This window comes from Leuciscus leuciscus (assembly GCF_965113295.1).
Source record: "Leuciscus leuciscus genome assembly, chromosome: 25".
NCBI lineage: Eukaryota > Metazoa > Chordata > Actinopteri > Cypriniformes > Leuciscidae > Leuciscus > Leuciscus leuciscus.
This window is the reverse complement of record NC_138724.1, coordinates 15,714,884-15,816,217: the sequence shown is the minus strand read 5'-3', so window position 1 is coordinate 15,816,217 and position 101,334 is coordinate 15,714,884. Positions and strand designations below refer to the sequence as shown.

The following is a 101,334-nucleotide window of genomic DNA, read 5'->3' as shown; positions in this document are numbered from 1 at the left end:
GGGAGCAGGAATCGTAAATAAGAGACTCATTGCATAGACAGCGTAACTTCAGGCAGATTTAAGAAAAGACGAGAGACGGCCTACAAAATGTATCCTTCTCTGTATGACACATACACTCTGTATGATGAATGGCATCTACCAGCAGGGGCTAATGAGGCTAAGCTAACCAGTTAAATGATCCTTGCATCGGAATATGCATACTTCTCTACTATATAGTAGGCAACATTATTGTACTATACACACATTCACTATATACATGTAGAACATACTTTTTTAACAGTTGCAAAGTTCATTCCTCATCAAATGCAGAAACTACTCAGGCAGTATGAGATTTCAGATGCAGCTCTTGACCACCATAATATCTATTAACGTAATCCTAAAATCGAAAGCTGTGTCCTAAATCGCCGCCTATGCCCTTATTTAGTGCACTATTTGAGGGGACAACCATGGTGTTAGAAAACAGTGGACATTATCAAGTGCACTCATTCAGTCCCACAATGCACAGCAGCAGCGACCAATTTACACTCAATGAATACCCATAATGCACCATGAGGGTTGCGCTGAATGAATTCCTGCATCTTGGCAGTAGATGCCATGCTAGTGGAAACATAGGTACAGATGTACAGTGATACCTTTTTAATTGATTATTGTTTAATTAAGGTTTATTCAAGCAAGTTTATGAATTTGTTTTCATTCACTCCTTCAATATGACTAATGTACGGAATAGTTATTGAGGGTATGGGGGGGGCTATTTCGGATACAACCACTAATCCAGAAACACATGCTACTATGCTAAATCGCATTAGCATATGGCTACAGTGGCAAAAAAGACTTGGAATTCTAACGGATTAATGAAAAATGGGATGCAAGTCATTGTGTAAAACCTAGAATGTTGTGTTTGCGGATTCAAACAAACGTATCGCGTTTCCTTGTCTACAGTTATTGATCAGGAGATTAGCCTGCCTGACAAAAAAGCCATTACTTGAACACATCCAGTAATACTGATATATCCTGCCCTTGTTATCGAACTGGCTCCTAAAAACACACAAAAATGGATGGTTTTGAAACTCTTGGGATGGCAAACATCATCGAGCTAATAAGATTAGAGGGCAGCCAAGGCCAGCACAGAGTGTGTGCACAAACCACCTTGCATGTGTGAGTCGCTGACGTCCTGTTTTATGCTCTGCGTCCAGAAGAATCAATGCTCTAATGCCTACATTACTGTCAGCAGCCGGAGTGTCTGTATCAGACTGGAACAGAAGCACATCTAAATCAGCAGATGCTCAGGGTGAGAGGCGCAATTAACGAAGGCGCATCATCAGCACTTACATCCCATTGGAGTTTTTAATACAGTCCTCATAAAGGGAGTTGAAGGTAACGGGATGAGGAATTAACTGCATATTAGCGCAGGCGGCCTTATCCCTAATGACCGCACACCACCGTGATATCGCTAAAACGGTTCCTCAACAATCCATCCAGGCATGCCTTGTTTTATGTCTGAGAACCATTTTCGTGGTTACATAAGCCCTGCAAATGGGATCTTTTTGGCAATTAACAAAAGCCCAAGTGCATTTTTATTTATTTTAACGCCTGTTTTAGTTGTTTTTGGTACGTGTATCGCACAGAACTTGTCTAACGATAAAAACAATGTTAATTAAAGGGATAGTTCACCCCAAAAATGAAAAATCTGTCATTATTTATTCACCCTCCTGTAGTTTTCTCAATTTTTTTTGTCCATACAATGAAAGTCAGTGTCCAAAACATTGACTTTCATTGAGACGTTTTTCAAATTATCTTCTTTTGTTCTCCGGAACGTCATACAGGTTTAGAAACATGAGGTTGCAGAAATTATTTAAATTTTTGGGTGAATTATCCCTTTAAGATAATTTTGCTACTAAATGAGTGCTCATATTAAACTTATGATTTCCCTCCAGTGGATGATAAAATAGTTTATAGTGAAGGCATAAAAAGTGAAAATTATGACAAAGAAACATTATTATGAGATAGTCATAATAATGACAAACTTTGTCCTCAATGACTTTTTATCTCATCATTATGACCAAGTCAAAATTATGAGACAAAAAGGCAATTATGACTTTTAAAAAGTCAGACAAATTTATGACAAAAACAGTTGAGAAAATCATAATTATGACAATTGCTACAAGTCATTATTACGAATTATAAATAAAGCCATTATTATGAGTTAAAAAGTAATTATTATGTAATAAAATGTTGAAATTATTACATAATAACACGAGAGGACAAGTTATAATTATGACAAAAAGTCAATGATGACAAAGTCGAAATTGAAATAAAAACTATTATGACAAAAATGTATAAAAAATTCATAAATATGAAAAAAAAAAACTACGATAGAAAAAATTGAATTTTATTTGATAATTGTCATGTAAGGCCTATGTCGTATTTTTATTTATTTTTTGGTCATAATTATGACTTATTTATTGTGAAACACCAAATCATGATTTTTTTTCTTATGTGACTGAAATTTGCTTCCATACAAAAAATATCAAGAGACTAGATAAAATATATAATCTATATCTAGGGATGGGGTGGGTCTCTTTTAACTTTGACCTAGCAACCACACAAAACAGCTTAGCAACCACATAGCAATGCCATAGCAGGCTCCCAAAATGTCCAAGCAACCATATATCCATTGCACATGTATGACTCATCAGTCCACTATCACACAATGTATGAAATGACAAGATCTGCAGGATCACATACACACCGTCATCACAGCATATATATTTACACCTTAAACAATCTCCTTGCAAAAACGGCAAAATGCGCTTGAATCAATGTTGGACGCTATTAAGAGGACAGTTAGCGGTTGACCCAGTAAATCATCAGCTGAACTAACATGGCCAAGGACGGCTCTGTGCATCTCTGGGTAAAGATTTACCAGGCTCAAAGTGCGCTGTGTATAATCATACGAATGCTGAGGCAGCGCTGCTCCTAACGATCTCATTCAGCTTTAAAAGTCATTAAAGTGGAATACGACAGATAGGCTGAAGAATCATTGTTGGCCCATCTTTATTGTTAAGGCTGGTTGGTTTGCAGCAGCATAGGGCTTGAACTAGAGCGAGAGGAGGACAACGGAAAAACCAGGACCAGGACTACAAAAGTTTAGCTGTTTAAAATTAGCTTTGAAAATGTGACATAATGTACAGTACAAATATTTATAATAAAATTAACCAAAAGTGTCAACTCTTAAGCAGTTAATGCAATAGGCTGGTAACCAGAAGACCTCCAACAATCTCCAACATGAGCAAGTCGTAAGGTGCTCCAGAGGGATTGTCCCTATAAGTTCTAATATTCCGCATGTAAAAAAACATGTTTTGCCAAGTTTGACGATGATACCAATGCCTTTAAAAGGATCGTTTAGCATTAAATGAAAATTTTGTCATTTACTCACCCTCATATTCTCCTATACACACACACAAAAAAAGATATTTGGAATATTTGTTTTGGACCCCATTGACTTCCTCCATTGTTCTGCAAAAATCGTGTACAAGCTTTGAATGATATGAGGATGAGTAAATTATGACCAAAATGCTTCCAGAGCAAAAACTAAAGGCAAACAATGGTAGACATTTATCCTCCAACGTGGAGTTGTCCGTTCAAGAAACATCAGCATTGGTATCTTCCTTTAAATCCATTTTAGGTCCGTATATGGAAGGTGCTGCCGTACAGAAAGACGTCAAAGAGAGAAAAAGCTTTGAAACACTTGAAATATAGCGCACAAGTCAAATGGACTAATTTTACTGTACTTTTCTGGTGCTTTTTTTGTCCTTTTTGGAAAAGAGCAGCGTGAACATTCTTTAGAATTTCTCTTTTTGTGTTCCACGGAGGACCGAATATGGTACAGGGCGAGTAAATGATGGCAGAATTTTCACTTTTGGGTGAACTATCCCTTTAAATAATAAATATCACCAAAATTTGGCATTAACCCTTAAGCATCATAAACAAATGCACTCAGTCAACAATTGAGAGAAAACCTTTATTAAAATTTAAGTCAAATGCCCTCTATCACATCAAATACTGAAAAAAGTCAAAGAAAAGAGACAGTTTGACACTAACACCTCAAGTTAGGACAGAAGGGATAGAGGGATCTGCAGGCGGAACAAATACATGGAGAGCGAATGACAGAGAAGAAGACAATAGGAGAATATATGATGACAGAGCCCTTCGTTCAACTGGAGAACATTTAGATATGATTGTCGTCATGCTCCAGTACTATAAGCAATTAGATTGTGAAATGGCTAAGCTAGAAACATTAGGGAATGGGAAAAGGTGGGGAACGTAATCTAATTCATGCATTTAATGGAGAAAGATTGCATAGCTGTAGAAAACACTGTCTCAGTGGTGCTGACGCCTGTAATGTGCTTTTTAGCCCTCTCTCTCACTCTCTTGTCCAGTTTGTTTGTTCCTTCCTGAAAACTGTCCCATGATTTATTTGATCCCGCATAAGAGTCTTTAGAAACAGGAGAGTGAGTCAAAATGTTGTCCAATGTGCCACGGACATTGGTAGAAGCCCATAAAAGCGGTTTACGCCCGCATTAGTTTTACTCCAGGAGCAGGTGTGTGGGTCAAACCCACAAAAGGCCTCACCTTTCCATTTTGTCTCTCTGAAAACCCAAGGAATTTCTGATCCATAGTTTTCTGAAAAAACAGCCATGCATTTGTCAGTAATCCCGTCTAGTGTGCTTCCGGTGCAAAAACCAAAGGAAAACGGTAGACATTTATCCTTCGATGTGGACTTGTCTGTTCAAGGAACGTCAGCATTGGTATCTTCCGTTGAAGCCATTTTAGATTCGTATATGGAAGGTGCTGAGGTACAGAAAGACAACAAAGAGAGAAATAGCATATTAGATTAGAGGTAAAAGCACATGGACCAGTCAAAATTGAAAGATCCCCTTTCAAGCCCCTAAACTAAAGCATCATTTATCTGACCAAAAAAGTGACAAAGCCTGGATATATATTTTAGGATTTGCATTTTACAGCCTTAACCGTTCGAGACAATTTTGTTGTCTCACTGGTAACTGATGACAACTGAGCATTAAGTTCTTAAAAAGTATTCAAGCAGATGGCTTTTGATAATGAAATGTTCAAATTAATTTGGAATTCCACCAGATTGAATGGCAGAAGGAGTTCCAAACCTTTGTCATAGATCTTTAACAATAGACATTAACCACCTGTGCATACTGTACTTCACTTGGGGGAAGTGCTGTGTCATTCTCTTAAACGGACAATTTTACCTCATGTCACCTTTTATTGACATTTGAATGAACGTTTAAAACAGTGAAGGAGGAATTCACAAAGTTTGAATTGTGCCTGTTGGTTTGTACATGCTGCCTTTATTGTTTTTGCCCCCGATTCACTAAAGAAATGTGCATAATCAGGTACCCGCACAAAAATGGCAAAAACAAAAAACTAAAAAGTTTGCTGAACACAATTTATATATAACTTATTTATTTATTAATTCATTTTATTTATTGATTAATATATTATTAGAAAAAGAATATACTACCATACAAAAGTTTGGGGTCAGTAAGTTTATGTTTTTGAACAAAGTTTCTTATGTTCAACAAATTAAGGGTGCATATAGTCATCAGTAATATTGTGAAATATTATTACAATAAAAAAAAAACTGTTTTCTATTTTAATTTAATCATTATGTAATTTATTCCTGTCAAGGCAACTCTGAATTTTCAGCATCATTCAATGTCACACGATCCTTCAGAAATCATTCTAATGATGAATTTGTGCTCAAGAAACATTTATTCTGATTAAATTGTTGTGCTTCTATTCTTTGATGAACAGAAAGTCCAAAAGAGTAGCATTTATTTGAAATCTATCTATCTATCTATCTATCTATCTATCTATCTATCTATCTATCTATCTATCTATCTATCTATCTATCTATCTATCTATCTATCTATCTATTAAAAAAAACAAAAACAAATTTAAAAGTCTTTACTTTCACTTTTTTGAAAAAGAAACTTAATGACCCCTAACTTTTGAATGGTAGTGTATATACAGTATATACAGAGTTTACAGCATTTAGCACCTAGTTAAATTGAATTGTGAGTGGTTAGTAATCAAGACAAGTATTTGTGTTGAAATACCATGTGCAAAAGGCATAAGTGTTTAATGAATTGGAGTGATTATGCATCAGCACTTCAATTAATTATTTCAAGAAATAAGCACAACAGATTAAAACAAGAAGATGAAATAAGATTTCAAGTGTTTCTTGTAGCACTCAGAATATTTAAATTACTTTTATCCTTAAACCCTATAATGAATGTTTTAGGTTTAGGGGTCCATGGTCCCATTAATGTGGAAATGAATGTAGTCATACAAGCACCGATTCTGTTTTAGGACATTGGTGCAGAAATTACACATGCCACCTTTAAGTGAAGTCAAATCCCTTATGGTGTTCCACATGGCTCCATTTTGGGACCGCTTCTTTTTGTTTTATATATGATTCCCCAAGGTCCCCTATGCCGATGACACTCAGCTTTATCTTACTGTTAAAAATAACAGCGGTTCGGTGTCTAATCTTTTTGAATGTCTTTGAGACATTAAATGCTGGATGGACATACATTTTTTTTTTTTTACAGTTAACTAGTGATAAAACTAAGATAAATGTCTTTGGCCCATCAGTTATGACTTCTGGCATTATCAATCAACTTGGTTCACTCTCTACCAATGTGCCAGACTGTGTAAAAAACCTTGGTGTTATCTTCGATACTTTGTGTTTTGACATGTAGATCAGTGTTGTTGTAAAAAGCAGTTTCTTTCTAGCCTGGTTAAAACCAGACCCTTCTCAGTTGAAACTGAGTGTAGGGTCTGGGGAAGCTATGTAGACAATTCATTTCCAAAGGGGCGTCACCAACCGACGTAGCTCCCTTCGCAGGGAGCTTGATTGACAGGCGATCTAACCAATCATAATCCGCCATCCGCCATTTTGTCCGACAAAGCAGTCAGGAGAGATCAAAGAGTATAGTATAGAAGTAACTTCTATACTCTTTGGAGAGATAGCAGATTAACATGGGAGGATTTGAACATGAATAACGGAGTGTACTGACGTCTTTCCGCGGTTAAAACAACAATCCTTCCCATGTTCATTCATGTTTATTTGATGCTATAAATGAACTAGAAGGAAGTGATGATTGGTTCACGAGCAGCTTTAACTGATGCTCTACAGCGATCTGTCAGACACATTAAAGAGCCACAAAACGGTATGTATCGTTTCAATTTCTTTTAAAAAATGACCAAATTTGAAAGGTGAGACTTTGTTTAATATGTTTAATATCAAAAGTAACAGAAAAGTAACCTGGTCTGTCCTGTCTGTCAGCGTGTTGTCAGTCTCCTCTCTGCTCCGCGATGTATTTTTCACTGCGTGAGAACATGGTGTGGCGTGAGAGCAGCGTAGCTTGTCGGGCATAGCGACAGTAACTAAGGAGGGCGGGTCTTTGCGATCAGATCGATGAAGGAGATGACGTATGCTTCGAGTGTTGTTCTTTGCTCCGGTTTTTAACGAAAACGGTAAGTTTAAATCGCTCAAAACAGACGCGATAACTGATTCGTTTATATACTGTCTATGATTCGAACAAGTGATGTTCCACGGCGGCATCCATCTTTGTAATGAAATCTCCTTCAGCGTCGCTGCGCTGTCGTCATCATGTAAATCCCTCCCCAAACGTTTCTGATTGGTGCCGCGATTTCGGCGGCACAGAAATGAGTTTGAATGGGCTCTTCTCCAGACTATCCTGGAGAGAGAATTAAAATTCGCCGGAAGTAGTCTGGGTTTTCCCAGGCTAGTTTCTTTCAGTTAAGATTGCTAAAATCAAGAAGATGATTTCGAAGAATATCTTCATGCACTGCAATGGAAAGATAACCTATATTCTTAAAGGTGCATTAAGCAACTTTTCATGTTAAAAATACCCGTTTTCTAACCCATACATGCTTAAACAATTGCCTGATGGGCTGAATGAGCCCTTCTCTGATCACTGAGATTGTCTCTATAATCCTGTAAAGTAAAATAAATAAGAGGGATTCGGGACGGAATTTTAGACTGGGCGTGACGTCATGCGCGTTCACGGCACGCTCACCTGGCTGTCTGGCAGGTTTGTGTATTCGCCGCCATTCTCCGTAGAAGATGGATTCTAAGAGACCGGCTTGTAGTTCATTTCAAACACCAACGCAAACTCCACGTAAGATAAAAAAAAAAGAAAACTTTTGTCCGTGAGCGTGCACACTTCTGGCTGCAGTTTCGCTTGCCGCCAGAGGGGGCATAGTTCTGCAAAAACTCAGAGACTTGCGCAATGCACCTTTAAGGGTAAATAAGACCAATTTAAGAGGGTCTGGAGTCCCTTTTTATAATTTATTGAACATGGGGATATTACCAATATAATAGAGGAGGAACAAAATGCTTAAAGCTGCCGTCGGCAACATTTTTTTGATCATATTCAGTGTAATCGACACTATAATCCGACAAAACAACATAAATAAAGTGGTTTTAGAAAAAAACCCGAGCTTCCAACTCCACCTGGAGCGTGTTATTTGTTTTGCAAAAATCCAGCGCTCCCGCTTCATCAGGTCCAATCAGCGCAGGGGGGTGTGAGATCTGACTGTCAATCACAGGTCGTGCACACGCCACAGATCCCCCCTCACTCGCGCACGTTAATATCACATGCACACGCCACGCCTGAAGTTCGCCTGGAGATTGCATGAAGCGTGATGGCGGAGAGAAAATCTACTAACAAGCTTCCAATTCCTCGGTTATCTATGGATAGATTAGCCAGGGCAGCCTACCTCCGAGTCCATGGTGTTGATAGATGCTGAAGAGACGGACGCGTTCACAGAAAATCAGGTACACACGCACAGTGACGCACTGACGAGCACGACCTCGATGGGAGGGTGCTCGCTGGTAGTGGGGAGGGGCATGAGAGTTGTAAACATTCAACATTTTGGCTAATCGACCCAATCTGCCAGACTTGCCGACGGCAGCTTTAATTAGGTGTAATATTCATATGGAAATATATTTCAATGTGCACTATATTAACCCTACTTTAATGCTTATATTTGTGGTTACTATTGACTGCAATGTATTGTAAACTCTGACTCCCAAAGTACATACTGTATTACCCAGTGTTGGTTTGTGCTATTGCACTTTTCATGTAATATGTGCCCCAGTGTTTGTTTGTTTGCTTTGTTTTTGTACATTATATGTGTTGTTACAGACATGTGATGTACATTGTTGTGTAAGTGCTCAAGAAAATGCAATAAATAGTATTATTCAGTAAAAACAAACTGCTTTAGAACTGCAAAACTCGGCAGCCAGATTATTGATTGGCACTAGAAACCTCAATTTGAGTTTGTATAATTTTAATTTGTCCATTTGTTTTTTGTATCATTATTTGTCTTTAAATCAGGTTTAAATCTGTTTTACTCTACCTGCACAGCACTTTGGTTTTAACTTCTGTAGTTTTAAAATGTGCTTTATAAATAAATATACTAAACTTAAGTAACAAAAAAGTACAGTCAGCAGAATGCTAAAAGCATTAACTTTCTATGAGTGTTGGAGAAAGTAATTCCCTCATTGACTGACAGCTGCTAAAAGCAATTCTAGATTTTTTGGCCTCCAGGTCTCCAAATGATGGTACAAAACGTTCCTGCCCCTCTCAATCATGTGGTCTGTGAGGCACAGCTGTGCAGTCCAAAAAGGCCTGTAAAAGCCAAGCAGAGGAACTCTTGCCCCATAAAGCATATTTGAGCGTACTGCAGCCAAATTATAGCAGTGTGCCTCCAGAGCAAAGTGTTAACCATGATGTTAGCAACTAGCATAACTGGCTTTACACTCATAAGGACTATGTCCGATGAGTACATTAACTCCCAATATATATAATGAGAATATTGCCCGCATTCTCCACCATCTTGGATAGATTGGACTACCAAAAGCCTAACTTTAAATGAAATAATTGTAGTAATACAACAGCAAAATCAAACTCTGGTTAGAATACATCTGAGGAAACAGGTCACTTTACCAATATTCTTACCTTAAAAAGTCAGGAGCCCTGGAGATCATGTTCTCAAAGTCAGCAAAGGAGAGCTTGCTGTCTCCATCTAGGTCGGCCTCCTCAATGGCCTTCTCACACACCAGAATAACCTCCTCTGGTGTTAACTCCTCCTTTGTTAACCTGTTTAGAGTCTGTTCTAAGTCCTCCTTGCAGATGTAATTATCCACATTGAAGTCTAAGAACAAAACATGATGATAAGAGTTAACTACAAATGAGTTCATGTTATAAAGTTGCTGCACCATTTATGAATGTTGCAATATAAATGTTGATTACACAACCTCTAAAACTGTGCATTATTACAATCACATTGGACATTTTACATTGTTGTTGTAGTGTACTGTACATCATAAGGTAATGAAAAATGACATTTACCATATATTTTAAAAGCATAAATGGCTTTCAGTTCTCTCGGAGCCATTTCGCTGAGAACCGAAAACATGTCCACAAAGTCGTTGAAGCTGAGGTTCCCCTGGCCATCTTCGGAGAACGATTCCACAATCCGATTCCTGAATGGATTCTCCTAGAAAACAGAAATTGAGAGGTTTCTTCTTTCACGATTCCCTGTGTTCAGTTCCTGTGGTTTGTTCCTTTTTGCCTTTGTCTCCATAGTTACCCTTGTTAGTCACCATAAGAGCTGATTACCCACACCTGTGCCTTGTTATCTTCTTGTTAGCCTGTGTAAAATTTAATAATAATATAATAATATCAAATATTTATATTTTATTTTATTTCAGCTTTATTTCAATTACCGAAAACCATTTTTAATAGTATTAGAATTAGTTAACAATAACAACTCTCTCTCTCTGCATATATCTAGATATTCTTAACACTGTAAAACATTTCTAACCTCTCCAAGTCAAAATTTTCTAGTGACTGGTCACATCTAAATTTTTTAATTGGCCCAAGTGTAATTCTTGTTGCAATAGTCTGTTAACATTGGCTCAATGAGAAATAATACGTCAGACTAATTGAAAAATTTAGATGTGACCAGTCACTAGAAATTTTTGACTTGGGGATGTAATTTTTTTTTTTACAGTGTAATGAAATCTGTAATTTTTTATTGTATAGAACTAGAATTTTGAAGTTAAACTTTACAAAATAAAATAGGATCATGGTATCACTATGTAAATACAATGGAAACCATACAATACCATATTATTCTTTAAAATGTTTTACAAGCTATCAAGTTAACAGATTTTCCTTTAAAATCAGTGGAAAAAAAATGTGGAAAACGTCTACAGATTGCTTCTAGGCCTAGCAATAGAGTACAAATCTATGGCTGTACATAAGCATGTGTGCAGCAGTGGGAGTTTTGCTGAGTGAGTCATGTATAAAATGTAGAATGGCTGACTCCCCAAACTGGTGCTCATATATTTCTTACTGGCTATTGGCCTAAAGGAATTTTTATGCCCTATGCTACTAGCTGACTCAACAGCTCTGGGAACAGTAGCATGAACACAGCAGAGCAGGATCAACCTAAACATTTCACCTCTGTTTATAGCACTCAAAATCCTTTGAATGCTTATAACTAGACTTTAACATTTCTGGAATGTGAGTGGCGGTTTGCACTTTCTTTCATGATGTCATGGTGTTCAATCAGACAAAATAGCCTTCATGTACAAATACAATGCAAGTTTGATCTGAATGAAAATTCGATTAGATTGGAATGTGTGGAGTAAATCTGGAAAAATCCGATTAATAGGAACATATTAAGCATGTACTGTAAATGTTTGAATCTGATTAGAATTCAAAAATACCTTGTGCAGATGCACAGTGCCGTGATGCGTATTCACATACGTTTAATGTCTTACGAATGTGTGGTCTTAGATATTACAAACTGGTTAGTGCAGGACACTGAATATTTATCGGTATCTGCCGATATGTTATCATCATTATTGGCCCAATAAGAAAATTTGGCCAATATATTAAAGAGGAAAAATAATGGATTATTTCCTTCTGCTGAAACACTTCAGATGCGCACTGTTCGCCATGATGGTTTTGAATTGCTTGAAATGTGATTGAAATCACTTTGAAAAGGACAACACAGTTAAGTGTAACATGTGCAGCGCAAGTCCAGTGTGTATAGGCTACATAAAATTATAATGAGAACATTATTATAATTGTGTGCTAGGGACATGGCTTTTAATAGTGAGACTTTTGTTTTTGTAATCAGGCTCTCAAAAATTACATAATAAGTTGGATATAGATTTATCAGCCAATACATCGGTTATCATTTTTTGTCAAAACTTTCACATCGGTGCATCCCTAAAACATTTGCTAAAAAAGCTCTTCTGACATAAATGTCAGTTTTATTTTTTAGATGCAGTATGTTGTAATGTTATGCTCATGGTAACTTCAGTGGCATTAATCGCACTGGCTTTCTGAAAGTGCCATTTTGTTTAAAATACATTCATGTAAATAAATATGGAATCAGATTGCAAGGCTTAGAGTTCATATAAACAGATTCGTTTGAATCGAAGAAAATTAGGTTAGTCTGCTTCATGGGCAACAGCATAGAGAACATCCATCCATGTGTAATATCAAAACACTCTTGAGGCATTTGTATTGGCAGAAGTCAAATAAACAGCTCTCTAAGTGTGTTAAATCTCTCCACTTTTGCTTGAAAAGGCTAATTATCAGACTGAATGGGGATTGGGATTTATGTTTATAAAGGTTGAGAGGATCTTTGGAAACTGGAAGCTGTCGTAGTCCCATCAATCCCAGCTTGAATGGTCTCCATCAGTATCGTCCACCTCCTAGGGTTGGGTTTATAGCTCCTTCGTCCATCTGACAGCTTTAAAGGGCAGTAAAATTATGTTCCAACATGGGGGACATAATGGGGCTTATTCTAGAGCTGTAACATCTGACAAATTTTGACTGACTGAGGGCTGGGTAAGAAAAAGTAAAGGTGAGATCGGATCAGCGAAGTGACTATATTAATTAATTTCTTGACTTGACTGAATTATTATTATTATTTTTTTTATGGAACATTTTATTGAACCTTTAGACAAAATATATATTTTTTAAAACTCTAATATATAAGTTTGCATGTGTGTTTTTGTTGACTATGATATATGATACAGGTACATCTGGTTTGTAATGGCTCAGTATGATAAAGTGAGAATATGGAGCTCATACTCGAGGAAAAAACAACTCAATTTTATTCAGAGGCCTAAACTGAGTAATTTGGTACAGTTGCTGATATTTATATGGACAAAAAGTAAAATAGAATTCTGATCGTTCAATCAATTTATAACAGTGTATATCAATATTTATAACAGTTTAACAGACATGCATATAAGTATAAGTTGTCAATGCTTAGTTTTATCGAAGCTATGTAGTTTTATTTGTGGAGGGAAAACCTATTAATTGCAATACATTGATGATAAACATTCCCCAAAAGCCTGATATCAAATCTGATACTCGCATTTTAACATGATTTTTCAAAAAATAACAAAATAAACAAATGATGTATGGATAATCAAGCAAATATTAGTCCAGTAAATGTTCATCATATTACCAACAATATAAAAGTTTTTCAGTTGCTTTATAAAAATCAGTAAAGATTTTGCAGCAAAAAGACACATTTTTATCAAAGTATCATGACCTGAAGGGGGACGTTTTTACAATTATACTGAAAGTCCTTTGACTCGCTAAAAAAAAAAAAGTATAAACTGTTGATGAGACGACAGAATGCATGAAGAAGATTGTGTATAACAGGGGTTTCAGCAAAGTTTTGATCAAGTTAATAATTAGAGGCCTTATAAATGTAATTATCAAATATGATACAGCTGGCTTTCATAAACCTCTAGAGGAGATATCCATCAGCCCTTGCCTTTTTGAAAGATCTGAAAGAGTTTTACAATAACGAGCTTATGAATGGTGCTAATAAAGCACTTCCTCTATAAAGTAACATTGTTATGACTTTAATGCTAGCATAAAGCTAATGCTCTTTTTGGCTAATACTATAAACAATCCCTTGAATCTTTAGTCAGATTAAACGTATGTGTCTTTACAACCATGGGAAATCTAAAGCGCTATAACATAATTTGCTGAAACGGCACCATCTCATGGAGCGTTAACTTTCACAAGCATAGTGGTGTAATATCCCCTCGCTCTCACCGCTTGTGCGGTCATATAAACAACCCAGCCAGCATTGTCATTAAAAACCAATTTTGCCCAATAAAAACAAGTGTCTATTATATTTGATATAAACTAAAAGTGCAGAGAAGGTCATTGCACAAGTATTCTGTCGCCTAAACAAGGGTCTGGGTATATTTCTGCACCCCTTATGCTGTTGTATGTGAACTGGAAGTTTATTTCTAAGTAGTTAACACAGACAAGTGATACAAACAGTAAAACATTCCAGTGCAGTTATACGAAATTAACTCTCTGAATGCAGCTGGACCAATTCGACTGGAGAGGAGCAGAACTTTGCTGCATCACAAAAGTAGTAACTGGCAAAGTGGTGAACTGTTAGAATTACCTTCAGTTCCGGCATGTTGACTATGAGAGCTAAAGGGATTTTAACATCAGGGTCATTGGTGTAGTCCATTGGAACCAAATGTGGAGCCAGCTCGTGGTATCTTCCATGCAAGCTGCAATGCAGAAAATGTGAAAACTGGTTACTGGAGTTCATTACTGGTGCTCTGGCCTTTTACCTCATCCTTTGAATCAGACCTCATTAGTTTTATTCACAACTACTGCAAAATGAGAATGAACAAAATGGCCAATTTCAAATGTACTAGAGAAGACCACAGTACTGTAATCTACTGATTTCCTGAGAAAGAAGATACAAGACATTACATATGTGCAAAATTAAAATATCAAGTTAAAGTCAGCAATGAAACAGAAGTGGATATAGTCTTTCCTTTCCTATTCTGACATATATTTGAGTGAAACAGCTTTTCGTTTTAATCTCGTTGACCAAACAAAAAGAAAATGAGAAGAAAATGAAAAGAAAAACAAAGAGCAACAAAGGAAATGTTTATATTTTTGTTTGGCAATGCAATGACAGAACAAAACAAAACAAAAACAGGACAAAACAACATCTCATTTATTGTTTTGTTTCTTTGTTGATTCAATGACAGCTAAATAAAATATAATAAAACAAATAAAAAGGCAACAAACGAACAACAATGAGAAAAACAAAAAAACAAATTTGATTTTACGCAGTATACTGCAGCAATTGACATCTATTCTCCATCAGCGGTGGTTTAATTTAAAAGAAATTACCACAATGGATAAAACTAAATGCATTTCACAAATACTGTAAAACTCAATTGTTAATCACACTAACCCATCATAATTATGCACTCAGTGTAAGAAGAATTAGCAGTGCTCTTGAATAAGCAGGCAGATTTCACAAGGCTGTTTTGTCTGTTTGTTCCTCACAGAAAGATCTGGAGACTTGCCAGCCAACGGTGAACTGATGACTCATTCTGAGCATGGCAACAAGACAGAGGGAAGCGGACACTGTAATAGGCCTTTGCAGCAGTAAAAAATAAAAACAATAAACTGAACATAGATGATAGGACAGCAGGGACACAGGACGATAGAAAGCTGACAAAGCTTTGTGTAAGCAACAATTAAATAAATAATTAACATTATGCACCAATAGGCCTGTATATGTCACAAAAACAAAACAACATGTTTATCATCATTTGTTTGTTGATTATAGAGCAAAACTAAAAGCAAAACAAAACGAAAACAAAGCAGAAACAAAAAACAAAGTAGAATAAAATAACTAAAATAAACAGATAAAATAAATCAAAGCAAGCATGAATAAAGCTAAACAAAATAAACAATGAATAATAAACAAACAAAAAAAGGATAAAAGGAAGCTGATGTCACATAGTACACATCAACAAGCAACAAAATCCACTCGGCTCTAAAGAGATAAAGTAAATATAGAAGGCTAGAGAAAGAAAGAAGCACATCTCCAATCATGTCTGTAAAAAAAAAAAAACTTTTTGTGACTCACCAATATGACACTTTAGATTATGTTTTTCCAACACCAATAAATAACAGGAAATGTTATTATATAATATTATACTTCATATGAAACACTACTTTGTAGTAGTAAACTCCAATGAAGTGATTAAGTGTGTGATTAGTAATTGTTCCAGCTTGTAGAAGTCAATAAACACACATTATAACTGCTCTGCGGCACATTATATTTATATTATGACATATGATAATATGTTTTCAGACAAAAGTTCTGCTATTAGCAGAGGGTGTGGAAATATTTCTAGTATTGATGATTGTATATTACATACTCTATCTTGTCCCTGCCGTAGTTACAAGAACAGAGACAAATCTCATGTTCCTCCACAGGCATCCAATCAGGATGCAAGGAAATACAAGCCAATTCATAACGATTGCCGATAACCCTACGCTAACCTTGCATAACAGTGTGGCGGATTGTGCCGGTCTGTGCGGAGAACAGGAGAAACTGAGTGTTTTATGAAGGTGATAAAGTACAAGACTCTATTAGGTTTGCCAGTGATTGTCCATTTTGTTTCTCGTGCTCCACTGGCCCTGTTATCAAAACCAATCTCAGTGTCATTGCAGCGGCACAGTCCATCCACATAAATCAAGATGGGCTGACACATCTTATGCAAGAACTGGAACTACTTATGAAACACCGGATCACAGCTTGAGAAGTGAAAAATGGCATCCCTAAAAGAGCTGTCGGAAGTAAGAGTCCTTATGCAAATTAGGGTAGGTTTGCAAGATGTTTTGAAAACACAAAACACACTCAGAACACCTTGGCAACCCCATAGCAACACTCTAACACACTCAGAACATCTTGGCAACTACATAGCATTGGCAACCCCACATCAACTCTCTAACACATTCAGAACACCTTGGCTACCATATAGCAACACTCTGAACACCTTGACAACTGCAGAGCAACACTCTAACATTCAGAACACATTGGCAACTGCATAGCAACATTAACACACTCAGAACACTTTAGTAACAGCAAAGCAACACTCTAACACACTCAGAACATTGTGGCAAATGCATAGCAACACTCCAACACACTCAGAACATCTTGGCAAATGCATAGCAATGCTTTAAGGCACTCAGAACACCTTGGTAACCCTATAGCAACACTCTTAACACACTCAGAACACCTTAGTAACAGCATAGCAACACTCTAACACTCAGAAAACATTAGCAACTGTATTGCAACACTCTAACACGATCAGAACACCCTAACAACTGCATAGCAACACTCTAACACAATCAGATCACCTTGGCAACCACATAGCAACACTCCAACACACTCAGAACATCTTGGCAAATGCATTGCAACACTCTAAAGCACTCAGAACACCTTGGCAACTGCATAGCAACACTCTAACAGACCCCGGACACCTTGGCAACTGCATAGCAACACTCTAACACACTCAGAACACCTTGGCAACCACATAGCAACACTAACACACTCAGAACATCTTGGCAAATGCATAACAACATTTAAACACACTCAGAACACCTTGGCAACTGCATAGCAACACTCTAAAGTACTCAGAACACATTGTCAACTGCATGGCAATGCCCTATCATTAAACCTCTTATTAAAAAAATGCAACTTGATCCTAGAGAATTAGTCAATTACAGGCCGATCTCGAATCTACCTTTTCTGTCAATATTAATAGAAAAGGCAGTATTTTCACAACTATGTTCCTTTTTAGAAAGAAATGGTATCTGCGAGGATTTCCAGTCAGGATATAGACCATATCATAGTACTGAGACTGCTCTTATTAGAGTTACAAATGATTTGCTCTTATCATCCGATCGTGGTTGTATCTCTCTATTAGTGTTACTGGATCTTAGTGCTGCATTTGATACCATCGACCACAACATTCTTTTGAATAGACTCGAAAATGATGTTGCCATTAGTGGAATTGCACTAGCATGGTTTAAATCATACTTATCTGACCATTATTAGTTTGTAGCAGTAAATGAAGAGATGTCTCATCGATCACAAGTTCAGTATGGTGTACCGCAAGGCTCAGTACTAGGACCATTGCTTTTCACTCTGTACATGCAACCCTTGGGAGATATCATTAGGAAGCATGGAATTAGTTTTCACTGTTATGTTGATGATACTCAGCTCTATATTTTCTTCGCGCCCCGACGAAACGCACCAATTCACAAAATTAACGGAATGCATAGCTGATATAAAAATTTGGATGACTAGTTTCTAATTATTGGGCAAAAAACCTCTGCATGTATTAACCCAGAATACTGTCTAACAATTGATGGCTGCTCTGTCATGTCTTCGTCTTTGGTTAGGAACCTGGGTGTGCTCTTTGATACCAATCTTTCATTTTAAAGCCACATTTCTAGCATCTGTAAAACCACATTCTTCCATCTTAAAAGTATATCTAAATTACGTCATATGCGTTCAATGAAAAATGCAGAACAGTTAGTTCATGCGTTCAAGACCTCAAGGCTAGATTATTGTAATGTTCTTATGGGTGGTTGCCCTGCACGCTTAATAAACATACTACAGTTGGTCCAAAACGCAGCAGCTCGAGTTATCACTAGAACCAGGAAGTATGACCATATTAGCCTAGTTCTGTCAACACTGCATTGGCTCCCTATAAAACATTGTATACATTATTGTATACAATATTGCTGATTACTTACGAAGCACTAAATGGTTTAGCTCCCCAGTATTTGAACGAGCTCTTAACGCATTATGGCCCTTCACGTCTACTGCGACGTCTACTGGCCAGTTGATAATACCTAGAATATCAAAATCAACTGCAGGCGGTAGATTCTTCTCCTATTTAGCACCTAAACTTTGGAAAAGTCTTCCTAAAATTCTCCGGGAAGCAGACACACTCTGTCAGTTTAAATATAGACTAAAAATGTATCTCTTTTACCTGGCATTCATATAGAACATTATACATTTCTATTATTCAAATCAGTTAAATGATTATTAGGCTGCATAGATTAGGTCAGCCGGAACCGGGGACACTTCCTACAACACCTGGGGCCTGTTTCAGAAAGGAGGTTAAGTGAAAACTCTGAGTATGTTAACCCTAAAATGAGGGAAACTCAGAGTTTTCTGTTTCAGAATGGGAGGTATGTTAAACCTGAGAAAGCAGAGTAAGTCAAGCCTGTTTCAGAAAGAGAGGTAACTTATACTCCGAGTCAGTTACCATGGTAACTTACTCTGTGAACCTAACCTGGTCGGGAGCAGGTTTTCTTCAGTAAACCCAGAGTTTCTTTCGGTCTCCTCCCCCTTTTAAAGTGGAAGTGGTGTTTAAACACCTCATTCATTCTTTCAGTACATTTTTATTAATAAAATTAATCTTTTATTAATAAATAAAAAAATAAAAAAAAAATATATATATATATATATATATATATATTTTAAATAAGATGAAGTCTATATAACTCCTTTACTGGCAACTGAAAACACAGTAGTAGATTAGAGTTACATAATGTAGTTCTAAACAAATTCTGCAGAATTAAACTGTGGCATTTACTGGAAATCACTGAACGTGTTCATCTGTGCACCAGAAGTTGATGGACCGTCCTCCTGCTGTTCTTCCACACTCTGGGGGCGCGGGGAGAGATAAGAATACCCGTTTATACTTAGATTTAAACTTAGATTCTATAGGCTACTCCACATAAAAATTTGAAAAAATCTGAATGTGTAGATTGTTTGATGTGTAGACACATAATATTAACATTACCTCTGTAGGCCTCTCTGTGGCAGCAGAAACTATTTATCCCCATCGTCCTGTGAAGATGAGCATTTGGTTGAGTATAACTTTATAACACTATTGGGGATATTTTGGGGATATTTAATTTAATTTTATCAATCAATAAATTCCTCTTGAAACAAACTTTGTTGTATTATTTTAATTTAATACTGTGAAGCTGCTTTGATGCAATCTGTATTGTGAAAAGCGCTATACAAATAAACTTGACTTGACTTGACTTGACTATTTGTCATAATTTCTGGTGTATTGAGTAGGCGACTTACAACTGCCTGGGGTTCTGTTGGGACAGGAGGCTCCAAAAGACAGATATTACCATCAGAATCTATTGGGACCAACAAAAATCCTAACCCAAAGTAAAATAAATGGAAATCTCAAAAATAGCCTATATAAAAAATAACACGTATGTAAACATCTTACATTTTATGAAGGCCCTTGGATCTTTGGGACTGGCTCTGAAGTCCGTCCAGGAATTCCCTCAGCCAAAAATGCTGCTGCACTGCTAGACACTGGATGCTTTAGTTATTTAATATGTCAAATGTTTGTAAAGTCAGGTAGCCTACACCCATACTATGCTCAAGCCTTACTTGACTGAATTATGTTTTTATATAAAAATTTCAGCTGCTGCCATGTTCTTTTAATGCCTGCAGGATTGCACCTACATGAAAATTAAAATTAGGTTGAATAACATACTGTTCTTCCAGTTTCAGTTACTTGTATTACTAACTACAAATGACATCTTCAACAGTGTAATTAGATTAATGTAATAATGACTATCTTTAGAAATTATTGGTCTACTTATTACTAATTACTAAATCCCATGTCAACCTTAAACACTTGAACAATACAAGGAGAGACAAACAGCACTTTTAATGCTTTCAAATAAACAATTGCATGAATTATTCTTGAATTGACCAAAGTGTGTAGAGGGAGAAGGTTACATTAAAAATATAACATTTAAAAATGTATGTTAAATAGCCTATACAGAATTGTTCTATAGTCTAATACAATTACATCAGATTAAACTTTAAATTATAGAAGAATTAAGAGTAATCCCTTTAATTAAATTACAGTATTTAGATTACTTGGTAATTAATTACACCCATCACTGTATAACAGTAATTAAAATGTGAAGAAATATGAAGACCTCTTTTTGTCTGGCGCTGTTGCCATGGTGACTCGTAATATCTGCGCTCCATTGATAATGGCTTTTTATAGTTGTGGTGCACGCGCTTAACTCAGAGTCAGTCAACTCAGAGTTGATTGAACTAACTCATTTCAGCTGTTCTGTAACCGAAAACTCAGAGTTTTCCATCTCAGGGTAAGTCAACTCAGAGTTCAAGTTTTAACTCAGAGTTGGTTGAACCTCCTTATTGAAACAGGCCCCTGATGTACTCGTTACATCATAAGAAGAATGGCATCTACACTAATGTTAGTCTTTCTGTTTATTCCAAGGTTTACTGAAGTCAGCCGGATCCGGGCCATATCCAGATCAGATGGTGGACCTGTGCCTGGACCCATCCACAACGTATCCCTGATGTGCCAGCCTCATCAGCCCTGTGAAGGCCTCATCGACACGACAGCCATCGGCACTGATCCTCAATCAACTCCTTTCCATACTGGCGTGATGACTCCAACTTCCAACCAGATGGAACTGGATAAATATTCTGAATGTTCTGATCCAATCTGACTTCTGACCTGTAATGCTGCCTAAATCATAATCATACACTATTCGTTTGTTAGCCAGAGGAGAACTGGCCCCAACTGAGTCGGGTTTCTCCCAAGGTTTTTTTCTCCATTCTGTCACCTGATGGAGTTTTGGTTCCTTGCCATTGTTGCCTTGGCTTTTGGCTTGCTTAGTTGGGGACATTTAATATTCAACAATATTACTGATCTGCCTTACTTAAGGTGGACGATGACGCAATTTTCTCCTAGAAACAAACTTTGTTGTATTATTTTCATGTTATCACTGTGAAGCTGCTTTGATACAATCTGTAAAATAAAATAAAGGTGACTAGCAACCACTCACAACACCCTAGCTGTTGTACAAGTAAGCACTACACAAATGAACACCAAAAACACTGGTTCAGATAAAGTATGCATTGTCAGAGAGACAAAGATCAGACCGCATCAATATTTGATTTGACTTTAGCAGCAGTAGCTCTATCATGGTATTATTATCCAGACCTCCAGGTATTAAACAACATCAAGCTAATTTTTTATGTGGAATATGTTGCCGTTTATTCAAAGCACCCTGGTGCATTACAGCACCCAGCGAAGGGGTAATGAAAGCAGAGTGTTACAAAGCACTCTGGGGACATGAGATAAAAGCCAGTAATGGTTCATTGCTGAAGAATAAGCTGAGCCTATAATGGTCATTAGAGAGTAATGCATTAAACATCTCATTAACCCCTTTCATGGAGGCAGCCTCTATGTTACACTTTAACACAGTTAATAAACGCATTGATTTTTTTAACCCACCACATGAAACACACATGAGAAGTCTTTACAGATACGCCGCATCTTTTATCGAGAAATTTCATTGTGGTTTCTCTGATTGCAGTTTAGAAAGGCAACAACTTGTGAACAACTCAACTATGTGTGATAGTGATAACGTCACTTGATATGTTGTTATGACAGGAATATGTTTCTTTGCTAAGGGAACCTACACACCATGGTGAGGCTTATTCACTGTCACAGGAAAGTCCATGAGCCATCATGAGTCACCAGGAGACTGTAGGATGGGTTTCATTATGATAACTGAGGCCTTTCATTACTGTCTCTCTCATTAGATGGGTATAACAGCCACAAAAACACAATTAATCCCAACCATTACAGATCAACATGAAGATCTTCACCAGCTGCTCATGTGATCTCAGCAAAATGTCTTTGGAAAAGAAATTCTGGGTGATATAATATAAATAACTTTCCATTAATAGGGTACAATAGGGTCTGAAACTCTTAAATTGAGACTTTTTTCACATTTCTTATGCTAATGATCCGACAAATGATGGGTTTAACATTCAGAAAATGTTGATCATCAGTCTAAAGAGGTCAAATTAAACGAGCTGTTTTTGCAAGTTTTGTAACATTGTTTTCTAAAAAAATATGTCTAAATACTTAAAACCATGATTGTATTATTTTTTAGCAGTAAGCATTAAATAAACAATTAGATAATAAATACTTTATTTTAAATTAAGATGTCACTCAGTACAATGTTACACGCAACATTTTGGTGAAGTTTTTGGTAAATAAATAAATAATAAATTAAATTAGTAATTACAAATATTAGATATAAATAATTAATTCAATCAATACATATAACAGACTGTGTCAAGATTATGACGACATTGTATGATTTTCAATGTTGAAAACAGTTGAGAAGATCTGAGGCTCTTTATGCTTTTTCAGATATTACCTTTCATGCGGAGTGTAATATAGCTGATTATAAATGTAAATGGTCTGCAAAGTATTAAAGATCAAAGTGCAGATAAATGGAGTCTCCCATTAGAAAGAACCGGTTCGGAACTTCCTGAAATGAGTTGTCAGTAATCCCAGTCTTACTTCCTCCTCGCAACAACGTAGGTCTGTAACAATTTGCATAATTCCAGCCTATGGTCTTCATTGGCTGCCTGTGAACAATGTCTACTTTGACCCTCAAACATTGAAGCTGTAGCTGAGACTGGAAGAGTTTGGTGCATGTTGTCGACATGTTGAGAAGACACGGTTTTCTGCGCTGCGAAAGCAAATCCACTTTGCATTCACTTCCAAAGGATGAGGACTCGATGCCATTGTTACTGTTTGTATCACTGTGTATCAAGAGCTGAGGAAGATCCGGAGCTGAAATTCAGAAATGGTAATGGATATTTAATTTCTGACACGCACTGTAGATGGTAGACCAGTTACAACAGACTCGGCCATCTGACCAATCAGAGCAGAGTACACTAATCACAACAGACTGGGCCATCTGACCAATCAGAGCAGAGTAGACCAATCACAACAGACTGGGCCATCTGACCAATCAGAGCAGAATAGACCAATCACACCAGACTCAGCCATCTGACCAATCAGAGCAGAGTAGACCAATCACAACAGACTCAGCCATCTGAACAATCAGAGCAGAGTAGACCAATCACAACAGACTGGGCCATCTGACCAATCAGAGCAATGTGCACATTTTTAAAGACTGCATTATAGAAGAACATCCCCATAAATGTCTAACAGAATCGTAATAAAATCTCATTTAACTGTCACTACGTCCCCAACCAGGGACTCGGACGGACATGGCCAGGAAAACAGCAGTAAATCATCTGTGCATGATGCAGCGCAGCATCCTGAATCATATCATATTATCCGTTCAAGCTTTACACACCAGGGCAAACATCAACCAATCTATCAATCACACATAATGCCCAGAAAAGGACATTGGATTGAACATAATACACTCTCAGTTGAAGTGAGAGCGATGTATTTTGCGTAGCCTGATTGTTTGGCGAAAGATGGCGATGATATTGGAATAGAAGGTCGACTGCATTGGGTATTGAAAGCTTTGAACATCTAGAGAAACTACTAGGACATTGTGGCTGGGACAGGTGGCATTGAGTTGCTGATGATTAAAGATCAATCATATTTCCCATAATCAATATGTCATGGCAAGTAATTTACATAAAAACAATGATTCTTTAGTACCAGCTCCATAAAATCTAAAAGCTGAGTCACTGAGAGAACGGCAAAGCAAAGTAGACAGATACCTACTGCATTTCCTACACAGAAACTGACATGGAAATGTTCTGGCCATGAGTCAGACTTGGGGAAGTACACTAGCTACAGCTCAGCCAATCAGAGTCTGTTTGTTGGGCCTCTGTATTACCGTAATTGGGTCATTTGACTGTAAACTGACACTGTGCCTCTTTCTCCTGTATCTGCTTTTAATTTCTTAAAGTAGACACTTGATCTTCAAACGACAGCGATTAACAGCATATCCTGAAACCCGAGAGCAATATGTCAATCCTATTAGACCAGAAAGCATGCAATTTGTTTTATTTATACCTAATGCACAGAGGGAATGGACAGCCAGGTCGAATAACAACATAAGGCTTTATTTCTTTATGTTATCTTGAATAGGAATCTACAAAGGAATGAACCAGACCTGATGTGTCACTTTGCAAGTCTGTGCCTAATCAAGAGATTGGGTTCCAGGTCTTTCGTAAGGGTTGAAAAGCGATCCCACGCCGTGAGAGAAACACAGGTAACAGCGTTTACCCAAAAAGTCTCAATTTCAACCATTGGAAAACCATTCTAGAAGCATCTTACGAACACAAAGTTTCGTACAATTTTAATTACAAAATGTTTGTCGTTCTCAAAACAATAAGAACCAGTTATGACAATGCAAATCTTGTTAGTGTTTACTTTCAAGACACTTTCATGACAATTCATAGCTATTTTACTGGTGATTTTTGAGATGTCGTATGGATCTCATTCATACTTTTTCATACAATTTAGGTGTGCGTTTGGGTATTCAAACATGTTCGAACATTTTCCTACAATTGGATAGACATTGTAGCATACAATATATAAGTATACACAATATCTCAGCATAAACTCTTTCACATTTGAACTTTCAATATGGCTTCATAATTAGTTTGTTTGAGTAGTGGTTAATTTGTTACAAAATGGCAAATTGTATTAATTCATATAGTTAGGTCGTAGAAAAATGTATGACCCAAACCTAAACTTAACCATGATTGAAATAGAATTTTTTTTACAAAGTGGGACGTTTTTGTACAATCCAAGTGGTACATTATCGTATGATTTTATATTTATTATCTCGTACAAATGTATAAAAAAAAACTTTGCCGTTCATAGAATATTTAATTCATAGATTGGTTGATTTTATTACATTTATGATACATGTAATTACATTTTTAACTCATATTTATTTAACACAGTTTACACATTTACTTAATTTGACATTGTAACGATTAAATCTGAAAAGTTTCTTGAACGTTTCTCCATCATTTACTGATAAATGAGAGTCCCGCTATGGGACTGTATCTCGTAACTCGATCACATGCAGTGGTAATGCTGCACACATTTAATCAATTTCAGTTACAATCAGCCATCACTCGCAAAGATTTGTACATCTATAAAGTTTATGTTTACGTTGTAGATCCTATTAATATGTTGTTATTCTTGTCTATACAAACATACTGTACAAAAATGCACATGTAATGTATGTGTAAACTTTATGAAAATGCAGCAATAAAAATGAATGAGATCACCCTGGTTATAATGCACTGAAGCAGCACTGAGATGCAAGATAAAAGCTACATTGTAAAAGGATTCTTGGTAGCTGTAACTAATGGCTGGTCTGCTTAAGCTGAGCTGTAAAATACGGCTGAGTCAATAACTGTGACTGAGCCTATTTGTGTTTACAGAGCTACTAGAGCAAAAAGAAATTGCTGTGGTGTGCCCAAAAAAAAAGTCAGATTGCTCTGGAAAATCCCAATTTTGGACGTAAAAAAAATATTTTAGAAAACGTTTTTTGTTTTTTTTTCAACGCCGCCTTTATTCGTTTTTTCATTTTGTCGAACACATGCCTATAGAGAAGAAAGCCCTTTCTATGGCCTGCCCAGTGTGGTTTGTGTCAAAGCACTCCTTAGTTCAGTTGTTTGATGAGAAAGAGAGATTATTTTTCATAAACACTTTAAGAATCCTATAGCAGACGAGGACTGTTATTCTGTTGCACGGAACTGTGGAAGAACTGAAAGCGGCACGGGTTGATCTTTGGTTGACCAATCAGCAGAAAAGGGTGTTTCATGCCCGCTCACATGTGGAAATCGAATATTCAAGCCGGTTTTCAATTTTCTACTCCTGAACCTAAAAACACAAAATCAAGCCGAATTCTTGCTTTTTAAAAAATGAATAAATGCGCCGTTTTCTACTTTTTCTACTTTCAATATTAAATCGAAAAATGAATGAAGATCTGGCACATGGGCCAAAATTAAAGTCCCGACTGAAATGCATTTTCTACACTAAAAATAATTTCAACCTCCTGAGGCCATTCACACAGAACAGGTTTTGTTGAATGGAGCAAGATGCAAGTTCAATTTCTTTTAACGTGAGCACCACATTTTAAGAACACTGTATCAAGTGGTCAAAACACGTCTGTCTATCGCATGTTTACATTGAAAAACAATGGGAAAGAAGCGCAGTGAAAGGCAAAAATGTGTTCTGTGTGAACGCCCCCTAATAGTAAATCAGATCCACCTACTGTTGCCTCAATTTATTACCAATAATTTAATTAGATGCAAGATACAGCAGTCATTGTGACATAAAACCTGCCTTATAAACAACATGATTAGACTATTTAATATTAAAAGTTGAAAAATGTCATATTACTAGTTATATATTATACTATTAATATATCATATTTGATTGATCTACTACATTTACAACTTCACTGCAGCTGTGCAATGAAGCATTTTAATCTACTATTTAATCACTCAATTATCCTGTTGCCATTGTTTATATCTGCTAACACTTTTTTTATTTATAAAACTAACAGAACTTACCAGCTATGTAGAGAAAATTCTCATTTTGGAGGGCAGCCACATGGTCTAATTGAGGCTGACAGAGAAATTGAGTGATGAACTCTAGTTTTGGCTTGGAGTTCATGCTGATTAAAACCAACAAGCCTTTCTGATTGAAAGCCGATTAGTACAGCTACACTGAACACTGCTGCATTGGGCCAAAAGTACAGCGTTATATATGTATATACCAATGGCTTACAACCAGGGCAATGTCATATTTGTGGCTAAAGACAATTACACGCTTTGCTGCTTGCTGCATGCCCAGTCAGGGAGAGATTCTGATAGAGCCACAAAAGAAGCAAGAAAGAAATCACATTCCTGCAGACAGAGCGAGACTATAAATCTCAATTGAATAGGATGTAATCTCACTCTCTGTTTACCAGGACAAATGTTTCTCGCTTAAGAACATTGGCTTCTAATTCAAAGAATGCTTTCCAAAAACAATTCCTTTGAGGAAAAAAGTTGGCTATATACCAACGGTTTACTCAAGTACTGAAAATTAGTGATAACAAGTTCATATTGTTAGCTTAGCTACATGCTAATGTCAAACAGCTGAAATCAATTGTGAGATGTATGTTGTCCATGGCTAGGTTTTCTTAGCCGTCTGACTTAAAAGACATTGACTAAAAATATAGCAAGCTATACGATAGATATTTTATTCAATTCTGAAAAGTAGCACTAAAAAGTACAATCTCAATCTCCTTAAAAATTTACTATTTTAACGTATAGGTAACTCAGCGTTAGCTTAGAGATGCTGACTATGTCCAAATGCCTAGGTTGAGAAAAAATTTGGCTATAATTATATTTCAATAAATACTGAAAAGTAGCATTGAAAAAGGTTAATCTAACAAAAAAAAATACTATTTTACCCCATAAAAGTGTACTATGTATTTTTTTTATGCTTGTTAGAGTATTAAATTGTTAGCTTAGCTACATGCTAAGGTCAAACAGTTTAAATAAATCGTGAGACAAATCTTTTCTGGCCCTCACTAAGGACATGTTGACAAAGTATGTTGACAAAGTATAGTGACAAAAAAGTTAAAGAATCTACTTCTTTACTCAATAATTCTATTTATATGCTTGTTTGAGTATCACATTGTTAGCTTAGCTAAATGCTAATGTCAAACAGTTGAAATCAATCATGGGACGAATCTTTCGTGCGCTTCATGTGACTAGCGCTATGCTGAAAATTGGCGTTAAAAATGTTATTTTGTTCAAAAAATATCTATCCGATTAAAATTAGACTATTTTTCCCAATATTTGTTGGCAACACGTAGTTAGCTTTTGAAATCTCATGCGTTTTACATTAATTTATGTAGAATTATGTGCAGACAAGTTCAGGGCTCAGTGGCTCTTAAATTTGCATAAATGGCAGCTCACATAAAGGGCAATTCCCATAAAAAGAACCTTTATAATGGTCAGGTTCTCTTTATTAGATCTCAGGTCTCATCTGAGCAACCGTATGAATTTCAGTCAAACAAACGGCGCACAGCCTGTGAATGGAATACTAATGAAGCCAGCGGACTGTTAAATGCAGACTGGTCTGTATGAATGAGCATGGATGAATATCACTGGAGCTGAACTGCTGACAGGGGAAATATCCGTTGAATGAATGGGGTGAGAGTGATATATAGATCTCAGACATGGTTAATAAGAGCAAGTGGAATGCACTGCAGTGCAATTGAACAAACTGGTAGAACACACAATACCAAAACATAATAGCTGCAAAAGATAGTTTACTTAAAATTTCTGCTTGTATTGACTATGATTCAGATTCATATTGTACTCCTGCTGGATTCCACAGAATTATTTCCCAAAATAAGCACAGGATATGCCAAAAAAAAAAAAAAGCCTATACTCACCGAAGAATCTCTTTGCGGGTGAAGAAGGTGCAGTCCTAAGATGAAAAAAGGAAGATAATCATTTCTCTGAAAACACATAATGCATAACTGCATATCATAATACAAAAAAAGAGAAAGAATAGTAACAACATCTGGCTTAAACCCCAAGCATAATTTCTAAACTAAGTATTTTGTAAGAAGCCTATTATTACTGCTTTGCTAAATGTATTCCTGTGATGCGAAGCTGAATTTTCAGCATCATTACTCTTAAGTGTCCTTCAGTTTTCCTTCAGAAAACATTCTGATATGCTGATTTGCTGCTCAATAAACATTTCATATTATTATAATATTGAAAACCTTGGTGCTGGTTAATAATTTAGTAGAAACCGTGACACATTTATTTCAGGACTCTTCGATGAATAGAAAGATGAAAATAGCAGCATTTATTTGAAATCTGAAAGTATTAATTTCTTTAAAAAAAAAAAAAAAATTGACTGACCCCAAGCTAGTGTACAGTGATTTTTCCTGTTTTAAATGATAAAGATAAAGGGAAAGCACAGAAAATAAAGTGTCGATGAGTCGAAGCACGTGAACCGTGAATCTGACACGTTAAGCAACAGTTTTGCATTCACACTGCATGACTGCACGTGGATCAACACCTGAGCTACTTGTCGGCTTTTTCAACACCTTTTGTATTAGCACACAAAGCCTCTTAGGTTTCACTGTGAATGATAAGTGTTACCCGTCAAAAAAACACACACATATGAAATGAGGCCTGGCAATATGACCGCAGGGAATGGCGACAGCTGTCGACCCACGGTAGCACGATTTGCCTAAAAACCCATTGTGAGACTGTTCCCAGGTCTGTGTATCCGTTTTCTTACCTCACTCACTGTACTCATTGTAGCCATGCTGACCTGAGCCGACAGATTTATTAGCTAATGATTAAAAGCTCTCCTTTATGATGTTTACCCGAACACCCAGCCAGCGTTATGCTAAAAAAAAAATAACCGTCCTCCAAATCAACGGAGCAGCTTGGACGACCGTTTCATGATTTACGCGTATAAGCCTTTGAGTACTGTTAATTGCTCGTTAATTTGAAATATTGAGGCTTGAATCTGTGAGATGTGAGGTAAGGCCACAGCTGCGAGTTATTAGTGAAGAGGATAGACGACCCGGTGTAAAATTATTACCATAGACGTAGCAAGGTCTGTTTTCTTCCATTTTTGGTAGAGCTGAAAAAAGTCTGTCGCCATTTGCTAACTCGCAGCAAAATAAATCAAATTTTTCTTGAGTTATGAATGTGAATTTGCAATCAATGTTGAATGTGAAAGAAACAAGAACCATCCCTGTATTAGAGTTGTCGTAGCGGGCTGCATTAAAATTTAATCATACAAAGTGACCAGTGTATTCTGATTCCCAAACAAACGACTCTAATGAATCAGTTCTTTTTAGTAAATCAAAAACATACATTGTGATCGGATCATGTGAGCGTTTTTTTCAGTTGAGACTATATGTTCTATGATACGGAATATCTGCCGAACTGTTAGTATCTGATTTCGCAAATAGTTTGTTTCTGAAATATAAAAATGTCGACAATGTATCGCACTTGCTCTGGCGCTAGGTTTGGATGAAGAAATGTGCTTGTTGTTGTCGTTTGTTATTGTTGTACAAGCAGAATGTGACAGTTGGTCAGTGTAGTATTTGTCCCGCCCCTCCTCCACTGTGATTGGACGGCTGTGAGAAAACAACAGTGAAGAAAGCATCTGATGATTGCGATGTGGATATCGCACAAGCTCTCCAATTCGCCACTGTCCAGTCAAATCATGTCACATTTGTTTATAAGCTACCACTTATACAATTTAGATTTAAAGCCACACGTTTCATAACTGTTATCTATAAGCCTACTGCAATTGAGGCGTTTATTCAAAAAATTCATTACAAATAGAAAGAAATTTCATGTCGGAGCAGGATTTGAGCGAACGTCGTTTTACCGGTGAGCGTGAGCGGTATATGAGTGGAGCGTACGCTTGGCCCTTCAAGGCCCGGGTATGCTTCATTTTCCGTGTTCCGCTCCGTCTCGCGCACAGTTGAGCGTGAGAGCCTTTCAAAGTATACTCTTTTGGCCAGGAGCGTGGAAAGACTTTCTCAATACTCAACTTGACGCTTCCTCATTTCCTCGCTTCTCCATCCTCGAGCCCACAAACCAATCGAACTCAGCCATATTGAAGGGCCTCTTAATTCACTAATTGCACCGTGGGGAACAAGGAGTGAGGAAGCCTCCTGAGGAGTCATGAGCGAGGGTACACAGGTGTATACTTCCCTCGCATCCCAAGGGTGTGGAGTTAAGATGATGTGAAAGGAAACAAGGATGAAGTTGTACGCGCACTGTGGACACAAAAATTGGGCTGCATGTGGACCGTGTGATGTCTACGGACCCTCCTAATGACGAAAATTTCATCACACGGACAGTGAGCGGACCGTCGCGTAACACGGCCGGCTGAAGTATACTTTGGGCTTGAGCGATTGAGCGGAGTACACTGGCATAGAGTAGAATATTGTGCAGGGGAATATTGAGCCCATGCTCTGATCGTGACCAGTTTATCCCGATTCAAACGACTTTCTTTTAGCAAATCGAAAAAATTATCAGTTCAGCCAGTGTATTTTGATTCTTGAATAAACAAATCTAATGAAAAAGTTATGTTTAGTGTATCAAAATCATAAAGCACGACCAGTGTATTTCCGATTCTTGAACAAACGATTCGAATGAACCAGTTTATTATCAATAAATAGAAACTATACAGCATGGCCAGTGTAGCCAATTTCTGAAATCAATGATTCTTTGAATGAATAAGAAAGTTTGAATAAGAAATGTCCTGTATGTTCATATTTAAATTAACATCATAACGGAAATATTCCCAAATGAATTCGAATCGCGTCAAATTGAAATTGGAATGGAGTTGACTGATCACCGTTTGGTCACCATTTACAAAACATCATCCTTTAGTGTTTCACTGAAAAAAAATAAAGCCATGCGGTTTTGGAAACAAGAAGACACGATGACAGAATCCTAATTTTTGGGTGTCTTCTTTAAGACATGGATAAGTTTTTCCAATGCAAGCAAAATTTTCTGCAATATTCTCCCCCACTAGCCTGATTCACTTTTACAGCATGATGAATGATAAGACTTGGCTGCTCTGAGGAATGAGTCTATCAGCCAAACGGCCAAGCTCCACTGATCCAGGTACGTTCAACCCAGTGATTAAAGAGCACAAGGAGCGGCGGCCATTGTTGCTAACAGCCATTGATCTCCTTGATGCAGTTTGATGATTGGCAGATGGGAAACTCAGATGCTTACTATTCAAATTTCCTTAATATCTGACTCAGTGAACCAGTTACATCACATATCTATACCAAGATTATTTTTATATAAATCTATTTGATGTTAATCACGTTTCATCATACTGCTATAATAAAAAAACAGGACTTTAAAGAAAGTCCAACAGTTTACTAATCAGAATTAGATTAATATTTGAACGTCTATAGTCCTTCTCGAAGCAGTATGATGTTTCGCCAAAGCATGACAGACTACTGTTACCGAAGACAAAAGCATCTTCTCTTCTCACATGTTCGCGCACGAGGAGGATAAGATCTTTGGAACAATATGATCAGATGTCTTCAGATATGCCTCAATGCTCAGACCTTAAGTATCACAAAAAGAGCTAATAATATATCATACATGCTATATGAATATAAATGCAAGTGGCTTACTTCTGTGTGTTGACCATTTTGTTTTAAGAACATCATAAAGATTTACCGAACTAAATACTGACATTTTGATTTGTTTATAGTTTAAAAAGCTCAACAACAGCTATGTCAAACTCATCATTTTCTTGTAAAATCCTACAATCTGCTCAATGTGAAGGACAATAAAGTGGCTTGTATGCCGCAGACAATAAACTAAGAACAAGGTGAAGCCTCATATAAAATCATACAGACCATCTCTGGGAATAAACTGTTGTCAGCATATGCTTTTTCCTTACTTTCTTAATTTGTATTTATTTATAATTCATATATAATTATGTGTATATATATATATATAGGTGTGTATATATGTGTGTAATTATGTGTATATATTATGTGTGTGTGTGTATATATATATATAAAATGAAATAGATAAATAAAAGTAAAATGAAGAAACCCTTTATTTTTTCTTTCCTGATATTTTTTGGTCTTTTTATTTATTTAGAGGAAAGAAAGACTTTCAAAACATTCTTTAACACAAAACTTGATTTTGTTGCTGTTATCTCTATATATGATCTGCAAAGAAGGATAAAGAATAGAGTCTCTTACCTGATAGGCGTCTAGCTGTTCATCAGTAAATATCGTTTGCTTATTACCCATCTTAGTCGAGTGATTTTCCTCTCGTGCAGATGCATCACATTGGTCTTCTCTGTTCTAGGCATTTATGTCCACGGTTTGGCCAGCCGAGAAAATTGGGAGCCAGCATGAAATTTCAGTCCTTCTTGAAGTAGCCTATGCCTGTTGGTGGAAAAGGCGACACTCTCCATAAATACTTAAACAGCTCAAGAAACGTTACACTTGTTTGACGCGTACCGTTCCTGACGCGCGCAGTGTGTACTCGTCCTGTCGCTGTTCGCTCTCACTATGACGGAATTCTCAATGAAAATTATTCTTGAACCAACTAACACCTGTTTACCACCAGGGGGCAGCATGGAACGCCCAGTAGTATATACATTAAATGTGACCCTGGACCACAAAAGCAGTCTTATTATGGGTCTTTTTTTAATTTATTTTTTTAAAGTTTTATTTAAAAAAGTTGTATACATCATCTGAAAGCGGAATGAATAAGCTTTCCATGTATGTATATGTAGGAAATGACAATATTTGGCAGAGATACAACTATTTTAAAATCTGAAATCTAAATGAGGGTGCAAAAAAATCTAAACATTGAGAAAATCTCCTTTAAAGTTGTCCTGTTATGTTCGCGATTGTGCTGCATGCACTCAAAAAATAAATGTTTGATATATTTAAGGTAGGAAATTTACAAAATATCTTCATGGATCATGCATGATCTTTACTTTATATCCTAATGATTTTTGGCATAAAAGAAAAATCGATAATTTTGACCCATTCAGTGTTTTGTTGGCTATTGCCACAAATATACCCGTGCTACTTATGACTGGTTTTGTGGTCTAGGGTCACATATTATATTTAGGGCTGTCAAAAGATTAATCGCGATTAATCGCATCCAAAATAAAAATTTGTGTTTACATAATAAATGTGTGTGTACTGTGTATAATTATTCTGTATATATAAATACACACACTTGCATGTATATATTTAAGAAAAATTTGTTATTTATATATACAAATATTTATATTTACATATAATATAAATTATATGTAAATATATTCAGTATATACATTCAAATATTTCTTAAATAAATACATGCATGTGTGTGTATTTATATGTACAAAATCATTATACACAGTACACACACATTTATTATGTAAACACAAACTTTTATTTTGGATGCGATTAATCGCAATTAATCTTTTGACAGCCCTAATATATTATATTATATTATAAAAATGAATACTATATACACTATTTAGCCTAAATGTAGTCATCTCAATGTAGTCATCCCAGTCATCTCAATAGCAAAAAGTATCCCAATCAACCTGAATTTATCTCTATACAGTACTAATAAAAACAAAACAAATCTTAACACACACAAAAGATAACTAAAATATTCTAAACAATCACACTGCCATAGTAGAGCCATTTTTGTTTCCCCAAAGAACCTTTCAGTGAACAGTCATTAAAAGAACCACTTGTTTTCTTAGAGCGAAAAACATTTTAAAGGGATTGTTCACGCAAAAATTTACTTTTTAGTTGTTCCAACCCTGTATGAGTTTCTTTCTTCTGTTGAACACAAAAGAAGATATTTTGAAAAATGTTGGTAACAAAACAGTTGACGGCACCCATTGACTTCCATAGTATTTTTCTTTCCTACTACCGAAGTCAATGGGGTCCATCAACTGTCTGGTTACCAACATTCTTCAAAATATCTTCTTTTGTGTTCAACATAAGAAAGAAACTCAAACAGGTTTGGTAAGTAAGCGATGACAAAAGTTTCAGTTTTGGGTGAACTAACCCTTTAATAGGGCTAAATAACCTTTTTTCTACTTTAAAGAACCGTTTGTGCAATGGAAAGATTCCATGAATGTTAACAAATCTTCGTGGAACCTTGTGTGAAAAGCACCAAGTCACTCGTGGTTCAAAACAAACAGTGTAATTTATAAAAAGTATCAACAAAATGTTTCGCTAAAGTTTTTTGGGCAAATCTTTCTTTATACATAATCCATTATAACAAACTTTACATAATAGAAAAATTCTAAGTTACATTCCATTCCCAGTTTCCATGACAATATCCTAGTAACCATTGTAAGCACACAAAACGCTGAAAGGGCAACTTCCGGCTGGTGTGAACTTTAAATAATTAATTCATTCCGCGCGTTAATTAAACCAAGAGAACGTTTGAAATGAAGAAAAACATCGGAGCCGTAAAGCAGGGGGGCAAACAATCCCCGCATTAAAATCATCGCTATATAGGGCAGACATTACAGTGAGGCTCAGGCTAGCCGGAGAGAGCTAACAGTCACACCTGCTCAGATCTGCCCGTGCGCACTGCACACTGTAAATGCCCACCAGCATTTATTACCAAAACATCCATCCCATGCTGTAATCTGCGAGTGACTGCATGAATCTCAGCGACCATGGACTCTAAGAGGGAAAAGGACAATGGTGAGTAACGTTAGCTAATTATAAACGGTGTTTTAAACCTTAGCGCGTGCTAGCCGCGGTAGCTGTCCACACTCTGGTGCTGATTTACACAGATACATCTGGGACTAAAATTACATGTATTTTTATCGGATATATTTTGCGGGATATTTCATTGGTCTGGCAGCATAATGAATGCAGCATTGTATTATAATTTCAGTAAAACAGCATGGCGTCTCCTTTAGGGAATTACTCGCTTGTTGCTCCGTATGTGCACTGAATTAGGGTTCATTAAACACATGCTTCGCCTCTGTTAATTAAACCAACTGTTGGTTTACTGTTGGTTACCAACTTTTAGTGTATCCACATAATTTCTGCTATTATATTTTAGCTCGCAAAAGTATTTTTTCAAGTGGGTGCTGTGCGTGTTGCCATGGTCGACTTAAATTGATTAGTATAGATGTTGTTATATTCAAGGCAATTCAGTTAGGACCTAGGTTAAGTGAGATTATTGTTATATTTCTATGATTCTGCACCTTTTTAGAGTACCGGATTACAGGAAACCAATTCCATAAACATCCCAAGTGTTGTTTTAGTGTTATTTATAGGCTGTACTTGTTTTTATTAATATTTTGAATTAGCTTTATTTTTCAGATTTCCCGTTTTCATTTTCAATTTAGGCCTAATTATTTTATGTGCTTTCGTGTGTGTATATGTCAGCATGAAAAAATAATATTTGCATTAAGCCCAGAGGGAGCTGCGGCTGTAATCCAGTCTTTGAGAGTTAAAGAAAAGCGACACATAAAAGGAGATTAAAACTGTAATCACCATGAATCATGTAGAGCCACATTTATAATCTCCCCACAGAAAATACTGAACCCACCACAAAGAGTTTTAATACTGTTCGGACATTTTCTTCTTATATTCCAGATACAGAATGTGCAAAGATCACCAACGTGCTCCTGAAATCCCGCACTGGGGAGTTCGATTTGGAGTCCATCTTGTTTCTTAAACTGAGGAATTTAGGTAAGACAACATTGCGTGTCTTTTCTGAATACATTCTCACAGTCGCACATAAACACAATCTTGCTTTTGTTTTTTGGCAGGAATTTATGATCTTGGATGTATAGGAGAGTGTGTAAACCTGGAGAGGCTGGACCTCTCTGGAAATAACATCACAAATCTGGGGCCTCTTTCACCTCTACGAAGACTTCTCGTTCTTAACTTGTCAGCTAATAGAATCTCAAATTTAGGTAATGATTATTTCAACCTTAAAGAAGCTATCAGTAGAATTCAGAAAGCCTTGTTATTAGCAAAATCGGTGGCTGTTAAATGAACTGCAGCCAGCCAGCAACTTATGCTAATAAGAGCGATGTTTAGATGAATATGTAAATACGTGCAGCACGCTTTCCTCTCAATAAAAAATAAACACAACAAAAATGACAGTTAGGAAAGCCGCTGATCATAGCGATGTGGATATGTTTGCACTAGCTCTGCAATTCACTGGCATCATGTCGACAGATGAGGTAATTAAATACACTATTGTGATAGTTTGATTATAAAGTATATTTGAGACTATAGACTAAATAGATCTGGCTATGTGAGACACTAGTTTGAATTAATCCATTTTCTTTTAGCTCTTTCAGCATTATCCTTTACATTGTAATCATTCATTTCAATTGATTTCTTGGCATTCATTTCTAATGATTTTCCTGGCAAAAACATTTAGAGTTCTTTACATTAAAGTCAGTCTACAGGCTTTCATAGACAACCTAGGAAGTCTGGGAAGGTCTCGTTTTTTATGTTTCGTTACAAGCTGTTCACACATTGGCAATACAAAAGCGATTAATACATGAAATGTATTTTATATAGCCCCTTTTATCTGATTACACGGTATATAAATATCAGTGCTATTATATCTGACTTTTAGAGTTGATCATGTCTCTTCTCAGAACCCCTTTCCAGCTGTGAAAGTTTACAGAGTTTGAATGTTGCTGGTAATGTGATACCAAGGTAAGCCATCTTTTTTAGCTACTCATATTTATCTGCTTTCCTATCCACCTTTCTATATGACACAAATTGATTTGCACCTACAGTGTTGATAATGTTCATGCACTCAAGTCTTTAAGAAAGCTGGAGAGCATCAGACTGAAGGACAACACCTATAATTACACCAATCCAGGTTAGCAGGTTTCTGGCTTTAATTTAATAAATCCGGTTGGCACTCAAAACATTTCTTCATTCTTATTTATTTTGCTACAGTCTGCAAGAGTTCATCATACCGAACTATTATTCTAGAAATGTTCTCAAACTTGAAAGTGTTGGATGGTGAGTTTTTCATTTTATTTTGCTAAACACTCTTTTCAGAAAATGTTGTACTCAGTCTAGCAAGTTATCATGTTCTCTCTTAATGTGTTATTTAAGGTGAAAGGGTGGTGGGACGTGGAAGTGACTTATATCAACTATGCAAAGACATTGATGATACTATTAAAGGTACTTGTTGTAATTTAAAGATTTTAATAGAAAAACTGTCACTTGTGTTTCATTTTTTACTGTGCAATTTTGTGTATAATATGATAATATGCTTAACACAAAAAAGAAATAGAAAAATTGAAATGATATAACATTTTTTGGGGTCAAACATATTTGATTAATTAGTGCAAGTTAATTTGACAGCCCTAAAAATATACCATTCAAAAGTTTGGGGTCAGTACGATTTCCCCCCCCAAAGAAATTAAAACTTATATTTAGCAAGGCTGCATTACATTTATCAAAAGGGACAGTAAAGACATTTAGAATTTCAAATGCTGTTCCCTTTCTGTCAGTCACATTTGACGTTATGTCGACTGATAAATGGGGTCTCACTTGGGAGCCCCAGATCACCTCTGAGTTTTAGAAAAATGGATGAAATGAAATTGGCGAGTGGAATTTGCATGCCTAGCCAGTAGCCACTCCCCTGTACATACGGGTATATAAGATGCATCCATACATTAGATTTTTGCTTCGTAGCTAAGTGGTTGCAAACAGCGATCACTCTTCCAGTCACCATAGCTAAAAGAGCATTATAAAGAGTAGATTGCTGGAAGAATCGATGGCACATTCAGCTGTCTTTCGCCAGTTACTGAGTGCACAGTTAAGTGTAGCGATTCCCCCCTGGGTGCTTTGTTGTAAAAGAGCAGATTTCCCTAAAAGAGCGAGTAGCGTCTTTTTAAAGATGGCTTTCCGTCCGTGTATTCCTGGATGCGGTAATTTCCTGGCCTCGACTAATGGCCATGATCGCTGTCTTACATGTCTAGGGCGCTAGCATGCTGGGATGGCGCTCTTGGATGGTTCATGCCGTCATTGTGAGACTATGACCATGGCAACACTGCGATCTGCTGTTACTCAGCCCAGTTCCTCTGCACTGCACAGGGCCACGGTGGTTAAGACTCTGGGACATCTGAGGGTTACAGTGGGAGCTCTTCCACCAATCCAGTCCTCCAGCATGTCGAGTGCCGCCGAGCGTCTGGATGACCCGGGTCCCTCCCATGGCGGATCCAACGTGTCATTCAGTGCTCTGGCCGAGGACCAGATGTCGATTTCTGCATCAGAGAGTAGGCTATAGTCCTCTAGGGATGTAGAGTAAATGAGGCTGAGCTCCCCCCGTGGGGTGGTCACTCACACGGAGTCGGATTAAGAGTTGACGGCCATGCTTTCCCTGGCCAACGGGGGGGATCAGGCTTGAGTGAAACCCTCCATCTTGCCTTGGACAATTGGTTCCTGTGTTTTTCCTGCCCCAGTGCCTTTCTTCCTGGAGGTGCATGAGGAGATCCAGAAGTCATGGAAGGAACCTTTTAAAAAGTCGCTTCACGGCCTCCTCCACTCTAACTACCCTCGATGCTGGGGCCACTGCGGGGTACATGGAGATTACACAGGTGGAGCCTGCAATTACGGTGCACTTGTGCCCGTAAAGTGCCGCCAACTGGAGGAACCGCCCGCGGCTCCCGTCCAAGGCCTGTAAGCTGACGTCACACCTGGATGCTAAGGCTCACAGTGCTGCTGGACAGGCCACCTTCACCCTGCATGTGATGGCCATCCTGCAAGTACATCAGGCCAAAGCACTCAAATAAGTGCATGAGGGTAGTTCTGAACTGGGGTTGATGCAGGAAATGCGCACAGCGACCGTCAAGGCGCGGGCCCTCGGCCAGACAATGTCCACCTTGGTGGTCCAGGAATGCCATCTCTGGCTGAACCTTGCAGAGATGTGGGATGCCGACAAAGTGCGCTTTCTCAGCGCCCCCATCTCGCAAGATGGCTTCTTCGGCGAGACTGTAGAGGACTTTGTCCGGCAGTCCAAAAGCAGACAGAGGCCATCAAACACATCTTGCCCTGGCGTGATACCACCACCACCTGGCTGCCGAGGACTGGACCCCAGTCTGCTTGTCATCGAGGGGTCCTCCTGCTTCGGCACTGCCGAAAACAATATCACGGTCGCAACGTTGAGCCCACAGCAGGAAGGCGACGCAGCCTGTCCCGCCGTTAAACCCCTCAATGTCCATCAAAGCGGCCTTGAGATGGACGACCCAGAGATGGAGGGATCTTCTCTGAAACTGGAGGTTATGATCGCAGCACACCTTCCCCTGGAGGAGAATCTTTTGTTTCATTTAAAAGAGTTTATTTCTGTTCTTACAGACCCCAAGCGTTTTTCTTTTTCTTAATATATTACTTAATAAAATTATACTTCATTACTTTTCAAAAAATAATGATTTTTTACTCTGCCTACATATCTAAATGTTCTATAATTATTATTTTCTCTTTCATTTGTAGCAGGCATGTATAAAAATGGCCAACTGCCTGAGATGCCAGAGACCAAACCTTGGGTGGATGATGGTTTTTGGGAGATAAAGAGATCAAACAATGCCATTGTTGATGAAGCCTATAAACAGTTCAGTGGTATGGGCTAAACTCATGTACATTAATCATAATAATTTTCTAAAACATTCTTTAAACACACCATCAGCAGTCACACTTCCAAAGCATTGATTTAATATGCTTTCGGTAACCTTCTCAACAGATGTTCTTCATGAATGCAGGCTCCTGAATAGTCGAGCAGCACATGTGATCTCACAAAACGAACGGACCTTCAGCCTCAAGAACCAACCAAAGCAGTATGCCGTTTGAATCTGGGAATTTCTCCATCTAATTATATTTCCATAAGAATGCATCTGTTTTCCACAGCTTTTTCTATGTATTTTTAAATGTCCATAAGCTTGATGCATCACCGGTGCCAGAAATCCAAAATGCTCCGTGTTGCCTGCAGTGTGAGGATTTCGTTTTTTGTAACTACACTTGAGTTCTTTCTGATTTTCCACCATTTAAAGCAGTGGTTCTCAACCAGGGTGCTGCAAAGAACTTCTAAGGGGGGCTCAGATGACTTGAAAATAAGCTAAAACAACAACAAAATCAAGATATGTCTTTGTATTTGGTTAAGATACACAAATGAGCCAAAACATGACCATCTGTCTAATATGTTGTTGGTCCTCCGCATGCTGCCAAAACAGCACCGACCCACGAGGTATGGATTTCACAAGACCCCTGAAGGTGTTCTGTGGTACCTGGCACCAAGACCAGGATCAAGATCCTTCAAGTCATGTAGGTTGTGAGGTGGAGACGCCGTGGTTTAAAATAGTTGGTTCAGCAGATTCCACAGATGCTCAATTGGATTGAGATCAGGGGAATATGGAGGCCAGGGCAACACCTTGAACTCTTCATCATGTTCCTCAAACCATTCCAAACAATGTGTGCTGTGTGACAGGGTGCATCATCCTGCTGGAAGAGGCTGAAGGAGTGTACCTGGTCTGCAACAATGTTTAAGTAGGTGGCACGTGTCAAATTTATGTCCACATGAATGGCTGGACCTAGGGATTCCCAGCAGAACATTGCCCAGAGCATCACACTTCCTCCACTGACTTATTGTCGTCCCACTTATTGTGCATCCTGGTGCCTTCACTTCCCCAAGTAAACGGCACACATGTACATGGCTGTCCACGTGATGTAAAAGAAAACGGGACTCATTGGACCAGGCAGCCTTCTTCCACTGCTTCAAGGTCCAGTTACGACGCTCGCGTGCCCATTGTAGGTGCTTTCGACGGTGGACGAGGTCATCACAGGCACTCTGATTGGTCTGTGGCTACGCAGCCCCATACGCAGCAGGATGAGATGCATTGTGTGTTGTGACACATTCCTCCCATAACCATCATTAACATTTTGTGTGACTTGTGCTGCAGTAGACCTTCTGTTGGCTCGGACCAGACGGGATAGCCTTCGTTGTCCTTGTGCATCAGTTAGCCTTGGGTGACCAACACCCTGTCACCGGTTTGTGGTTTGTCCCTCCTCAGATCACTGTTGGTAAATTCTCACCACTGCTGACTGGGATCAACCCACAAGCCTTGCCGTTTAAGAGATAATCTGACCCAGTCGCCTTGCCATAACAATTTGGCCCTTGTCAAAGTCACTCAGGTCATTATTCCTGCACAGACCAATCGGTGTATGACATCAAAGTACCACAAGAGCCGCTTTCGCACCGGGTAGTTTCTAGGAACTTAGCTCTAGGAACTAGCCACCAGGGTGGTTTCCCCAAGAACTAATGGTTCCCTTAGGAACATTTTCCTGGTTGCATTAGCACCGCCAGTAGGAACTCTGAAGTGACGTAAGCCACGCTTGTTGTTGTGACTTTTATTTCGACAGTGCGGCTGACCTTTATTTTGACAGCGCTGAGAACGCCACCCAGAGCCTGAGCACACAGTGCTTGCATTCTCCGTGTTCATTAGTTTAAGATCTGTCTAACAGTCCTGTCTAATACGATATTAGATAGAACTGTTATACATAGAAAGTAGACAGTATATGAAAAGGCATTAGCGTATGCTGTGTGGTTTATGTCCAGTGTTACTAGCAGAGCAGAAATACATAATCATGCTTCGCTTGGTCCCCTCAAAGTTGCATTGGATTTTTCTCCTTAGCGTAAAGTTTAAGAGGTCCATCTATCACTGTTTTCCATGTTTGTAGAGTTAGTTTCTGGAGAAAATATATAGGCTATAATCTGTGTGTTTACACAGCTTTTAAAAAAATGGTGGGTGCTGGTGTTTCGCGTGCGTTCGGCCAATCAGCGTACACTAATGTCACTGGTAGTTCCTATAGTGCTGGTTTAGACCCTACTCTGAAGTAGGAGCTAAATGAGTTCCTCCAAAAGGAGTTCCTAGAACTAAAATTGCTCCTAGTTCCTGCGGTGTGAACACGCCAAAAAATGGGTACTTTTTGTGGTCTTGTTAAGAGATGATCAATGATATTCGCTTCACCTGTGACTGGTCATAATGTATTGGCTCATCAATGTACATCTTTCTAGTTATGTTAAGCTCTAAAGCACTATATTTAATTACATTGTGAGTGATGAGGGCATTCAAGTATCGTTGGGGACAATAGGGGGCCTTGAAGTCAAAAGGTTGAGATCCACTGGTTTAGAGAGACTGATACTGTAGTTACCCCTAATCCAATTTGATCACTGTCTCAGGATGTTCAGAATCAAGACAATTCCTCTTTGCACTCCTAAAACAATGCTGTATTTAACATTATGCTTTAAATTATGCTTAAAATGCTGCTATTTGTATATTTCCTAATGGTAATGCACTTATTGTGTACCATTAGTATTGTTTATTAACCACTTCTGATGCTTTCCCATGTTGCTCTTCTTGTTTACAATTTTTAGAGAATGCTTTTTGCCTTTTTATTCTATGCCTAATGTGGAATTTTTTTTGTACATTGCTTGTTTTCATATGGTATTTCTTTTTCTTTGCTCAAGCAGCTTTTTGTTTTAAAATACATCTAAATTGTATGACATATGATCAGCGTTGCATCTTTGCATTTACATTTTGTTGGATAAAGTATGGTACATTCATGCCAGATATCCCTGTGTCTATGTTATTCATCTTACAAGTAATGTAAATAAGCTGACTATTAAAAAGACTCAGGCTCATAAAAAAATATCTACAGTCTTTGATTAAGCCAGGAGTAGGACATTTTTAAAATAGGACATTAAGTAGCTTTTATAAATGTGCCTAAAATTTTTTTAAAAAACATTACTGTTGTGCATCTTGAAATAAAACGATGCTTTCAGTTTAGACAGCTTAAACATGCATTTTAGTCCGAGTATTTAAATGATATATAAATGGTTAAAGTGAATGTTTACTCAAAAACTTGAACATTCTGTAATAATTTACTCACCCACACATGTTGTTCCAAACAAAGTCGTTCTGTCTTCCATGGGATACAAACGGCAGAATGACCTGAATGATGCCAGAACTTTCATTTTTGATTGAACTATACCTTTTATTTTGCACAAATAAGGTATAAAATATCGTTGTGAACACATTCAAGAAAACATCTCCATCTTGTGGTCTATACATGCATCGGTCTAGTCAATACAGGCACTAGACGTAAACGTTGCCCACCTCATGAATTCTTTTCTATCCTAAAGGTTACTCACTCACAAAAAAATAAATAAAATCGTTTTGATCATGAGGGGAGAAAAGTCACGTTGCAAAAAAAGAAAAAGGGGGAACAAAACTGGAAAATGTACAGTGACATCCAGTACAGTAGGGGGAGTGCAACAAAAGCATGTGCGTTCATGCTAAGAGTTCATGTCAGAGTTCTCATCTTTAGAGCTACATGCAGACTCAGCGGGCCTGAACATATGGTTGCCAGGTAATTATCTAAATCCCCATTTGCAATTTTGAAAATCGCATTTTCCCCTGTAATTGTTGGGAACATTTGTGAAATAATATCAAAATTCATAAAGTATAGCTTACTCTGAAAACGTGTAAGATTTTGTGATACTCCTTTTTTATTGCAATTTATAAAAAAAAATATGCATATAAAGTATTTTTGGTCTGTCTCTCTCTCTCTCTCTCTCTCTCTCTCTCTCTCTCTCTCTCTCTCTATATATATATATATATAATATAAACTGGGGTTTTCAAACCAAGGGGCCGCAATTAAGGGAGTGATCCACAAATATCACTCTGTGCTTAGAGAAACAAGGTGTAATTTTTGTATATATATATATATATATAAATCTTTTTAATTAAAAAACAAAACAAAAAAACAATGCATGATGAGTAGAAAAACATAATAATATAGCCTAACTTAATAAAATAATATAAAATAAATAAAATACATATACAAATAATTTGGTATTTATGCATGCAAATATATTGCTACAAATTAAGGCTCTTGCACCAGGATGGTCATATTTTGCGGTCCATGGCATCTAAAAGATTGAAAACCCCTGCCGCAAGGTAAAGCATAATAGTCTAGGTAAAATCTGGCAACCCGAGATACTCATAGCGGAGGATGAGACACCGGATAGCTGCATTGAGTTAGTAGTAGTCGCAAGATCACGATTAGCACAGGATGGCTGGAAACGCGTGGAGGTCAACGGTAAGGACTCTATTATGTGACAAACCTCAGATTATAGCAGTCCGTGTGCGGTTATGCCTGATATGACTGTACTATGCATGCAAGTATATACTTACCGTACGCTGAAAAAACAACGTTGCGTTGCATTAGAGATGCCACAGCGGCCCTGTACTGCATGCCCTTCACACAGGCACTTACATGTTTAACACATTTAACAGCTCCCAGTCAACTCATATACTAGTCTTTTAACACATATGAGTGATGAGTGTAAGAGAAGTTAAGAGAATAAGACGATGCGTTTTGAATCACGCCCGAGTCAAACGCCACAGATGTTCAACACCACTGCAGTCATCCCTCATCCACACATTACTGTGTTTAATAGCCCAAAGAGTAAATCAACTCGGCTAGTAAGACAGCAAGGTCAGGTTGTGGTAATTTAAAACGACATTCTTGCCTTTTCAGCTCCTAAAACTTCTCGAGAGATTCGGCGTGCGGATAAGTGACGCGAGCGGGACTCCGGAAGTAAGACGCGCATCTCAGTTCAGTCAGTTAGCTTTAACGCGTTAGCTTGCAGTGGGTTATTATAGTCATTAAAGATGGCAAATCTGACTTGGACATTAAAATAGTCACGGTGAGATAGTTTATAAATGAGCTTAGCTGATTTACATCAGCAAAGAGATCCTTTAACGCCAACTCTCTAACCAACCACCAGCTGGTGGATGAAGGTCACCTCGACATGTTGGCTTCATGAGTCCAGTAACAAGAGCTGACTGATGTCACGACTTCATTTATAAGTTTCCCTTATTAACTTAATTTTATAGTTCTTCTTGAACATACAATCATGGATATAAGTGATGATACGGACATGACAAGCATGCAGAAGAACCGTTTAGTGTCCTTCAGAAAGACTGGTGTTTAACATACAATTATGGCTTCTAATGTAGTTTAGATTCATATTACTAATATTAGAAGGATGAAATATAAAATAGCTGTGCATATGGTGGGAGACATTAGCTCTATAAATCATCATAATGAATCATTATTTCCACAGATGGCTCTAAATGTGTGCAAACTTAAGCCACATATTTAAAATGTATGAATGTTATTGCAAAATATGAAACACATTCTGGCATCTTAAAGAAAAAAAAGAATACTACTAACTTACTAACGTTTCTCAAAACGAACTACTTTTCTTACCTGGTAAGAAGTCACCTGAGGTGGCAAAAACGTACTATTGTCTTCATTTTGAATCTCTATATATTGTTTTATAATGAGCAATATTTGTATTTTGTAAGGGGGGTAGTTACACCAAAAATGAAAATTTTGTCATCAATTACTCACCCTCATGTTTTCCTCATCTTCGAAACACAAATTAAGATATTTTTTATAAAATCTGAGAGATTTCTGTCCCTCCAAATGAAATGACATTAATTCATTTTTGAGTGCCTTTCTGAATTAAAAATCATTTTGATATTTTTTTTGTGGGAAATGTCCAAATACCTTTTGGTTCACCGTTTTATGGCATCGCTCTCTCACAGTACACTGCTTTCTCAAAAAAAAAATCCTAGTAATGTCCCGATCAGATATGCTGTCTTTTTGTGAGGGGGTTATTTAAAAATAAAAAAAACTTGTCATTTGTGTTTGATCATCAGTGACCAGTAGCGTTAAAGTTTTAGGCTGATTTAAACTGAATGTTCATACTTGAAATGTTGACCATGCAGATTTGTGAAACTACACCCCTCATTTTACACCAGGGATGAGTAATAACTAACACCTAATCACGTAGATAATTGGCAAAGATTTGCATTGGTTTAATCTTTTGGCTTCAGGATGGTCCCTGGTGTAATTCACCTTCTACATGCTTGTCGCCTTAATTGGACTTGCTGCATTTTCTGTTCAACAAAACACTTAAAGTTTGCATGCAGAGTTAATGGGATCAGATTAAGTCTGGCTCAGTCTAATTAACTGCTTAAGCTACTGTGTTTTGCAGTGAGCATCAGCCATAGTGGCAGTCGCATTAAACGCAGCGCTTTTTAAAATCGCATGGCCAATAGAATGTTTGGGCTTTGTGTGTTGGGTAGTGTCTGCTTGATTGATCTTCCAGTGTTATTGATCTGTTTGTACCTTTGAAATCGCCTCTGCAGGTGTCCCGTGTAATAGGAGCCATAAAGACTCAGACCCCACAGCCCAGAACCTTCTCTAGAGGGGTAAGTTGAATTTAACTCTCGCTGCTGTACCATAATTTGTGATTACACAGTTACAAATTAACTCAACTATAATGGATAACACTAACAAATCTGTAGTATTTTTGAAGATGTACCATGGTAATCCCCAAAATAAAAATTCTGGCATCTTATACTCACCCTCAAGTTGTTCCAAACCTGTATGATTTTTTGGTTCTGCTGAACACAAAGAAAGTTAGTTTGAAGAATATGGGTGATCAAACAGTTGTGGGGCATCATTGACTTTCATAGTATGGAGAGAAAAAAATATTATGGAAATCAAATGTTCTTCAAGTAACGCTAATAGAATATTCTGTCAAAGTTATCTAGTCTTTTATAATGTTCTCAGGCAAACGTCATTTATAACATCGTCCATGAGTTTTTTTCTGAAACGTTTTACTACTACGTATTTCAGAATATTAGGAGAACATTTGAAAGTAACATTTCAATAATGTTTGAAGAATGAAAATGGAATGTTTTTCTAACGTTCACAGAACCAAGAACATTTTTTTTTCTAAAAACTGGAAGTTTTTATATTCAGAAATAACTTTTATATAACTTAATTGGAACGTTAGCAAAACGTTCTTCGAACATATTTTTCTTAGCTGGGAATGATGCATATGAATGTAGTTTGTGGTCTAGTTTGGTTGGTATAATGTACATGCTCACTTTTCTTTATCATGAACGGAATTTCAAAACTTAATGTAGTTTAAGTACATCAATTGCTCCAAACCAGTTTTTTAAATAAGTTTTAATATGTTAAAACTATTAGGAAAATGGATTTTGATATCAGAAATTTAGAGTCAATTATATAGTGACCTTAAGTATAGAAATAGTAAAATTTTCGAAATAATCATCAATATAATAAACGGGATGGTAAATGGTCAGTTTTACATATCCAAAAGGCAAGTACTTGGAAAAGCTTAATGCTCAGCTTTGGGGTAAGCATGAATCATCAAACATTCATTTTGCAGCCTGCAGAAAATATGTACAGTAGTTGTGCAAGTTACACACAAAGGCGTTGGCTTTTTGGCACTAGCAACCGTATTCAAAACACATGCTGCAAAATAATTTGAGTTATTAAAAGTTGTTCTGGAGACATTAGTTATAGGAGCCTATAGTTCAAACTTGATGAACTTTAGTACTTTTGTAGTGAGAAACTCAAATATATGTAGAAGCCTCAGAAAAATAATGCCAGATTGTGATACTTGTGAATAATTTTCCAATTTCCGATTATTTTATTTATATATTGTTGTGCTTTATTTTGACAGATTCAAACTGTAACGTTAATTCCTGGAGATGGAATCGGTCCGGAGATCTCCACTGCAGTAATGAAGATATTTGAAGCAGCAAAGGTACGGATCTGTTGTTTTACTCTTCGGGAATTCAGCTTAGGCTGCAAGTTGCAACAAGTGCATTGAGTGACTATTATACTTTTAACCCCTTTTGTGCACTGCTTTCAGTCTTAGAAGAGAATTCAGCACATTTGTGTAAATATTTGCCCACAACTTGAATAGTGCAGTTGTATTTAAAGTCACCATGAATTCAAAATGGATAATTCTTGTTTTTTTTTTATGGAATATTGTTGGATTTATTTTAAATGATTTATCCGTGCACATCATTATTATTTTTTTACTTCGTGTGCCCTTGTAATCTTTAACCAAAATAACTTCCCCTCCCTCTTGCAGCGACATCTAGTCAAGTCAAGTCACCTTTATTTATATAGCGCTTTTTACAATACAGATTGTACAGTGAAAACAGGGAAATAATGCAACAATGTTTGTTTTGGCTGTAAAGCAGCTCTTGAATAAAATAGTGTCATAGTCCAGCTTAAGTTAGTTCAGTGATGGTTCATTTCTGTTATAAAGAAGTTATTAATTTAGTCAATTTATATATAGCAGCTCTGGAGAAAACAGTGATGTCATCGTCCAGCTCAGTTCAGTTCTCATACAATGGTGTCAATGCAGGCAGATCAATAATATTGTTGAATGTTAAGTGTCCCCAACTAAGCAAGCCTGAGGCGACAGTGGCCAATGAACCCAAAACTCCATCAGGTGACAGAATGAAGAAAAAAACCTTGGGAGAAACCAGGCTCAGTCGGGGCCAGTTCTCCTCTGGCCAACGAACGAACAGTTTATGATTATGATTCAGGCAGCATTATAGGTCAGAAGTCAATTGGATTGGAACATTCAGAATATTTAATGCAGTTCCATCAGGTTGAAGATCAGATTCATAATGGCGATATGGAAACGGGTTTGTTGAGGATCTGTGCCACCGGCTGTCGTGATGATGAGGCCTTCACAGGGGAGAGTCTAGTTGACACAATCTCTGCTGACACTTCAGGGCTGCGTTGTGGTCGAGTCTAGGCGCAGGTCCATAATCTGATCTGGATACGGCCCGGATCCGGCTGACTACGGTAACCTCGGGATAAACAGAGAGAGTAATGTTGGCGTAGATTCCATTCTTCTTAAAGGAACACTCCACCGTTTTTTGAAATAGGGCTTATTCACCTTCTTTCCCACAATTAGATAGGTGGGCAAATGCATTTTTGTCTCAGTGCATGCATTGTTTTAGTTTGACAGGGTCGGCGTGAGCTTAGCTTAGCATAATGAATGGAATCCTTTGTTGCCAGCTAGCATGTCCTGAATAAAAGTGATAAAAAAAAATAAAAAACCCTACCTAATTACTTCTTGTGGCCTGCGTATTCACAACAAGTACAAATAGCGATGCAGATTAACACTAGGCGATTTCCTAGGCAGATATTGACTTATATATTAAGGACTATATTAGGGGGAAGCACAGGCGAAGCACTGCTACTTGGGCGTGATATCTCTGCGCCCAAGTAGCAGTGCTTCGCCTGTGCTTCCCCCTAATATAGTCCCAAGTCAAAATCTGCATAGGAAATCGCCTAGTGTTAATCTGCATCGCTATTTGTACTCGTTGTGAATACGCAGGCCACAAGAAGTAATTAGGTGGGGTTTTTTTTTTTTACATCACTTTTACTCAGGACATGCTAGCTGGCAACAAAGGATTCCATTCATTATGCTAAGCTAAGATAGCGCCAACCCTGTCAAACTAAAACAATGCATGCACTGAGACAAAAATGCATTTGCCCACCTATCTAAATGTAGGAAAGAAGGTGAATAAGCCCTATTTCAAAAAACGGTGGAGTGTTCCTTTAAGTACATCGGGTGTTATAGGAAGTGTTCCCGGTTCCGGCTGACCTAGTTTATGCAGACTAACAATCATTTAACTAATTTGAATCATACAAATCGATAATGTGTTATATGTATGCCAGGTTAAAGAGATGAGCTTTTAGTCTAGATTTAAACTGACAGAGTGTGTCTGAGGGCAGGACAACCTGTCACTCACATGAGATCGACCAATAGCAAACCAGAACCATCCAATCAATTACCGATGGACAAAATCTAATTTTCTTTTTCGAGAAGCCATTTCACTCGGATATGTCACAATAGGGAAGAAAAGACAATCGCAATCTTAGTTTCATGCCAACTTTAAAGCTACATTGTCACCTTTTTTCTCAATCAGGCCCCTATTCAGTGGGAAGAGAGAAACGTCACCGCCATCCAAGGTCCTGGAGGCAAATGGATGATCCCTTCTGAGGCTAAAGAGTCGATGGACAAAAACAAAATTGGATTAAAAGGTAAACTTGTCGACTCTCTCAAATCAGTCGAATCAGTGTTAACGAAACTCACAGTCAATTTCGATTATATTTCAGGCCCCCTGAAAACGCCAATTGCTGCCGGACACCCGTCCATGAACCTGCTGCTAAGGAAGACCTTCGACCTGTATGCCAATGTGCGTCCTTGTGTGTCCATCGAGGGCTATAAGACGCCTTACACCGATGTGGATCTGGTCACCATCAGAGAAAACACAGAAGGAGAGTACAGTGGGATTGAACACGTGGTATGTATGTGCGCCCATCTGTATTTAAAACTATTTAATCAGTAATTCAACCAAACCAGAACTAGTTGTTCTTATTCTTTTGATTTCTGCTGCAGAGATCTGCAGTTGCAGGAAAAAGTATATGAATACTTGGGCCTTTTACGTGGATTTATGTTTTATTTAAAAGGTCAGATCCAAATCTGATTTCCAATTAAGTCACACCAATAGGCATTATCTGCGTCTGAATTTGCATACTATATAGTAGGAACTACATTTGGTTTTGAAACTTGCTTTGTGACCGTTAAAGTACGTTCTATATAGTATGAATGAAATTCAGATGTACCACATCCGTCATGTAGTCACTGTCATGTGACCTTTGGTGTCAATTGCATCGCTTCACTGCCATTCACAAATCCTCTCCTGTGGCCTCATGGGATAGTAAAGTGTCCATTGAATGCACACTTCAGATTCTAGAAGTAGTTAGGACTGGTTCACACATAACAGGTTTTTTGAGACTCAGTGGAATGAAAAAAACCCCCACAAAGGTCTAGAGATGTTTTTATTTTTTTTAGTTGAACTACTTTTAACTTGAGTGCCACATTTGAAGAACTTTGCATCATGAGCAAAAGACTTGAGACTTATTTTGGACCATTCATCATTACTGAACTGATTCAGTTTAGCAGTATTCCTGATATTTGGTGTGAATCGCTGTCTTACGGTCATTCCAAAGCGTTTCAGTCAGGTTGACATCAGGATATGGGGTTCATGTACTTTTTCCTGCAACTATATATACATTTATACCCCTTTAGTTCTTTAGGCCTAGTATACAACAATAGGATGACATTTGACCTTTGGGGTCCTGATTGGCTCCCTTCACAAATGTCAAAGGTCATGCTATTGTCATCTAATGCTATCTTAACCAGTTTTTCGCGCAGTGCTAGCGGGAATTCACTGGGCAAAGCTCATATTTCAATGCCGTTTATTCTTTAGGTAGGTGCCACACGGTTGCTATAAATCTGTTGTCTCTGGTCCCACTCCATAGTGTGTCAAAGCGTTACGTGAAATGACCTTCAGGTCGTCACATTCCATTCATGCGATCTTCCCTTTGTCTGTTCACGTTATTCAAAGTTTAAACATGTACACTACCATTCAAGAGTTTGGGGTCAGTGCAATTTTTCTTTTGGATGAAATAAATTGATTTATTTTGTAAGGATGAATTAAAATTAAATTGATCAAAAGTGACGGTAAATACTTTAATAATTGAACTTTCTGGTCATTAAATAAATGTATCATGGTTTACACCAAAATATTAAAGGGATAGTTCACCCTAAAATGAAAATTAAGTCATCTTGTACTCACCCTGGTATTGTTCTAATGCCATATGCCCTTCTTTCTTTTATGGACCACAAAAGGAGAATTAAAAAAATATATAATAATGTCCCAATTGCACTCGTCCATATAATGGCAGTGAATAGCGAGAAGCATCAAGCTTTTTAAAAGAAGACGCAAAAATATCACTGAATGATCCCAAGCATCACGTGCTGTATATTTGTTTGGTTCGCACACACCCTTAATTTTCATTATAGGGTGAACTATGTTTTCATCATTGATGATAATAAGAAATGTTTCTTGAGCAGCAAATTAGCATATCAGAATGATTTCTGAAAGATCATGTGACTGAAGACTGGAATAATGATGCTGAAAATTCAGCTTTGGTCACCGGAATAAGTTACATTTTAAAAACATCTAAAAAGTTATTTTAAAATTTAAATATTTTACAATATTTTTTATACTTTTTTTTACTGTATTTTTGATCAAATAAATGCAGACTTGAGCATAAGAGACTTACACCAACCCCAAACATTTGAACAGTAGTCTAATTTTAAAAATCACTTTTCTTGAATTTTCTCAAAACCCCTAAACTTTTGAATGGTAATGTATATGATGTGGTTGTGTACATAAAACCTTGAGTTGCCTTATAGATCAAGTCCATTGAATGAAACTTGTTGTGCAAAACTCTTTAAATCTTTGTATAGCAGTACACCAATAGTTTGTTTAGCAGTCATCATATCTTGCCCCTTTGTATGAACTAACCTGACTCTGTTTTTTAAAACCTAAACTTGGTTTTGTCAAGATAAAGTGGTTTGAACAAAATCAGCTGTGGTTACCACAATATTAAATGTGCTCTATTTTCACCTGAATCAGATTGTGGATGGAGTTGTGCAGAGTATTAAACTGATCACAGAGGATGCCAGCAGACGCATCGCAGAGTATGCATTTGAGTACGCCAGAAATAACCAGAGAGCCAGCGTCACGGCTGTTCACAAAGCCAACATCATGTGAGTTTCACCTCGACTAGAAATCACACAGTTTTTTTACTGGATTTTTACTAAAATTAGTTTTTTTTTACTGGTGACAAATGTCTTATTGGATGTAAAATAATTTTAATATATAAAGATGCTGAATTCAGTGATGTCTTCTAGGCGAATGTCTGACGGTCTGTTTCTGCGGAAGTGCAGAGAGGTCGCTGAGAATTTCAAGGATGTGAAATTCACAGAGATGTATCTGGATACAGTCTGTCTCAATGTATGTATACAAGACAACTTCTTTCATTAGGCCTTTTCTACTCATCTTGCAACTGTGAAATGCTTTTGATGTGCTTATTTTAATATATATATATATATATATATTAGGGGTGTGTGGTTCTCGATAAAATAAAATCGAACCATACCGTTCGGCACACACTTGCACCGCGGTTCATCTTAAATCTGACGACGCATCTATAATATGGTTTATCGAAAATAACAATGCGTAAAACAGACAGACAAAGTTCTGCTAATGCATGTTTCTGTCAATGGATACACATTCTGGGTTCCCAATACATTACAACAGCGATGACCAAAAAAAAAAACGTCGACAACTTTGGGCCATTTTACATTTTTCATAGTTAACATATGACGCAAGTTGCTAAGGCAACATTTCTAATTTCATTCAATTTAAGTTTTTCAATTTAAATTTTTTCATCTAATATTAAAATGGGAACGTTTTTCAAGTTTAAAGGTGCTGGAAGTTTTTGATTGTACTAAAGCATAAAAATACCATATGTTTGCAGTTTTTTAGGAAACGTGCTGAGTTCACATACTCGTTTTTCTGAGGGAAAAAAAAACTGCTACAGCCAGTTATTCTACTTTGAAATGTGCGTTCCGTGTCGGAATGTCTGTTTTTGTTTTGGTCTTTACCATACCGCACGTTGCCAATTTACCCAATAGTATTTCGCCACCACAGGTTGCCAGTTGGCGGAAGCATATTACAGCCATGGAAGCCAGCGAACAAACTGGGTCAGAGATCGCAGATTCTACCCTGACCTAAAAAGTCTCAGCACCCATCTAAAAATCTCTATGAATGGTAGCATATTAAAATGCGATATCAACTCATCATAAATCAACTCATCAAACAGTGTAAGGCTCATTGCTGTCCATTGTCAATTGGCTCGTTCCTGTCGTTCCCTAGCTGTCAATCTTACATGCTGCACCTTTAAGCACTCAGTGTAGTGACCCAGAAGCAGTGTTGGATCAGTTACTCTACAAAAATTAAATAATTACTAGCTACTAATTACATCTTCGACAGTGTAATTAGATTACTGTACTAATTACTCTCTCTAAAAAAGTATTGCATTGCTTATAACTCATTACTTTCTAAATCCCAAATCAACCTCGACCAGTTGAACAATACAAGGATAGACATGAAACTGCTCTTTTTAATTCTTTTAAATAAATATAAAATTACATAAATTATTCTTGACTTGACCAAAGTATTAAAAGGGAGAAGGTTACATTAAAAACATACATTTTAACATAAGACTTTAAATTTTAGGGCTAAATACACTATTGTTTTATATAGAATTATTCTAAATTTTATAAAGTATTTAATGCTATTACATCAGAAGTAACTAAGTATATTAAAGAAGGGAAAATAAATTAAATTACAGTAATTAATTACTTGGTTATACATTACACACAACACTGTCCAGTAGTCACTGTATTTTCATCAAATCATTAAGATCTTTGCATTGTGATTGTTCACTAGATGGTGCAAGATCCCTCTCAGTTTGATGTGCTGGTAATGCCTAATCTATATGGCGACATCTTGAGGTGAGTCGGTATAAAGCATCATTTAATAATATTAAACGCGATATGATTATCTTTAGACTGCAACTCTCACCAGCCTTTGATTTGTCTTTCAGTGATCTGTGTGCTGGATTGATTGGAGGCCTTGGAGTCACTCCCAGCGGGAACATCGGAGCCAATGGTGTTGCCATATTTGAATCGGTATGTGTTGGATGCTGCAATATCTTTACAATGGAGTGATCAATTAGTATCATTCCATTTATAATAATTCTTGTGTGTGTTAGGTACACGGAACTGCCCCTGATATCGCAGGCAAAGATCTGGCAAACCCTACCGCCCTTTTGCTGAGTGCCGTCATGATGCTGCGTCACATGGGACTGCACAGTTACGCTAAAAAGATTGAGACCTCCTGCTACGACACCATACGGGACAAAAAGGTAGGATCAATTATTAGTGATCTTTGGGATTGAATATGAATTTCCACCATCAAGACAGATCTTGATACTTACATCTGTGACCTGTTTTTATATTCCAGCTTCTGACCAAAGACCTTGGCGGAAACTCTAAGTGCTCAGAGTTCACCGATGACATCTGCCGAAGAGTTAAAGACATGGAATGAGGCTTTTCTAAATGTCTATGTTTGGATCTCATGCCTAAAGAACTGACAGTCAAAAAAACATGAAATTAATCTTCGTATCATTCTGATATCTGCGCACAATTCTACTAAGTGTCTGCATTTTTGTTTCTCCAGAACCGCAAAGCACTGTCTTAAATTCTTGTTCTACGGTGACTGTATTTGTGAGCTGTTTTAATCTGTCAAAAAGGAACTACATAATCTAAGATAAACCGTATTTATTGACTGGACATTTTCTCTGGTTTAATATTGCCTTTCTGTCAAATGACAGGAATAATCTTGTCCAAGTATTAGGGGCTGAAATACATAATTTTTTTTGTCTTTAAATTGTGTTAAATCCGTAAAAAAAAAGAGTGAATAGATGTTTCACATTTTTATGCTTGAGCTTTTACATCAGCAATGAACTTTGCATTATGGTTAACAATTAATATAGTTCAAACAGCTGTTGACCTTTGCTGTGTCAATTGTGAAATGACTGTACCATCAAGACATGACTGTGGTCGGAATATATACTGTACGTCTATTTTTTTGGGGCAAATCAGCCTATGTCTTTATTTTTACAGAGCACTTTTATACGATCATTATAACACTGCATAAAGATGAGAGCATTGCCATATACAGTATATCCACAGAGCAAGCAAATTTTATTTTTAAGATCTAATAAAACATACAGGAATATTAAACATCATATAACATCAAACTAACACTAAGACAATTAACAGTATGTTTAAAAATAATAAAAGAATCGGAGTAAATTATGTTATGTAAATTATGTAAATTAAAAAAAAAACATGTTTCCGCAATCTGTCTTGGCAAAAAGCAAAAGTATCTTTGATAGCGATACAGCCAGTCTGGAGGTCTTCTATTCTCTGTAAAAACTCTGTATTTCACTGTGATACTTCTGCAACACCACTGGGCGACGTAGTTTCATTGTAGGGCCTGAAAAGAAATGTGTATTCTATTATCTTTTGGAATGAACAGTCGTGCAGGTTCAATACAAGTTAAGATCCAGATACATTCCTCCACCCAGTTTATAAAAAGAAGCATTGGACATCTATAGGGAGGTATTTCGGCACTCACCTAGTTCTCCTCCAACAATTGAGAAATCTTTCCCTAATATGGTCCACTTTTGTATGCGTTGTGCGTTTGAGGTTGCTTTTGAATTGACCTGTGCTATACCCTCTTCAATGGACTGGTACACTAGCTTGTCTTTTCCTCCAATGATGTCCGACACTTTTGTCGCTCGGCTACCAAGTCGCTGACAGTATTCCACAGCCTCCAAGCTAAGAATGTCTGTAGGCTCTGTGGTCTCTGGATTGATTGTGCACTATCCAAGGAAAGGAAGAACAGAATAACCTAAATGATTTAAGAGTTGTTGGAGCCAGAACTTTTCTTAAAGCATAGTTTACCTTTAGCGTTAGCAGTATGGACAGAAATTTCCTTTTGTCTCCGATTAGCATAGCATTGCTGATGATTGGCAACTCCTGTTTCACTGCATCCTCTATGGGAAGAGGGGGAACGTTTTCTCCTCCGGCAGTGATAATGAGCTCTGAAAGGAAAGAGATTGAATGGAAATGCCCTTTAAAGCTAACCTAAATCCAATTATACAGTACCATCAAAGCTAGTAAAAAAAATGTGTAGGGTTAAAAATAGCATCCTTTACCTTTTATTCTTCCGGTAATGTAAAGAAAGCCATCTTCATCTACCTTTCCCAAGTCTCCAGAGTGGAGCCATCCATCTTCATCCAAAGCCTCCTTTGTTTTATGCTCTAGGTTGAGGAAGCCCATGAAGACATTCCGGCCCCAAAAACACACTTCTCCAATTCCGTCAGCATCTATGTTTACTAGTTTGTATCTGCAGCCTGGAACCACCTTACCACAGCTAGAAGAGTTCAAGGAAACGTTACACAGTGAACTTGATTATTGACCTTCAAGTTAAAATTATTCAACCTGTAAATTGAGGAAAGAGGGCTTGCCTTGAGAAGCGGAACACATTTGGTCCAGACATAAAGTGGGGTCCTGAGCTTTCACTCATCCCGTAAGCTTCATACAGTCGAATGTTGAGACCGAGGAAGAACTGAAGGGTTTCTTTTCCAATAGGCGCAGCTCCCGAAAAGAATTTCACACAACTGGAGAAGCCCAGCTCGGCACGAAGCTTTTGTAAGACCAAGCTGTCAGCGAGAGTGAAGAGGAATGACTTCTCCTCATCCCTGATTTGAAGACAATGATCATAAAAACATAAAGGTCCACATAACATGAATGTAACATACAGACAATGATATACAGTACTTTAAAGTTATTTATGTACTTGGTAAGCCTTTGATTAGCCTCCAGACTAACAGACATGGCCCATGTCACCAGTTTCCTTTTCATGTATCCACACTGTGATATGCCTTCTTTGATCTTTTCCATAATTTTCTCCCAAACACGAGGAACGCCCATGTGGGCCGTAGGGTTTACCTCTCGAAGCGTGTCTACCAAACTCCCCTAATGGGAAAGATAAAACAAGTGAGCAATGTAGAATAGACTTTAATCCTTTATTTGACAGTGTGGCAGTAGTCCAGTCTCAAGTCCAAGACCATATTTTCATGACGGACTCGGCCTTCACTTGGACTCAACCCTCTTCAGGTGTCTGTCTTGACCTGGGGTCAGTTGCATAAACTTAGCCACTATGTTAAGACTGTCTTAAGAACTCATTTGGCCAACTAGAAATTAGTCAAAAGGTAATCTAATCTGTCTTACTTTTCTGATTCAAATTAGACCGATCTACCTTTTTACCAGTCTTGAAGAAAAAAATTAGATTACTAACTTTCAAGACAAGTCTAAGCAGTTTATACAACCGGCCCCTGGACTCGAATGAGCTAGTCTAAATTACAACACTGATATTTGATGATAACACCAGTTACAGGATCTAAAGCAAAAGTTCCACCTTCCAGTAGAGTGTGCAAAATTAATAGAAACTTCAGGGTAGGTGTGCTGGATCTAAACTCTGCAGGAAAGTGGCCCTCCAGGAGCAGTACCGGACACCCCAATCTAAAGCTAATCAAGAGTCCTGATTTTGAGCAATTACCTTTAGAGCATCTGGCTGAGCAAAGAAAACCTGCTCCCCCCACTGGATCCCTGTCCAGAGATCGTAGATTTGAGCAGCAATATGGCTGAGAGGAAGGTAGCTGACCAGATACTCTTGCCTGACTTCAGCTGACTGAATATCTCCAGCCTTGCTTGCATGATGGGCTGTCCATGTGATCTATTGGAGTCCAGAATTCAAAATTGTCAGTAATCTACAACACAACATTGCCACTATATTGTGAATGTTATTTTTTTCATAGCTGCTTACGTTGTCATGGCTTAACATCACTCCTTTCGGTGATCCGGTTGTTCCAGATGTGTAAATAAGTACGCAGCACTGATTGGCTTTCTGGATACTGATGACTTCATCTAGTTCTTGATCAGAGATTTCCAGTCCTAGTCCCATGAACTCTTCCCACTGTCCAAAGACAAGCAGTCACCGTAAGTCTTTGGCTAAAAAAAAAAGTAAACTCAGACAGGTCTCTGTTTATCCAACACTCACTGAATAGAGATTGGGCATCTTCTCCTTCAAAGATCCAGAATACTGTACTATGGCTTTTAAATGTGGCAGCGTATCCCTTACCTAACATTAAAAATGGATTAATCAGTTTGTTCATTGATTATCAGAAGGTCCAGGTTGAGAAAATAAAGTACATCAAATTTTACCTGTAAAATCTTATCCAGCTGCTTTTGATTTTCCACAACAATGACATTGGCTCTTGAGTCATTAGCGACAAAGAGGCAGGCATCAGGTGAGTTTGTGGTATAGATCCCTGTCATTATTCCCCTAGCATAAACAAAAAAATAGATGTGAGGGCAGGGATTCTAGCCCTAAAATTGCTATTTATTTAGTTCGCTTCAGTTTGCATTTGATATTTATAGGCCCCTGTAAGAGTTTGGCCAATGTGTAAATGGGCTTTTCATGTTTTATATTGATAAGACAACCCAGGGTAATTTTTAATAATCCTGGGTTATCTTGTTCCATGTTTCACAGGAAGTTCATTTACATGCACTTTTAGATATCAGTCAGACTAAAGCTGCATCCGAAAGCTAAAGCAGCTGACTAGTTTCCTCGCTGCCCTATCAGGCAATGACTTTGCAAGCAGCGTTTGCGCACAAAGGTACCTCACGTAACTGATTTCGGACCAACTTCAGAGGCAGCATAACGCTTTAATGATCCACAGCAAGATAGAGAGAGCTTTGGTAAAGGCTAAGTGAATATTTAATTACTACAATACTGATTTCTCGCTAGAAATTACATCAAAAGTGAAAAAGATTGGTCAGAAACGTATTTACACATCTAACCACCAAATGCAACTTTCAGACTCCATCTTTATTTTTTTGATTAAAGGGTTAGTTCACCCAAAAATGAAAATTCTTTCATCATTTACTCGTGTTGTTCCAAACCCGTAAGACTTTCGTTCATCTTCGGAACATAAATGAATATATTTTTATGCTAAATATTTGATGATAAAGTTCATAAAGAGATCGTAAAAATAATCCATATGAATTGAGCTGTTTAGTACAAATTTTCTTAAGAGACATGATCGCTTTATATGATGAACAAATTGAGTTTAGCCTTGCATGCTTGACGCACAAGAACAAACCTCATTGGTTGTTGTGGAAGCTCAAACACGAGAATGAACCTCATTGGTTCTTGCACGGAAGCAAGCATGCTTGAGCTTCCGTTTACCATAACTGATGTGTGCGTTGATGTATTTAAAGCAATCGTGTCTCTTTGGAAAATTTGGACTAAACCACTCAATTCATATGAATTAGTTTTATGATCTCTTTATGAACTTTTTGAACTGTCCAAAGTGGTAGTTGCGTAGACTGTCAATGGAGGGACAGAAATCTCTCAGATTGCATTTAAAATATCTTTATTTGTGTTCTGAAGATGAATGAAAGTCTTGAAACGACATGAGGGTGAGTAATTAATGACATTATTTAAATTTTGGGGTGAACTATCCCTTTAACTGTCACAGAATGGAATGCACAGGATGGTGGGATATCAGTGAAGGATATATATATGCTGCCTTGTTGCTCAAGAGACAGTAAGTGAAGCTAACATTGGATTCGGACGTGCCTTGATGCCTTCCTACCTTGGAAGGCAGCATTTTTTAGCTTTCGGATGCAGTCAAAAACTAAATAATTTCAAAATCATTACTTTTTAAAATGCCATGTAAACGCTTTAGTTAGCTGGTTTTTGTGAATTTGGACTAACAGACCTAGATAATGAAATTGTAGCTTGACCTGTATACAATTGTATAATCGTGAAACAGTTGGCCTCTGAATTGTGCCCATGACACAAAAGACAAAAGGTGATGCACAGCGTGTATTTAATTATTTAAATATTTGATTTAAGCATTGTGTCATGTATACTTGGACACTGTAAATTAACACTGTAGTCTGACTACGCAAAAACCAGCTGTACCTTGATTATGCACATATAAACACACTTAAAGTTCAAGTGTTTGGCAGTACAATTTGGGTTTGTACTACCAAAACTTACACCAAAACTTACAAGTATGAAATTTTAGGCATAATGTAAACAACCTACAGGTATTTCTCACCCTGCAAACACAGTTCCAACAGCAGCGATAAACCACTCTGCAGAGTTAAATCCCAGGATGGCTACACTGTGGAACCGCTCCAGACCAAGCTAGGAGAATTGTCAAATATCACTGTATTATATCTAATCCATAAATCCCATGCATATGACTTAAGAGAATGAGCTGTGCAAATAAACTTTGTAACATAAACATGAAATTAGTGTTTAAAAAACTTTCCAAGATCACCTTTAGAAAGCTTTTGGCGGCCATTCGACTGAGGTGATAATATTCCGAAAAGGTCACTTTTTCCCATTTGTTTCCTCTTTTGGTTGCCAAAGCAGTCAGCTTCCCATACTTCTGAACTGAGTTGGTAAACATCTGATGTACAGTGATGGGCTGTTCTGGGCAAAGTTCATCTATTCTCAGCTGAACTGATCCACTGGCTTCTGTAGTCCATAGGGATTGGGCTGGGGCCAATTCCGCACCTGCCAGAACCTTCTCAACGCTCTTTTTCTCTGCTGCATTGAATAGGAGATAATCACAGTTCAATGACTAAAAATCTGATGATGTGATTGAACGGTCAGAACATAATCCTGATATCAAAACTCTGACAATGATAAACAAAATAAGAGTTAATCTACTTACACAAACCTTCGCCAACATCCTGCTCCAAAAGGTCTGTCATGGGCCCTGAAGGTGAACAGTCTGAGCTGAAATGCAGAGTGCTGGCCTGTTAGATAGCAGTGGACTCTGGCTCTCCCTGCGGACAGACCCGGCTCTTTCCGTACCCATGAATCACATGGCGCAACTGCTCAACGGCATTGTAAGCCCCCACAATGATGGGTTTTGGTTACTAAGTCCTAAAGCCCCTGCAGCTTTGTTGGCAGACAGGAACTCACAAAATGTGTGAGAAACTAGTTCCCATCAGTCATAGAAACTACTGGTTTCTTTTTCAGTTCAATTCTTGACGTAACAGCCACAAGTAAGAGGGCACATTAGGTTGCTTTAAAACTGGCATCCCTGCAAAATGACCGGCTTGATGCTCTTTATAAACGAGTGCTAGAACTGGCAGCTGAGGTGATTTCATTTCCGCTGCGCTTTTTGATTTAGAGTGTTTGGTGAAAAGCACAAACACCAAGAGATTTTTCCGAGTAGTGTTCCGCCAAACTCTTTTTAAATGAGACATTTTGCATGTTATTCTTACCTATGGCAACTGTAGCTAAAGATAACTTCACACAAATTCTAAAGAAACTAAAAGTGTCTCATTGTTAAAGGAATATTCAAATTTTGCTTCTTTAAAAAACAAAAAGAAACAAATGCATTGGTATTTGATTAATTTTGATTCACGTAAAATGAATCAAATATCAATCCATAAGATGGAAATTCAACAGGATGAAGCCATAATTAATGCAAGGTAATTCAACAGATCTTATTATATATTCATTCACATACCTGTTTCCAAGCTGGTTATTGGCGGGATCAGTTTGCTGGTGTGTTTGAGTGCTGGTGCTCATGCTGACTACAGGACTGAGATGAACTACTCAAAATCTCTCCGTTCTTGGCATAATGAGGACAGAATGAATAGCTCCATGAGGCAGTGTCACAATTCTCCATGTGAAAAACTTCAGCTAGTATATGTTGAGTTTCTAGGAAATGTTTTGAAGTTCTTTGAAAGTTGGCAAAAGTCTGTTCAGTGTGAAATGTCTTTAGGTGAAAACACTTAATGCATATTAATGGGTTTTGGGGGCTTTTATATGCAAATGTATTACAGTCCATTGAATTTTAATAAAACAGCCCACTCAACTGAGTATATATTAAGTTATTCTAAGATATCTTAATCAAAATTAATTTACTATTACAAATGTGATATTGATTACATTTTTGTATTTCAATTTTTATTTTAGTTTCATCACCTTTAGGTAAAGAGAGAAAGAGTCATATTTTTCTCTTCTGTGAATTTCTAATAGCCTAACACAAATATGTCTTCTATCATTGGACCTTACTATATATAGCTTATACTGCATCTGTTTGTGATTTGTTGTGTTCCAAACACCAAATACTTTATTTTCAAATCCTTTCTGTTTAGTGCAACAAAGCATACAAGTTTAAATGTATGGGCCAAGGACAGATAAGAGTGTCCATGATAAGAAAAGGATAAATCAATCAAAAAATCGAGTTTTAAATATATGTCAAGTTCTTAGAAATGTACTCTTTGTATTCATATTAATGTGATTTTGAAAAACAATTTTCAAGAAACATTTCTATTGAATGTCTATAAAATGTCATGTGTTTCCATCAAGGAAAGAGTAATGATATTTCTTTCATTATTTACCCCTTTAATACATGTTCTCAAGTTTTAAATTATATTCTTCAAAGTAATGGTATTTTAAGTAAGTCACACCACATGACATTTTTTAACCTGAACTAATGTTGTCTTGTCATAAAAAGGTTAAAAATTTGACTTGCATGAGGATCTTCAGAGGTCTTTGCTATAATATAATTTCCCATTTTATGTTTGTTTTATGCATTTTGTATTTTTTAAATATTAATAAGCAGTGAAGTAGTTTTATTAAAATTGTATTACAATAAATAATTATTCTTAAAATTATTATTATTATATTCTAAGAAATAACAAGAAATAATAATAACATTAAGCCAAATTACTTCGTTTTTCTTTGCTTTGATTTCATACTTTTAAATGAGGATTTTGTTCTTAAGCAAAACCCCCAGTGTTAAATGAACATTGCCAGTGCTAATTTAACACGGTGATATCAGGATCATTGATCCAGATAAACATTTATTTTTACTTTGTATCCAATTATCTGTTTACTTGCATTGTTAATATATATTCTGAAAAGTAGGCTATAGTAATATAGGCCTATATATATATAATAAAATAAGAAGAGCGTTATGTTATTGATTAGGTACAAGCTTAATGACACCTATTGAGGTCATGTTAACCGATCAAAAGTCCACAGCTTGTCAAACCACATTTAATTTTGTATGAAGTTTAGCCTACTAAAAAAAAACATTTTTTTTTCTAACCGTGTTGGGATATGTAAAATTCATGCTATATGATAATATTCGTTACCATAAGCAGAAAAAGTAAATAGTAGGCTAACATTGTTTTTAGTATTAGTGTTTTCTCTCATGAAATGAAAGTGTCTTTACCTGTAATAAGTGGTTCACAAGCTGCACTGCAACACTTGGTGATGAACTAAACCCTCTTCACTGCTGGTAAAGGATAGGACGCTTTTGTAGGTTTTAATAGATTATAGGTAAACATCCACTTTATCTGCTCTCTGGTTTGTTCTCGTTCTGAGGTATCCTTTAGTACTAGTGAGGGAAATCGCTACAAATGATTCAGAGGGCGAGTGATCGATCCCATCCCAGTGATTCATACTGAATCACAAACCCTTTTGACCTATTCATGCAAAAGGAGCGAATCAAAGGAGTGAATAGTTTGCTAACCGGCCATCACTGGCATGCACGCATGCGTACATATACATTCATTCATAGATACAGTTATTTGTTTAGTTATTACAGCTTATTAATTGGCTTTTTTTAGGCTCCAAAGAGCTTTCCTCTCGCTTGTAACGTTAAAGAGTCGACTTCTCTAAGCTACCGAGTAGCTATTGTGGCCATCTGGTGGTCAAATATAGTCGCTGGTTTCACATCTGAAAACAAAACAAATGAAAACATCAATTCATTTTAATCATGCCCTTGTTATTTCAAAAGCATCATAGGCTTCATTAACACTAGAGAAAAATAATTATAGACATTATTTTTAATTTGTTTAAAATAATGTCTGCCCTCCAGAGTTTAAAAGTATAGTTTCAAAAATAAGGCTAATTATCTATTTAGATGTAGGCTAATGAATGCAATCTTCAGAGAAGTATAGTCATTTAACCAACACTTATAATGTTCATTTACAAATAGGTAGGCCACCTACTGTTCATAATGCATTGCCTAATGTTTTTTATTTATTTATTATTATCTATTAGTAAATGTAGAATAACATTATCTAAGATTAATGGAATGGAAGATCTAAAGATCTAAGTATTATTAGGCTAATTGTTGTGTTATGTACTTTAGGAAGGTCTTGTCATAAGCTTTCACTGCACCAGATGTCATGTTTCACCCCTAGTTGTCTCATTACACCTGCTTTTAAATGACAACCCAGCCTGTGAGCATGTTACTATTGTTGAGTTCTAACTTAAACATCTTTATACTTAAACTTAAATATGAAAACTACAGATTGTAAGCTTTCAAATGATATATAGTTTGTCAATATTACTTTAGGTTTTTACTAAGATATTATTGTTTTAAATATATAATAGCAAACGTCCCACCTGTGGGATGGTGTCCCAGTTTTTTTTTTTTTTTTTTTCACTAGCAGGGAACTTTATGCAGGACATGTTTAGTCCCTTATCTTTGTGATATGTTTTGTTTGAGTTTTGATCACAGGATAGATTTGAATGTTTGAAAGACTGTGGCGACTGTGCTGTGTGTGATGTATCCTATGCAATATAAGATCAAATCAATTTGATTCGACCTTCGCCTGTGTGTGTGCGCATTTAATATCTCTAACGAAATATCTCACTATACGAAACTAAAGAATTTTCGTATAGTGAGATTGAGAGATCATAAAGTCCTGTAGTTCTCGGCGATGATTTTTTGTTGTTGTTGAAAACTTCGTTAACACTTAAAGCCTGGGATATTCCTTCCGCCTATTAAGTGAAGGAAATGTGAGAGAACTGTTTCTCCTCTCTGGCGATGACTTTAAAATCTACTCCAATCAGATGTCAAGAAATTTGATACATCAAGAATAAACTCCAACCAAAATTCATATATTTTGTGCAAACCTAGTTGCTAGATATAGGCTATATCTATATATCCTATATAGGCCTATCATAGGCCTAACGTTACTCATATTGACTTGAGTGAAATATTCAAACCCAAGACGTATTTTATGGCTGTTTGGAAACTTTGGGATCTTGACTAGAATGTAAAATTAAGTTCTGTGGGTTTGAAAAATGCTTGGCTGGATTTGATCCCACACGAGGAAGCTTAGGATCTATCTATCTATCTATCTATGGTACCAAATACATATCCCTCATCTGCATCCCATGTTCCCACGTACCCATGTACTTCTTATCACAGCCTAAAAGACAGAAACACATCAGTATGTGTTTCTGTCTTTTAGGCTGTGATAAGAAGTACGTGTTGCACTTTGCTTTATGTAATAATTGGCAAATATTTTGATTTCAGATATGGGAAAAGCAGTTAAGACAAAAGTACCTTCCATGGAAATAATCTGGTTCATCCAGTTGATAATTCATCAAGTGGTTCATTCATTACGAATAAAGTAGGTTCCAAATTAGTGAAATAATGAGATAAAGGCAATAATTCCAAAATACATGGCTAAAAATGGATATACTTCGGAGTATTGTCAAACCACAATACCACAATATCATGAAAGAGCATTGAGACGATGATTGATGAGCCAGTCAAAGATTAGAACAACCACAATGTTTAGGCTAATGTATGGTGAAAACAACGGCCATTATAAAATCATCACACAATTTCAATTAAAAGCACTAGTCATCATCGTCTTCGGTATCAGACTCTGACAGCTGTGGAGCGGGCTCCTCCTCACAAGGTGGATTAGTACAAGTTTGCAGCTTGCACAGGTTGGTGCACCTCAGGCTGTTGGCAAGGCACATGCAATCAGGTAGCTTGCATGACCTGGTGCACTTTCAGGATAGTAGCTGGAGGACGGCATCAGGTGCTGGGGCGCCTTGCATTCACCGGATTGTCAGCTGCCCGTCTTCATCTATGTTCCACCCATGCTACTCGGGACTCGGCACAGCCGGCATGGTTTGCAGAGACCGCCTCCAGATAGCAGCCTGGTAGTTGGCTCAGATGGCGTGCATATCATGGAGGCAATCTTCGCATTTAGGAAGCTGGGAATGAGATATCTCCGCTGAAGGCCACACCCAGAACCAGAACATCTGTGTCGTCAGCTGTGATGATCCCCGCTATGTAGTCTGACTCTGCTGCGTGAAGAGCATGCAAAAGCATGCGCGTATCCGCTTCCTCCTGTGATGATTTCAGCTCTGTTGCCTCTTCCCAGTGCTCTTTATCCAGCTTGAAGCAGTCTTCGCCACATGTGAGGTACAGAGTCTTGTCTTGGAGCTTCTCTCTGTGTTTGGGCTCTTTCCATTCTTCAACCAAGTAGGCGATCAGGCTTGTCTTGTTGGTAGCGCTGGAGAGCAGTTCTTGAACTGAATTCCTGTGTCTGTCTGTGCCTCTCTTAGCCCTCGCATTTTTGATTGACATGTCCTAGTACACATCAAAGACAACATCTGGCTCTTCCCCCCTTCGTGCAGCACCTTGTCCAGAGCTGAGACAGCCAACTGCGCAAAGGTCTTGTCTTGGCCCTTCAGTTTCTGTAACAGGCTCATTCCATCAATGACAGTTGTTGATGGCTTTGGGATTTCCTCAGCTGGGGACACGCTCTTCTCCAACTCTCTGGCCAAAGCTGCCTTGTTGGTCTTGCGTAGAGACCCATCCCCATTAGCAAGGGTCCAAGGCAGAGGTCCCAGAGGATGAGCCAAGACGTCACTCATGTGTAGTTGTCGGCTCTGTGCCACCAAGATCATGTGACCAAAGAGGTTTCTGTCTGCCTTCAAGACTATCTGCTTGGCTTGCTCCTGAGTAGTATTAACATACACCTTCTGTCACTTTTATTTTATTTAAGACAGGTCACTCATGATTGACAGGTAATCTCAGCCAGGACAAGCGGTCAGTCTGTGGAAACGGCGAGAGCGCGCAGGTGGTTTTTCTTAATATCCAGTTCTCCTGTTGTTTCAGTTTACCATTTGAGTCAAGGTAAGGCTATTTTCGATTCTGTACTTAATTGAAATTTTTACCTTCACATAAATCTGTATTTTAATTATAAGTGTTCCTACTTTAAATAACAGCCGCCGCGTCTGAAAGAATTGCAGTTTGAATTTTATGGCACTTAAGTCCAACAGCAGTTTCGATTTCTCCCATTTGCAGATTATTTGCTTTTGCTGTGCTAATTGCTGGGCCGAGACAGCAAATGTTAATAAACTGATATAAACTAGAGAAGATTCAGGACAGGGCGAGGACAAGCGGTCAGTCTGTGGAAACAGCGAGAGCGCGCAGGTGGTTTTTCTTAATATCCAGTTCTCCTGTTGTTTCAGTTTTTTCCATTTGAGTCAAGGTAAGGCTATGTTCGCCGCGTCTGAAAGAATTGCAGTTTGAATTTTATTGCACTTAAGTCCAACAGCAGTTCTCCCATTTGCAGATTATTTGCTTTTGCTGTGCTAATTGCTGGGCCGAGACAGCTGTCCTCACTCAGCGGTAAAAGCATTATATCTATGTAGTTTGCGCGCTGTCGTGGAAGCGTTCAGCTCTCGTGTTCAGCCTCGTGTGAAGACCTACTCGGGTAAAGACCATCGACTCTACCTGTGCGACTCCACCGAGCAAGGACACCAGGAAGGTACTTAAGTATCTTCTTCTCCCTTTTCTTTCACACTTTTATCTTATTTCCCCTTACTCAACATGTGCTTTCAATACATTCCTGTTGTCTCTCGACAACGCTCTTTTATCGCGCGCGGGAGGCAGCGCAATACTGCTAATCTGCGTCCCATTCTCTCATCCTCACACACAACTCTCTCTCTTTCTGTGGGTCTATGGAATTGTCAGTCAGCAGTCAATAATGCTGACTTTATTCCAGCCTTTGCATCTCAATCTACTCTTAGTATCTTGAGCTTGACTGAGACCTGGATTCGTCCAGAAGACTCTGTAACCCCTGCTGCTCTCACTAACAATTTCTCTTTCTCTCACACCCCTCGCCAGTCTGGGAGGAGTGGGGGTACAGGGCTTCTCATTTCTAACAATTGGAAATACTCAGCGCTCTCTTCTCTATGCAACAACAACTTGTTTGAATATCATGCTATTACACTTACAACTCCCAATAAGATCCATATTGTAGTCATTTACCTCATTTATTCCCAGGTCAGCTGGGAAGCTTTGTAGAGGAGCTGGATGTGCTGCTGTCCTCTTTCCCTGAGGACGGCACCCCACTTGTAGTCTTTGGTGACTTCAACATTCATCTCGAGAAGCCGTATGCAACAGACTTCAACTCTCTCCTAGCCTCTTTCGATCTCAAACGACTCATCACCACAGGTACTCACAAATCAGGCAACCAACTGGACCAGGTTTACACACGCAGTTCTCATCTCTGGATGTGAATACCGCAACAGATACCTTATGCTCCATTCTAACTTCTTCTCTAGACAATATCTGCCCTCTCTCCTCCAGGCCTGCACGTGCTACTCCCTCTAACCCCTGGTTATCTGAGGTTCTTCGTGAACACCGGACCGAACTCAGGGCAGCAGAGAGGAAATGGCGCAAATCAAAAGACACATCTGACCTGAGTATGTATAAATCTCTCCTCTCTTCCTTTTCTGTGGATGTTCATGCTGCAAAATCTTCATACTTCCACAACAAGATCAACAGCTCCTCTAAAACACGATCACTCTTCAAGACATTCAACTCTCTGCTCTGTCCACCTCCACCACCACCCGCCTCCTCTTTAACTGCTGATAATTTTGCTAACTTCTTCACCAACAAAACAACAACTATCAGCAGTCAGTTCTCAGCGCCACACACACAAGAACCCAGACCGACCCCTGCCACAGCCAATATCCCTCTCTCCTCCTTCTCTCCGCTAACCGAGGAAGAAGTATCTAAACTTATCCTCTCCAGTCATCCTACCACCTGCCCTCTAGACCCCATCCCCTCACACCCTCTACAAGCCATCTCTCCCACACTTCTACCAGCACTCACACATATCATCAACTCATCCCTCCATACTGGCACTTTCCCTAATGCATTCAAGCCGGCTCGGGTATCTCCACTGCTTTAAAAAAACAACACTAAACGCATAATTTGTAGAGAATTACAGACCTATCTCTCTCTTACCATTCATTGCGAAAACACTTGAACGATGACACTTGGTTTTCAACCAAGTAACATCCTTCTTGTCTCTGAACAACCAGCAGGATGTCAACCAATCCGGCTTCAAGAAAGGGCATTCAACTGAGACTGCATTACTGTCGGTCACAGAAGCCCTACGGATCGCAAAAGCTGCTTCCAAATCTTCAGTTCTCATTCTCCTGAATCTGTCTGCTGCCTTCGACACTGTGAATCATCAGATCCTTCTGTCCACCCTCTCATCACTGGGCATCACAGGAACTTCCCTCCACTGCTTTGAATCCTATCTCGCAGGTAGGTCCTTCAGGGTTGCATGGAGAGGCGAGGTATCCAAAGCACATCAACTGACCACAGGGGTTCCTCAGGGTTCAGTTCTTGGACCCCTCCTCTTCTCCATCTACACCACATCACTGGGACACATCATACAGGCACATGGTTTCTCTTACCACTGCTATGCTGATGAGCTCTTCCTCTCATTTCAACCAGATGATCCCACAGTAGCTCCACAGATCTCAACCTGTCTGGCAGACATCTCGACATGGATGAAGGAACATCACCTGCAGCTCAACCTGGCAAAGACTGAGCTTCTCGTCCTCCCTGCCAATCCATCTCTACAACACGACTTCACTATCCAGCTAGATTCATCATCAATCACCCCATCAAGGTCGGTCAGAAATCTTTGAGTAATATTGGATGACCAGCTGACCTTCACAGATCACATTTCAAAGACAACTCGATCATGCAGGTTTGCACTGCACAACATCAGGAAGATCAGGCCTTTCCTAACTGAGCATGCAACACAACTTCTCGTCCAGGCCCTGGGCATTTCTAGGCTTGACTATTGCAATGCTCTTCTGGCTGGACTCATGTGCAACAAAACCTTTTCAAATGATTCAGAATGCTGCAGCTCGTCTTGTCTTCAACGAGCCAAAAAGGGCCCACGTCACTCCTCTGTTCATCTCTCTGCACTGGCTACCACTCGCTGCTCGCATCAAGTTCAAGGCATTGACGCTTGCTTACAGATCTATCACAGGCTCAGCTCCCTCCTACTTTCACTCACTCCTACGAGTCTATATCCCTACCAGAAGCCTACGATCGGTCAACGAGCGACGTCTCGTGGTTCCATCACAGAGAGCCACAAAATCACTTTCCAGAACATTCTCATTCACAGTTCCATGCTGGTGGAATGCTCTCCCCACCCTCATCCGGAATGCAGAATCCCTGACAACATTCAAAAGACAGCTGAAAACGCATCTCTTCTGTGAGAAATTTCTTTCCTTTTTCTTTAATCCTCGCTTATCGGGCTTATGCTACTCTGAACAATGCCTGAACTTCGTATTTTGAGCACTTCTTGCGTTGTTTTTGCCTCTTCACGATGACTCGCTTAATTTAGTCCTAATTTGCTGCTTTGGACAAAAGCGTCTGCTAAATGACTAAATGTAAATGTAATCCATGTGTCAAGAAAACAGTGTCTCTGATTTACAGTGCCAAACTGACTGATCAGTGGTTGTCAAATATGTTTTACTGCGGTTATATCTCACCCCAGATCAATTTTATGACATTTTTATGAATCCTGGGTATCTGGCTCCTTCCAGTCTGTTGGGGGTAAACTGTTGCTGATTGTATTTTCCTTTGATTGTTGGGGGTGAAATTGAACCCAAGCAAGTATTACATAATGTTGACACCCTGAGTGTCAAAATCTTTGCTGTTTGATCAATAGGGTAGCCTATATGTTAATTGAGTCAAGACATTCAGGAATACCATTACACCTACACCACACTGGCTATATTCATTACTGTAAAACAACATGTCTGGGGATGTTCTTTTAAGTACAAGTGTGTGTGTGTGTGTGTTCGGAGTAAAATAAGACGCATAGGGATTTTAAATGTTCAAACATTTATACATTTGTTTGCCACAAAAAGAAAGGCAAGTTGTCTATTTTCTTTAAATAAAACTTTTACTTTATTCTTTAAAGCAGACTGATGACCGGCATCTTTAATTAGTACTGTAGCCGAGCGGTTTCCTCACTTGAGTAAAACACAATTTTCACTTAGAAAACGTTTTAAATGTATGACTGAACCTTTTTTTCTTTTGACAAACCTATACATTTCAAGAGGTGTGTAAAAACCACAAGGGTTTGGGGTACATGCATACATGCAATACTCAAGAAATCTAGTCTTAGTGTAATCTTTGTGAGGTCAGAACAATCTTTGTTGAGGGATTCAGACAAAGCTTCATGCTAGAAAATATTATGCAAGTCATTTTCAAACTGAGTATGATTCAACATGTAATTATACGATATTTTCAATATGAATATTATGGTTTCATGTTGCTTTAAACTCTTTGTTTGTTTTTACCAAGGTTTTTTTTTTTTTTTTTAACTAGCACTTCAACATCCAGCACAAAATTAAAGAGATGAGCTTAGATTGTTTCAACTATTCCCATCTTCTTTGACCCCCCAAAAACGGGTAATATCAAGGTTCTATCAAAGCGACACACTATATAGGCTAGTTAGATATTGGTGTGTGTGTGTGTGTGTGTGTGTGTGTGTGTGTGTGTGCGTGTAAATAGTTGTGCTAAACTGTTTGTGCATATTTTTACACGCGAACATATTGTCAGGGGATATGTCACACCACTGTGATGCAAAGTTTCACACTCTTCAAACATAATCTTTATACAGGAGTTAATGTATGTGTGTCCAAAACATCTGCAAAATTCAAAAGACCAAATCAGTAAGAAAAGAGGGCACAGCATACATTGAAAAGTAACATTTAATAAATACACAAAATCTATTCGTGAGCAATTGTGAAAGTTTGTACATTTTGTTTCGGAAGTGATGTTTTTATCACTCCACTAGTGTTAGTCATCTTATTCAGATAGCACTATTTTGTTTGTTGGACTTCTCTTTGAGAGCTGTCAACATTCAGTGTTTATAGGAATAAATGCAAATTAAGAATTTAAGAAATAGTCTTTCTGCTTGAGAGTGTTTGACTAAATTGACATTTCTTTTAGTGCAACTTTACAGCTATCTATGATTTCAGATTACACAAAGCATCAACACGAAAAGTAAGTCATGCTGTTTTACACTTAATCTGTTACAACTGAATCACATCTGACTATTGCACTGAGAGCTGCACATTCATTAAATTCATCAAATGACGTGTGCAGAAATCACCATGTAAATTCAAAACTCCAAATCACTAAGAAAATAAGTTACGCCATACAAGCACGTTTATGATGCATACAGAATATAGAAAATTCCAATGATGAGCAATTTGTAAGTTTGTTACACGTTTGTGTCACGGTTTCCCTGGTTCTCCCTGGCTCTGTCATACACTACAATTCCCAGGATCCTCTTTGGCGCACCTGCACTCTCTCCAGATTACTGATCACCCGCACCTGTTCATCATCAATTACCTCATCAGCCAACTCATAAAACACTCACCACGACCTCAGTTCCTTGTCAAGCCTCCAACAGGAACAGACCATGATACATTGTCTCCTGAGTCTCTGATGCATCACGATTCCGAAAAGTAACGTATACTCACCTGTGAAACACTAACCTCTGTATCATTGTTCCGCTGACTCCAGAAATCCTGTTCGACTCTATGTTACTTGTGATCCTGCATCCTCCCGAGCTTCCTGTGTTTCCTCCGAGCTTGCTTGCAATGACTGCATCTGAAAGAGAAAGGACAAGTATTAATGAACTGTGACTGCTTGACATTAACTAACCTGAAGAGAACATGCTCACCTGTTGTCTGCCCCGCACCGAGTGATCTTCACCGTATCTGCACCTGAACTCATTGAATACTCTTGCACTCTTGTTTGCTTGAATAAAGCTGTGTTTGGATTCACTTACCTCTGTCTCCGTGCCTGTGTCCTGACAGATTGTAAATATGGTTTTGCAAATGACTTTATTACTCTTGATATAGTCATCTTGTTGAGATGACACTGTTCACATTTCTTTGTTTGTTGGTCTGTGTTTTGCGTCAGCGCGTTGTCTACTGCCAGCATTTCGAGGCAGTTTATGTGCAGGAGCTTCTCCCGTTCTGACCACTGGCCGAAGAACGGTCTGCCCTCGAGCAGCGCTCCCCATCCCGAGGTGGACGCGTCCGTGGACACCACTTTCACCCTCGAGGAAGTCCCCAGGCTTACACCTGATTGGTACCAGTCGTTCGCTTTCCAGGGTTTCAGAGCTGTAACGCATTTCTGATTGACCCTGAGGCGAAGCAAACCGGGTGCCCACGCTTCGCGTGGGACTCGCGCTTTCAGCCAAAACTGCAGCGGGCGCATGCGGAGCAGACCCAGCTGGAGCACTGACGATGCTGAGGCCATGAGACCTAGCATCTTCTGAAATCTCTTGAGCGGGACAGACGCGCCGCAGCGAAAAGAGTTCGCTGTGCGTCGAATGTCTACCGCGCGCTGTTGTGATAGTCGCGCTATCATGGATAGTGAGTCCAGTTCTGTGCCCAGGAAAGATATTTTCTGACTGGGTGACAGGGAGCTCTTCGCCCAATTGACACTCAGACCCAAATCCTCGAGGTGATCGAGTAAAATGGTCGTGTGTTCTATGAGCACTGCGCGAGATTGCGCTAGAATCAGCCAATCGTCCAAATAGTTCAGCACTCGCATGCCTCTCATTCTGAGGGGTGCGAGCGCCGCATCCATGCACTTCGTAAATGTACGGGGTGCTAGGGACAAACCGAACGGCAGGACTGTGTACTGATATGCCTGGCCCTCGAAGGCGAATCTCAAATATCGCCTGTGACGTGACGCTATCTGTATTTGAAAATACGCGTCTTTCAGATCTATTGACACAAACCAATCTCCTTGGCGAATCTGCACAAGGATTTGCCTGGTCGTGAGCATCCTGAACTGTCGCTTCACAAGCACTTTGTTCAGTTGCCTTAGATCTAGTATGGGTCTGAGACCCCCGTCTTTTTTCGGTACCAGGAAGTATCTGCTGTATAGCCCTCCCTCGCTCTGATCTTGAGAGAGAGGTTCTATGGCCCCTTTGCTCAATAGTTTCGTCACTTCGGCTCGAAGTAGATGTGCTACTTCTGTTTTTACCGTGGTCTCGACGCGCGCCACATAGCGGCGAGGGCGTCGGCGAAACTGCAGCGAATAGCCTCTTTCTATAATGTTCAGCACCCACTTCGAAACCCCGGGTAGCTTTGCCCATGCGTCTGCATGGATAGCTAGGGGTCGAATACGAAGCGCGCTCCGCTCGCTCAGCAATGGAGAAGCTTCGGTGTGCTGTAACACAAGCGTGTCGCTCGTGACATTTGAGGCATGGGGCGCGCTGATGACAGCGGGCAGATTGCCCGCGCTCGACTCCTCTGCGGTGGTTAACCGCGAGGGGGAGGGCTGGGCGGTTCCCGTGGGAACTGTCATGTCTATGTGTGGATGTGGGCGCGGGACAGCGGGCACATTTATCACACCGAAAGCATCGTTCGCTTGCGTGAAGCGAGTGCGCGTTGGTTTCGTTTTTACAGAAACCGTGAGACATGCATAACGTGGTGTTAGTGGGCACTGGGTAGTGGGCACGTTCACCATGTTTGAAGCGCAACCGATCTGAGTCGGTTTTATGTGCGCGAGCCCTGTGTGACAGGCTGTGCTTATGTGTAGGGATGGGCACTGGGCAGTGGGCATTCTTACTACACATGAAACACCATCGGCCGTGGCCGGGACACCAGAAAATACACTCTTTTGGGGATTTATCTGGGTAGCCGTGAAAACGGCATTTGTGTGCAGGCAAGCGGGTGACAGAACCGACTTGTTGGCTGCAGAAAACACTGGAACAGTCACATTTTCTGGAACCGGACGAGCGAATAGCTTTGGTGTGAGTCCGGCCGCAGCGGGACTGGAACACCGTCGTTTTCCTAGCTGTGCTAGGACGACTTCGGGGCCTCGGGCTTCACCGTGATCCTAGGTCGCGAGCCGCGTCCTGCGGGGCGGCGACCGGATGAGCAGGAGCGCGGTCTCGCGCTTCTGGCCTGGCGGCGCTGTGAAGTGGAGGCAGTGGACGGTGGCTGTGGCTGTGAGCTCTGAGCAGACGGTTTCGCACGGCCTGCTGCAGAGCTGGAGCGCTTCGGGAGGAAGTGCTTCATAGCCTGAGACGCTTTCTGTACCTCTACGAATCTCTCCGCGAAATCCTTGACGGAGGATCCAAAGAGGCCTGTGGCGGAAAGCGGGGCGTCGAGGAACGCGGTGCGTTCAGACTCGGCCATTTCCGAGAGCGTCAGCCAGAGATGTCTCTCAGACACGGTGAGAGAAGCCATAGTCCGTCCAATGGCTTGTGCTGCGGACTTAGTAGCACGAAGAGCGAGGTCCGTGGCACTCCTTAAGTCCGGCACGCAGATCGCGTCAGGTCCTTCCTCATCCAGCTTACGGAGGAGATCGGCCTGGAAGATCTGGAGCGTTGCCATGGTGTGCAACGCTGACGCAGCTTGCCCGGCGGCGGAGAAAGCGCGGTGGAGCAAGCTTGACGTCGTGCGGCAAGCTTTAGAGGGTAAGGCCGGCTTAGCGCGCCGTCCAGCGGAGGGCGGGCATAAGTGGGCCGCTATCGCCTCTTCAACCGGCGGCAGCGAGAGGTATCCTTTGTTCTTGGCATCGTCAACGGCGGAGAATGCCAAAGAAACAGCAGGACGCACTCTAGCAGAATAGGGGGCGCTCCAGGACTTGGCGACTTCTTCATGTAACTCAGGAAGAAAGGGCGCCGGTCTGGACACAGGCGAAGCGCGCTCCCCAGGCAGGAAAAATCTATCCAGCCGGTTGTGAGCGGGCTGCTCAGGCGAAGACCACTCGAGGCCGAGGCTCGCCGCGGCCTGTGCGAGTACTCGCATGAGTTCCGTCTCAATGGAAGCTCTCTTGCCTGACGAAGTGCGGGCAGGGGGTGCGGGGTCCTCAGAGCCCGCCCAATCCTCACTGCCTGACGCCAGGATAGAGCAGGAATCATCCTCTCCCAGCAGGGCTTCCTCATCCGCGATATCAACGGAAGCGGCGGCAGACGGCGGCCGCTGTCCGTCAGGAAGCGAAACAGAAGAAGCCGGGGAAGCAAGCGGGCGAACCGGCGAGCTTTGGCGGCTGAGGGAGGGTTTCGGGGCCCGCTGGGCACGGCGCTTTTTACGGCGCGACGCCGCGGCGGGCGGGGGAGCAGTCTCGGTGAAGACGGCTAGGCGAGTCCTCAGAGTCGCCATTGCCATCAGCTCGCAGTGAGGGCATCCGCCGTCAGCGAGCGCGAGAGCTGCATGTTCCTCACCCAGGCAGGAAACGCAGATCACGTGGCGGTCCCCGTCGCTGAGTGTGGCTCTGCACGAGCCGCAGGAAGGCATCTTTAAAAAGACGCTAGCTCTTTTAGAAATGTGTGTCGCGGCGGCGACACACACACACACAGAAATACAGTGTAATTAAAAGAGAAGGATATAAGCGCCGGAAAGCGCAGCAGGAAGGCAGGAAAGCGGCGCGGCCAGCGACTTCAGTGACTCGTCCCGCTGAAGGTGCTCTCTCTCGACGGCGCGGCTTCTAATCCAGCTCCAGCGATGCGTGTGCTTCGCTTGAAGGATGAAAAATCAGATAATAGCTGCCTGCGAGCGATATTTATAGGCCTAGACCACGCCCATTTCGGCGGGACGTGACGCAGCGGGCGCGAAGTGCCCTGATTGGGTCTGACGTCACGCCAGGCCTCGCTCGATAGGCTGCTGCAGTTGCCGCAGAGCAGCCAATAGGCGCGCGAGCTGTCTCGCCTATGTCTGTATTGCTGCTGCAACGCGTTTTGCATTATTACAAAATTAAGGATAATTTTTGGCTTCAATATCTCGCGGAAAAGGATTTTCCCCTAGCGTAAGATATCTTACGCAGTACAAGAGACCTCTCGTAAGAGAACAACTGTTTCCTCTAATCTGCTGTAATTTTAGTGAGCTCTAGGTGTTCTCAGCTTCTCTTTGTTCAAATAAGACTTTGGGGGTGGTATGTGGATATAGAATGCGGCACAAGGAACTCTTAAATATTTAATCTAATAAAACATCTATGTAGTGTTTTTAAAAACACCGTAAAACAAAGGTATAAAAACATCTTTCTATCAGAGATCTTCACACTCTATGGTGTAAAACAAAATACAGTGCATCAGTGTACACCGATTTACCAGCAAATTACTTTTGTCACTTTTGTTTGAAGAAAAAAACTGGTAAGTCTCACTATGTGTGGTGTTTTATGACTACTGAAGGTGTCACATCCTTAGAGCATTAAATCCTTTCACAACTACAGTCCAGCCTTCTGAATTTGGTATTTAAATAAGATTTAGGATAGTAATTAATTAAATAAATAAATAAATAAATAACATTCTACAACTCTAGCGTTACAATGGCTACTCCAAAAACTCCTGAAACATCTAGAGTGATGTGTAACACTGACAAGAACAGCAACAGCTGAACAGGACCGAACAGTTAACAAGCTTAAACAGATAAAGGCCTTCACTATCCACGCCAGAAAATTAGTTTGACTACATGATCTACAGTTTCTACATGAAGATAAAGATTTTGTGAAACAGGACTTTCTGATGTCTGATGATCATGTAAGAAGATTTGTGTTTGACAGCTAACCAGCGAGGAAAAACTAAAACTCATGGTAGGTTAGTACGAAAAATGAAAACAAACCTTTGCAAACAGATGTAATTATTCGACATACAATATCTTATTCACATATTCTTGTACCTCATATACATTTCTGCATATTTGCTAAATTCTTCCTTCAGACAGCTCAGATGTCAAAAATTGGTGGAGCTAGCTACCCTGAGGGAAAATGTCAACAATGTGATGAATAGGTTAGTCTCTGAAGTTGTGCTGTTAATATCTTAAAATGTATGGACTTTTTTTTTCTTAAATGAGTACGCCAACATTTTGTGAAATTAGCTTATTCACAGTCAGAGTTAGAGCTATATACGATGAGACACTCTTCTCGTGTCTGTGTGCAGTAACTCAGTCTGACGCACCCACTGTTAGCCTAGCTGTTAGCCACACACATGTGCGCACACAGGCATGTACCTCTGGACATTTTCACATTTCTTGCTGTACAGCATGTATAACTTTATTTATTCCCATTTTTATTGACAGAGTGCTCACAAATAGCCTGGTGACAAGCTGCCATTCAGAAGAATGGAACTTTATAAGGTAAAATATATAGTTATATTTTCTATTTGTGCACCTACATCACCTATAGCTCTATTCTCTACATGATTTTTATTTTGATCAGTATGTGCAAGATAAATGGCAATTGCTGTTAAATTTTTCAGGTGCCATCCAGAAGTCACAACCCGGCATCACAGAAGCTTAAATTGGTAGCCTGATGGCCAACCATTTGCACGCTGCGCCGGACAGAAGAGGGGGCACTGGGTGCCGGAAGGTAGGAGTTGCTGCAAACAACAATGTAGATTTAGGCCCAATCCCATTTCTCTGTTTTGAAATTGACATCAACACTTTGACGTGAATTTGACTTTCATTTTTGACCTATTTCGTGACGTAATTTTGACATCAGTGTTTGATGTCATAATGATGTTAAATTGACATCAAATGCCCACAGGGAGTACATATAGTATTGAATGAAAATGTCTCTGAAACATCTGTGTATTATTTGGCAAATATTGCATTTATTTCACTTCAGCTGTGGTAAAGTGTTAAAACACCACGTGAGCAGTCACTACGGGAACCAGAAAGTGTCCGACTTCACGTCTCCGTTTGCAGCTCCTCCCCGCCTGCTACAACTACAAGAGCGTTTTAATGACAAAAACTTGACAGACTAGACTTGACAAAAAACTTGTCTTGAACTACATCATCTGAACAATGTTTCGAGGTGTGGTAACTGTAGTATAAGCGGAATAATTGACTCCAGGCCGTTGAATTATTAGAAAAATAATGCATTATTTCCGTCAATTATTCCCCAGCTAACACAGTTACGTTGTGAAGACGTAACCGGACCGGACCATATTCGTCGTAGCGACGTACCACATAACGTTCCAGCGACGTAACTTTGTGATTCCCATAATCATAAGGGATTATGATCATAATCATAATCATAATCCAAGGATTATTGGACCTGTGGTTAGCTCAAGTTAACAGGCGGCTGGCTGGCGTGTTACACCGTTGCCGGTTTAACACTGTTTGATCCTTCTTCCTGTCATTGTTGTGAATCAGTGTTTGAGTGTAGAGTGTGTTTGATGGACTGGCACCACTTTAATTGTTTTGTTTTTGTTTATATTATTTTATAGGTTAAGGTTTTTTTTGTGTTTATTTATTTGAACTCTTGTGTGGAGGCCTTTTCCTGCTGCTGATATCCAAGAGGATTGGCCTAATTTTGATTTTCTTTTGTTTGACCTTTTTTTTGTGATTTGTCCACACTGACTGAAGACCTTGAAGTGGTCGACCCATAGGGCAATTTTGTCCCGTTGTTGATTGTTGTGGATGGGTTATGATGTTTTGCTGACCGAGAACGTTGTCTCCGATACCGAAGACACACCGGACCAACAGACTCGGCGGACTCTCTCATTTGTGCCCAAATTTTTCTGAATGATTACATGCATATAATCCTGTTAATAGTGTCCTATGTGAACATGTTCTGCATTTATTTTCCCCAGGTTTTTTTTTTCTTTCTTGAAAATCATATTTGAATGTGCGGCAACTATAGTTGCCGGTGGGCAAATATGTTGTATGCACCCCTTCAATGTAAAATACGAATAGGAGGAGAACATTTGGCATTTATCTCAAAATAACTGCTTTCAACAGATCAATCTTTATTCATAAACAAATTTATTATGTATAAAAGTCGAAGAACATTTGATGCAGACCCCAAAAAACTGCATCTAGCTTATAATATCTTGAATATGAAAACACAACAAACAACAAATCCATTTGCCTTAACCATTGTGCGCTGTTCAGGGTCTTTTTGACCCACATTTCTAACTTTCATTCATGGGGATAACATGGATAATTTGACATGGTTTAGTGTAAGATTTTTGCCCATCTTTTGGAAAATGCTGTTTTAAAAGTAACAAATTATCACTTTAACCAGTAGATGGCTGCAGAGCACCACTATTTGCTATTTGCTTTTTGACTAAGTGAAAGACATCTTTTCACAAGTTTTTCCAGTTGTATTCATATCTACATATAATGAAATCACAATTATAATAATAAAAGTTACTTTTTGTCAAAGTTTAGGCACTTTTTGTACTGAAAAAAAAAATCTGTTTTTCAGTAATGTTATTATGATTAGAATCAAATGAATTTGATCAATGGACAAAATTCATCCTCAAAATCAGAAACAACATAGAACACACATAGACAGAAATGAAGTGGCACACTTTAAATTTGTAGAATTATATGAAAAACAGATGTTTGAAATAAATGATAAACTCTCAAAACTCCAACTTTTCTCTTTGTAACATCCTGATCAGGTTTGATTCTAATCATAATGTAACATTGAAAAACTGATTTTTTTTCAGTACAAAAACTGCCAAACTTTGAAAAAAAGTAACTTTTATTGTTATAATTGTGATTCCATTAAATGTAGATATGAATCTAACTGGAAAAACTTGTGAAAAGATGTCTTTTAGTTTGAAACTTTTAGTACTTTTAGAGCTCTGCAGCCATCTACTGGTTAAAGTGTTTTTTTTTTTTGTTTTTTTTTACTTTTAAAACTGCATTTTCCAAGATGTGGCCAAAAATCTTACACTAAACCATGTCAAATTATACATGTTATGTCCATGAATGAAAGTTAGAAATGTGGGTATTTTATAAGGCAAATCTTTTATTCATTTTTTTTTCTTTTTGGAGAATTTTTCTTTTCTTTTTTTGAACATTTTGTGGAGTAAAACTGTCCAAATGTAGAGTAAAAACATTAATAAACTGAGTAAAATTACATTTGTTTAAAATATATACTGTATATTGTTAGAAAAATTAAATTTTGTTGCCTGGGGTCTCTCAGACCCCAAACAGCCTGACTGTAAACCGCAAACGAACAGCGCACAAGGGTTAAAGTTGTGGAACATAGTGCAGAACAAAGTGCAGCCATAACAGGGCATTGTGTATCAAAAAGTTAAATGAAAATAAATAAATACAAATAAATAGAATGAAGAAAAACATATATATAGAGATGTCATTTAAAGGGTTAAGTTATGTTTATGCACTAAACAAGACCAATAAACTTGATTTATTAACCTATTAACACAGTATACCTCATTTTCCCATGATATATGTACTTACAAGGCATTTGCCCACCGGCAACTATAGTTGCCGCTTGGACTTTTGACTAAGTATACAAAAAACTATAGATCTCTTGTAAGATTAGTTTTGTTTGGATGATTCTAGAGACCTTCATGATTATGTAGATATATATATGTCAACAAAAAATACTTATTAGTAACATGAAAATGACCTTTCTTTGGGAGGGTTTGCCTTCGCCCTGCTTCCTGGAAGTAGGGGTAGGAAGTTGACAGCCTCATGTGACAGGGAGGAAGTGAATACCTTTTTTTTTTTTTCTTGAAATCCTTTATTTGGTTGTTTGCTTGCATGTCATTGAGAAATAAAACATGGACAACATCTAGAAAAATATTTACAAAAGGAAAATGACAACTATGCACTGCGGCAACTATAGTTGCCGGTGGGCTTAAATGGGTTTTAAACGCTTCAGACATGTTGATGGGGCATATTAAGGAACGCTATCCGATCTACTATTCTTCAAACACTAAGATGCCTTTCCCTGTTCTCCAAATGGACACGCATTTTCAAAAAAAGAAATAAATAAAAAAGCAACTATTTTTATGGTAGCCTATAAAATGTTATTATATTAAATAATTTTATTTTTAATCTCTGGATATATAGTCGTAAATTTATTTTTACATGGTTAATGTCTAATTAGTTCTACATTCATTGTTGTGTGCTATTTTTCCACATTTTATTTCCTTTTCTGTATGTGGATTTGGGCAGAAGTACTTGATGACCTCATTGTAAAAGTTTAACAATTCTGTTGAATAAAAAGAATGAAAACGTCTTTAAGTAGTGAGTGTGTCATTATGGCTGTGTCTTTATTTGGGTCCATCTAAAAAAAAAACGTACAAAATGTTTAGATTATGAATAAAGGTCTTTTATTTTTATTTATTTTGTTTTATAAAAAATCTCTGATTGGCTCTTCTGCTTTCCACCACTTTATCCAGGCTAATTCTTGAGCTATGGCTATAAACATAGTATTTTACTTTTCATGTTTTTAAAATCAATGCAGATAGGACCATTTTTCTTTACACTCATTTACAATGACTCACTCTTTCCACTTGGAGCACTTTCCATTGTTCTGTAAGGATCGTGACCTGCACAAATTTAAATTTAATCTACAATGTTTTGTTTTTTTTATGGAAAAATTCAAAACGTATTCATAACACGAGATCAGCATCTGAGTATGAAGTAGTAATTGTTATGCTCCCTGAACATCTCTGAATGTTTAGTCCTTGTTTGTCTTCCTCCACACCATCATGTCGGAGGTCACATCATCGCATTCGGAAGGAAACACTCGCCAGTGTGCACATTTAGTCCTGGCTCTGACAAGTCCATTGCCTACTGTATGCCCGTCAGTGTGTATGGTTGTGTGAAGCCTGACAGGTTTAGTCACTGTAAGAAAAACAACAACAGCCTCGTACAGTCACAATGGGGTTCAAAGTGAATATTTGACTCCAGTAGTCTATATTGTTAATTTCTGAACATTCAAACAAAGAGTTGTTTTATAAACCTCACTGCATTTTAAAATTGTTATCTGAACATTATCACTACCGATTTGATGCCAGACTATGCTTTCTCCGTGTGTCACTGTCACTTGCTGTCTATACGCATGTTGGCTTGAAAGACAAATTCTTGGCAATATACAAACGGTCATGTATATTAAACTGGAAAGCTTCTAGAGCTCACACATTTTGGCTTGAATGATCGTTCAATACATCATCTGTGGTGTTTTATCCCTTTTCTCTGATGCCTTAAGAAACATCCGACACCATGAAGGTGATTAACCTCCGTGAAGTTGGCACCCTATAAAACGAAATAATTTCCAAAACTATGCCATTCGTTTGTGCTGCGTTTGTGCTGATTTGTGCCGCAAAAACGAACGTTTGTGCTGGTTTGGTGTTTGAGATATTGAACATTATTTTTTGGGTTGTGTGACGTCACTCTGTTGTGTTGAAGTGTTTTAGTTATTCAGCAAGAAGTTCAACTTCACACCAGAACTCGGAACGATAGCGAGCGAGCTGAGCGACCGCTTCCTCGTAAGTCTCCGCTTCCCCAAGAGTGCGATATATTCTCTGTCCCTCGGCCCCGAGACAGTGACGAAGCAGGGCAATTTTCCTCCGATCCGAAATATCAGTATAGTCCATAGCCTCGAGATACACCGTGAAACCATCAATCCAACTCGCCCACGGAATAGGCGGTTCACCAGGAACGGGAAGAAAAGGTGTCGGCGGTGGTAAGCTAAACTTAGCCATCCTTGTCGCCAATGTTGTGTTGAAGTGTTTTAGTTATTCAGCAAGAAGTTCAACTTCACACCAGAGCTCGGAACGATAACCTCTTTACTCTTTTTGTGTCACTCACTCTCACAATGCATGCGCACACAGAACCCCCGTAACCTTGGTTACCTTGGAAAAGAATACAACATTTCCCCCTCCCCCTAAAGAACTACAAAAATTGTGTTTCAACTTAAACTATAGTTGAGGAGAAATGGCTAAACACCTATACGTGATATTCTGTGATAAAGTCCTTCAGGTATGCAGGACGAGCCCTTGCTCGAACCGGTCGACTCTCCAATGCCGTCGACTGCGGCACATCTCTGCCACCCTGATGAACGTCAAGCAGTGGCTGAAGGTGTTGAGGCCCCAATGCTGGCAGAGATGGTTGCGGGGCCTCCCTGAGAGGGGAACCTTGAAACTCCGGGCCTGGCCGTGGCTGTACTGGCTCCAGTGGAGGGGCCGGAAGGGGCATGTGCTGTGGCGCTCTCCCACTAGGCTCCCTCGCCCGTAGGCACCTGGTTAAATTGAAAGGGGCCGGCACTTTCTGCAGTCTGCTAGCATGCCAGCGAGAGCCATCGCTCAACAAGAATGTGGCAGACTGTAACTGACGATCCACCTGGAGGGGTTTAGACCAAAACGATGCCATTTTGCTGCTACGGTGGGGTCTGCGGACCCGAACCCAGTCCATCACCTTTATTTTATTCTCCTTGACCTTGTGCCTCTTGTCGAAGCTGTCCTTCATTCGCCTCTGGTTTGAAGTTACTGCTGCTTTGGCTGCTACCCAGGTGCCATTAGCTGCTGCTGACAAGTCTCGTGCTCTAAGTCTGTCCAATGGCAACTCCATCTCCCGGCCGAGCATTAGCAAAGCAGGAGAGGCCTGGGTGGTGGTGTGCTGGCTAGCTCTGTAATGCATCAAAGTCAGGTTGAGTGCTGTTTGGAATGTGTACCCCTGGACAAGATGTGCACGAATGCCGTTCTTAAGGCTCTGATTGAATCTTTCGACCCCGCCGTTCGCTTGGGGGTGGTAGAGTGCAGCCCGGATATGCTTAATTCCCTTATTGCAAAGGAAAGTGGAGAAGTCTGCAGAGGTGAACTGCGGCCCATTGTCAGTAGTGATGGCACGGGGCATTCCCCAGCGAGCAAACAGGCTGTCCAGTATCTGTGTGATGGTCTGTGATGTGACCGTTCCGGCTGGTATTACCTCAGGCCATTTAGAATGGAGATCGTACACGACCACCAGAAAGCGTTGATGATGAGGAACTCTATGGTCATGAATTTCCCCACAAATGTCCAGTTGAAGGTGATCCCATGGGCGAGATGGCCATGGAGCAGGTTGAAGAGGGGTTGGAGCTGGTAGTCCAGTCTTCCCACTGAGGAGACAAGGTTCACAGTTCCTGACCAGCCCTTCAATGTCGTGGTCAATGCCTGGCCACCAGACCAGGTCCCGGCATCTTTGCTTGAGCTTAACGATGCCCAAGTGGCCCTCATGCGCCATTGATAGGACACGTGCACGCAGGCTACCCGGCACCACTGTACAGAGGCCCCTGGAGACACAAACATCACCCCAGCAGGACAGTTCATTTCATACTTTAGCAAAAGGTTTTAACTCCTCAGGCAACCGTGCTGGCCACCCCGAGCGTATATATGTGTGGAGTGTTGTCAGTGTGGGGTCACACTTGGACTCCCTTTGCAGCTCCTCCAGGGAGACAGATGCTTTCAGAGGTGTATGGAGCATCTGGATGAGTTCTGGCTCCATGTCATCACTGCCTGGCGAGGCTGTTGGTGTGGGCGCATCAATGGATCGAGATAGAAGATCAGCGACCACGTTGTCCCTCCCTGGTGTGAATTTGAGTTGGTAATCATACTGTTGTAGGCGCTCACCCCATCTGTGCAGACGTAAGGGTTTATGACCTGAGCCGGATGCTGACAAGAGCGTGAGCAGAGCCTGATGGCCGGTGCGGAGGATGAAACGACGACCATAGAGGAAAAGGTGCCATCTTTCAGTTGCCCAGATACACGCGAGAGCCTCGCGTTCACCGACAGAGTAGCGCTGTTCCGTGGGGGTCAGAGCTCTGGAGGCGAATGCTACTGGTCTTTCCACTCCATCCTGCTCTTGTGACAGCACCGCTCCTAAGGCCTGTGTAGATGCATCACAGGTGACGATAGTCTGACTGTCAGGGTCAAAGTGGGCCAGGACAGGTGGTGTGGTAAGCTGGGACTTCAGTGTCTGGACGGCCTCGGAGCATGCTGCAGTCCATTCCCATGGCTCCTCTTTTTTTAGTAACTGGCGAAGTGGTGCTGTGGTTCGGGAGTACTGGGGCAGTAAACGAAGGTAGTAGGCCGTCATGCCCAGAAACGAGGCTACCTGGGAGGCAGAGATGGGCTCTGGGATTTTGTTAATCGCCTCGATATTTGACTGAAGAGGGGCGATGCCCCTAGATGTGAGACGGAACCCTACAAAATCTATGGCTGAGGCTGCAAACGTGCATTTCTCTCCATTCAACGTAAGGTTATGTGCCATGAGAGCACTGACCACCCTACTGAGACGGTTGTTATGGGTCTGGACATCCGATGCATGAACAACTATGTCATCCAGGAAAACTGCAACTCCAGGAATACCAGCAAAGATGGTGGCCATCACCTTTTGAAAGCAGCTGGGGGCAGAGCTTAGGCCGAACGGCATACGAGTATAACGAAATACCCCAACGTGTGTGACAAAAGCTGTGAGGTCTCTGCTGGAAGGGTGGAGTGGCACCTGCAAGTAACCCTGGCGCAAATCCAGCTTCGTAAAGACCGTCGAACCATAGAAGTGAGTGGTCAGCTCCTCAGATGTAGGTAATGGGTACTTGTCGGGGATAACAGCCTTATTTACAGAGCGCAGGTCAACACAGACTCGTATTCCACCAGATTTTTTTTTTGCAATGACCAGGTTAGAAATCCAGGGGGCCGCATTAACTGCCTCAATCACCCCCATGTCCAGCATCATTTGAAGCTCAGCAGTGACTTCCTCCCGCAGAGCTAGAGGAATCCTGCGCAGGGGCTGTATGACTGGCGATACCCCAGGGTCCACCAGAGGCTTGTGGGTGAAAGCTGTAAGGCAGCCCAGTCCGTCAAACAGCGCTGGCCATCTCTGTTGCCAGGTGGAGGTGACATGGTGGATATCAGCGCCCTTATCGTCTCGCAGGGTGAACCCCAAGCTTGTAAAAAGATCAAGCTCCAGGAGGTTGGCTCCCCGTTCAGAAATGTAGAATGGGAACGATGGCAGGTGTTTGGAGCCATAGCGTATTGAGACGCGGAGAACGCCAAGCATAGTAATCCTGGAACTGTTGTAGCCACAGAGAGCGCATCAGTGAGCAGTGTAGAGCATTCGACAGCTGCCTCCACTTGCAGCGCGATTACAACCGCTTGATTTAGTGTTAGTTCGTCAGATTCTAACAACAGTTTTTCCCGTGTCTTTTCACACAGTATCCCTTCAATAAGCTGATCACGAACGATCTCATCTTGAAGTGTCCCATAATTGCACGAGCGCGCCAGGTCTCGCAGGTTAGTTACGTAGTCCTGCACGGACTCACCCGATCGCTGAAGCCGTTTGCGTAGCTTGTATCGGCGTAGTATTACTCGTTGCTGGCCCGTGAAGTGGAGAGCGAGCTGAGCGACCGCTTCCTCGTAAGTCTCCGCTTCCCCAAGAGCGCGATATATTCTCTGTCCCTCGGCCCCGAGACAGTGACGAAGCAGGGCAATTTTCCTCCGATCCGAAATATCAGTATAGTCCATAGCCTCGAGATACACCGTGAAACCATCAATCCAACTCGCCCACGGAATAGGCGGTTCACCAGGAACGGGAAGAAAAGGTGTCGGCGGTGGTAAGCTAAACTCAGCCATCCTTGTCGCCAATGTTGTGTTGAAGTGTTTTAGTTATTCAGCAAGAAGTTCAACTTCACACCAGAGCTCGGAACGATAACCTCTTTACTCTTTTTGTGTCACTCACTCTCACAACGCATGCGCACACAGAACCCCCGTAACCTTGGTTACCTTGGAAAAGAATACAACACACTCTCCACCCTATGTCCTTCAAATCGCTCCAAACCGCTAGAGGAATTAACCATGTACTCTGCTTATTTGATGATTCTGGCACCATGCTCTCTTATGAACAGTTTATGGAAGCTCATGATTTCCCAATACCTTTTAAAGATTTTAAATCTATCACTGATGCCATCCCTATTGGAATCAGACAATTAATTAAAAATCATCTGAGCTATGGAAACAAAGATATCAGACAGCTTTCACTTATGTTGGATGGTGTAGAACTGTCTGATAAAAAATGTAACAATAAGCATATTCGCCGACATTTGCAAAAGAGTAACTCCATTGCTCCAAGGGGGATGTTTTATTGGAATTCCTTAATAAGTGAAATAAATTGGAAAAAAACATGGTTGATTCCTCACAAATACTGTATCTCTAATAAAGCTAAAGAGGTCCACTTTAAACTTTTACATAACATTTACCCTACAAATTGTTTTGTTGCTAAGTTTCTAGACATTGACACATGCTGCAGCTTTTGTAAACAGGACACTGAAACCATTCCTCATTTATTTTTTAATTGTCCAGTTACCAAAAGGTTTTGGGAAGATTTGGGTACTCACTTTCTCCAATCTCAAAATATAACTCACTCATTCACCCTGAAAGATATTATCTGTTACTTTTGTTTCCCACAAGATGGCACCCTGGAGTTTGTATTAAATTTTATAAATATGCTAAGTTCTTTATACACAAGATGAAATTGAATAAGTCTTCCTTATGTTTTAAACATTATATTTTGGAACTTAATATGCTTCTTAAATCACACAAGCTTGTAAAGAACAAGAAAAATGGAAAACTTTTGTGTAAATATTATGACCTATTTCCCGAATCCTCTTAATATTCTTATTTTTCCACCTCTATTTAGTATGTTTTTTTGTTTTTTTTTGTTTGTTCTTCTTTTTGTTTGTTTTGTTCTTTGTCTCTGGTATGGTATGTCTGTATAAATGTTGATTGTATATTGATGGTTTAACACGTTTGTACCCAATGTTGCCTTCAATAAAAAATAAAAATAAAAATAATTAAAAAAAATAATTAAAAAAAATTTGATCTCGACAAATAAAATTGCCACAAGAAACATGTATAAAAAAATAAACAATAAAAAAATAAATCGCTCCAAACCGCTGTCGTTCGTTTGTGCTCGGTTTGTGCCGTTAAAACAAACACTGTATCTGTTTTCCTTTCGCAGATATAACCAATTTAATTCGGGGCAGTGACGTCACTCTCCACCCCACCTCATCTAAATCGCACCAAACCGGTGTCGTTTGTTTGTGCTCGATTTGTGCCGTTGAAAAAAACATTGCAACTACGATCCCCTCTTAAACATAAAAAAAGAAACTTTTTAAGTACAATTACATAACTGTCCACCCCATATGGTCCAAATCGTTGCAAAACTGTGCCGCTCGATTTGTGCCGGTTTGTGCCGTTACGATGAACATTGTATCTTTTCCCCCTCCTAAGAAATAACACATTGGATTCGTGACAGTGATGTCACTCTCCACCCGATACCCAGGGCCGGCGCTAGCCATTTGGGTGCCCTAAGCACAAATGCTTGGTGGTGCCCCCCCCCCCCCCCCCCGGACCACTGGACCACTTAAATACACACATAATTTTCGTCGGATCAACATATAATAGGCCTCATTGAACGACCACTTAAACCCAATATTAACATGCTTTAGACATATTTTATTTGTTATTTATACTAGTACCCTATTGTGATGATTTTTCACGACCCAGATTTTTTGGTGCCCCCCCAAGCACTTGGTGCCCTACGCGCAGTGCGTGATGTGCGTGTGCGGAGCGCCGGCCCTGCCCATACCGTCCAAATCGCCCCAAACCGGTGCTTTTTGTTTGTGCTCGATTTGTGCTGTTTTGTGCCGTAGAAAGAACCATCATAAATGATCCCATTCTTTAGACATCACAAAATCTTTGGAGGAGTAGTGACGTCACGCAAGCAAGCTGCGCTCTCCATCCATCTCGTCTACAAACCTGTCCGGTTCGTTTGTGCTCGCACAGGGCCGCAGCTGTCAGTGTTCTTTTCTTTAGATATGGGAATGCTTTATTTTAGATTTGTGCTATTGCCATTTGGTCTTTATATAATCACCAGTGCACTATGATATGTAGCTAATGTAGGCCTACTGTCACTACTCTGGCTGTAAGCTACGTGTGACTGATGCTTAATTTTGTATTAAAATAAAATAAAATAAAATAACCAATAAAAAATATTTATTAAAAAAATTGTGTAGCCTAGTGTCTTTTTCTGAATACGTTTAGCAGCTTACAGTGCCGGTTTGTGCTGTAAAAGTTTCGTTTGTGCTGCTTCGGTTTTTTAGATGTTAAAATAATATTTTTTGGTCATTCTGAGGTCACTCAGCCCACCCACATGCTCCAAATTCACCCAAAATAGACTCGTTCGTTTGTGCCGGTAAAATTTTCGTTTGTGCTGCATCGGCCTTTAACATATCAGACACTGAATGAAAGTGAATTATAGATGGTGACTTCACCAGCCCCCCACCTGCATCTTCGTGAAGGCGCCACAGAGAAATGCACATTTCATACATTAGCAGAGAGCAGTCTGTTTTCTTTCGTTTTGAATTGTTCTGTTTAAAAGTAGACATATCTGTGTGATGCAAGTAGGCGCTGAGTTTCGGTTCATTTATGAGACCAGCTGCAGTTCAGGCGCCGGCGCCTCCATGTCCTGATTATCTATTGTCTGATATAGGCCTATTTACTTCTTATTTTGCCTATTAAATCCTGGCAATTGGTTGATGAAACGTTGATTAAAATTAAGATACAATTAATACAAAACGAATTTCACCTTAAAGAAAGGCTTTGTGCTTTCTGTTTGAGGTCTCTGTGGAAGTTTTAAAGCAGTCTTTTAGTGCCGCTTTCAGAGCGGTCATGTCCGTAACGGAGAACTGTACAGATAGCAAGCACATTTGGGCCGATTCCGGCTGAAATGCGTTACTGTCGGCTCAGTGTCGGCATCGGTGAAAAGATAATGGGCCAGAGTCGTGCCGACTGTGTACACAACACTTCTGGCTGACATATGGCTTTTTATGGAGGGCCAGTGTCGGCTTAAAGCAGTTGTACTCGCGCTGGCTCATTTACGGCGTTTTATGAGTGGGCCAGTGTCGGCTAAAAGCAGTTGTACTCGTGCCGGCTCATATACGGCGTTTTATGAGTGGGCCAGTGTCGGCTAAAAGCAGTTGTACTCGCGCTGGCTCATATACGGCGTTTTATGAGTGGGCCAGTGTCGGCTAAAAGCGGTTGTACTCGCGCTGGCTCATATACGGCGTTTTATGAGTGGGCCAGTGTCGGCTAAAAGCAGTTGTACGTACTCGCGCTATAACTTACTCGGTATAGCTGTGTGTATTTACCATCGGCCCGAGTTCGTTTTGTCACAAGCGGGCCACTTGAAAAAAGGTTTTGGCGGTTAATTTAAATCCTGAGGAAGATCCTGCAGACGCAGACCAACGTTTTCGAGAGGAATCATTCATCTGAAAAACGAGTAAGTAATTTATCCATTAATCCATTAATTTGTTGTTATAGTGCTGTTTGATGTATTAACGTTAATTGTCAAGATAAATATAGTGTTTTTTTTTATATATATATATCTAACGTTAGATCAGATGTTTACGATGATAATACGTTACTTCAGAATATCCATTTGGTCCCGGAGAGAGTGTTGATGAGCTACGGTCTCTTTTTAGGATACATTTGAGGGTTTTTTTATTAGAAAAACGTCTCCGGTTACTATCGTAACCTCGGTTCCCTGAGAGGCGGGAACGAGACATTACGTCACTGACGTATATGGGAACTCCCTTCCTTCTCCGTTTTCACTGAAATCTTATAGGCTAACGCCAGCTGGAGACAGCTGGCCAATTGACGCGAAACATGCAAATGCTGACTGGACCGCGGGCAGTATAAATAGCATGGGCGCGACAATTACGTCAGAATCAAGACTGAACGCTAGCACAGCTGATCAAACGGCGAGCACGGCGGCTGACGTAATGTCTCGTTCCCGCCTCTCAGGGAACCGAGGTTACGATAGTAACCGGAGACGTTCCCTTTCAAGGCGGTCACTTCGACATTACGTCACTGACGTATATGGGAACTGTATAGAATCCCGCCGTGAGCGCAGTGAAGATAAGCCCAGAACGGGGTCAAGCTACACTCCCACGAGAGACAACAGTTCTAAGCCAGCAGCGCCGCTAGGAGCACTCGAAACTGATAGGCGAAACTAGACCAAGAACGTCTGCTCCGACCTTACCAAGTTGCATATCCAATGCAATGAAGCGAAGACTGCACTGGAGAGGGCAGCACAACACCATAAGCACTCGAGCACAAGAGTTAACACAGTGTCGACGGCAATAGCGGTGACAGCTGCATAACCTTATAGCCATACACAGAGTTAACAGGAATTGAAAACTACTGCGTAATGCGGAAACAGCTATGTAACATTATAGTCATAACACAGAGTTAGCAGCAATGGTAACTCTGCATAATGCAGACTACTGCACAGCTGGTGGTAACAGTTCATGAGTACATTAATAAAACTCACCGAACCCACAACGCTATAGGCAGTGCATCAAACTTGAAACCCTGGCGAACGTGTTCTGAGAAGACAGCCAGCATACCTAAATCCCATAGGCATAGCCAACATTGAAAGCGTCGAATTCAGTGAGAAAGTCTCAGTATAAACAGCACGTCCCTAGTACCATCCATCAAGCACACAAACAGCTGGTCAGACTGCTGCCTAGTGATCCACGTACATCCGCAAAGCCCTTACAGGGCCAACAGCACTCTGAGCATCGGCATCATGCGAGGCTGACGGCTCAGCAGATAAGGCGGGCAGGGATCAATCTGTGCTCTGAACGGTGTACTCCAACGTGCTTCACTGGGGCGAGAGCAGGTGAATTAAGGCCATCTCAAGAGAGCTCCCAACACTTGATAGTGTAAGTGTCTTGCTCAACTATGGACCCAGCAGCGGACACACAAGAAGGTTTCACAGCTTGGGGATGATAGGCTAGTAAGGGGGTCACGAGGAACTGACACTCCCTTGTAGAACATAGCCAATGTTCTAAGCCGATGCACAGAAGTGCAAACCAACACATAACTGAATGTACATAAACACAGTGCTAGTGGCCGTAACGACAACAACTGTGAATATACGCAGTTAGATAATATCCCCATAATAGCATAGCACCTCAGTAAGTACACAAACACAGTCGTAGCCGTAGCTACAACTGTGAGTAAACGAGTGAACACACAATAGCCAGTTGCACTGAAGGAAACAGGGCAACATAACAGCGTAGCCCATGTACGTAACAGCATCGGTCGCTGTAGCGCGTCCATGTATGTACATAAACGCAGCGTAAGTCGCCGTAGCGACAGAAACTGTGTAGAGACAGAACTGAGATGTACAGTTAGATCAGGATGGCTAGCTGCAACAAGGAAATGGGGCAGCATTACAGCATAACACATCCGTGTACGTACCTACATTCAGAAACTGTGAACATGCACGGTTAGATTAGGATAGCTAGTTTTGCACTGAAGGAAACAGGGCAACAAATAGCAAAAACACGTCCTTGTACGTACATAAGTGCAGTGTAGTCGCCGTAGCGACAGAACTGTGAATATGCACAGTAGATAGGATAGCTGGTTGTTGCACTGAAGGATAGAGGGCAACATAACAGCATAACACATCAGAGTGCACATTTTAAACATCTGTGTGTATAATGCAGCGCAAGTCGCTGAAGCGACCGAAACTGCATGAATATGCTCAGTTCAAACACAATGGTCAGTTACGTTGAAGGGCAACATAACAGCATAAAGCTTCAGTGTGTACACAGATGCAGCGCAAGTCGCCGTAGCGACGACTGAGACTATGCATAAGCATAGTTACATTTTGTGTACAAAAACCACAGCGTCAGAGGCATAGCGACATCGACTGTGAATACGTAGTTATCAGAATAGCCGGTTGCACTGAGGATACAGGGCAATATATAACGGCATACATCATAGACACGTATATCAATGTACATAACACAGCGTCAGTGGCATCGCACAACAACTGTGAATACACAGTAATCAGGGTAGCCAGTTGCACTGAAGGATACAGGGCAATATATAGCGGCGTAATCGTAACACATATCAGTGCGTAGTGTGTGCACAGCGTCAGTTGCATCGCACGACAACTGTGAATACGCACTGCGTAGTAATCAGAATAGCCATTTGCACTGAATGACACAGGGCAATATATAATGGCATAAATCATTACACATAACAGAGTGCGGAGTGTACGTAACACAGCGTCAGTTGCATCGCGCAACAACTGTGAATACGTAGTAATCAGAATAGCCATTTGCACTGAAGGAACAGGGCAATATACAACGGCAAAATTCATACACATAACAGTGTGTAGTGTGTACGTAAACACAGCGTCAGTTGCGTCGCACGACAACTGTGAATACGTACTGCGTAGTAATCAGAATAGCCATTTGCACTGAAGGATACAGGGCAATATACAACGGCAAAATTCATACACATATCAGTGTGTAGTGTGTACGTAACAGCGCAAGTTGCATCGCGCAGCAACTGTGAATACGTACTGCGTAGTAATCAGAATAGCCATTTGCACTGAAAATACAGGGCAATATAAGTGGCATAAATCATACACATAACAGTGTGTAGTGTGTACGTAACGCAGCGTCAGTTGCATCGCGCAACAACTGTGAATACGTAGTAATCAGAATAGCCAGTTGCACTGCAGGAAACAGGGCAATATCGTGGCATAAGCATAATACACACAATCAGGTACATAAACACAGCGTCAGTGGCATCGCACAACAACTGTGAATACGTGGTAATCAGAATAGCCATTTGCACTGAAGGAAACAGGGCAATATAACGGCACAAATCATAGCACATATCAGTGTGCAGTGTGTACATAAACACAGCGTCAGTGGCGTAGCGACAACAACTGTGAATACGTAGTTAAATCAGAATGGCCATTTGCACTGAAGGATACAGGGCAATATAACGGCACAAATCATAGCACATATCAGTGTGCAGTGTGCACATAAACACAGCGTCAGTGGCGTAGCGACAACAACTGTGAATACGTAGTTAATCAGAATGGCCAGTTGCACTGAAGGATACAGGGCAATATAACGGCACAAATCATAGCACATATCAGTGTGCAGTGTGTACATAAACACAGCGTCAGTGGCGTAGCGACAACAACTGTGAATACGTAGTTAATCAGAATGGCCAGTTGCACTGAAGGATACAGGGCAATATAACGGCACAAATCATAGCACATATCAGTGTGCAGTGTGTACATAAACACAGCGTCAGTGGCGTAGCGACAACAACTGTGAATACGTAGTTAAATCAGAATGGCCAGTTGCACTGAAGGATACAGGGCAATATAACGGCACAAATCATAGCACATATCAGTGTGCAGTGTGTACATAAACACAGCGTCAGTGGCGTAGCGACAACAACTGTGAATACGTAGTTAAATCAGAATGGCCAGTTGCACTGAAGGATACAGGGCAATATAACGGCACAAATCATAGCACATATCGGTGTGCAGTGTGTACATAAACACAGCGTCAGTGGCGTAGCGACAACAACTGTGAATACGTAGTTAAATCAGAATGGCCAGTTGCACTGAAGGATACAGGGCAGCCTGACAACATAAGCTGTAAGCACATCAATATGTAATGTTACGTAGGCCCAGCGTCAACAGCATAAGCGGTAACGACTGCGCAACCCCGTAGTCAAGACTGACTAACGTTAGAAGGGGTAAACACTCACCGAATTGCGGTTGTTTTTGCACTTTTGTCAGATTGGGGCGTCAAGAGACTCATAGCATCCGCACTTGCGCCTTTTAGACACGGAGCCATGGCCTTTGCCTCATCCCTCTAGACGCGCGTCTTTGCGCATGACTATCCATAGGACGTCGTGGAAGACGGAGTCTTTCTTGAAGTAGCCTGGCTGAGATACCGGGCTAAGTATCCGCCACAGAGCCTATCGCGTCGAGTCCTTCTAGCGAGCACGCGAAAAGGACCGGAGTGGCGACGGGCAGCGCTAACTCGTCTTTGGGCAGGAGAGGGCCCACCAGCGGCCTGCTGGCGGCAGTGGGCCTCATCCCCGCTGATGCCCGGGTTTATTCCCCTGTGGGCGCGCACTGTCCGGCACATTGCCTGTCGTCCGCGAGTGCGGCCTCGGTTGATCCTTGTTAGGGTAGAGCGAGTCAATAGGACCCGCACATATCTGGCATGTAGCAGCCGTCGGATGCGGGGAGGAAACATGGTGAGTAACCTCTATTGCAACTTCCACGATGACTTCAGATAAGACTTCTAGCGTGAAGAAAGAGATTCTGACGTAATTGTCGCGCCCATGCTATTTATACTGCCCGCGGTCCAGTCAGCATTTGCATGTTTCGCGTCAATTGGCCAGCTGTCTCCAGCTGGCGTTAGCCTATAAGATTTCAGTGAAAACGGAGAAGGAAGGGAGTTCCCATATACGTCAGTGACGTAATGTCGAAGTGACCGCCTTGAAAGGGAACTGCTGTGCTGTTGATCAGTGCACTGGATTTTGGCTAATGAAATGAGATTGAGTTATATTCCTGTGCTCAAATTTAGTCAGTCAATTCGTCTTTTTCAACGAGTGATTAGTTCATAGGAGTCGAATCAAGAGTCGGACTACGCTTTCGGTGCCATAGTTCTCTATACAGGCGACTCTTTCTGATTTGATTCACTAACCTCTCAAAAGAGTCATTTATTTGTGAATCGAACTACATTGACCACAGTGTAGGCTACTACACCCGCGGAGACAACGTGTAGGCTACAATCTGAAATAAAAAATAAGATTTATTTGGTTTTAACACTCCTGTGGGAACTCCGAAATGGAAAAGCGTTATAGATACATAAGAGAAGCTGCAAAATAAGTGCAGCTTCTTAATTCATTGTCTTTGGCACGTCTTGTGTTCTTGAATGTAGCGTAATCTGCTTTATTTTATTTATTTATTTATTTATTGCGTAATCTGCTTTAGAGCAGGTGCATTTTAGAGTTAAAGAAAAAATTAAAGCGTATATCACTGTGTAATGTTATTAAAATGGTAGTTCTTGACATTTTGCTGCAGAGGGGATGTTGACTTACAATAATTATGAACGCACTGTTTGGAATCTGACACTTTTTACAGATATTTTGGTAACACTACAATAATTGGTTTCATTCGTTAATGTAGGTTTAACTACATTAGTTAAGATGGACTAAGAATGCACAATACTTAAAGCATTTATTAATCTTAGTTCATTTTCATTTTGACATTTGCTAATGCATTATTAAAATCAAATCATTATACATTTTTATTGTATTTTTGTTAACTAATGTTAACAAAGATTAATAAATATACTGTAACAAATGTATTGTCCATTGGTAAAGTTAGTTAACACATTAACTAGCCTAATTTTAACAATTGAGACCTTATTGTAAAGTGTTACCGATATTTTAAACTGCTGTGTGAACTCTGGCAACAACATTTGTTAAACCTATGTGCTTAAACTAATGCTTAAGATCATATTGACCTCAGAATATCTATTCCTTTATTTAAAAGATGCAGTTCAGAGAAACCCTCACAGCTAATGCTGCTGAGATGGAGATCAAGGGATCATGGACTGGCAGCAGATCGAGGGGCAGACACAAGATAAGTTTAAATCTATTTAAAAACACACACCTCTTTAACCTAGCATAAACATAACACACTCTCACATTTCTAAAATTCACATCTGTTAAAGGATTGTTAGGCTGCATAAATTCGGTCAACCAGAACCGGAAACACTTCTCATAACACTAAAAGTACTTGTTACATCGTAAGAAGAATGGCATCTACGCTAATGTTAGTCTCTCTGTCTCAGTCTTATCCCAAGGTTACTGAATTCAGCCAGATCTAGTCCATATCCAGACCAGATGATGGACCTGCACCCTCAGATGACCACAACAGCCCTGAATGCCAGACGAGAACATCACGACTAGATGAGACCTAGAAACAAACGGCGTGAAGACCCCTTTGACACAACAGTCCTCGACACAGTCATCGGATCAGATCCACGAGAACCAGACCAGTCCTCCGCACAGACCCAACTGCCAGCTTCAACTCCCTTCAACTTCGCCTTCACATCAGAGGTTTTCACATTGGAGCTGTGAGTGTAAATTTTATTGTACAAGTACAAATATCTATTGTACAAGTTCTCAAATTCACATCTACATGCTCTCGAGTTTTGCTACTCTTTTCCAACCTTCAAGCAAAAGGAGCTGAATAAAATACTCTGAATGATATCAATCCACAATCTGACTTGTGAAGCGGCCTGGATCCTAACACACACACCATGTTTGTTGTTTGATCAGAGGAGAACTGGCCCTTCGACTGAGCCTGTTTTTCTTTCTCCATTCTGTCACTGATGGACTCTGGCTTGCTTAGTTGGGGACACTTATTCTTAATAATATTGATCTGCCTGCATTAATAATAATGACACCATTATATGAGAACTGAACTGAGCTGGACGATGACATCACTGTTTTCTGCAGAGCTGCTTAATAATGAAAATGAACTCTTTTTATAATTGATATACTTTATACAGTTATTGAACATAACTGAATCAACACTGAACTGAATTCAGCTGAACAATGACACTATTTTCTTTTTAGAGCAGCTTTACAGCCAAATTGAACTGTTTGCATCATTGATCATTGTCCTGTTTAACCCTGTAAAGCTGCTTTGAAACAGTCATTACTGTATATAGCGCTATATATTTAATGGTGACTTGACATTTGCAAAAGGAATTTATTTAGTGTTAAAGAGAGTAAAAGATAGTTTGTGTGTGAAAGAGTGATGTTTTTCTTTTAATCATATACAGTAAATATAATTTACTTATTATTTTGTAGTTTAAAAATTGTGTTGTAAATAAATGTTAATAGTGTAGGCTATTTGTTCATTGTTAATACATGCTTATATTAAAGTGTATTTGTTAATTTTATAATAAAAAGCCTTAATCTTTTTAAATGGTTGAATTTGTGTTTCACTGCCAGTTTCTGGGCCACATCTGGCCCGGGGACCCAGCCGACTCTCAGCCAGATCTGTCTTACAGTGCCTGGGCCACATCTGGGCCATATCAATAAATAAGAGTCATTTTACAGGGTGTGGGCCACATCTGGCCCGGGGACCCAGCCGACTCTCAGCCAGTTCTGTCTTACAGTGCCTGGGCCAGACCTGGGCCATATCAATAAATGATAGTCACAAACGAGCGGCACAGTTTTGCAACGATTTGGACCATATGGTTATGTAATTGTAGCCTACTTAAAAAGTTTCTTTTTTATGTTTAAGAGGGGATCGTAGTTGCAATGTTTCTTTCAACGGCACAAACCGGCACAAATCGAGCACAAACAAACGACACCGGTTTGGTGCGATTTAGATGAGGTGGGGTGGAGAGTGACGTCACTGCCCCGAATTAAATTGGTTATATCTGCGAAAGGAAAACAGATACAGTGTTTGTTTTAACGGCACAAACCAGCACAAACCGAGCACAAAGGAACGACACCGGTTTGGAGCGATTTGAAGGACATGGGGTG

At 39.5% G+C, this 101,334-nt stretch overlaps 4 protein-coding genes across 8 annotated transcripts; 2 read left to right on the top strand and 2 right to left on the bottom strand.

Annotated features, from left to right (window-relative positions):
* Nucleotides 1–4,007: 4,007 nt before the first annotated feature.
* Nucleotides 4,008–44,885, bottom strand: cib2 (calcium and integrin binding family member 2). Of its 3 annotated transcripts, none has more exons than XM_082159349.1 (7): nt 44,355–44,885; nt 33,645–33,833; nt 29,313–29,347; nt 14,593–14,704; nt 10,479–10,626; nt 10,086–10,281; nt 4,008–4,851 (listed from the first exon to the last, which is right to left on the bottom strand). In XM_082159349.1, the coding sequence occupies exons 2-7, from the start codon at nt 33,693–33,695 to the stop codon at nt 4,830–4,832; spliced, it is 564 nt and encodes a 187-aa protein (XP_082015475.1). In that variant the 5' UTR covers nt 33,696–33,833; nt 44,355–44,885; the 3' UTR covers nt 4,008–4,829. The 3 variants fall into 3 exon arrangements, with proteins under 3 accessions (XP_082015475.1, XP_082015474.1, XP_082015476.1); XM_082159348.1 differs by lacking the exon at nt 44,355–44,885 and adding an exon at nt 33,909–33,958; XM_082159350.1 differs by lacking the exons at nt 33,645–33,833; nt 44,355–44,885 and adding an exon at nt 30,176–33,387.
* Nucleotides 35,503–44,035, top strand: lrrc61 (leucine rich repeat containing 61). The gene is made up of 9 exons (XM_082159342.1): nt 35,503–36,122; nt 37,029–37,124; nt 37,205–37,351; nt 38,051–38,111; nt 38,195–38,280; nt 38,361–38,426; nt 38,523–38,591; nt 40,905–41,030; nt 41,152–44,035. The coding sequence occupies exons 1-9, from the start codon at nt 36,095–36,097 to the stop codon at nt 41,256–41,258; spliced, it is 786 nt and encodes a 261-aa protein (XP_082015468.1). The 5' UTR covers nt 35,503–36,094; the 3' UTR covers nt 41,259–44,035.
* A 544-nt stretch (nt 44,886–45,429) lies between the features above and the next one.
* On the top strand, nt 45,430–56,664 carry idh3a (isocitrate dehydrogenase (NAD(+)) 3 catalytic subunit alpha). Of its 2 annotated transcripts, XM_082159037.1 has the most exons (12): nt 45,525–45,566; nt 46,008–46,067; nt 47,690–47,752; nt 49,039–49,122; nt 51,317–51,431; nt 51,507–51,694; nt 53,879–54,012; nt 54,157–54,259; nt 55,760–55,824; nt 55,917–56,001; nt 56,085–56,237; nt 56,336–56,664. In XM_082159037.1, exons 1-12 carry the CDS (start codon nt 45,540–45,542, stop codon nt 56,417–56,419), a joined length of 1,161 nt encoding a protein of 386 aa, XP_082015163.1. In that variant the 5' UTR covers nt 45,525–45,539; the 3' UTR covers nt 56,420–56,664. The 2 variants fall into 2 exon arrangements, with proteins under 2 accessions (XP_082015164.1, XP_082015163.1); XM_082159038.1 differs by lacking the exon at nt 46,008–46,067 and having other exon boundaries at nt 45,430–45,566.
* A 189-nt stretch (nt 56,665–56,853) lies between these two features.
* On the bottom strand, nt 56,854–65,384 carry acsbg1 (acyl-CoA synthetase bubblegum family member 1). Of its 2 annotated transcripts, XM_082159035.1 has the most exons (15): nt 65,226–65,384; nt 63,507–63,611; nt 62,700–62,764; nt 62,301–62,572; nt 62,076–62,164; nt 60,169–60,289; nt 60,005–60,085; nt 59,771–59,920; nt 59,504–59,680; nt 58,742–58,920; nt 58,410–58,643; nt 58,098–58,315; nt 57,844–57,983; nt 57,515–57,761; nt 56,854–57,373 (listed from the first exon to the last, which is right to left on the bottom strand). In XM_082159035.1, exons 2-15 carry the CDS (start codon nt 63,566–63,568, stop codon nt 57,297–57,299), a joined length of 2,112 nt encoding a protein of 703 aa, XP_082015161.1. In that variant the 5' UTR covers nt 63,569–63,611; nt 65,226–65,384; the 3' UTR covers nt 56,854–57,296. The 2 variants fall into 2 exon arrangements, with proteins under 2 accessions (XP_082015161.1, XP_082015162.1); XM_082159036.1 differs by lacking the exon at nt 63,507–63,611.
* Between the last annotated feature and the right edge of the window lie 35,950 nt (nt 65,385–101,334).

Coding starts and splice junctions, on each gene's coding strand:
- cib2 (XM_082159349.1), bottom strand. CDS start 33,695: ATGGGTAATAAGCAAACGATATTTACTGATGAACAGCTAGACGCCTAT. Junction 29,348..33,644: donor AACAGCTAGACGCCTATCAG/GTAAGAGACTCT, acceptor TTTTCATCTTAG/GACTGCACCTTCTTCACCCG. Junction 10,282..10,478: donor TTATGCTTTTAAAATATATG/GTAAATGTCATT, acceptor TTTTGTTCTTAG/ACTTCAATGTGGATAATTAC.
- lrrc61 (XM_082159342.1), top strand. CDS start 36,095: ATGGACTCTAAGAGGGAAAAGGACAATG. Junction 37,125..37,204: donor TCTTAAACTGAGGAATTTAG/GTAAGACAACAT, acceptor GTTTTTTGGCAG/GAATTTATGATCTTGGATGT. Junction 38,112..38,194: donor GCTGGTAATGTGATACCAAG/GTAAGCCATCTT, acceptor TTGCACCTACAG/TGTTGATAATGTTCATGCAC.
- idh3a (XM_082159037.1), top strand. CDS start 45,540: ATGGCTGGAAACGCGTGGAGGTCAACG. Junction 46,068..47,689: donor ACGCGAGCGGGACTCCGGAA/GTAAGACGCGCA, acceptor TCGCCTCTGCAG/GTGTCCCGTGTAATAGGAGC. Junction 56,238..56,335: donor ACACCATACGGGACAAAAAG/GTAGGATCAATT, acceptor TTTATATTCCAG/CTTCTGACCAAAGACCTTGG.
- acsbg1 (XM_082159035.1), bottom strand. CDS start 63,568: ATGAGCACCAGCACTCAAACACACCAGCAAACTGATCCCGCCAATAAC. Junction 62,165..62,300: donor CCGCCAAAAGCTTTCTAAAG/GTGATCTTGGAA, acceptor CAATTCTCCTAG/CTTGGTCTGGAGCGGTTCCA. Junction 59,921..60,004: donor AGATGCCCAATCTCTATTCA/GTGAGTGTTGGA, acceptor GTCTTTGGACAG/TGGGAAGAGTTCATGGGACT.